At 43.7% G+C, this 144,179-nt stretch overlaps 2 protein-coding genes across 5 annotated transcripts; one reads left to right on the top strand and one right to left on the bottom strand.

Moving 5' to 3' along the window:
* Positions 1 to 3,497: 3,497 nt before the first annotated feature.
* Positions 3,498 to 108,741, top strand: tmem181 (transmembrane protein 181). Of its 4 annotated transcripts, XM_052011390.1 has the most exons (18): positions 10,035 to 10,073; positions 10,864 to 10,959; positions 24,990 to 25,093; positions 37,306 to 37,367; positions 39,292 to 39,376; positions 40,807 to 40,928; positions 51,870 to 51,992; positions 56,089 to 56,169; positions 60,758 to 60,857; positions 67,718 to 67,848; positions 68,097 to 68,188; positions 79,233 to 79,290; positions 80,443 to 80,545; positions 84,338 to 84,389; positions 94,646 to 94,728; positions 95,109 to 95,198; positions 103,131 to 103,197; positions 104,177 to 108,740. In XM_052011390.1, exons 3-18 carry the CDS (start codon positions 25,000 to 25,002, stop codon positions 104,253 to 104,255), a joined length of 1,422 nt encoding a protein of 473 aa, XP_051867350.1. In that variant the 5' UTR covers positions 10,035 to 10,073; positions 10,864 to 10,959; positions 24,990 to 24,999; the 3' UTR covers positions 104,256 to 108,740. The 4 variants fall into 4 exon arrangements, with proteins under 4 accessions (XP_051867348.1, XP_051867349.1, XP_051867350.1 ...); XM_052011388.1 differs by lacking the exons at positions 10,035 to 10,073; positions 10,864 to 10,959 and adding an exon at positions 3,498 to 3,762 and having other exon boundaries at positions 104,177 to 108,741; XM_052011389.1 differs by lacking the exon at positions 10,864 to 10,959 and having other exon boundaries at positions 10,032 to 10,073.
* A 12,957-nt stretch (positions 108,742 to 121,698) lies between these two features.
* On the bottom strand, positions 121,699 to 130,453 carry dynlt1b (dynein light chain Tctex-type 1b). Its single transcript, XM_052012284.1, has 5 exons — positions 130,318 to 130,453; positions 129,861 to 129,902; positions 129,650 to 129,773; positions 124,896 to 124,973; positions 121,699 to 122,035 (listed from the first exon to the last, which is right to left on the bottom strand). Exons 1-5 carry the CDS (start codon positions 130,342 to 130,344, stop codon positions 121,965 to 121,967), a joined length of 342 nt encoding a protein of 113 aa, XP_051868244.1. The 5' UTR covers positions 130,345 to 130,453; the 3' UTR covers positions 121,699 to 121,964.
* Between the last annotated feature and the right edge of the window lie 13,726 nt (positions 130,454 to 144,179).

Raw genomic sequence — 144,179 nt, forward strand, 5'->3', positions numbered from 1 at the left:
CATGTAGATAACATCCACTGCCTCATCCTCATCTAGCTCCCTTGTCACCTCCTCAAAAAACTCAGTCAAGTTTATAGGACATGACCTGTCCTGTACAAAGCCATGCTGACTGTCCCTAAGCAGGCCATGCCTTTCCAAATGCACGTAAATTCTCTCAGTATCCTCTCCAATAGCTTCCCTACCACTGACATAGGACATAGAACATAGAACAGTACAACACAGAATAGGCCCTTTGGCCCACAATGTTGTGCCGACATAGCTATTCCCTCCTACCTACAGAATGCTCATATCCCTCTATTGTCCTCTCCTTCATGTGCCCATCCAAGGCCCTCTTAAAAGCCCTCAATGAATTTTCCTCCACCACCCTATCAGGCAACACATTCCAGGCATCCACCACTCTCTCAGTAAAAACATACCCCTCACGTCTGTTCTGAACCTACCCCCTCTCACCTTAAATGCATGCCCCCTGGTATTGGATCACTCAATAATGCGAAAAAGATATTGCTTGTCCACCCTATCTATGCCGCTCATAATTTTATACACTTCCAACAGATCACCCCTCAGCCTCCGCTACTCCAGAGAAAAGAGCCCAAGTTTGTCCAGCCTCTCCTGATAGCACATGCCCTCTACTCCAGGCAGCATCCTAGTAAACCTCCTCTTCTAAAGCCTCAACATCCTTCCTATAGTGAGGTGACCAGAATTGCACATAATACTCTAAATGCGGCCTAACCAGAGTTCTATAGAGATGTATCATAACTTCTTGACTCCTATACTCAATATCCTGATTAATAAATGCAAGCCTTCCATAAGCCTTCTTAACCACCCTGTCTACCTGCGCAGCCACTTTCAATGTGTCATGGACTTGCACCCCAAGGTCTCTCTGCTCTTCAACACTGTTAATGGGTCTTGCCCTTAAGAGTGTACTGGCTCTTGACATTAGTCCTACCAAGGTGCAACACCTCACATTTATCCAGGTTAAACTCCATCTGCCAGCCTGAATAAGGGTCTTCAACCGCCACCCTTTGTCTTCTACAGGCAAGCCAGTTCTGGATCCACACAGCCAATTCTCCACTGAACCCATGCACCTGAACTTTCTTGATTAACCAATTAATGTGGGACCTTGTCAAATACCATACTGAAGTCCATATAGATAGCATCCACAGCTCTACCATCATCAATCTCTCTCGTCACCCTGTCAAAAATCTCAACCAGGTTAGTAAGACACGACGTGCCCTGCACAAAGCCATGTTGGGTTTCCCTAATCAAACCATTGGATTCCAGATGCTCGTATATTCTATCTCTAAGAATTTTCTCCAGCAATTTCCCTGCAACTGACGTGAGACTCTCCTGGCTTTCATAATTCCTTTTTTGAGTTCACTTCTAGCTTCTCTATAGTCTTCACATGCTCTATCTGATCCTAACTTCTGAAGCTCTACATACTTGTCCTTTTTCTTCTTGACTAAGTTCATTACTCATCTGGACATCCAAGGTTCCCTTATTTTCCCATTCATGTCCTTCCTTCTAATTGGGACATACCTATCCTGTACTCTGTACCTTTGATCCTTAAACACTTCCCACATGCTCGACGTGGACTTGCAAGCAAAAAGGTTGTCCCAGTTTACACTACCTAGTTCCTGCCTTATGCCTTCATAATTAGCCTGCTCCAATTTAAAACCCTCCTGCTAGCCCCATAGCTATCCTTATCTATAGTTATCCTGAAAGTTAATGAGCTATGGTCACTGTTCCACAATTGCTCACCCCCAGATAGGTGAGTCACCTGGCTAGGCTCATCACCCAACACCAGGTCCAGAATAGCCTCTCCCCTTATTGGACTGTCAACATATCGATTTAGGAACCCCTCCTGGATACACCTAACAAATTCTGCCCCATCTAACCCCCTTGCACCAAAAAGGTCCCAATTTATATCAGGGAAGTTGAAGTCTCCCATGACTACAACCCTGTAATTTTTACACATTTCCCTAATCTTTTTGCATATCTGTTCCTCAATTACCCAGTGGCTATTGGGAGGTCTGTAGTACACCCCCCAGAGAGTGATTGCACCCTTCCTATTCATGAGTTCTACCCATATGGACTCTGTGTCCGAGCTCTCCATTATGTCTCCCCGGAGTGCAGCTGATATATTATCTCTAATTAGTATTGCTCCTTCTCTTCTTTTACCTCCCTCTCTATTCTTCCTAAAACTTCGAAACCCTGGTACATCGATCACCCATTCCTGTCCCTCCTTCAACCAAGTCTCTGTAAATGGCCACAACATCATAGTTCCATGTGCTGATCCATGCTCTAAATTCATCACCCCTGCCCATAATACTCCGAGCATTAATGTACAAACACTTCAAACCATTCGTCTCATCACGTCTGTTATCAGGAATCTACCTAATACTACATTCCCTGACATCAGCCCTCCTGCCCATTCCCTCACTTACTGACCTGTCTGTCCGGTTCCCATCCCCCTGCGAAGCTAGTTTAAATTTTCCCCAGTAGCATTAACAAACCTCCCTGCCAGGATATTGGTTCCCCTCCAGTTCAGATGATGTGACGATCACTGGCCTATAATTACCTGGATTATCCCTATTTCCCTTCTTGAACAAAGACACAACATTTGCTACTCTCCAGTCCGCTGGGAACTTGCCTGTTGCTAGTGAGGACACAAAGGTCTTTTCAAAGCCCCAGCAATCTCCTCACTTGCTTCTTTCAGTATTCTGGGATATATGCCATCAGGCCCTGGGGACTTATCCACCTTAATGCTTTTCAGAAGACCCAACACCACCTCCTCCTTAATATCAAAATGTCCCAGCACATTAGCCTGCCCCACTCTGCCCTCACTATCCTCCAAATTCTTTCCCTCGGTAAATACTGACACAAAGTACTCATTTAGTACCTCAGCCACTTGCTCTGACTCCAAACACAAATTCCCTCTTTTCTCCTTGAGTGGACCTACCATCTCCTTACGTTATCCACTTTTTCTTCATACATATAAAGTGCCTTGGGATTATCCTTGATCTTTCTTGCCAAGGACATTTCGTGGCCCCTTTTGGCCTTCCTCGTCGCCTGCTTGAGCAATTTCCTGCTGTCTATTTATTCTCCAAGGGCCCAGTCTGATTTTAGCTTCCCAAACCTTACATATGCTTCTCTTTTCTTTCTGACTAAATTTGGGACCTCAAGTCATCCAAGGTTCGCATAGCTTACGATCATTGTCCCTACTCCTTACTGGAACATGCCGATCCTGAAGTCTGATCAGCTGGTTTTTAAACATATAGCAAGGTGATAAATTTGTACTTGCAGTTCAAATACTGCCCTCTTGGAGATCAATGGAAGTGCTGCTTTCAGGCAGGCAGTGAGGTGAGGATGGATGGAAAGGGTTAATCTGCCTGCTCACTGTATGTATCACTGAGCTGCTGGAATTGCAGCCTGTATCTCATCGATGCACAGATGGCTCTGTATGTTTTACCACCCAACATCATCATCACTTCTGAACAAAAGGCCAGCTGATCTGCTTTCATCACAAAGAATAAAGGCGATGTTTCCTTGGATCCTGATGACTTCATATTCATTGTTTCCAAAGGTTATAAAAGCTGAAAGAGGATTGCTGATGTACTAGAAGCTACAAGCTATGGATGCAGAATATCCTTCTTTTGAAAATCCTCTCTACAAGGAACTGAAATATTTCTACAAGAAGGTGAAAGGTGCCTACATGGATTTAAAGGATGAACTGACTCCATACAAAGATGATCGGTACTATAGGTAGGTAGGAAAGATATTTATATTTAACCATGTACTTAAGCTTCCAAGCTGTTGTTTAGAGGTCAGTAATGGAGCATGTCTTTAAATCTGACGTTACCTAGAGGGTGAGGCAAACTGCAGCATTTTCCACCCACTGTTCTGGAAACACATCACAGAAATAACAAAGGGGTTGTGGATTGCTGTAGATTCTGAGCCGGCCTTGATTTCAGTGGTGATGAAGCTGCGACCCATTAGGCCTTGCCTCCTGGTGGAATGTATAATGAACAGAATGGTTAGGCTGCATATATTTAAGAAGACAACAGCAGAGATTCCAAGCAAGACAGTATCTGTACTTAAGCATGGAGCAGTTCTTCCCGAATGTGCTTGAAATTATCATTTCAGTGACTCGGTTGCTGTGATTCTCACAAGGCTGAAAAGAAAAAACAAAATTGTGGATTATGAATAATCAATGAATTGGCAAATATGTGTTATAAATATGGATATATTAGGAGGTACTTAAATGAATGATTAAAAACAGATAAACAAACCTTGGTAGAATCTTGGCAACTGAGGAATGTTGTCACTTCAAGTGTCATACAGTGGTGAATGTATTTCAAATATTTAATGTTCTGCAAAACAAACTGCTGGAAGGAAATCGACTGGTTCTATGAATTGACCCAAATCATTGAGCCAGGTTTTCGACCATTGGGAGAGGGGAGTTAAGGAGTAGGGGAGAAGAGTTGGTTCCAATATGCCTTAGGAAACCCAGAAGAAAACTTTAAGGCATTTATCTATAACTTTTTAACGCAGCCTCTTCAACAGCATTTCAATTCTGAATTGTCATCCTCAGTGTGGTTGTGGGCTTGATAAAACCCACCTATCATGAACCCACCTTTAGTATTTAAAGGCATGTCCTAATGTGGAATTTGGAGGAGATTGAAGTTCTCCAGAAGAGAGAGGGAACCATGAGAATGGATTCCAGATGCATAATGTCAACACCTTGGTTTACAGTGAGAGATACTCTTTCTCTAGCACTGACAGAAAGAAGCTGACACTAGAAGGAGATCCCAGGAGGTCCACTGAGGGGCATAGTTCATTGATTCAGTGCCTTCTACTGGTCTAAGCAAGTCAGAAAAACTGAGTACAGTTGCATATTCACTCATAAATGTGGTATGAATTTATATCAATCCCTTCTACACTGTCTTGTCCAGGCAATGGTCCAAATTATGCTTATCTGGCTCGCTGCTCAGGCTGCCTACTCCCTCCCCTCTCCGCTTTGTCCACCACTACACCTATTTTTTTGCAGCCCTGAAGGTCCAGTCATGTGGAAGCCTGGCTGCCACAAGAAGCAGGGTGGTCCACACGGCTGCCTCAGCCTCAGGTGGCAGATCCAGAGCACCCAACACTATCCTGACAGCCTTTTACACTGCTCAATACTGTCAAAGGGGTTCAAACAATTTGTAAATGTTTCTGATGATAAATTTAATAATGGATCACATAGAGGCATACACTCTATTTTGATGGATTGAACACTGATAAAAGGAGGGATAAATGAGCAACACAACTGAAAGACCTCCCAGGCACGCTTATCACAGATACAGGGCAAACGTTGGATCCACCTTGAGCATGAACTGGCTACTGTTCCAGGACATCATCTTCCATAGAGGGGCCTGCACCTAATTGCCCTTAAACACTGCAGTCAAATGCCCATACATGCCATGACTGTGTCCATTCACCCAGGGGTGGAGGGGGGGGGACGGACAATGTGTATGCCACCATAAAATAGGCCGTTACTTTAAACTTGGTGTTACAACACTGGACTGATCTGCACCAAATGGTTTCAAACAGAATGGCAGTAATGAATTGCAGCTGGTTCAAGGGAGTGATGATGGCAAGAGGAAGAGTGAACTCTCCAGTGAAAGCACTCCAGCTTCTCATCCCTTGCTCTGCCTTCCCCCTCTTGTCAGAACGCTACCTTCCCTGCAGATGACTGAACCATCCCCTCTGTAGCAGGCACATGAACATGCAGGGGATGGGGGGATATGGATCATGTGCATACAGATGGGTTTAGTTTAATTTGGTATCATGGTCAACACAGACAGTGTGGGCTGAAGGGCCTGTTGCTGTACTATTCTATGTGGAGCAGGCTTTGACAAGGTATCCCATGAGAGCAGAATAGTGGACTATCTTGCTAATGGTGGAAGTGTCGGTGAGGCCACACTTTGGGAACAGTGACCATAATTCTGAAAATTTCAAGGTAGTTATGGAAAGGGATCAGGTTGGTCCTCAGGTTGAGATCTTAAATTAGGAGGTGGCTGATTTCAATAGCACAAGAAAGGACCTGGCGAAAGTAGATCAAGAGTAGATGCTTGTGGATAAAATGACGGCTGAGAAGTAGGAGTCTTTCAAAAAAGAGTTAGTAAGAATTCAGGGCCAGCATGTTCCAGTAAGGATGAAAGGTAAAACTGGTATGATTATGGAACCTTGGATGACAAAGGATATTGTGGGTTTGATCAGGATAAAAAAGGAAGCATAAGACAAGTATAGCAACTGGGATTGAGCAATATAGAGGGTGCAGGAGAGAACTTGAGAAAGAAATTAGGAGAGCAAAGAGGGGCAGTAAAATATCCCTGGTAAGTAAGATTAGGAAGAATCCCAGGACAAGTATGTCAGGAGCATGAAGGTGGCCAGGGAAGGAACAAAGGGGTAATCTATGTGTGAGGTCATAAGTGAAGACTTCAAATGTATTCACCAAGGAGAAGGATGTGGAAGGTAGTGAGTTCAGGTAGTGGTCTGTGGGTAATCTGGAGCAGGTAAGAATTGAGAACTGGGAAGTGTTAGATGTCATAGAATGCATAAAGGGTTGATAAATCCCCGGGGCCACATGAGATCTATTCCAGAATGCTATGGGAAACAAGGGAGGAGATAGGCCCTCTCAGTGATCTTTGCATCTTCATAAGCTGTAGGAGAGGTACTAGAAGACTGGAGAATAGCTAATATTGTTTCTTTATTTATGAAGGGCAGCAGGGATAAATCAGGTAATTGCAGGCCGGTGAGCCTTACATCTGTGGTGGGGAAATTAGAACACAGAACAGTACAGCACAGGAACAGGTCCTTCAACCCATGATGTTGTGCTGAACTAATTAAGCTAGTAATTAACTGCCTAACTAAACTAATCCTAACTAAAATTATTGGACAGAAGTTCAAAGGGCTAGGATTTATGTACATTTGAAAGGGCTGATTTGGGATAGTCAGCATGGCTTTGTGCAGGGGAAATCCTGCCTAATTTGATGGAGTTTTTTGAGGTAGGATGATAGATGTTATCTACATGGACCTTACTAAGGTATTTGACAAGCCTGCATGGTAGGCTGCTCCAGAAGTTGAAGGCACAAGGGGCCCAAGGTGAGCTGGATAATTGGATCCAAAATTGGCTTGGTGATAGGAGACAGAGGGGAGTGGTGGAAGGATGATTTTCTGATTTGGAAGCCTGTGACCAGTGGTGTTTCACAGGGATCGGTGCTGGTAGTCTTGTTGTTTGTGATGTATATTAACCACTTGGGTAAAAATGTAAGAGGTAAGTTTATAGATGACATAAAAATTGTTGGTGTTATGGATAGCAAGGAAGGTTGTCTAAGGCCGTACAGCATGATGTAGATCAGAGGCAGTGCACTGGTGGATGGAATTTAATCCCAACAAATGTGAGGTGATACATTTTGGGAAGTCAGATACTGGTAGGACGTATACAGTAAATGGTAGGGCACTAAGGAATGATCATGAACAGGGTTGCCTTGGAGTTCAAGTTGATTGTTCCCTGAAAGTAACAAAATTGGTAGATAGGATGGTGAAGGAGGCATAAGGCCAGTTTGCCTTCATATATCGGGGCATAGAATAAAGAATTGGGATGTTACGTTGCAACTTTACAAAACACTGGTTAGACTGCACTTGGAGTATTGTTGCAATTCTGGTCACTCTAGGAAGGATAAGATTGCGCTGGAGAGAGTGTAGTGGAGATTCACCAGGATGTTGCCTGGATTGAAGGAATTTAGTTATGGGGAGCGATTGGATAAGATGGAATTGTTTTCGCTGGAGGCTGTGGGGTGACCTGATAGAGCCGTATAAAATTATGAGAGGCATAGAGAAGAAATATAGTCAGAATTCTTTTCCTATGCTAGTGGCATCAAAAACAAGATTTAAGGTGAGTGGAAGGAGTTTTATAGGGGATTTATAGGGAAAGATTTTTTTTACAGAGAGGAGATGCAAGAGACTGCAGATGCTGGAATCTGGAGCAACACACAGAGCGATGGAGGAATTCAGGGAGTCAGGCAGCATCTATGGAGGGAAATAGACAGTTGATGTCTCAGGTTGAGACTCTTCATCTGGACTGGAAGAGGGGAGATGTATCTGGAACTCACTGCCAGAGGAGGTGGTGGATTCAGTACCATCACTACCTTTAAGAAACATTTAGACAAGCACTTGAATAGAAGGATTTAAGGCACAGAAAGATACGGTCCAAATATGGGAAAATTAGATTAATGTAGATGGGCGAAAGGGTTGGCATAGATGTGGTAGGCTCTATTTCTGTGTTGTGATAGTTTAGTTCTGTGTTGTACAGCTTCTTAACTCTAATACAAGGTTGTTGGATAAGGGTACCTCTGGAGTAAGTGCTGGAATCTGAACCCCTCAGCTGAAGTCACATAGGTTGATCATGGAAGAAGCTGAATAAGAAGAAAGCTTTGCAGTTGTACCAGGATTTGTTCATGGATGCGTCACTTTTTATTAAAGTATTAATCCTCTGTTGTTTCAGTTGCACAAATTTGTATTTTAGATCACTTCCTCATCTCTCCTATTCTTGCTGGCGACTAGAAGGGAATGTGAATGGAATGATCCAAGTCATGGTTGGAGGTGATACTTTCAGATCTGAGCTCAGACTCGAGGGTGACAATATTAATGCAGTTACTGAGCAGGAGTTGAAGATAGATGCATACAAAGGCCAAATACTGAGACACTGAAATGAAAGCAGAAAGTACACACCAGCTCTGATGAAAGATCAGCCACTTGAAATGTTAACTGGTTCCTTCTCCTTGGATGTTGGCTGTTGAATATTTCCATATTTTGACACTTAGATCCAACCTTCACTCTCAGCAGCACACTTTTTCTGAGACAGTCCCTTGGGATCAAGGGTAACTGGATTCCACTCCAGTTTTGTTGCTTCTGAGATGGCTGATGAGACCAATATGGGAACAACAGACCTTTCAATAGATGGAGCAGGAGGCACTTTACAGTGCAGGCATTAGTTTATCAGGTGGTGTGTATGCATAAAGAGCATACAGGGTTTCTGTATGCTCTTTATGCATGGATTCAGAGTTCTCAATGCCATCCCAAATGCTTCTTCTCCATTTTGAGCAGTCATGGGACAAAGATTCCCAGGAGTTAGTGATGAGAAGGACAGTTCCAGCCAACAACCTGTGGAGTCTAGTATTTCATCTTTCCTCACAACATAGGACACACAGACCCAAGGGGCTGTTAGGATTCAGCCCAATGAGTCACTGCCAGAACTCAGCAATCCCATTAATGCATTCTTCCACTTATTTCCCTGTAACCTATCCTGTCTCACGTGGTGCCTCACACCTTGCAGAGTCTGGTGACCTTGATCTCAGCTTTCATTGCAGCTTGCAATGAAATGAATGGTGGGTCATGGATAGTGGCTTGCAGAAGGCCTCTGAATGCCCATATGTCCTCCAGCAGATCAATAAGTTAGCTGGAGGCCTAAGTTATTCTACCCTCCTAAAGTTGGTTATCAGAAGCTTCTCAGAACCCAATACACTCTGGATACCGTTTTTTCTCTCTTCTCTCACTGTCCTCAGGCACTGCCTGATCTGCTAAGCGTCTCCTGCATTACGTGCTTTCATTTCCACCAACGTGCCTGCTGAGTGGCATTGACTTGGCTCCTCCTCTACCTCTGCACACCTCAGGCCAGGCTGGGCAGTCACCTGAAGGACTACCTCCCCTCCGTCTCTCTGCAGACACCTGAAGCAATACCTCATCACTCTCTGCATACCTCAGGCCAGGCTGGGCAGTCAGCTAGAAGCACTACCTCCCCTCCGTCTCTCTGCAGACACCTGAAGCAGTACCTCATCACTCTCTGCACACCTCAGGCCAGGCTAAATAGTCACCTGAAGTACTACCTCCCCTCCGTCTCTCTGCAGACACCTGAAGCAGTACCTCATCACTCTCTACACACCTGACCGGTGTGAGCTCGCGCGTGACGTCATGCACTGTGTGTGAGGTGGCGGTTGCCGGGGTGGGGCCGCGGAACCAGGAGTCATGGAGCTGTGAGTGTCGGGGGCCGTGGGGTTGTGAGTGTCGGGGCCGGGGCCGGGGCCGGTGGAGCGCACGGGGCCGGGGCCGGTGGAGCGCACAGGGCCGGTGGGGGAGGCTGGAGCTCCATGTTCCGTGAGCTGCCGGCGTGTGGAAGTTGGGCGGGACATTAAACCACCGAGGGGCGGTAGGGTAAAGCCAGGGCCGGCCGGAAGGTTCCTGGTGTGCAGGTCCGGGGGCAGGCCGGCTGGCCGGCCTCGGTCACAACACAGAGCAGTACAGCACAGGAACAGGCCCGTCAGCTCACGATGTCCGTGCCGAACTAAACTAAATCGCTTCTGCCTGCGTCCATATCCATCCATTCTCTGCACATTCTCTGTCCTCTTAGACGCCTCTGTCACATTTGCTTCCACTACCACCCCGGCAGCGCATTCCAAGCACCCACCGCTCTATGTGTGTAAAGAAAATGCCCCACATATCATCTTTAAACTTTACCCCCCCTCACTTTAAATGCATGTCCTATAGTACTTGACATTTGTACACCAGGAAAAAAGACTCCGATTTATCTATGCCTCTCATAATTTAATGAACTTCTATCAGGTCTCCCTTCAGCCTCTGACATTCCAGAGAAACAACCCAAGTTTGTCCAACCTCTCCGTTTAGCTCCTACCCTCTAAACCAGGCAGCATCGTGGTAAATCTCTTCTGCACCCTCTCCAAAGCCTCCACATTCTTCCTGTAATGGGGGTGACAAGAATTGCACGCAATACTCCAAGTGTGGCCTAACCAAACTTTTGTATTACAGTGAGAGCTTGTGCTTTCCACTGCTGGAAGACAAGGAGTTACTCTGAGGTGCTGCAGTAAAAGTTAATGTGTGGTCTCTGCCACAAAGGCATCATCGGTAAACAAACTTAAAGTGGTGTTATTTGTCTGTGCTGAATCAGCGAACTTGAATTCCTCCCAGCCTCTCCACCAAGCTGTTACACTTTGTTGATTTCTGAAATTAGGACACAGTTTATAAGGTTTTGAAGTATACTGTTGGGCCCTTTAGCTATGCTTCACTATTCAATGAGATGTAACTCTGCCATACTGTATGTTCCTTGGTAGCTGAAAAACTCCAAATAAGTTTTAAGGTTGGCTGAGAGGCAGCTTTGTAAAATCTTGCTAAAGTTTAAAGTTCAGTGATTAACACTCCTCCTGAATGTTCAATAATGTGCAAGACACTATGAACCCATGATTGACTCTCAGTTTGGTGTCTGGTGTTGGTAGTGATTATCAGTTTTTGCCGAATAATATGAATGTATCTTGCCTACTGCGTAATATTGATGAGAAGATATCCAGTGGATCAAAGGTTGAAGTTAGTGGCCTTATTAGATCACCTTATTAGATGTTGTAGTTATTAACACTGATAGGAAAACTGCGGTCACATTTAATTTTTACAGAAAGGGTAACATATGTGAAATTCAGGTTTGTATGGAACCTTTTTTATGGGGATACATTTGTTCAGTCTTGATCACATTATCGTATTACCTAGGTTCAATGTGGAGTGTAGAAGACAGAACTAGACAAATGAAAAACTGCCTGAAGAAGTTGCACCACAGGATTTCATAGAATTGTACTGCACAAATATGGGCCCTTTCAGCCCATCTTGTCCATGCTGACTGTGATGCCTAATCTCATTTGCCTGCGTTAGGCCCATATTCCTGTCCAAATGCCTTTTAAACATTGTAATTGTGTTTGCCTCTACCATCTCCTCTGGCACCTCATTCCAGTTAACCACCACTCTCTGTGTGGGAAAATCCTGTCCCTTGGATCTCCTATACATTTCCCTCCTCTCACCTTAAATCTGTGCCCTCTAGTTCTAGACTCCCTTGCCGTTGTGGGGTGGGGAGGGGAACTCTGTCTATGTTCTTTACAATTTTATAAACCTCTGAGGTCATTACTCGGCCTCCTCTGTTCCAGTGAGAATAAACCCAGCCTATCCAATCTTCCCTCCTAAATACAGCCCTTCATTCCAGGCAGGAAATATCCTATTGAATCTTTACTGCTACCACATCCTTCCTGTAGTGTGGTGATCAGAACTGTACACAATACTCCAAATGAAGAGTAATTGACCCAACAACCAATGGATAAGTTCAAAATACTGCAGTTCTACCACATCCAGGCATGTTAGTCAATTAAACAGCTAATGGGAGAAGATGCTCAAAGAACATACCTGCCCTTCACCATGGGCAGAGGAGGTGACAGCCCTGAGTGTTAAAGATAGGTTTTACATTTATGTTCACCCAGAAGTACTGAGTGAATGGTTCATCTCAGCTTCCTCCCAAAGACCCAAATGTCATTGAAGCCTGTCAACACCACCTCATTTTCTGTCTTGGAACCTTGCAGTCTAATGGCATGAACATTGAATTCTCCCACTTTAAGTAACCCCCACACCCACCATGCCTCTTCTTTTCTTCGCTTTCCTAGCCTATCTCTTTTTTTTCTACCCCCCACCCCTTTTCTCCTTCTTACTGTTGACCCATCCCCCGGTGGATCTGCTCTCCCCTCCTCCCCCACACCTGCCTATCACTATCTCTTACCTGCATCTACCTATCACCACCCTGTGCCCACCCCCCTCACCTCCCTTCCTTTGTCCACCTATCACTGCTCCTATATACTGCTCCTATATTCCCTCCTATATACTGGGCTTCCCCTTTTCCTATCTTCAGTCCTGAAGAAGGGTCCTGACCCAAAACATTGACCACCTGCATTACTCCACGGATGCTGCGTGGCCTGCTGAGTTCCTCCAGCATCATAGTGTTTTTTATTTAGATTCCAGCATCTGCAGTCCTTTGTTTCTCTACAGAAGATGTGTACTCTGTAACTGCACTGAAACAGCTTTGTTAGATGTGTAACTGATTTCAATGCTTTGTATCTATCTTAGAGTGCAGAAAATTGCCCAGGTATGTCCCGTTAACAAAATGCAAGGGAAATCCAATTACCACCAAGTCCATTCTCCATTTTTAGGGTCATGGAAGGTGTAATCAACAGTACTGTCTAGTGATATGTGCTTACCAATAATCCACTTACAACTGCCCAATTTGGGTTTTGCCAGGATTACTTGGCTCCAGACCTCATTACACCCTTGGTGGAGACATGAACCAAAGAGCTGAATTCCAGAGGTGAGGTGAGGGTGATTGACCTTGACATCAAGGCAGTATTTAACTGAGTGTGGCATCAAAGAGCCTTGGTAAAATTGGTCAATGGGCATCAAAGAGAAAACACATTCATCATTGGAATTATCTCAGCCCCAGGATATCACTGCAGCGAGTTGAAGGTCCAATGTTCAGCTGGTTCATCAGTGACCTTTGTTCCATCAGAAATGCAGGATGATAATTTCACAGTGCTTTCCATTTGCAACTGCTCAACAACTGAAAGCAGTCCATACATGCTGATAGCAACACCTAGACCGCATTCAGCCACGGGCTGATAGGTCATGGAGTCATGGAAAACAGGCCCTTCAGCCCAAATCATCTATACACACCAAGTTGCCTAACTGATCTCATTGTCCCATTTGTCTGCTTTTGTCCCATAAATCTCAGTTAGAAACAAAGAAAAACTACAGCACAATTCAGGCCCTTCGGCTCATAAAGCTGTGCCGAACATGTCCCTACCCTAGAAATTACTAGGCTTACCCATAGCCCTCTATTTTACTCAGCTCCATGTACCTATCTAACAGTCTCTTGAAAGACCCTATTGTATCAGCTTCCACCACCGTTTCTGGCAGCCCATTCCACACACACACCACTCTCTGAGTAAAAAAACTTACCCCTGACATCTCCTCTATATCTGCTCCCCAGCACCTTAAACCTATGTCCTCTTGTGGCCACCAATTCAGCCCTGGGGAAAAGCCTCTGACTATCTACCCTATCAATACCTCTCATCATCTTATATACCTCTATCAGGTCCCCCCTCATCCTCCGTCGCTCCAAGGAGAAAAGGCCGAGTTCTGTCAGCCTGCTTTCATAAGACATGCTCCGCATTCTAGGCAGCATCCTTGTAAATCTCCTCTGTACCCTCTCTATGGCTTCCACATCTTTCCTGTAGTGAGGCGACCAGAACTGAGCACAATACCCCAAGTGGGGTCTGACCAGGGACCTATATAGCTGCAACAATACCTCTCGACTTTAGTTCTAAAAACTTTAAACCTTACCTATTCATATACCTGTCTAAATGTCTTTTAAATGTTGTAATTGTACCCAACTCTACCACTTCCTCTGGCAGCACGTTCCATTTACCCACCACCCTTTGCATGGAAAAAGTTGCCTTTCATGTCCCTTTTAAATCTTCCCCTTCTCACCTTAAACCTATGCCTTCCAGTTTTGGACCTACCCTGGGAAAAAGACTGTGACCATCCACCTTATCTATGCCCCTCATGATTTTATAAACCTCTATAAGGTCACCCCTCAGCTTCCTGTGCTCCAGGGAAAACAGTCCTAGCCTATCCAGCCTCTCCTTATAATACAAAAAACCCCTTGCCCTGGTAACATCCTCAAATCTCTTTTGTACCCTTTCCAGTTTCATGACGTTTCCTATAGCAGGGTGACCTGAACTGTACGCAGTACTCCATTTGTGGCCTTACCAATATCTTGTAGAGCTGTAACGTGACGTCCCAACTTCTATACTCAGTGCCGTGACTGATAAAGGCAATTGTGCCAATTGCTTTCTTCACCACCCTGTCCATCTGTGTCACCACTTCAAAGGAACTATGTACCTGTACCCCTAGGTCTGCCTGTTCTACAACACTCCCCAGGGTCTGACTATTTACTGTGGAAGTCCTGCTCTAGTTTGCCTTACCAAAATGCAACACCTCGCACTTATCTAAATTAAGCTCTATGTGCTATTTCTTGGTCAACTGGCCCATCTTATCAAGATCCCATTGTAATCTTAGATAACCTTCTTCACTGTCCACTATACCATTAATTTTAGTGTCATCTGCAAACTTACTAACTATGCCACCTACATTCTCATCCAAATTGTTCCTATAAATGAAGAACAACAGTGAACTTGGCACCGGTCCCTGTGGTGGACCGCTGTACACAAATCTCCAGTATGAAAAACAACCCTCTACCACCATCCTCTGTCTTCTACCATCAAGCCACTTTTGTACCCAATTGCCTAGCTTGTGTTGGATCCTATGTGATCTAACCTTGCAGACAAGCCTGCCATGTGGTAACTTGTCAAAGGCCTTGCAGACAACGTCTACCGTGCTGCCCTCATCTAACTTCGTGGTCAACTGTTTAAAACAAAATATAATGACTTCACTGTGGCACACAGAAAAGAGACGCCTCTGTCGTTAACACAATCAGATTTGTCTCCTGAAGATGGTCATGATTATGATGTTTCTCTAGTTCCATAACAAAGTATCTTCCCAGACATGGGTTATGAACATGTGACTGAAGTCTGTGGCAAGTTTTGGAATTTTAGGAATATTGCCCCCCCCCTTGAGGTTGTTTTTCATTTTGCACGTGGCCTTTGTGATCTATTTGGTCGGTGGGGGGGGAGATGAAGTGAAACCAGAAAGTTTGCTGTGGGTTGGAATCAAGGGTACTGTCTTCATAGTCAGAGTCACTGTTGAGACCTTTGAGGTTTTCCTTCCAGCTGGCCCTGACTGCCTATTTGGCCTTAATAGGTTTTCTTTCCTCCTTGAGCAGGATGAGCACACGCATGTTTGGGCCATGGATGGCCTCAACAGTGCTGAAGGATCTGTGCATGTCATGGTTGTCAGAGAGTTGCTGGACTTCCCTGCCTCTACTTGCCTTTCATGGGTTTTCTGTCGGAACCTGGCCTGTGCCTACAGAGCTGTTCCTTTTCCCTTGACATTGGAGTTTCAAAGAGCAATCTGTGTTTGTGGTTAATTAATTCATGGATATACAATAGTGGTGTTTAAGAGGCTGTTAGATAGATATGCAGAGAATGGAGGGATATGGATCATGTACAGGCAGAAGAGACTTAGTTTAATTCAGCATCATGTTTGGTGTGGACATCGTGGGCTGAAGGGCCTGTTCCTGTGCTGTACTGTTCTATGTTCTATCCTGGTCATTTTCATCAAACCCATTGGTTCTGGTGAACTTCAGAACACTCCAAATACTTTGGTTACTGTATCTCCTGTTGGTTGGGGATTGAGTGGTGGTTTATCAGTGGATCAGAAACAGAACAGAAATAGGCCCATACAGCCCACCTCATCCATGCCGACTATGATGCCTATCTATGCTAATCCTATTTGCTCACGTTATGCCCGTATCCTGCTACTCATTTCCTATCCAAATATGTGTCCAAATACCTTTCAAGCATTGTAATTGTAACTACAGCCCTCCAATCCAGGCAATGTCCCGGTGAATTTCTTCTACGCTCTCTTTATTGCTACCACATCCTTCCAGAACTGTACACAACACTCTGTGCAGTCTAGCCGGTGTTTTGTACAACTGCAACATGATGTCCAAACTCTTGTACTCAATGCCTTGGCCTATGAAGGCAAGCATGCCAAATGCCTTTTTCACTACCATATCCACCTGTGTCACCAGTTTCAGGGAGCTATGGACTTGGACCCCAAGATCCCTCTGTAATCAGTGCTGTTAAGGGTCCTGTCATTAACTGTGTACTATCCCTTTACATTTGATCTCCCAAAGTGCCACACCTCACACTTAGCCAGATTAAACATCTGCCATTTCTCAGCCCATATCTGCAGCTGATCTATATCCTGTCGTATCCTTTGGCAATCTTCTACACTATCCATAATGCCACCAATCTGTGTTGTCTGCAAATGTCCTAATCGTACACATAGAAACCATTTATATATATTCTACAAACAATAAAGGTCCCAGCACTGATCCCTGTGGTACACGTTACAAATTTCCAGTCAGAAAAACACCCTCTGCCTTCTATCACCCAGCGAATTTTGCCCTGCCTTCTCCATGGTTACCTCAACAAAAAACTCAATCAGATTTGTGAGTCATGATCTCCCCTGTGCAAGCTGGGTTGACTTCTCCTAATCAGTCATAAATCCTGTCCTTCAGAATCTTGAACAACTTCCCAACCACTGATGCAAGGCTCATTGGCCTGTAGTTTCTAAGCTTATCCCTACTGCCCTTTCTGAAGAAGGGGACAATGTTAGCTATCTTCCAATCTTATGGTACCTCACCATGCAAAAATCTGTATCAGAGCCCCAGCAGTCTCTTCCCTTGCTTCCCTTGGCATCCTGGGGTAGATTCTCTCAGGCCTTCGGGATTTGTCCACCACAATGTGCTCCAATATTTCTAGCACTTCCTCCTTCCTGATATAGACGTGGTCCAGAATTTTGGTGTACTCCTGTCTTCACTCTCCAGCCCCAACGTCCTTCTCCCTAGTGAATACAGATGAGAAGTATTTATTTAGGATCTTGCTCATCCCTTGGCTCTGCACATAATTACCCCTTTGGTCTCTGAGGGACCTGTTCCTTCCTTAGTTACCCTTTTGCTTCTAATATACCACCTACGACTTACCAAAGAGGAGATATTGGCAGCCTTAAAGCACATTAAGATGAATAAATCCCCAGGCCCCGACTGAGTGCACCCTTGAACTTGGTGGGAAGCTAGAGAAGAAATTGTGGAGGCCCTTGCAGAGATATTTGCTTCATCTTTAGCCACAGGTGAAATTCTGGAAGACTGGAGGATGGCTAATGTGGTACTGTTATTTAACAAGGGCAGTAAAGACGAGCCAGGGAACTAGCTGGTGAGTCTGACATCGGTGGTGGGTAAGTTACTGGAGGGGATTCAAAAGGACCGGATCTACCAGCATCTGGATAGGCAAGGTCTGATCAGGGATAGTCAGCACGCCTTTGTGCGTAGGAAATCGTGTCTGTTAGCTGACTAAGAGGATAGATGAGGGCAGAAGTGGATGTTGTCTATATGGGCTATAGAAAGGCCTTTCGCAAAGTCCTGCATGGCAGGCTAGTCTGGAAGGTTAGATTGCATGGGATCCAGGGAGAGCTGGCTAACTGGATTTGTAATTGGCTCAATGGTAGGAAGCAGAGGGTGATGATGTAAGGTTTTTTCTTGGACTGGAGGCCTATGCTTAGTGATGTGCCGCTGGGACCTTTGTCGTTCATTATTTATATAAACGATTTGGATGAGAATATACATGGCATGTTTGTGGATGATAGGTGGTATTGTAGACAGTGAAGAAAGTTATCAAAAATTACTGCGGAATCTTGAGCAGCTGAGTAAGTGGGCTGAGGATTGGCAAGTGGCATTCAATCCAAATAAGTTTGAGGTGTTGCATTTTGGGAAATCAAACCAGTGTAGGATTTATACAGTGAATGGGAGGGTCCTGGTTCAATCCTGATCTGAGTGTGGAGATTGCACGTTCTCCCTGTGACTGCATGAGGTTTCCTTCGGGTGTTCTGGTTTCCTTCCATATCCCAAGTGATGTAGGTTAATTAGTTATTGTTAATTTAGTAGTAAAATCTGGGGACGAGGTACTGGACGAGGTACTAGACAAGGTTGCCCGTTAAGCCCTTTATTACTTGATATTGCTTTAGAACCCTTGGCTATTGCACTTCGGGACTCTTCAAATGTACGTGGCATTACTCGCAGACAGATGATTCATAAGGTATCTCTCTACGCCGATGACCTGTTACTTTATATTTCTAATCCGGATGAATCTATTCCCGCAGTACTATCACTACTAGATCAGTTTAGTGCTTTTTCTGGCTATAGATTAAATCTTAATAAGAGCGAACTTTTTCCATTGAATATGCAAACCCCAATTTATAGCCAATTACCTTTTAGATTGGTAACTGACTATTTTATCTATTTAGGTGTTAAAATTACCAAGAAACATAAGGACTTATTTAAAGCTAATCTATTGCCTTTAATTGACCATGTTAAACAATTATTTATTAAGTGGTCTCCACTGTCTTTATCATTGGTAGGCCGAATTAATGTGATTAAGATGAATATTTTACCAAAATTTTTATATTTATTTCAAGCGATTCCAATTTTTGTCCCAAAATCTTTTTTTGACACAATTGATTCTAAAATTCGTTCATATATTTGGCAGAATAAAAACCCAAGGTTTTTACAAATATTTACAAAAATTAAAAAAGGATGGTGGTTTGTCCTTGCCTAACTTTAAATTATACTATTGGGCAATTAATATTAGATATTTAATTTTTTGGATACAAGATTCTGATGTAATTCAATGCCCCAAATGGGTATGCCTTGAGCAACAATCAGTTCCTAACTTTTCATTAGTTTCTATTTTAGGTGCTTTCTCCCTTTTGCACTTACCAAGTTAAGTAAACATACGACTAACCCAATTGCTAAACATACAATACGAATAAGGTTTCAATTTCGTAAATTTTTTGGATTGAATAAATTTAATTTGTCAAGTCCCATTCAATCTAATTTTTTCTTTCATCCATCTAGAGCTGACTCAGCTTTTTCAATATGGAAAAGGAAGGGAATAGTATGTTTTCGAGATCTATTTAGTAATAACTGTTTTTTATCTTTTGAACAATTGTCTAATAAATATAATTTGCCTAGATCACACTTTTTTTGATATTTGCAGATTAGAAATTTAAAAAAAACTACTATACCCTCTTTTCCGACACCTTACAAAATTGAAACTACGGAAAAAATTTTAGGTCTTAATCCTTATCAGAAGGGCTTGATAGTGATAATTTATGATTTAATTACAAAAATACGTCTAGAATCATTAGACAAAATTAAGAATGAATGGGAAAGTGAACTCCAGACATCTATACCTATAGAGACTTGGAAGAAAATTCTTCAGTAAGTCAATACATCATCAATATGTGCCAGACACTTGTTGATACAGGTTAAGGTAGTCCACAGGGCCCATATGTCCAAAGATAAGTTAGCTCATTTCTATAACCATATAAATCCTATATGTGATAGATGTAAATCAAATGTGGCTTCTTTGACACATATGTTTTGGTCCTGTCCTCTTCTGGAAAAATATTGGAAAGACATTTTTAACATTATTTCAAATGTATTGAAGATTGATTTACAACCTCACCCTATCACTGCAATTTTTGGACTACCAAGGATAGAGTTTGGCCATTTATCTCCTTCCGCTAACCGTATGATTGCTTTTGTTACATTAATGGCCAAATGATCCATTTTGCTTAAATGGAAGGATCCAATACCCCCTACTACTTTTCAATGGTTTTCTTAAACTATATCATGTTTAAATTTGGAAAAAATTAGGAGTGGTACTGTTGATCCTTCGCTTAAATCTGAAGATATTTGGAGTCCATTTATTCAATATTTTCACATGATGTAGATCCCCTTTCAATAACTTTCCAACTTGGAGGAACGGACTTGACAACATAATATTGTTTTGTTTCTACTGAGAAAGTTTAGCCCAGTTTTTTTTTCTTTTTTTTTTGTTGTTTTTCTTTTGAAAAGTTTTTTTTTGTTTAGTTTATATTGTTTATAATTTTTTTTATTGATTTGGGTTTTTTAAAATTTATATAATAAATCTTTCTCTTTCCTTTCTTTTATATTATATTCATTTACTAAGAGATCGTTGGATCTACATTTTTTTTATATTTTATTGTTCTTTATGATTATATATGCTATGATTGTTATCCTGATCTCTTTGTATTACATGTATAAATATTGATGCTATATATCAATCTGTATTAATTTGAAAACTAATAAAAAGATTGAAAAAGAAAGAAAGAAATCTGGGGGGAATTGAAGGGAATGTGGAGAGAATAAAATGGGATTGGTGTAAGTGGGTGCCTGATAGTTGTCATGCACTTGGTGGGCTGAAGGGCCTTGCTTCCCTGCTATATAACTCTATTACCTTGGGTGTCTTGATCCCTTGATTGAAATGAAATAATTGTTTTGGGTGCTACTGAACACTTTTCCGTAAAACAATGTATTAGCAACATCAGGTATTTGAATAACCTATATGTGCGTATAATCTTAACAGTTCCATGAATGTTACTCATAATGGGTGTCACCCTTTGTTGATCAGTCCCAGGCAGACCTTTTTTAGCACATCACAGGGAACAGTTTCAAGTTGTATAAAGGGGAATGGATATATGCTTCGCCTTGTTCTTAGCTAAACAGTGCCTTTCAATCACCTATAAACCATTTTAACTGTATCTTTATGACATTCTGAATGGTTGAGGCCATTCAGGCAAGGTAGGAATTTTACTAAAATGGAAATGTATAAATTTTCTGCAGTGTAATTTGTAGAATTAGTAATGCAGTCCAACTAAAGTAACCAGTGTTTCTGGGAAAGGGTGATTTGTGCTAAGGCAGGCATATGTGTATGATCCCAGGCAATCTGTCTTTCTAAACTAGATTATCCACTGTGTTTTCTTACCCACTGGTTTGAATTTCTTGAGCAAGAAAATTCGGATGGGGCTGGTCAGAGAGCAGTTGCTTCAAGGATTGTTAAATTTTAAATCGAATCTGCACTCTTGGGAGCTTGTTTTGTTAATGGCATGTGGACTTTATGATGACTTTTTGGCCAGGGTGGTGGTAAAACTGAACTAGATAGATCGTTGTTGGATAGAGTCAATGTCACTTATGTTAAGGACAGGGTCATGGCTGAGGAGATCTTCAAAGTGTTCTTGTCAGCAAGGACTGACTGCCTCTCTGCTGTTGACATGTTCACTTTCATCCTTGGCTCTCAGTGCTGAGGAGCATTTGGTGTTGTGCCTGTTGCCGGTCCTCCTGTTCTCTTTCCGCCTTCAGTTCTGGGTTATCTGCTGTATCTTGACCTTTGGTGCCTTGAGTCACAATGGAGTTTCCAATTGAGAATATCTTGCCTTTGCAGTTAATTAGTTTCTGGACCTCCTGGTCATTTTCATCAAACCAATCTAGTTCTTCTAGGTAGAGAAGTCCAGAACAGAAGTTAGCTTCAGACACTCCAGATACTGGGCACTCTGCAATAGCATTGGCAGTGACTCTGGTTTAGTCGTGACCTCTGGTGCTGTCAGTGTAGTGTACATTCTCCCTGTTTTCTCAGATCCCAAAGATGTGGGCTGGTAGGTTAGTATTGGCCACTATAAATTGCCCCTCTTGTAGTTGGTGATTGGTGCAGGTTCAGTGGGCTAAAGGGCCTTTTTCAGTGCTGTATTGCCCCATGATTCTTAGTTGCTAAATCTGCTGTAGTTTTTTGACTCTGTATTGAACAGATGTGGTGTATTTGAACTTTCAAAAGGCTTTTGACAAGGGCCCTCATACGAAGTCAGTGTACAAAATTAAAGCACATGTGATTGAGGGTTGTGTACTGGTACAGAGTGAGAAGTGCTTGACGGACAGAATCAGAATCAGGTTTATTATCACTGAAATGTGTCATGAAATTTTGTTTTGTGGCAGCAGTACTGTGCAAGACATTAAAAATTACTATAAGTTATAAAAATAAATAAATAGTGCAAAAGAGGAATAACGAGGTAGTGTTCTTAGGTTCATGGACCGTTCAGAAATCTGATGGCGGAGGGGAAGAAGCTGTTCCTGAATCATTGAGTGTGGGTCTTCAGGCTCCTGTACCACCTCCCCGATGGTAGTAACAGGAAGAAGGCACGTCACCGGTGGTGAGGGTCCTTAATGATGGATGCCATCTTCTTGAGGTACTGCCTCTTGAAGATGTCCTCGATGCCGGGGAGGGTTGTGTCCGTGATGGAGCTGGCTGAGTCTACAACCCTATGCGACCTCTTTTGATCCTGCGTGTTGGAGCATCCATACCAGGTGGTGATGCGACCAGTTAGAATGCTCTACACCATACATCTGTAGCAATTTGCAAGAGTCTTTGGTGAGATACCAAATCTCCTTAAACTCTTAATGAAGTAGAGCCGCTGGCGTGCCTCCTTTGTGATTGCATCAATGTGTTGGGCCCAAGATAGATCCTCTGAGAAGTTGACACCCAGGAACTTGAAGCTGCTCACCCTTTCCACTGCTAACCCCTCAATGAGGACTGGTGCGTGTTTTCCTGACTTCCCCTTCCTGAAGTCCACAATGAATTCCTCGGTCTTGCTGAGTGCGAGACAGGAAATAGAGACAGGAAATAGAGACAGGAAATAGAGACAGGAAATAGAGACAGGAAATAGAGACAGGAAATAGAGACAGGAAATAGAGACAGGAAATAGAGACAGGAAATAGAGACGGTGACTAGTGGGTGCTGCAGGGATCAGCATTTGGGCCCAACTATTCACAATGTTTATCAATGAATTGGATGAGGAAAACTAAATGTAACATTTCTGGGTTTGCAGATGGTACAAAGCTGGGGTGGGAAGATTGGGAGCTTTGTGGAGGATGCAAAGAGACTCCAGTGTAATTTAGTTGGGTGAGTGGGCAAAGGCATGGCAGTGCAAGTTAATGTGGATAAATGTGAGATTATCCACTTGGGTTCTAATCCAGATTATCTGAATGGTGACAGATTGGGAAAAGGGAGGGGCTAGGAGACTGGGGTGTCCTTGTACACTAGATGCTTAAAGCAACCATTCAGCTGCTAGTTAGGATGGTCTTGCTTGTAAGAGGTGGGAAAAAAATCTGTAACAAAAACAGAAAACACCGAAGCATTCAATAGGTCAGACAGCTTCTGTGGAAAGAAAAACAGTTAATGTCTACAGATGCTGCCTGACCTACTAAGGGTTTTCAGTGTCTTCTGTTTTTACTTTGTAAGAGGATTTGAGTGCAGGAACAAGGATGTCTTGCTGCAGTTGTGACCCCACCTGGAGCTTTGGACTCCTTATCTGAGGAGGGTTGTTCTTGCCATGGAGGGACTGCAAGCGAAACATGAAGAATTAACGACACTGATTCTTGGGATGGCAGGGCTGCCCTATAATGAAAGATTGGGTCCATCAGGCCTATATTCTAGGGAGTTTAGAGGAATCAGAAACCCATAAAGTCTTAACAGGAATAGACAAATACAAGACAAATATTTCCATTGACTGGGGAATCCAGAACAAGTGATCAATCACAGGACTGAGATCACAAGGTTCTTCAGCCAGGGGATGGTGAACTTTTGGAATTCTCCACCATAGAAGGCAGTGGAAAACATCCACCCATTATCTCCCTGAACCTACCCTCCACCCCACTTTCTGCCTAACCCCATCCCTGAAGCACTTACTGTAGCTGGGAATCGTGAGGCTCTCCATAAACCAGAAAACTTTCAGCCTTGCTGTCATATTTGATCTTCAGATGAGCTTCATTTCACATTACTTAGTGATGGCTATCACTAACCATTTCTATTTACAGCTCAACTCAAATCCTCATAACACCGTTATAATCTCTAGATTTGACTATTCCAATTTATCCCTGACCAGCAATACTCATCCCAGCCTCAGTAAATGAGAGGTGAATAAAAAAAACGCTGCTAACCCTATCCTAACTTGTACCAAGTTGTGTTCACTCATCGGTTGGAAAGTTTAAAATAAAGAAGGCACTGTACTTACAGAAAATGGATGCCATTTAACACTGAAGTAGGTTTCAGCACTTCAACTGACTGTTTTGATGTTTTTGCGGGACTTCATAAGCTTGGTAGAATTTGGGATGTGGAAGAAGCTAGAATTAAAAATGAGCTGAGTTGTAACAGTTTGGATTCAAAAAAGGGAAATGTTTATTGCTTGGATTGAAAGGGGGATTTCTAATTGCAATAAATTTTATCTTGAGTTATGCATTCTTAGAGTTCAAGGGAATTTTTGGATTCACAAGAATATAAGTATACTCTTTCCTTTCTTTAATAAAACCCTTATTAATTATTTATTAAATATTAATATGGTTTGCATATTTGTACTACCTAATGACATAAAATGTTGTTGCACTAATGCGACAAAAAATGTGCTCTGACTAGTCCATGTTGACTTCAAAATTAAGACGTTCAGATTTTTTTATTGCATTGATATTTGTATTCTCTCCTTTGTAGAATAGCACCAATGCGATTATATACACTCTCCAAGAGACACTTTGTCCTCGTGTTCATCGTGTTTTTCATCTGTTTTGGACTTATAGTTTTTATCGGGATAGCTGGTGAGTATGAAATGATGTAACTTGATATTTGGTATGACTTACTGTTGGTTTGAAAAAAAAACCCAAACATATAGCCATGTAGGGGGATTCTATACTTAATGCCAGCTTGTTTTCTTAAAATAGGTTTAGAATGTGGGGAACACTGGTACTGCATTGTTTAACATCAACCCTCAACTGCACTGAGAGATTAGTCTTAATTGCATTGCTTGGCATTGTAGAGCAGAGGTGGCAGGTCCTTCCCTCTCTGGGGAATATTAGTGAACCATTGGATTTTTACAACATTCCAGCAGCTTTCATGTTGTTTTGCATTGGTGCCAAACTATGAATTATCAGATTAAAATATTGTCCACAGCGAGGTTACCTGTACAGTGTGTATTTTGGGTGAAATTTGGGTGAGGCAGCATTTGGAATAATGTGTTCAGTTTCTGTCACCCTGCTATAGAAAGATGCCATCAAGCTGGAAAGAGTGCATAGGAGATTTACGAGGATGTTGCCAGGACTCGAGGGACTGAGTTATGGAGAGAGGTTGGGACTTTTTTCATTGCAACATAGGAGAATGAGAATCTTATAGAGGTGTATAAAATTATGAGGGAAGTAGATAGGGTGAATGTACATAGTCTTTTTCCCAGGGTTGGGGAATCAGGACATGGGTTTAAGGTGAGAGGGAAAAGATTTAATAGGAACCAGAATGGCAACTTTTTCTCCCAGAGGATGGTCAGGAATATGGAATGAGCTGCCAGAGGCAGTGGTTGAGGGAGGTACATTAACAACATTTACAAGATACTTCAACAGGTACATGGATAGGAAAGGTTTAAAGGGATATGGGCCAAACGTGGGCAAATGGGACTAGCTTAGATGGGAATCTTGGTTGGCATGGACCAGTTGGGCTGAAGTTGGACCAGTTGGACCATTTCTGAGCTGTATGACTCTGACTCTATAAGATTGTTTTAGTAGACTTCCTTCCAAGTTTTAAACATCTGAGCAAAAAAGTGATCTGGGATATTGGACAATGGTGAACCAGGTCAAATACTTAGTTAACTGAAAATATAAACTGTTAATTATACGTTAAATAAGCAAGACTGAATAGGAATATTATATGTAGTATGTGCCAATTTATAGACATCTTTTTTAACTACAGATTTACATTATATAAAAAAAGGACAATTATCAATTGGCAGATCAATGGCATACCACTGAGGTAACATTCCATGAATTTTATATCTTAAAATCTAAAATGAAATGGACACGAAAGCAGCTGAGTTCCATGATTATAGAAATGCACTTACCAATTCCATTTAAGAACAATAAAGTTAATGATGACTTTGTAATCCTTGTAGTTGGAAAACATTAATGAGGAAAGTTTTATGCAAATTTGAACACCAAAGGAGTCCTCAGTGCTGGTATCTGGGTAGATGTTAACAGCTAGGAAGGAGCCGAGTATTAGAGACCTTGGATAAATGCATGCTAAATTGGACCACTGTCTTTGAATTGTCAGAAATTCCAAATGAGCTGCTCTGTCGCCTTCTCTGTCCAGGGTAAGATTGTAAAAGTAGATAGTCTTTGTGATTTTTTTTAATATGTTATTAATTCACTTATGCATTGAACCCCAGAGAAATTCACATCCTAATTGCCCTTAACCTGCTGCAGGCATTGCTGTTGGCTAAATAGTTCCGAGATTTTGGTAAAACAATATTGATAGAACCCAGATAGTGTGTGATGTGGGAAAACTTGAAGTTGCTGCTCATAACAGAGTTGGAGGATTTGTCAGCAGCTATCAAAGGATCCTTGGTGATGTGCTGCACTGCACATTGGTGGAGGGAATGTATGCTTGTGGTGGTAGTTGGTGTACACATCAAATGATTTGCTAGACCTGGGCATGTTTTATGCCTTGAGTGTTGGAGATAGATGACTTGTGTCTTTAGATGATGGAGATGGATGAATCACTCAGTCGCTGCAAAGAGCAAGCCAGTGTTTGTGCATGTCAGTTGTTACTAAAATGTTGATGGTAGCTGGGGGTCCTTGATGCTGCACTTGGTCAAATGCCAAAGGGTGGATACTCACTGGCTTGTTTTTGGCACTCCTATTTGGATCAAAGCTGTAATGATCTGTATGCACCTGAAATAACTCAAACTAAATGAGCAGGTTATTATTGAGGGAGTGCTGCTTGTTAGCACTGTTGACAATATCTTCAAGTTCTTTGGTAATTGAGAATAGACTGGGGTTATGTTTTGTGCAGTTGGATTTGTTTTGAAAGATGTGTAGCTGCCAGAAGGTGGGTAGGCATGGTACATCTCCCATCCCATTAACAACATTGCCCTGCCACCTATCAGCCACTATGCCACAAGATTTCATGCTGTTCATGGCACCTTGCCTTGTTCAAATTGGATGATTATCCCTGTTTTCCTTCCCATTTCACTTCCAAAGCCCAGCATCTCAGTCCTGAATGTATTCAGTGTAGAACTATTCATCACTGTATCTGGTATTGGTTTATTATTGTCACTTGGTGCAGTGAAAAATTTGTCTTGCATACCATTCGTACAGATCAATTCATTACACAAAGCAGATACATTGAGTTAGTACAGAGTGCATTGAGGTAGTACAGCTAAAAGCAATAACAGAGTACAGAGTAAAGTGTCACAGCTAAAAGGAAGAGCATTGCAGGTAGACAATAAGGTGCAAGGTCATAAGGTAGATTGTGAGGTCAAGAGTCCATCTCATCACATAAGGGAACTGTTCAATAATCTTATCACAGTGGGAAAGAAGCTGTCCTTGAGTCTGGTGGTATATTGTAGTGTGAAATGGTTCTTTTTGGTCTTAAGGATCAAGGACTCTGGACACGAGCTTTGGATATCAAAACACAAAGGCAAACGTGGGGACAGAATGGATGGGAACAGACACACACTCACATACAAGCAGGAGACCACGAACATGCAGGGGGACATCGCAACTGGGATAAGATACACTCACGCGCACACACTGATACACACAAGCACAATAACAATGTACAACTTCAGGATATAATACTTCAATGCTTGACCCACACTAGCATTGGCTCTAAGACTGCCTGGAATCTAAGTGAAATGCTCCCAAACCACATGGTGTTGCACTTTTACCAATGATCTCTGCAGCATTGTCTCACTACTCCTGGGGTCATCAAAAGAGGAAGGGCTAGGGGATTGCAGCCCTTTTCATGGTGCTAGGAGGCTGGATGGAGCCTCACTGTTGTGAGCCAATGGTCAGGCAAGTTCAGAGACAAAAGGTACTCTCACACTTGAGGGATGGGTGGAGCCGCACCTTGATTGACAGTAGTATCACTTCCGATCAGAGGAGCAATGCTGTCCTCCAGTCAGCGGGGGTCAGTGTCATTACTGTCACGTGACAGCCATGTGCTGTCTCACTACATTCCACCCCTCAGAGGTTAGACAAGATGTTAGTCAAGGGAGGAGCTATCAGGGTACACAGAAACCATAAAAAAACAAAAGGAGGGTAATGACCTGTGGGTGACAGTAGCCCAACATCCCCCAGTGACCCAAACGGCCACTTGTTTCCCATAAGGTGTCGTGCTGGAGGAGCTGGTCCCTTGGTTCTGAGTTTTGGCCACCTGAAGTGGGCAGCCAGGTTGGAGGGGTTGCTGGATTTATCAGAGATAAAGGTGCAGTACTCGTCTGTAATCACTGCACATGTACCACCATTCTCAGCGAGTGGATCATCCAGGGCCATCTGATTCCACCAGGTTACCAGCTCCGCTGCCATCATCATTTCTCATGGGACATTCTGGCCGTGCAATACGGGGGCTGGCAGGCTATCCTCTTGAGCCTCTCTGCCTCCGCGATGGCCCTGCTGTCCCTGTACCCACTGTGTGCTGGGTGCTCCCCCCGGTCATTGAGTGTGAATTCAGGGCACTGTCAAACACTGGAAGACAGCAACTGTACCAGCCCGTGGGGAGCCACGGGTAGGTACTGGAGCTGGAGATCCAGTGGGTCCCGTTCGGAGCCACAGCTTAGCGGCACCATCAGCAGTGGTTATGGGGCACCTGGACACCAGTCTTGCTCAAACTCACAATGGCCAACTGAAAAAGTGGAACTGTACTCATCCTGGCGTCTACACCAGCATTCCCTTGGCGTGCTCAGTAACTGTGGAATGCTCTGAGGGTCGGGACTCGCGTGGAGGTCAAATTGTATGAAGGGAAATACCAGCTCCTAAAACACCCACCCCATTCAGAATCTCTGGAAGGAATGTGCAGTGGTGGGGGAAATGATGAGGAACTGCCACTCAGCCCCCCCCCCCCAGAACATGGATATAACGAGCCTGACAGGCACAACAGGGAGACTAAACCACGTAACATCAAGAGACCAAACCCGACAGATGCAACAGAGATAAAAGGAAAACTAATAAAAAACAAGAGAGTCCATATAAACACTCCATTCTTACAAGCATCCAAGGGAATCATCATCGATGGCAAGGCTTCAACGGCGTGTGCCGGGATTCAGGGGTAGATTCAACCGTTCCATATCCTCTATGTTTCCGTCTTTGGAGGTGCTGGCGGATCCGTGGGTAATTTCAAGGGAAGGTTGAGCAGACACCTCGTCAATCATTGCAGTCAGCAGTGGGGGGGGGGGGGGCGTGGGATGGAGGGGAGGAGCATTGCCATCGTACTGTAGTGGGGGAAACAAATGCATTCCCGGCGGGTCAGGTGTCGGGTATGGAGACAGGACAGGTTAGTTCGACCCGGAATTGTGACCCACCGAGTGTCCCCGGGACCGCACGCAACAACTTTTCCCTTCTGAGGGGGTCTAATGTAATGGGTAGCTGCCACCCCTAGGGGGAGCTGAAGCGAGGGGGGGGGGCAACCTTGTTGAAACGTCTGTAGTCCACGGTCATGCGCCGTGTCCCGTTCTTTTTACAGACGGGGCTATTAAAAGGGGAGGCTGCGTGCCTAATGACTCCCTCCTGCAGCAAGGCTTGAACAGCCTCTGTACTATCTTGATGTTCCCCGGGCACCCTATACTGCTGACTGCAGACGACCTTGGAGGGAGGGGGAACAACAACCGGTTCCCATTTGGCCGCCCTGACCACCACTGTAGCGCAGGCGACTCCAAAAGTGAACTTGCCTTGGTTGGTGTGTAGGGACTGTCCATCCCCAGAATGCATTCAGGCAAATCTGCAGTTAAGACAGCTACAGTCCGAGGAGGTTGGTTCCCAACAGCCATGTGGACCTTGACTTCCCTCGCGGGCAAAAGGGAACCCCCCCCCCCAACCCCTCTATCTGCATCTGTGGCCCCTTCCACGCAGCGGGGTTACCCGGGATGATGGTGTATTGGGCACCTGTGTCCATGAGTGCCATCCACCTCTGCACATTCCCTTTTCCCCAGTGTATTGCTGCAGATATATGTGGCCTCAGGTCTTCCAGGCAGGAGAGGGCAGTGGAACAAATGCGCCGGGACCCCTGGCCTTCATCCTGTGGCAGGGGGGTGGGGGCGGGGACCTGCCACCCCACGGATGAAGGTTCCTGCTGGCAGAGATGGGCTATTTCTTGTCTCAGCAGGTCCCGGAGCTGAGCCATGAGTGCAGGGGAGACTGTTTCAGGTGGGGGAGGGGCAGAGGCAATATCAGTATTTGCAGGGCAGCCCACGTGGTCCGGCGGTTGGGGGCGCCCCCTGTGTCTGGCTTGGAGCCGGGGTGGCTATGGATCTTCCCGCGGCTGGGCTTCCCCCCACAGAACTCTTTCCACCGCGTGTGGAGAGCGGAGATTGGGACCCCGTCTATGCTGGCGCGGTCCACCCCTGTGCACAACAGGTCTAGGTATAGCTGCTTGCGCGTGGGACGGGGGGGGTCGTGTCCCCAGCCCTCGTCTCTGCTCTGCAGATCTGGGTCGGCTTCCCCCACTGTAAGAACTCCAGCCCTTCGAGGAGGGTGATGGCGTCCCGCACAGTCTTCCCGTTAGCCGGTCCCGTGAGGGGCAGGACTACTGGCCTCAAATTGGGGCACGCGGTGGTGACCAGGTACCCTGTTAGTGTGCTGGTCACCCTGGTGTCTTCTAACAACCCACGATTGCCGGGCCTCTCATAGATGCCAGTCACCAGCGCCCATTCCTTGATGACCCCGGTGCCCTCACTGACTGTGCTCCACTGCGGTTGCCCATATAAGTCCCATTCGAGGAGGGTAAGGTACCGGACCCTCACTGTGGTCACTACCCGATCCCACAGGATAGCATTGTTCCCAGTCCCTCCATGTGGTGCCCGCAGGGCATTGTTAATGCTCTGTTGGTCAGACAAGCTCCCTAGGGCGCTTGCTTCCTGGTGAGAGAGGCTCATGTTGGGGGCCCCCTCATCCCACAGTTGGAGCAGCTGCCAGCTGGGTCAGCTCCTTGATGGATAAATCCTGAGTCTCAGTAATCTCGGAGGGACAGTGGGCACTTCCCCCTGCGGGGGCCTCATCCTGACTCCCCTCCCCTCTGTGGTGGACCTGGGACTGCACGGTGACGGGTCGAGCATGTAGGGGTTCGGGTGGCTAGGGGGGAGGGCGGGCGTGAGGGAGCCCCTTCTCGTTTAGCGCCCCCTCATTGTCCTTATCCATCCATATATCCCCATCCCCCAGCCATGCATCCAGCCTGTCGCCGCGCCGGATCAGGGCTCGGATTTTAAATGGATCTGGCTGCCAGCCAGCCCTGTGGGCGGCTTGTGCCTGCTGTGCCTGGACCAGCTGGCAGGTGACCTCGGTACCCTGGACCTCGAGGTTGTTGGCCCGGGTCTGGGCAGTTTGAACTGCCTCCTGCAGTGTGCAACATCGTTGTCTCTATCTCTCTTTCCCTTTGTGAGCACTGACTAGTGATCTCGACCTGACGCCGTAGGAGGGACCGCTAGGAGCCAGAGGGCACCCCTTGGGCTCCCTTTGGCACTGGGGAACCCTGACTGCTGGAGGAGGGCCACCACGTGGTGTCCCACTTTCTCATCGCATGGATCTAACTGCTCAGCCCAGTCCACGGGCTTACTGTGGTCTGCCAGTAGGCTAGCCAAGCTCCCAAATCCCTCACTCTCGTCTGTCCACCCTGGGATCCTCTCCTCTGTATCTGCGCTAGCCTTGTATCCCCAGTTCTGAAACATTCTCCCTGCGTTTGTGTCCAGCCAAGATCCTCAAGACCCTGCTCGCAGCGCCAAATGTTGTGTGAAATGGTTCTTTTCAGTCTTAAGGATCAAGGACTCTGGACGCGAGCTTTGGATATCAAAACTAGTTTAATCACAAAGCCAAACGCGGGGACAGAATGGATGGGAACAGACACACACTCACATACACGCAGGAGACCACGAACATGCAGGGGGACATTGCAACTAGGATAAGATACACACACACACACACACACACACACACACACACACACACACACACACACACACACACACAATAGCAATGTACAACTTCAGGATATAATACTTCAATGCTTGACCCACACTAGCATTGGCTCTAAGACTGCCTGGAATCTGAGTGAAATGCTCCCAAACCACATGGTGATGCACTCTTACCAGTGATCTCTGCAGCATTGTCTCACTACTCTTGGGGTCATCAAAAGAGGAAGGGCTAGGGGATTGCAGCCCTTTTCATGGTGCTAGGAGGCTGGATGGAGCCTCACTGTTGTGAGCCAATGGTCAGGCAAGTTCAGAGACAAAAGGTACTCTCACACCCAATGGTCAAACAAGTTCAGAGACAAAAGGTACTCTCACACTTGAGGGATGGGTGGAGCCGCACCTTGATTGACAGTAGTATCACTTCCGATCAGAGGAGCAATGCTGTCCTCCAGTCAGCGGGGGTCAGTGTCATTACTGTCACGTGACAGGCATGTGCTGTCTCACTACATATGTGCCCTCAGGCTCCTGTATCTTCTGCCCAATGGGAGAGGAGAGAAGAGAGAATGACCCGGGTGGGTGAGGTCTTTGATTATGCCAAGGTAGCGAGAGGTATAGACAGTGTCCATGGAGGGGAGGCTGGTTTCCATGATGTGCTGGGCTGTGTTCACAACTCTCTGCATTTTCTTGTGGTCCTGGGCAGAGCAGTTGCCATACCAAGCCACGATGCATCCAGATAGGATGCTTTCTATGGTGCAGCGATTAAAAACTGGTGAGTGCCAAATTTGTTTAGCCTCCTGAGGAAGTAGAGGCACTGGTGAGCTTTCTTGGCCATGGCGTCTATGTGGTTGGACCAGGACAGGCTATTGGTGATGTTCACTCCTAGGAACTTGAAGCTCTCAACCCTCTTGACCTCAGCATTGTTGATGTAGACAGGTGCATGTACACCGCCCACTTTCCTGAAGTCACTGATCAACTATTTTGTTTTACTGACATTGAGGGAAAGCTTGTTGTCATGACGCCATGTAACTAAGCTCTCTATCTCCTTCCTGTACTCCGACTCATCATTATTTGCGATACGGCCTACTACGGTGGTATCATCTGCAAATGTGTAGGTGGAGTTAGAGCTGAATCTGGCCACGCAGTCATGAGTATATAGGGAGTAGAGTAGAGGGCTGAGAACGCAGCCTTGTGGGGCATCAGTGTTGAGAATAATTGTGCCGGAGGTATTGCTGCCTATCCTCACTGATTGAGGTCTGTTGGTCAGAAGGTCAAGGATCCAGTTACAGAGGGAGGTGTTGAGTCCTAGGTCTCGGAGTTTGGTGATGAGTTTGCTTGGAATTTTAGTATTGAAGGCAGAGCTGCAGTCAATAAACAATAGTCTAATCTAGGTGTCTTTACTGTCCAGATGCTCCAGAGCTGAGCGTAGGACTAGGGAGATGGCATCCACTGCAGACCTCTTATGGCAGTAGGTGAATTGCAGTGGATCGAGGTTGTCTGGTAGGCTGGAGTTGATGCGTGCTATGACCAGCCTCTCAAAGCACTTCATGATGGCACAGCATGTAAGCCTTTCCATAACTGACGGCGTTGTCTCTTGGCATCCCTGATAGCTTTCCAGTGGTCATATCTCGATTTCTTGTACAGGTCACGATCACCAGATTTGTGTGCAGCAGTCCTCTACTTCATTAGGGAGTGGATCTCCCAGTTTATCCATGGTTTCTGGTTTGGGAATACCAATATTGTCCTCTTTGGTACACAGTCCTCAACACACTGGCTGATAAAGTCTGTGATGGTGGTGATATACTCATCTAGGCTGGCAGCTGAGTCTTTGAACAAGGACCAGTCCACTGACTCAAAGCAGTCACGTAGAAGCTCATCTGTTTCCTCAGACCAGCACTGCACGACTCTCTGTACTGGATCCTCCTGTTTCAGTTTCTGTTTGTATGCAGGGAGGATGAGCACAGCCTGGTGGTCCAATTTACCAAAGTGAGGGCGAGGGGTGGCTCGGAAGGTATCTGGATGGAAAACATCAAGTACTTTCAGATCTTGCGCTTCTGCTAAGCTGCCTAATGTTCCAAAGGTACCTTAGCAATGGGCATTAACTCGCTCAAATCATTCCATAATCTGAACCCTCCCCTTCAGCTGCAGCAGTATCAATATGGTCCACAGTCTCAAATTGCTCTCAGCCCACTGGGAACAGGAGACATGAAACAGTGTGGTAGGGTAACATACACAAAATGTTGGAGAAACTCAGCAGGTCAGGCAGCATCTATGGAGGGAAATGAACAGTTGACGTTTTGGGCCGAGACCCTTCATCAGAATTGCAAAGAAAGAGTGCAGAAGCCAGAATAAAAGGCTGGGGGAGGGGGAGGAGCACAAGCTGGTGGGTGATAGATGAATCCAAGCGATGGGGGAAGGTAGGTAGGTAGGTGTGGGGAGGGGGAAGTGGGAATGATGTGAGAAGCTGGGAGGTGATGGGGGAAGAGGCAAATGACTGAACAAGATGGCATCTGATAGGAGAGGACAGTAGACCACAGAATGAAGGGAAGGAGGTGGGGAACCAGAGGGAGGAAGGTATGGGTAATGGGCAGGTTGTGAGGGAGACGAAAGAGAAGGGGTAAAAGGTCCGGAGGGATAAGGGAAAACCAAAGTGGGGGGGGGAGGGGGTGCTAAAGACAAAACACAGGGAGTGGTTACCAGATGTGCCGTCAGGTTGGAGACTACCAGAATGGAATATGAGGTGGTGTTCCTCTAATCTGCATGGTAGGGTATCGTGAGAATAACAAATAGGTGTATCTTTTGAATGGTTTGCAAACCTGATAAAGCTGCCATGAAGACTTGCCTCTGTGCTGAGCCTCAACATTGCCAATAATACAAATTACACAATATGTTTTGATGAAAAGGGAGAAGTACACCCTTATTGATGATGGTCATTGCTGGCATTTTTGTGTTCTGTCGGTAGTATGAGCAGTGGCATATTAATGTGCAGTATAATGTATTTGCAAGTTGTATGTCTACAGTATATTTTGGGGTTTAAAAAAAACTTTCCTGTTTTGGCCTTCATCCCAAGATGAGTGATGTGGAGGCCTTGAAGATGGTTCAAATTAGAGATAAGAGAATAATTCCTTGAACCTTATTTACTCAGGCTTAAAGGGCTGGATTTGTTTCCTTAGTGACTGACATAGGAATGGGAAGAAGAATGGCATGCATGGGATCAGTTGGAGACGGCAGCAAAATGGACAATAAGAGTGATGTTTGGAAGAGAGCAGACAGTAATGAAAAGTGAAGTTATGGTTCATTTGTGAAAGAATATTTCTATTGGTTTATGGAACCTGATGAGAAGGGGCCATTATATTGGTCATAAAGTTCTTGGGTTGTGATAACGTCACTGAGGAAGGACAGAAAATGAATGAATGAATCATACAATCAAGCTCTTCCAGTAAAACTATAACAACGGCTTTAATGTAGGATCATCCAGAAGCAGCAAACTTAAACCTGACCACATATCACTTGCTGGAAACATGACAAGCATTATTTCTGGAAGAGAAGTGTTTCTTGTCAGTGATTTTTATTAATTAGACCACAAAAGAAAAACTCGGTCAATCATGAGAGTTAAAGAGAGACAAAGAAAGAGATAAATAAAGAGATAGTTCACATCACATTTATTCGGTGTGACAGAGAGCTCTTGAGGCTTATCCCATTTCTCGGCTATAATCAAAGGCAAAAATACTGCTGAGGCTGGACATAAAAACAAAGTGCTTGAAAAATTAGGTTAGACATCATTTGTGGAGATAGAAATCGGCTGTTTCAGGTTGAAGACTTTTGGTCAGAATTGGGAAAAAATTAGAAATGAAATAACTTTTAAGTTGAATAAAAGGAGTTGTGGAGAGAATAAAAAGAAGTTCTGTGATCGAGTGGCAGGCAGGACTGACTGAATGACACAAATGGTGGTTAGTGAAAATATGTGAGAAAGGCCTTTGAAAAACAGGAAGTATGCCTGGGTAGGGGTAAGAAGGAAGAGATGAATGGAATGTGAACTTGAAGATCAGGAAAGGACAAAACTGAAAATGAGATACAGGACATGAATAGTTGCTTATTTGACATTGTTGAATTCAGTGAGGTTGGGAGGTGAGGTAATGTTTCTCAAGCTTCATTTGAACAGTGTAGGAGTGAGGTGGGAATTAGTGACAAGCAACTGAAAGCTCAAGGTCATCTTTGAAGACGGTTCTGCAAAATCGTAATTCAATCTGTATTTTGTTCATCCCAGAGTGAAGGAGACCACACCATGAGCACCATGTGCAGGACACTAAAACAGAGCAAATACATGTGAATTGCTGCTTCAGCTAGAAGGAGTGTTTGGGTCCCTGGATGGTGAGGAGAGAGGAGGTAAAAGGGCAGGGGTTGCATCTCCTGTGGTTGTAGGGGAGGTGTTATGAGGAGGGAAATAGGGATTGGTGGAGATGAAAGAGTGAAACAAAACATCACAGAGGGAATAGCCACTTCAGATATGTCTGGTGGTGGCATTACATTGAAGGCATTGTAAATTATTGAGACCAATCCATTGAATTTGGAAGCTGGTGGCATGATTGGTGAAGGCAAGGGGAGTCCTTTCAGTTTTGTGCTTGTAGTTCTTGCATTTGATTATCATTACGAACTCTTTTCAGGGAAGAACAACTGATCAAAATGCTATTGTTTCCACATAGAAGCTTATTCCAGATCTTCCTACAGTATCTCCCGAAGTTGAGACAGGTTATCTATTCGCCAGTATATAGAACAGAAAGATAAAGGGAAAGAAATGCATTAATTTTGCTCCTCCCTTCCTTACCCCATAGATATTGGTGCATTATTTTCACAAATGCTGTCTGATTACAGGTCCAGAAATTATTACATCCAGAGCATTGCCACCAATTTCATCCACAAAGAAAGGTAATCTGGTAAGTGAATAATATCAAGCATGAACTGAAAAGCAAAAACTGCTTTTTCTGGAAATACTCAGCAGGTCAGAGCATACAATAAGCATTTCAGGTCTGTGAAATCTCCAACTGAAATTTTAAAGTTCTGTATCCTTTGTTCCTGTTTGCACGTTACAACTCCTTGATTAAGTTAACACGCTTGTAACATTATTGGTAATTCATGTAAACACTGAATACTGTTAGAGGTATGATCTCCCAGAGCAGGATATTCTCTGAGAATATCCTTTTTGTGAGAGGACGTTAACACTCAGGTTCTTGCTGACCTATTATCAGATGCTGCCTGACCTGCTGAGCTCCTCCAGCATTTTGCTTGCTATGTAAGAAGTGAGCACAGGAGTAGTTCCTTGAGCCTCTGCCATTCAATAATTGTCAGCAGAGAAATTTGCTGTAGACTAATAATGGGTATATTTTGGCCGTGAATATACATAATAATTCAACAACCACCACTCTATTCCAAATCTGCCCAACTGTCTGAGGAGAAATTCCTCCACATCTTGCCTTTAATGGGACGCTCATTACTGAGACGGACCCACCACCACCCCCCCTCTGCCCTCCCCCCCCCCCACTAGAGGAAATATTTGCAGTATTTACCTTGTCAAGCCATCTATTGATACTGATATCTATGAATAGATCCTCTGATTGTCCTAACCTCCAGAGAGTACAAGCCCCTTCTTCTCAATTCTTCCTCCATAAGACCAGCATCTCCATCCAGGAATTCATCTTATTTGCAGTAGAGTGCAGCAAAGATCTTAAATATTGCTGTATTCTCAGTGTGGTGTTATCCAAGCTTTGTATCATTATACCAAAGACTTGTATTCTATTTCCCTTGTAATATGGAACATTTCATTTGCCTTCCTAAATACCTGCAGTTCTTGCCTTCTAGCTTGGAGTTCTTTCCATGAGGATGCTTAAGTATCTCTGAAAACCGACATCTCACTGCATTTAAATAATACTATTTTTCTACTTTGCTCAACAAAGTAGATAACTTCACATTACCTTCAGAAAACTCCATCTTTGTGGCCACTCACTTATCATGCCTTCATTCCTTTGCAGACTCTGTGTCCTCTTTGCAATTTACTTTTCCAGCTATCTATATCAACTTAGACGTGATGGAAAGAATGCCAACTTTCTGTGTCATTTATCTTGTGCCATATTTCAAACTAGAAGGTGTAACTAACCATGAAACATTGCCTGGCTTAGAATGAAATGGAAGATAGGTTACTCTAGAGGACTCAATTTAAATGGTAGGAGGGATCTGATGTTCGGCTGAAGTTACTTTGCAGTACTGAGCCATGGTAAATATTTGCTTATTTTTGTTTTGCATGAGCTCTTGCATTAGTTGTGCTGGTGGAAAGGCTGGAGCTTTGTTGCTCCTCGGTCTTGTAATTCCCATTAGGGACAATCTTTTAAACATTTTCACAAACAGATGGAAAACCATGACATTTCCTTCCAGCTACAAGCCATTTGTTGTGCTGCTCTCAGCTCTGCAGAATATCCGCAGGCCTCTGACCCTCTCTCCCTCTTTCCTCTTAATTCCAGTCTCCCAACCATCTCCAGCATTGATTCAACCTCTTGATTGTCCCAGCCTCCACTCATACTCTTTTTCCCAGTGCTGGTTCTGCCCAGCCTGACGTTTATCTGACCCCTTTGTCAAATTGTTCTATTTCCAGCTCGGTTCTTCACTGTTCCAGTAACACACAGCAGCTCCAAGTGTAAAACTTTGAAAACTAAATTCAAATCAGTTATGGAAAATCAAAATTAGCCTGAGTTGTTGATGTTAAATTCTCAGATACTTGAGTTGAATTGTCATGATTTCATTTGAAATTGAGACCTCTTTAATAATCATCAGGGGTTATAACTTGACTTTTTATTCCTTCTCCTCCAGAGTAGCCCATTAAAACTGCAAACGCCAGGGTTGTCCACATACAATCAGGAGCTATGGTTAACGTGTCAGTTTGAACAGAGTACAGGTAGGAATATCTGAATAAAGAGCAAGCTATACTGCTCTATACGTTATAAATTGTTTGTAACCTCCCAGCCCTTGTTCAACATCACAGGCATTGTAAAACCACGAGAGGCTTTTTGGATGTGGAGCTGATTTGGATGTGAATGTTGGAGGTATGAATAGTAAATTTGCACATGGCATGAAAATTGATGGTGGTGTTGATAGTGAGGAGGATTGTCCTAGGTTATAGAATGATTTAAGAGATATTGATAATGATATTTTTAAGAACAATGGCAGATGGAATTTAATTCTAATAAGTGCGAAGTGGTGCACTTTGTGGAGATAAGTAAGGGTAGGACATATGTCATGAATGGTAGAGCCCCAGAGAGTATTGATGAACAGAAGGACATTGGTGTATGTCCATAGATCCCTAAAAGTTGCAGCATAGGTGGATGAGTCAGTAAAGAAGGCAGATGGGATGCTGGTTTTCATTAGCTAGACCATAGAATATAGGAGCAGGGAGGTCATGGTACAACTTCATAAAACCTTGGTTAGGCCACAGCTGGAGAAGTCTGGTTGGTTCTGGTCACCACACTGTAGGAAAGACATGATTACACTGAAGAGGGTGCAAAGGTGATTTACCAGAATGATGCCTGGAATGGAATGTTTCTGATATGATTAGGTTTGGTTTGTTTTCCTTGGAGCAGAGACTAAGGAGAGATCTGATAAAGGTACTGTATATAAAATTATGAGCGGCTTTTCTCATAACAGAGACTTATAGAACTGAAGGGCATAGATTTAAGGTGAGGAGAAGGAGGGTAAGAAGGGATCTGAGGAAAGTTTTTAATGCAGAGGGAGTTTGCATCTGGAACACACTGCCTGGAAATGTGGTAGAGGCAGGCACTCTCACAACATTTAAAAAGTATCTAGGTGAGTACTTGAATCACCAAGGTTTGGAAGCCGACAGACCAAGTGCTGGTTAATGGTATTAGTATAGATAGGTTACTTGATGGTTGGCATGGATGGGCTGTATGACTTTTGACTTATGATTCCAAGTTGGGAAATATGTTTACAAATTATGAGCTAGGTAATTTCTTTTGCAATTGTTTAATATCTCATGCTGTTCATCTCATGTATGTTCGTGACATTAAATGCAGTTAAAAGTTATAACTTGGTCAATTTAGCTAAGAGTTTTCAAAGATTGAAGTTCCATCCAGAATGGCTACAAGGATTGCTTTGAGTTTATGAATGGTGCACTGTGGAATTAAGGGTGATGCCTATTTCAAATTATGCTTGTGTATTTGGATAATTCATAGGTCTATAAATTTAGTAAATTATTCATCTGAGGGACTTGACAGACTTCATGTGGTATTGTATTAACTTTGCTTAGTTATAATCTTGGGAATAATGTAAAAAAATATCCAGTGCCTATAAAATCACAGTTTTGATTTTCAGAAGTGGAATTCCGGAAAAATATTTCCATGATGGTTGCGATAAGTGGAGTCATGCAAGACACCAGTGTGCCAAACATCAGGGTTCAACCTCATAACCATACTCGGTCTCTTCACTGTCCAAATGTAAGTTTCAGCAGCTGTTAACAGCAACTGTGATGTGTTAATGCTTTGAGTTAAACTCTGATAATTATCCTGTAGTTGCACTTATATAAGTGTGAAATGTAGTGGGGACTGTTTCGAATTTGGGTCTGGGTGCTGCAAGTGTTGAATGTAAGATCTCTTTTTTTTGGAAAATCTACAAAGTTCTTACCAGGTCCCCTTTTGCACCCTCTTCTTCTGACTACTATCTCTTCCCAGTCTAATTACCCTGTCAGTGACTTACCCTTACAAATTTAAAAATAAATTCATGATTTTTGTCTTATACATTGGAGGATTGCTCTTCTGACTATCTTGGGCTGCATGGAGGTGCAGCAGGTAGTACTGCTACCTTAACGGTCCAGGGCATCCAGCTGACCTCGTGTGCTGTCTGTATGGAGCTCGTACATTATTTCTGTGACTACACAGGCTTCCTCTCAATGTTCTGGTTTCCTCCCACATCTCCAAAGACATGCTGCTGGATTAATTGACTACTGTAAATCATGAACATGAGGTGCAGGGATATGAGGTGAAGGTGAATAGGACCGATGAGATTGCTCCCCTCGAAATTGGCATGAACCTAATGGCTGATAGGTTCCTTCTGTGTTGTTAAAAGTATAAAATAAGACATTGCTCTTATTTCACAGATGACAATGCACTGAAATTGGTTATGATCATGGCTTGTCTGCCGTCACGTAGCAGACATAAGGTGGAGATGAATTTCTACAGTTAGCCGTTTTTGAGAAGGATGCTTCACAGCATTTCTTGATTGACAGGGTCAAATGGTTTCGTGAGGTTGAAAAAGGAATGTATAGTGGATGATGCTACACCTTGCATTTCTCATGAGAGTTGTCTCATCCCTTGTGCCTCTAATTAGATGGAATCAACATTACAATTTGGGGAGCAGCTCTTCAACCACTTGGAGGAGGCACTTGAGGAGCAGCATGGTGATGACTTTCCCTGTGGCAGACAGCAGGGAGACAGGGTCACCCCTTTGTAGTTAGTACATTTGGATAAGCTCCTTTATTGAAGATGATCGCAATTATGACATCCCGATATTCCCCTGACATTTCCTCTCTTGTCAAGATGAGATGAGATTGAATCTGTGATTGAAGTTCCTCTATGCCCAAGGTTTGGAATTTCAGTAAGGAAACTGTTCTGGTGCCCTGTTTTTGAGTTGGGTTATAGTGTTTCTGACTTGTTGGTCTGGGTGGTGGTGAGACTAAACCAGGTAGTTTGTTCTGGGATGGAGTTAGGAATTTAGGTCAAGGGGAGAGCTATGGTTGAGGAGTTCTTCTGTTTTCAAATGGGACAGTTTCCCCCTTGGTGTTGGGGGAAATGTGTCGTAAAGTTAGAAGGTGCTACAATTTAAAAAAAATGAAATGAATAGTTTTGTTTATATTTAGAGAGGAGAGTGGGGTGGAGGGGGGAAATAAAGTAAAAAGAATTTGCAAATAGCCAAGCAAGTTCTGCACTAAATGCAGTGGAACACAGCAAGCCAGGACAAGGAATGTCCTCTTTCAGATGGAATTTTGATCCAACCAGAAGTACATTGGGGTTGTTCAGCCACCTTCTGTCTTTCTGCTAATGTTCCACTCCTTCAGCTACAATGTTGTAGTGTAAGTATGCTCATGGATGGAATGTTACTTTGGCAGATGGCTTATCTCTATCATAGAAGTTCTCACTGTAAATTGTCAGGTGTTGATGATTCCTGGTGTGGTATACCATGTTCATTGCTTTTGAGTTTCCCACGTTGCTGTTTGTAGTGAAGTATTAGCTTAAAAGATTCCATTGTTGTCCTACAAGCCAATGTATGAGAACCTTTATGATACCAGCAGCAAATGTTCTTAGTCAAGCTGTCGTTCTTTTAAAGCCTCTTGTTACCATGAAACTAGTACTGATTTCAGTTTTCTTTGTCGATTATTTCTTAGAATTCTTTTCCTAAGTGATTTGATTATAGAACCAGTTTTGAAGTATTGCTGACTTTGCAGTTTAACCATGTTGGGTATGAGTTCCTGTCAGGTCGTACTTTTACCTTTTCCTGCCAAGCATTAGCCAAAACAGTGCAAAAAAAATCCCTCGGAATTTCATGCAATTGTGTTTTGGAGGTCTTCTGTGTGAGTTTGGGAAAGACTGCACGAGAAACTGGGGGAAAAAAAAACATTATTTTCCCAACCACATAGAAACCCAACTGGATTTTCCTAAAATATAATAAGTTTTCAGCACCTGTTTAGAAAAAAATTGTCCACTGTATTCTGACAGTAGCCACAAGGTCCGGAGAAATGGGGAAAAAAAAACTAAGAATAAGAACAAGTTTGTAGCTCACTGAAAGAGCTAACAACAGCTGGTAAAGAAGGCATATGGCATGCTTACCTTCATCAGTCAGGGCATTGAATATGAGAGTCAGGAAGTCATGTTGCAGCTGGATAAAACTTTGGTTAGGCTTGATTTGGAGTATTGTGTTCAGTTCAGGTCACCCCATTCAGGAACGATGTGGAGGTTTGGAGAGAGTGCAGACGAGGTTCACCAGGATGCTGCCTGGATTAGAGAGTATTAGCTAAATGGAGAGGTTGGACAGATTTGAATTGTCTTCTCTGGAGTGTCAAAGTCTGAGGGGGAGACCTGATAGAAGTTTATAAAATTATGAGAGGCATAGATAGGGTAGATAGAATCTTTTTCCCCAGAGTGGAAATGTCAAATAGAGGGTGTAGGTTTAAGGTGAAAGGGGGAAAGCATGAACTGGAGACCTGAAAGAACTAAGAACAAGAATGTTCCCCACCCAAACCCTTTTGAAATGGATTTCAATAAAATGGTATAAAAATGAAATTTTGTAACTTTACCAACCTTTGCCACTTCTTCTGGCAGCTCAGTCCATATACCCACCACACTCTGTGTGGAAAAAGATTTCCCCTCAGGTCCCTTTTAAATCTATCCCCTCTCAGCTTAAACCTATGCCCTATAGTTTTAGACTTCTCTACCTGGGATAAAGACTGTGACCATCCACCTTCTCTATGCCCCTCATGATTTCGTGTAGGTTACCCCTCAGACTCCTACGCTCCAAGGAAAACAACCTCTTCCTGTCAAGCCCTCCAGTCCCAGCAATATCCCTGTGAATCTTTCGTACAACCTCTCCAGCTTAATTTCATTCTTCCTATAGCTGGGTGACAAGAACAGCACACAATAGTCCAAGTGTGGTCACACCAGTATATTGTACAGCTGTAACATGATATCCCAACTCCTGTACTCAGTGCCCTGATTATGAAGGCAAGCGTGCCAAATACCTTCTTCACTACCCTGTCTACCTGTTTGCCACTTTCAGGGAACTGTGTACTTGTTCCCCTCGATCTATCTGTTCTACAGCACTCCCCAGGGCTGTGCTATTTATTGTGTATGTCGTGCCATGGTTTAACTTCCCAAAATGCATCACTTCATATTTGCCAGAGATAAATTCTATCTGCCATTCCTTTGCTCACGTTCCCAGTTCATCTAGATCCTTTTGAACTTCAGACAACCTTCTTCACTGTCCACCACACCATCAATTTCGGTGTCATCTGCAAACCTACTAATCATGCCATCTACATTCTCATCCAAATCATTAATATATATGACAAACAACTGGGGATCCAGCACTGATCCCTGCAGTATACCACTGGCCACAGGCCTCCAATCTGGAAAAACAACCCTCGACTACCACCCTCTGTCTCCATCCACCAAGCCAATTTTGTATCCAGTTGACTGGCTCACCCTGGATCTCATGTACCCTAACCTTCCAGACCAGCCTACCATGTGGGATCTTGCCTTTCCAAATGCTGGTGGATCCTGTCCCTCAGAATCCCCTCCACTAACTTTCCCACCACTGATGTTAGGCTCATTGGCCTATAGTTCCCTGCCTTATCCTCGCAGCCATTCTTAAATAACGGTACAACATCCTAAGTATGTGTGGGCTATTGTGAATCCCCCTATTGTGTAAATGAGTGGTGGAATTGGGGTGGGAGGGGGGAGGAAGATGTCGGGACTGTGGGGAGAAGAAAATGGGTTAGGGTAGGAATGGTGTAAATGGATGGTTGATGATCGGTGCAAATTCAGTGGGTCCTACTCTCTTTGAATGTAGAACAGTACAGCACGGGGACAGACCTCTCGGCTCACTATGTCTGTGCTGACCATGATGCTAACTTAAACTAATCCCATCTGACACTGTGTGGTTTATATCCATCCATTCCCTGTCTGTTCGTGTGTCTGTCGAAATGCCTCTCAAATGTTGCTATTGTATCTGCTTCCACCATTTCTCCTGGCAGACACATTCTGGGCACCTACCACTGTATGTGTAAAAAAAAACTTGTCATGCACGTGTCCTTTAAACTTTACCCCTCTCATCTTAAACCTATGCCCTCGAGCACTTGACATTTTCACCCTGGGGAAAAGACTCCTGAACCTCATATATGCTTCCTTTTTCTTTTTGACACCTCACATCATTAAAGGTTCCTGAACCTTGCCATCCTTGTCTTCCTTCTTCACAGGAAGATGTTGCTCCTGAACTCTGACAAGCTGGCCTTTGAAGGATTCCTTACACATCAGATGCAGACTTGCTCCCAGTCTACTCTCCCAAATTTCTGCCTAATACTGTTGTAATTGGCCTTTCCTCACTTTAGCACTTTCCAGTCTTATCTTTATCCATAACTGTCTGAAAACTTAAGAAGTTATGATCACTGTTCCCAAAGTGCTCTCTCATTGAAACTCTGATCACCTGCCCAGGCTCATTTCAAGGTCTCCTTCCCTGGTTGGTTTATCTACATACTGTTTTAAGGAATCCTACTGGATGCACCTACAAATTCTGCCCCATTTAAGCCTCTGGCACAAAGGAAATCACAGTTAATATTTTCCTGATTACCTGAAGTTCTTCAGGGGTGGCATGGTAGTGTAGTGGTTAGAGTAACGCTATTACAGCACCAACGAATCAAGTTCAATTCCCGCCGCTATCTGTATGGAGTTTGTACGTTCTCCCTTTGTGTCTGCATGGGTTTCCTCCAGCTGCTCTGGCTTCCTCCCACATTCCAAAGACGTACAGGTTAGGAGTTGTGGGCATGCTATGTTGGTGCCGGAAGAATAGCGACACTTGTGGGCTGCTCCCAGCACATTCTCAGTAACACAAAAAAGACGCATTTCACCGTGTGTTTCGATGTACATGTGACTAATAAATAAATATCTTTTTCCTATCCCTGGTTTAAAATCTTTAATGTTTTCCTCATGACAGGTACTAAGCTCACTAACCTGTCATTTATTGCTCTCTGTTCCCCCATTCTTGAATACTTTTGCCAAAGTTAAGGTAAAAGTGAAGGTTGCTGAGACACTGGGTGAGATAAGAGGTCCTGCAAAGGCTGATAATTCTTGAATTGATTCTGTCATCTGGCTTTGCTTATCAAAGGAAACTAGTAAAAACTTTAGAGGTACTCTCCATAATGCTTAGATTTGTCAAACTATATATCCCTTCCATAAGTCCACATCAACTCTGGCCAATCCATTTCTTTTGGAAAAACTTTTTATATCATCTCCTAGGAAAGGAAAGAGAGGGTATAATTTTTTTTCCCCCAAAAGAAATGGATTGGCCAGAGTTGATGTGGATTTGTGGAAGGGATTTAATGTTTGACAATTCTCTTATTTTAGCTTGCAACTGGCAGAATAATTGAGAGCGAGCCAGTTGACGTACATTTTAACTTTGTGAAGGTCTTCGATAAGGTACCACACAAGATTACTAAACAAAGCATGATATTGGGGGTAACGTACTGGTGTGAATTGAGGACTGGTTAATTGACAGAAATTGGGAGAGTTTGACTTGAGGTTTGACAGGGTGTTAGCATCAGCTTTTTGTAGTCTAAATAATTAGAATGAGGGAATCAAACATAATAGTCAATTTTGTGAAATAAATCTTAAGTATGAGTGTGACTATGAGTAGGAGACAGAGGTTCAGGGGGACTTCCAGAGCAAGGATATGATGAAGATTAATATGGGGGAAAAATGTAAGGTGATCCATTTTGATAGGGATAAATAAAGGCGAAGAATTTTTTTAATGGTGAGATATTGGAAGTTGTTGGTGTGCAGATACAGCAAGCAATTAAGAAGGCAAATTATGATAGAGATTTATAAAATCACAAGGGGTGCAGATAAGGTAGATGGTCAAAGTCTTTTTCCCAGGGTAGCAGAGTCTAAAAGTCAAAAGTCGAGTTTATTGTCATAGGCACAAGTACATGTATGCACAGGTGCAATGAAAAACTTATCTGCAGCAGCATCACAGGCACATAGCCAGAAGGCATAGGTTTAGGGTGAAAGGGGAAAGATTTAAAAGGAACCTGAGGGAAAACCTTTTTCATGGTGTGTGGTGGGTATATGGAAGAAGCTGCCAGAAGATGCTGTAGAGGTGGGTACAATTATAACGTTTAAAAGACATTTAGACAGGCACGTGGATAGAAAAGATTTAGAGGGATATGAGCCAAACACAGGTAAATGGGACAGGCTTGGATAGACATCTTGGTTGGCATGGATGAGTTGGGTCAAAGGGCCTGTTTCCATGCTGTTTGGCTCCTAAGACTTCATGACAGCCTTTATTGTAAGGCGATTTGAGTACAGGAGTAGAGACGGTCTGCTTCAATTTACTGACACTAATGCAAAACACTGGTGAGACTGCATCTAGAATATTGTGTGCTGGTTTGGTCTCCCCACCAATACTTGCTCTTTGAACTGCAGCACAGGCCATAGGTGGCGGAGGTTCACCAGATTAATCCCAGGAATGGTGGGAGATGAAGTAGGCTGGGCCTATTCTCTCGAGTTTAGGAGGTGCAAAATTCTTAGGAGAACAGGGTAAATATTGCTGATCTTTCCCTGGCTGGGCTGTTCAGACCAGGAGAAGGTCTTAAAACAAGGGGTTAGCCAATCAGGACAGAGATGAAAAGAATTTTTTTTCATCAGTTTTGGAATATTTAGAAAATCAAGGGATATGGGATTCGTCGTTTTAAACTGAGGTTTGTGGTCATTTCTTTTTGTAGGGGATAGTAAATCTCTGAAATTCATTACCCCCAGAGAGTGTGGAGGCTAGATCATTAGATGTATTCAAAGTGGAGGTTGATAAATGTTTGAAAGATTGGGGAATTGAGGGCTATGGGATCTGGCACAGAGGTGGTCTGGTCAGTTATTGTATTGAACAGTGGGGAGGCTTGAAGGGCCAGGTGCCTATTTCCAGCTCCTGGTGTTTCATGTGTTATGTGCTGAGGCAAAAGGTCATTGAATGGCGGCACAGGCACGAGGGGCTAAATGGTGCCTTCCATTTTGTATGTATTAATGACAAAGAAATCCCAAGTTAAGAGTAGGAATTCTGTGCCCTTTATACTTTCACCCTGACCATAACCAGTAATAGTTGAGTAATTAATCTCCCTCCATTACTTCCCTAATTTGTATGTTCTCCCTGTGACTGAGTGGGTTTCCTCTGGGTTCTCCCATTTCCTCCCACATTCCAAAAAGACGTACGGGTTAGTAGGTTAACATGGGTGTGATTGGGCGGCGTGGGCTCGTTGGGCCGGAATGGCTTGTTACCGTGCTGTATAAATAAAGTTTAAAGTTTTAAAAAAACAGGGTTCTGTAACCCCCATCACTGAACTGTAACAACAGGGGTCTGTAACTCCTATCACTGAACTGTGACCATAAGACACAGGAGCAGAATTAGGCCATTCAGCCCATCGAGTCTGCTCTATGATTTACTTTTCCCTCTCAACCCTATTCTCCTGCCTTCTCCCTTTGATGCCCATACTAATCAAGAACCTAGCAACCTCCACTTTAAATATACCCAATGACTTGGCCTCCACAGCTGTCTGTGGCAATGAATTCCACAGATTCACCACCCTCTGGCTAAAGAGATTCCTCCTCATCTCTATTCTGAAGGAACATCCTTCTATTCTGAGGCTATGCCCTCTGGTTCTAGGCACTCTCATTACAGAAACATCCTCTCCATGTCCACTCTATTGAGGCCTTTCAATATTCGTTAGGTTTCAATGAGATCCTCCCTCATCCTTCTAAACTCCAGTGAGCACAGGCCCAGAGCCATCAAATGCTCCTCATACATTAACCCTTTCATTCCTGGGATCATTCTTGTAAACCTCTTCTGGACCCCCTCCAATGCTAGCACACCCTTCCTTAGATATAAGGCCCAAAATTGCTCACAATACCACAATATGGTCTGACCATATGGGGTTTGGTCTGAATGTGGTCTGACCAACACCTTATAAAACCTCAGCATTGCACCCTTGCTTTTATATTCTAGTCTCTCGAAATGAATGCTAACATTGCATTTGTCTTCCTTGCTATAGACTCAACCTGCAAGTTTAGGGAATCCTGCACTAGGACTTCCAAGTCCCTTTGCACCTCAGATTTCTGAATTTGCTCCCCATTTAGAAAATAGTCCAAAGTGCATGACCATACACTTCCCTATTCCGTCTACCACTTCTTAGCCCATTCTCCCAACCTGTCCAAATCCTTCTGTAGACTCCCTACTTCCTCAACACTACCTGCCCCTCCACCTGTCTTTGTATCTGCAAACTTGGCCACAAAGCCATCAATTCTGTCAACCAGATCATTGACATATAACGTAAAAAGTAGCAGACCCAACACCGATCCCTGCGGAACACCACTTGTCACCAGCAGCTAATCAGGAAAGGCTCCCTTTATTCCTACTCTTTGCCTCTGCCAGCTAGTCAATCTTCTATCCATGCTAGTACCTTTACTGTAATACCATGGGCTCCTAACTTGTTTAGCAGCCTCCTATGCGGCACCTGGTCAAAGAACTTCTGAAAATCCAAGTAAACAACATCCACTGACTCTCCTTTGTCTATCCTGCCTGTTACTTTCTCAAAGAATTCTAACAGATTTGTCAGGCAAGATTTTCCCTGAAGGAAACCATGCTGACTTTGGCCTATTTTATCATGTGCTTCTAAGTACCCCGAAACCTCATCCTTAATAATGGACTCTAACATCTTACCAACCACTGAAGTCAGGCTAACTGGGCCTATAACTGCCTGTCTTTTGCCTCCTTCCCTTCTTAAAGAGTGGAGTGACATTTGTGATTTTTCCAGTCCTCTGGAACCATTCCTGAATCTAGTGATTCTTGAAAGATCACTACTAATGTCTCCATAATCTCTTCAGCTATCTCTTTCAGAACCCTTGGGTGTAGTCCATCCAGTCCAGGTGATTTATTTACCTTCAGATCTTTCAGCTTCCCAAGGACCTTCTCCTTAGTAATAGCAACTACACTCACTTTTGCCCCCTGACCCTCAAATTTCTGGCATGTTGCTGGTGTCTTTCACAGTGAAGACTGACGCAAAATACTTATTTAGTTTGACCGCCATTTCTTTTTTCCCCCATTACTACCTCTCCAGCAGTCTGATGTCCACTCTCGCCTCTCTTTTACTCTTTATATGTCTGAAAAAACTTTTGGTATCCTCTTTTATATTATTGGCCAGTTTATCTTCATATTTCATCTTTTCTCCCCTTATTGCTTTTTTAGTTGCCTTCTGTTGGTTTTTAAAAATTTCCCAATACTCTAGCTTCCCATTAATTTTTGCAATAGTGTATGCTCTCTCTTTTGCTTTTATGCTGTCTTTGACTTCCCTTGTCTGCTCTGGTTGCCTCATCTTCCCTTTAGAATGCTGCTGCTTCTTTGGGATGAAATGATCCTGTGTCTTCTGAATTACTTCCAGAGGACAATGGGTCTATAACCACCCCCCCCTCCCCCATCATTGAACTGTAACAGCAGGAGTCAGTAAACCCCCCACCCCCATCACTGAACTGTAAGAGCAGGGGTCTGTAACCCCCATCACTGAACTGTAAGAGCAGGGGTCTGTAACCCCATCACTGAACTGTAAGAGCAGGGGTCTGTAACCCCATCACTGAACTGTAACTGCAGGGGTCTGTAACCCCCATCACTGAACTGTAGCAGGAAGGTGCTTTAAACCATCCCACCTTCCCAATCATGCTTCCTACCTTTTAATATGAAAATTTGAAAAAACAAATGGAGATCTGAAAGGACAACATATGATATTATAGACACTGAGGAGGCCAGGCAGCATCTGTAGAAAGAGAAAAGAGATAGTGGAGCCAAGGAGTGAAATTTTTCAGAACTCACTAAATTCTGGGAGGCTGCCTAAAGATTGGAGAATGGCCAATGTGATTCTCTTGTTCAAAATAGAAGAAAACATGGCAGGGAACTAGAAGCCAGTTAATTTAACACCTGTTTTTGGCAAGATCAAATCAATGATGAAATAACTAATCATTTAGGAAAGCTGAATATAATCAAAGCTATTTAAGATGCTTTTATGATAAGTAAATCATGTTTGACAACTTTGATCGAATTCTGTGAAGATGTGACAGGAAAGTTGATGGAGGAGAACCCTGCTGAAGTATGTTTTAGATTTCCAAAAGGCGTTTGGCAAGGTTCTACATAAAAGACTGGTACATAAATTAAGATACCAAGGTATTGGAAGAAGTGTGTTAGCATGGATTGAAACTTGGCATCATGTAGAGTTGGGATAAATGGTGGGGCATTTGAGCTACACTACCATCCCAAGCTCTCTGTTTCCCCACAGATGCTGCCCATCTGTGATTTCCAGCAGTTCCTGCATTTCAGGCTTCCACTGTTTGGCTTTGTTAGTGTTACTGGCAGAATTTGTATTTGTATAGATGTAATTGTTTACACTACAAGCTTCATAAATGAAAATATCTTTGTGTTATATTTAAACATAAATATGGCCAGAAATTGTAACAGGAGGATGTGTGCATCATGGGTAATGTATCATGTCAGCTACCATGAACCTCTGAGTATTACAGTTGCATCAATATTTCAGTTTTTTTTGTGAGAACATGACTAATTGGTATTTTTATTTTATTTTAAAGCGTCTCTGTGATGAAATAATCGTGCTGCATCTCGGTTACCTGAACTACACAGAATATGTGATCACTGTCACTTTTTACAATCTAGCAAACACTAAGTTTCCAATAAAGGATGTGAATTTCACTGTAAGTACACCATCCATTTTTGATTTTCCACAGTGTTTTATGTATTTAATTCCTCGTCTTCACAAATAGTTCATGTAAACACATGATCAAAGATCCCTTATTTAATTATGATGTTCAAAGGTATAAAAAATGAGTTTTCATTTTTTTTCCACAACTGCATCTTGCACACCCATTTGTTGGTGTGTTTAGTTATATATTCATTTAACTACACCATCTTTGTGTGATTCTAAAGAGAGAACAGTATGTGATTTAAAGATGTAATTTAACAAGAATCTTAATCTCCCTATCACTCCATACATTTTCACTTTTCTGCTAACAATTTCCCCCTCTTTTTCATTTTGCTTTATTGCAAATACCATGTTTTATGCATTGGTGCTAAGGGTTGAGACTGAGGTTGATTCTTGGACAGGACATCTCATTGGTGATAAGAGCCTTGATCAGTTCTTGTTGATTTCCAGTTATCTTGTAGGCTGGCAACATCCACGTGGTCTGAAGATGCTATTTACTGTATGTGTTGTTCCCTTCCTGTACCTTGACTAAGTGGTATAAGTAGCAATAGAGAAGGCATTCCATTGTAATGGGCATTGCATATCTACTCTTCTCTTAGTTAAGTTAAACAACTAGATTAGACATAATTGGATGTATGATTTATCTCTTGGTGAAAATTACTTAAAGATATTATTTGGCCAATATAACGTTGTTGTTTTGGGAGCATACTGTGCTAAATTGGCATTTCCTATATCACAACTGACTTCGTAGAGTCATACAGCATGGAAACAGGCCCTTGGGCCCAACTTGTCCATGCCGACTGTGTTGCCCAGTGAGCTAGTCCCATCTGTCCACATTTCGCCCTTAGCCCTTTGAATTTCCCCTATCCAAGTACTTATCTAGATGGCTGTTAAATGTTGCTAATGTGCCCGCTTCAACCACTATTTCTGGCAGTTCATTCCAAGTACGCACCACCCTTTGCATGAAGAAGCTGCCCCTGATGTCCCTTTTAAATCTCTCACCTCTGATCTTAGACCTATGCCCTCTTGTTTTTAGCACCCCCTCTCTCGGAAAAAGACTATGTGCTTTCACCCTGTCTATACCCCTCATGATCTTATATACCTCTTATCAGGTTACCCCTCAATCTCCTACATTCCAGGGAATAAAGTCCTAGTCTATGCAACCTCTCCTTGCAACTGAGGCCCCCCAAGTCCAGGCAACATCCTGGTAAATCTTTTCTGCACTCTTTCTAGTTTAATAACATATTTTCTATAACAGGGTGACTAAAATTATACCCAATACTCCAAGTGCGGCCTCACCAACGTCTTATATAACGGCAACATAACTTCCCAACTCCTATGCTTAATGCCCCCGACTGATGAAGGCCAATGTGCCTGACACCTTTTTCACCACCCTATCTACCTGTGACGCCACTTTCAGCGAACTATGCACTTGCACTCCTAGTTCCCTTTCCCAGGGCCCTACCATTCACTGTATAAGTCCTATCCCGGTTTGATCTCCCCAAATGTAATACCTCACATTTATCTGGATTGAAAGCCATTTGCCAATCCTCGACCTACATACCTAGGCTCAAGGACAGCTTCTATCCCGCTGTTATCAGACTATTGATCCGGTACAATAAGATGGACTCTTGACCTCGCAATCTACCTTGTTATGGCCTTGCACCTTATTGTTTACCTGCACTGCACTATCTCTGTAACTGTAACCCTTTATTCTGCATTCTGTTATTGTTTTACCTTGTACTACCTCAAATCACTGTTGTAATGAAATGATCTTTTTGGACGATATGCAAGGGAAGTTTTTCACTGTACCTCAGTACATGTAACAATAATAAAGCAATTTACCAATTTAGCTGATCAAAACCCCCCTGTAATTTTCTACTCGATCTACAACACCACCTATTTTAGTATCATCCACAAGCTTACTAACCATGCTTTGTACATTCAGATCCAAATTGCTTATATACCAGATTTCAATATTGTGGCAACCAACCAACTAGGATTCTTAAACTTTGTAGGTGTCTAATGTTGTTTAGACTCAGTCATGTCCATACCAGCCATCAATTACCGATCTACAGTAATCCCACTTCCCAGCACCTAGTCCTTAGCCTATTAAGCTTTGGCAGATCTTTGTCTGGATACATCATTGTTGTGAGAGTGCCTTCTTCCATAACCTCAGGTAGTGTGTTACAGATTGCAGAAACTCTCTGGATGAAAATATTCTTCCTCGGTTACCCTCTAAACCTCTTCCTCCTTACCCTAAACCTATGCCCTCTGGTTTTTGATACCACAATTATGGGGAAAGGTTTCCTACCATCTCCACTATCTATACTCCTCATTTTGTATGCTTCAATCAGGTTCTCCTTCAGCATCCTCTGCTTCAAGGAAAACAACCCCACACTATCAAATCATTCATCATGTGAAATTCTCCATCCCAAGCAACATCCTGGTGAATCTCCTCTGTATCCTCTCTAGTGCAGTCATGTCCTTCCTATAATGTGGTGACCAGAAATGCACACAGTATTCCAGTAATGGCCTAACCAATGCTTTATAAAGCGGTACCATAACCTCTGTGCTCTTATATTTTATGCCCCAGTTAATGAATGCAGGTATGCTCCAGGGTCCCTCTGTTAATACTCCCTAGGGCCCTACTATTCCTTGTGTATGTTCTAAAGTGCATCACCTCAGACTTATCAGGATTAAATTCTGCCTGCCATTGCTCTGTCCATTTTTACCAACTGATCAAGACATCTTGTGGTCCAAGACCATCCTCCTCACTATCAATAATACCACCACTTTTTGTGTCATGTGCAAACTTACTATTATACATCCTACATTCATATGCAAATCATTAATGTACATCACAAACGATAAGTGTCCCAGTATTGATCCCTGCAGTACACCACTGGCCACAGGCTTCTAATAAAATAAAAACAACCCTCCACCAACACCCTCTGTCTCCTATCACCAAGCCAGTTTTGAATCTAGACCAAATCTGTGATATGTTTGCATTTTCCTTTATCTTGTTCTCAATATCATTTGACACCCAGGACTTGCTGTCGTTTTCTTTCACCCTTATGGAAACACATTTGCCGTGAACTTTCACTTAAATGCTTCCCACTTGTCAGTTGCAAGTAACTGCTCACAGTCTACTTTTGTCAGTTCCTGTCTTGTGATATTAAATCAGCCTTGCCCAAATCCAGGATCTTAATTTCTGTCCCATCCTTTTCCCTTTCCTTGAAACTTGCAGACTTATGGTCATTATCTCCAAAATATTTCACCCAGTTGCCTGGCTACATTTCCTAAGATTAGGCCTCAGACTGGCCCTTCTCTCGCAGGGCCAGAGTAATCCATGTGCTGGTTAAAAAAGCTCTCCTGGATGCAATAGGATCCTTAATATTGCAGTGCCTCCTTTTTTTACACGCCCTACACCCAGTTGCACTTGGAGATTCTATACCTTGAGTTGATAATCATGTCCTACCTTCAACTATGACAAGGATAGCTAGGGTAGAATTTTTTTCCCATGCTGGGGGTGGCTAAATCCCCATAGGTATAAGATGCGAGGTAGGCGATTTAGAGGGTTTTTTGGGGGAGATTTTTAACACAGAACGTGCTGCCTGAGGAGGTGGTGGAGGAAAATATTCATCACGTTTAAGAAACATTGAGATAAACACTTGAATTGTCAAGGTGTAGAACTCTACACACCTATGCCGGTAAATGGGACTATTATAGATAAATACAATGGTGGGCATGAAGATGATGGACCATGATGACTGCTGGTTTACCCTCCCCTTCTTAGTGTGCCCTGCAGCAGCTCTGAGACATCCTTGACCCTGGCACCAGGGAAGCCTGTACCCTCTAGGAATCTTCACTTGTAGCCACACAAATGCTTGTTTACTCCCCTCACAAGCAAATCCCCTATCTAGCTCTCCTATTGTGATTTTTACTTGTCCCTCCTGTGCAGCAAAGCAGGTCCCTCCTGTGGTGCCACAAACTTAGGTAGTGCTTCAAATTGAAGTAAGTTTAGTACTTCTGGAGACTCTGTTTGTCTTGCTCATTTAAATCTGATGTTATGTTTCTCTCAACAGCTGAAGATGTATAATGCCTCATTTTCACAAGTGGAGATCTGGTTCCGATTTATCTTTGTAGTTTTCACTTTCATGGTCACAGTAAGTACAATATGTCCAGGAGAGATTTGCATTTTGGTGGGTGACTATGTTTTGAATAATACTACTTAAATCCCTTCTTGATGTCAAAAACAAGACAGCTTTAGAGTCGTTCAGCACAGACGCAGGTTGGTATGTGTATGCTGACCATCAAGTAGCTATCCATTGGCAAGATGTCAATCATCAAAGAGGAAGTAGCCTATCACTGAGGAAAACTTGATATAATTAAAATCAGTCAACATGATTTTATGAAAGGCAAATCATGTTTGACAAATTTGCTCGAATTCCTTGAGGAATGGGGAGAGTCCATAGAGTTGATGCACTGTACTGTTACCGCAAAACAACAAACTTCACATCATAAGTCAGTGATAATATATCTGATTCTGAGGGAAATCTGTAGATGTAATGTATTTAGATTTTCAAAAGGCATTTGACAAGACGCAACACGAGGCTGGTGGACATATCGCCAGGACCGATGGTCTGCACCCAAGGGTTTTAAAGGAAGTGGTTGCATAAATAGTGGACCTATTGGTTGAAATTTTTCAAAACTCTCAATTCTGAGAGGGCACCAGAAGATTGGAAACAGCTAATGTGACTCCTTTGCCCAAAAAGGGATGAAGACAGAAGGTGGGAAACTACAGGGCAGTTTAACATGTTAGATTCAATAGTCAAAGAGGAAATAACTAATCATTTAGGAAAGCTGAACATAATTAAACATATTTAGCATAGCTTCAGGAAAAGTAAATGATGTTTGACAACTTTGATCGAATTCTTTGAAGATATGACAGGAAAGTTGATGGAGGGAATTGGTTCTCAGCCCTCAATTGTTTACGATTTACATTAATAATCTGCAGGAGGGAATCAAATGTTAAGATTTCCAAGTTTGCCAATCACACTAAAATATGTGGAAGGGCATGTTGTAATGGGGATATTGTGGTTCTGCAACAGGATATAGATCAGGAGGAGTCAGCGTGGTCTTGTACAGGTTATCGAGTTGTTCAAGTGCATGAAAGTAGAACGTAGAACAGTACAGCATAGGAACAGGCCCTTCGGCCAACAATGTTGTGCTGAACAAATTAAACTAGTAATTAAACACCGAACTAAACTAATACTTTCTGCCTACATAATCTATATCCCTCCATTCTCTGCACATTGATAAGAGTCTCTTAAATGTCTCTATCGTATTTGCCTCCACTATCACCCTGTGGCAGCGCGTTCCAGGCACCCACCACTTTCTGCGTGTGAAAAAAAAACTTACCCCACACATCTCCTTTGAACTTGCCCCCTCATCTTAAATGCAAGCCCTCTAGTATTAGACATTTCAACCCTTGGAAAAAGATACCGACTGTCTACTGTCTGCCTCTCATAATCTTATAAACTTCTGTCAGGTCTCCCCTCAATCTCTGCCGCTCCAGAGAAAACAACCCAGGTTTGTCGAACCTCTCCTTATAGCACATGCCCTCTAATCTAGGCAGCATCTTGGTAAACCTCTTCTGCGCCCTCTCCAAAGCTTGCACATCCTTCCTATAATGGGGTGATCAGAATTGAATGCAATACTCCAGATATGGCCTCATCAGAGTTCTAAGAGGCTGCAACATAACTTCCAGACTCTTGAACTCAGTGCCTCAACTAATAAAGACAAGCATACACCTTCTCTACCACCCTATCAACCTGTGCAGCCACTTTCAGGTAACTATGGACTTGGACCCCAAGATCCCACTGTACATCAACAGTCTTAAAGGCCCTGCCATTAAATGTGTACTGTCCCTTTACATTTGATCTCTCAAAGTGCAACACCTCACTTTGGCCGGATTAAACTCCATCTGTCATTTCTCCGCCCATATCTGCAACTGATCTATATCCCGCTGTATCCTTTGGCAATCTTCTACACTATCCACAATGCCACCAATCTTTGTATCTTATCTTATCACCTGCAAATGTATTAACCCACCTATCCACGTTTTTATCCAACCATTTGTATATATCACAAACAGCAGAGGTCCCAGTATTGATTCCTGTGGACCGCCAACTAGAATAAGTCCCATTGACCACAACCCTCTGTCTTCTATGGGCAAGCCAATTCTGAATCCAAATGGTTAAGTCCCCATGGATCCCATTCACCTTAATCTTCTGGTTGAGCCTACCATGAGGGACCTTGTCAAATACCTTACTAAAATCCATGTAGACAATGTCCACAGCTCTACCTTCATCAATCACCTTCAATCAAGTTAGTAAGAAGTGACTTGCCCTGCACAAAGCCATGCTGACTGTACTTAACTAGGCCATGGTTTTCCAAATACTCATAAATCCTATCTCTAAGAATCCTGTCCAATAGCTTCCCTACTACTGATGTGAGACACACTGGTCTATAGTTTCCAGATTATCCCTTTTTCCCTTCTTGAACAAAGGAACAATATTAGCCACTTTCCAGTTCTTCAGGATCTTACTTGTAGCTACAGAGGACTAAAGATCTTAGTCAAGGCCCAAGCAATCTCATCTCTTGCCTCTCTCAATAACCTGCGGTATATCCCATCGGGCCCTGGGAACTTACCCATCTTAATGTTTTTCAAGAGACCCAACACTACCCCTTTCTTATTCTCAAAATGCCCTAGCATATTAGCAAGCTCCACACTGATCTCACTATCCTCCACGTCCTTCTTGGTGAATACCAACACAACATATTCAGGACCTCGCCCATGTCCTCTGCCTTCAAGCACATGTTCTCTCCTTTATCCTTGAGTTGTCCTACCGTCTCCCTAGTAATCCTCGTGCTCTATAGAATGCCTTGGAATTCTCTTTAATCCTACCTGCCAAGGAATTTTTATGGCCCCTCCTGGCTCTCTTAATTCCCTCCTTGAGTTCTTTTTTGAGCTTCTTTATAATCCTCAAGGGTTCTGTTTGATTTTAACTTCCTAAACCTTACATATACTTTCTTTTTGTTCTTGACCATATTCATCACCTCTTTCAACATCCAAGGTTCCCTTACCTTTCCATGCTTGTCCTTTCTTACATGTCCTGTACTCTGTGCAGTTGGTCCTTAAACATCCTCCACGTGTCAGATGTGGACTTGCCAAAAAACAGCTATTCCCAATTAACTCTCCCTAGTTCCTGCCTAATACTCTTGTAATTTGCCTTCACCCAAATTAATACTTTCCTGCAAGGTCCATACTTATTCATAGCTACCTTAAAACTTAAAGAGTTGTGATAACTGTTTCCTCAGTATTAACCCATTGAAAGATCAGTCACCAGCCAGGTTCATTGACCAACACCAGGTCAACCTGGTCCCTCGACGTCGACTGTCCATTCCTCCAGCATCTTATGTGTTGCTCTAGATTCCAGCATCTGCAGTCTCTTGTGTCTCCTCTCTGTCAGTATTTCACATTTATTTGCTTTAATTACATTTGCATTATCCTCCTCTTTTGCGAAGGCAGTTGGGAAATATTCAATAGGAACCTTCCTTGCACACACGTTGGTTTTGGTCCCCAATAAGGTCCTACCTTATTGCACAGTAGTGTAGTGGTTAGTGTAACGCTATTCCAGCGCCAGTGACCCGGGTTCAATTCTGACTGCTGTCTGTAAGGAGTTTGTACGTTCTCCCTGTGTCTGCGTGGGTTTCCTCTGAGTGCTCCGGTTTCCTTCCACATTCCAAGGACATATGGGTTAGGAAGTTGTGGGCATGCTATGTTGGCGTCGGAAGCGTGGTGACACTTGTGGCTGCCCCCTGAACACTCTGCACAAAAGATGTATTTCACTGTGTGTTTCAACGTACATGTGACTAATAATAAATCTTATCCTTTTTCTTGTTTTGTTTTTTTTGATCTTGCCAATATGTTTTCCTACCACTTGCTTTCTAGATTTTGCTTTTACTTTCATTGCTCTGCTTTTGATAATCCTCCTTCTGTTAACTTCCCTTTGTTCATTCTGTTCACCTTGTCATCTAAGGGCTCCAGGTTGGACAGTCCTACCATTTTTTTGTAGGGATCTGGATCTCCTTATTGAAAGCCTCCATTGCTCTGAAACTGGGTCACCTTCAGGTAGCTAGTTCCAGTCTTCACTGGTAAAGTTGACCTGCTCAATTTAAAAACTTTACCCCTATTTTGCTTTGATTCTTTTCCATAATTATGCTAAACATAATGGAATTATGATAAAATAGATCATCTGCAGACATCCCTTTCACTCCCATTCTCTGAAACTAACTCCAGGAATATTCCCTCCACTACTCTTGCTGGGCTTGCTACACACTGGCTAAAATGTTTCTCCTGAATGTGCTTTAGGAATTCTGTGTCCTCTATCCCCTTCACACTGTCTATATTGCTGTTAGTATTTAGGTAATTGAAATCTCTCACTATTACAATTATTACCCCAGATGCTATGTGACCAGTGGAGTACTTTGAGCATTTTCTATTTTTAACCTTGTTTGATGATCATTTAACATATCATCCCCTCTCAGAGCTGCGTTTAATGTTGGTGTTTGGACATATCTATCTTAATGACAGGGTGATATGTTGCTCCACAGTTTATGATAATATTGATTGAAATATTTTCGTTCCTGAGCTGGTAATCCCTGAAGAACTTTATGTTGATTCCACAGTGCCTGTTCGCTCACTCTTTGAGGAAGTTTTCAATGAGAGATTGGGCGATTGAACAGAAATGGATGTCCATCTTACTGCCATTGTTACTGCTTTATAATGGTATGTGTCATTGATGTTTGCTGCTGCATATTAGGGACTGAGGTATCCATGCCTACAGCCAATCCCATTGGGAGATTAGGAATCCCACTTTATGGTCTGTTCCATCACAATCTCAGGAATCTCATTTTATGGCATGTTCCTTGGGGATCTCAGAAAGCCAAACTTAAGGAATGTTTCACAGGGTGACTGGGAATCCCTGCCTGCAGCCTGTTTCATAGGGAGCTCAGGCCATGGCCTGCACTTGCTCCCATAAGGAAATAAAGAATTTCTGTGTGGTGTTCAGTCTCCTGGAGAAATTAGGATCTGGGAGGGGCTTTACATTGAGTGGGGAAACAAGGCAGGAGATTAGTTTTCTTTATTTCTTTTAAACGTGGTGTCCAGAAATGTTTGATACTATTCCCGGTGAACTGCTGCTGTTTGTGGTTTATTTTTATGTGAAAGTGAAGAATGGGATACAGTTATGAACTTCCCATATCTTGAAGTTATTTATTAATCTTGATGTACAACTTTGTGTTTCTGGCCTTTTCCAGTGAGCTCTTTGTACCTTCACCTACATTTTGAGAAGTATGTGTATCTAAAATAGGGCACAATTTATGTGACTGTTAATGACAGAATGATGTTTTGCTCCATGGTTGGTGATGATATCGATTGAAATAGAGTCATACAGCACAGAAAAGGACCCTTAGCCACATACTTGTCCATTCCAAACAAGATGTATATTCAAACTAATCCCATTTCCCAGCACTTGGCCCAAATCCCTCTCAATGCTTGTCATCCATATACCTGTTCACATACTTCTTAAGTACCTGCCTCAACCACTTCCTCTGGCAGCTGGTTCCATATATCTACCACCCCTGTGTTTAAAAGAAAAGTTGCTCCTCAGGTTCTTAATAAACCTTTCACCTCTAATCTTAAAACCATGTCCTCGAGTTTTCAATTGCCCAACCCTGGAAAAAAGACTGCTCATGCAATCTATGCCCCTCATGATTTTATATACTTCTATGAGAGCACCCTTCAGTCCCCAATGCTCCAAGGAGTAAAGGCCCAGCCTGTCTAACCTCTCCCTATACCTCAGTCCCTGGAGTCCTGGCAACATCCTTGTCGATTTTTTTTGCACTCTTTCCAGTTTAATCACATCCTTCCTATAACAGAGTGACCACAACTGAACACTACTCCAAGTGTAGCGTCACCAACATCTTGTACAATCACAACATAAACTCCCAACTTCTATAGTCGTTGCCCTGACTGATGAAGGCCAGCATGCCAAAATCTTTCTTCACTGCACTATCTACCTGTGACTCCACTTTAAGGGAGCTATGCCCCTGTACTCCAAGGTCCCTCTGTTCTACAACAGTACCCAGGGCCGTTCCATTCAATGTAAAAGTCCTACCTTGTTTCGTCCTTCCAAAATGTAGTACTTCGCACTTTTTTTGAATTAAATTCCATTTGCCATTTCTCAGCCCACCTACCCAGCCGATCAAGGTCCAGCTGCAGCTCTTGATAGTCCCCTTCACTGTCTATGACACCACCTACTTTAGTGTCATCTACGAACTTACTAACGCACGGTAGCGTAGCGGTTAGTGTGACGCTATTACAGCGCCAGTGGTCAGGGTTCGATTCCCATCGCTGTCTGTAAGGAGTTTGTACATTCTCCCGTTTCTGCGTGGGTTTCCGCCTGGTGCTCTGGTTTCCTCCCACATTCTAAAAAGACGTACGGGTACGCTGTAATAAAATAAAAATTTTAAAAAATTTTAAAAAATACTGCTCATATATTCTCATCTAAATCATTAATATAGATGACAAATAACAATGGGCCCAGCACCGATCCCTGGGGCATACCACTAGTCACAAACCTACAGTGTGAGAAACACCCTTCCACCATCACCCTCTGTTTTCTACCATCCAGCCAATTTTGTATCCAATTTACTATCTCTCCTTGGATCTAACCTTCCAGAGCAACCTACCATGCAGAACCTTATCAAAAGCATTACTGAAATCCATATATACTACTTTTACTGACCTCCCTGCGTCAACCTTCCTCGTTACTTCTTCAAAAAACTCAGTCAAATTCGAAGGAGGAGATCTTGCACGCATGAAGCCATGCTGGCTACTCCTAATTAACCCCTGCCTTTCCAAATGTAAGTATATCTTATCCCTCAGAATGCTTTCCAGCAACGTACCTACCACAGATGTTAGGCAAACAGGTCAATAATTACCAGGTCTATCCTTACAGCCCTTCTTAAATAAAGGAACAACATTTGCTATCCTCCAGTCTTCCAGCTCCTCGCCAGAGGATAGTGATGTTTTAAATATATCAGCGAGGGCTCCTGCAATTTCTTCTCTAGCTTCCCATAGTATTTGTTCTTGGATATCTGGATCTGGAGATTAGTCTATCTTCGTACATCTTAGTACATTCAACACCTCTTCTACTGTAATGTGGACTGCTCTCAAAATACCTCCATTAACTTTACCAGATTCCCAAGTCTTCACATCTTTCTCAGTGGTAAAAGCAGAGGAGAAATAATCTTTGAGAACTCTGCCCATCTCCAGTGGCTCCACACACACATTTCCATCTTAGTCTTTGAGGGGCCCTATTCTCTCCCTCGTCACTCTTTTACCTTTAATGTATGTAAAAAAAAAATGGGATTCTCTTTAATTTTCTCTGATCGGGTCCACAGGATTCTTGAGCGGGAAGGAGAACAGCCAGAGGTCGTGGTTCATGTTGGTACCAATGACATAGGTAGGAAGAGGGATGAGGTCCTGAAAAGTGAGTTTAGGGAGCTAGGCAGAAGGCTGAAGAACAGGACCTCAAGGGTAACAATCTCAGGATTGCTGCCAGTGCCACGTGATAGTGAAGGTAGGAATAGGAGGAGATGGCAAATAAATGTGTGGCTGAGAAGTTAGTGCAGGAGCGAAGGTTTTAGATTTTTGGATCATTGGGATCTCTTCTGGGGAGGGTGGGACCTGTACAGAGAGGATGGGTTACACCCGAACCTGAGGGGGGCCAATATCCATGCAGCCAGGTTTGCTAAGGTGGTTCGGGATGGTTTAAACTAGTTTACGAGGGGGATGGGAACCGGAGGAGTAGGTCAGAGGAAGAAGGGAATGGGGAAAAGTCAGATCTAACAGGTAGAGAGGCTTTGAGGAAGGAGAAGCAGAGTGTAGGCTATAAAAGTAGTAATGTGGATGGGCTAAAGTGCATTTACTTAAATGCAAGAAGTATCAGGAATAAGGGTGATGAACTGAGAGCTTGGATAAGTACATGGGACTACAATATTGTGGCTATTACAGAGACATGGCTGACATCAAGGCAGGAATGGAAATTGAATATTCCTGGTTTTCAATGTTTTAAAAGAGATAGGGAGGGGGGGGAGAAGAGGAGGAGGGGTGGCGATATTGGTCAGGGACATAATTACAGCTGCAGAAAGGGTGGATAATGTAGAAGGATCCTCTCTAGAGTCAATATGGGTGGAAATTAGGAACAAGAAAGGAGCAGTTACTCTACTGGGAGTATTCTATAGGCCCCCCGGTAGCAGTAGGGATACTGAGGAGCAGATTGGGAGGCAGATTTTGGAAAGATGCAAAAATAACAGGGTTATTATCGTGGGAGACTTCAACTTCCCAAATTTTGATTGGCACCTGCTTAATGCCAAAGGCTTAGACGGGGCGGAGTTTGTTAAGTGTGTTCAGGACAGATTCCTGTCACAGTACGTTGACAGGCCGACTAGAGGGAATGCCATATTAGATCTAGTTTTACGTAATGAACCGGGTCAGGTGACAGATCTATCGGTGGTGAGCATTTGGGGGACAGTGACCACTGTCCCATAACCTTTCGCATTATCATGGAAAAGGATAGGAGCAAAGAGGACGGGAAGATATTTAATTGGAGAAAGGTGAATTATGAGGCTATAAGGTGAGAACTTGAGAGTGTAAATTGGGATAATATTTTTGAAGGGAAATGTACTATAGAGATGAGGTCAATGTTCAGGGATCTCTTGCAGGATGTTAGGGATAAATTTGTCCCAGTGAGGCAGAGAAGGAATGGCAGGGTGAAAGAACTATGGGTGACAAGAGAGGTGGAACAACTAGTTAGGAAGAAGAAGGCAGCATACATAAGGTGTAAGCAGCAAGGATCAGATAGGGCTTGTGAGGAATATAGAGTAGCAAGGAAGGAACTTAAGAAGGGGCTGAGGAGAGCAAGAAGGGGACATGAAAAGGCTTTGGCAAGTAGGGTTTAGGAGAATCCTAAGGCTTTTTTCTCGTACGTGAAGAGCAGAAGGATGGCTAGAGTAAAGGTAGGTCCGATTAAAGACAAAGGTGGGAAGATGTGCCAGGAAGCTGTGGAAGTGGGTGAGGTCCTCAATGAATACTTCTCTTCAGTATTCACCAAGGAGACGGGTCTTGATGACGCTGAGGACAGTGTTGGTAAAGGTAATGTTCTAGAGCATGTAGATATCAAGAGAGAGGATGTGTTGGAGCTGTTAGAAAATATTAGGACAGATAAGTCCCCGGGGCCTGATGGAATATTCCCCAGGCTGCTTCGTGAGGCGAGGGAGGAGATTGCTGAATCATTGGCTAGGATCTTTGAGTCCTCGTTGTCCACGGGGATGGTACTGGAGGATTGGAGGGTGGTGAATGTTGTCCCTTATTCAAAAAAGGTAGTAGGGATAGTCCAGGGAATTACAGACCAGTGAGCCTTACGTCTGTGGTGGGCAAGCTGTTAGAAAGGATTCTAAGAGATAGGATCTATGAGCATTTAGAGAATCATGGACTGATTAGGGACAGCCAGCATGGCTTTGTGAAGGGAAGATCTTGCCTCACAAGCCTGATAGGGTTCTTTGAGGAGGTGACCAGGAAGATTGATGAGGGTAGTGCAGTAGATGTGGTCTACATGGATTTTAGTAAGGCGTTTGACAAGGTTCCGCATGGTAGGCTTCTTCAGAAGGTCAGAAGCCAAGGGATCCAGGGAGGCTTGGCCGTGTGGATTCAGAATTGGCTTGCCTGTAGAAAGCAGAGGGTTGTGGTGGAGGTAGTGCATTTGTATTGGAGGGCTGTGACTAGTGGTGTCCCACAGGGATTGGTTCTGGGACTGCTACTTTTTGTGATATTTATTAATGACTTGGATGAGGGGGTGGAAGGGTGGGTTAGCAAGTTTGCAGATGACACAAAGATCAGTGGTGTTGTGGATGGTGTGGAGGGCTGTTGAAGCTTACAGAGGGACATTGATAGGATGCAGTGCTGGGCTTAGATGTGGCAGATGGAATTCAATCCAGAGAAGTGTGAGGTGGTACACTTTGGAAGGACAAACTCCAAGGCGGAGTACAAGGTAAATGGCAGGATTCTGGGCAGTGTGGAGGAGCAAGGGATCTGGGGGTTTATATCCACAGATCAGTGAAAGTTGCCTCACAGGTGGATAGGGTAGTTAAGAAAGCTTAAGGGATGTTAGCTTTCATAAGTCGGGGGATCGAGTTTAAGAGCCGCAAAGTAATGATGCAGCTTTACAAAACTCTGGTTAGACCACACTTAGAGTACTGTGTCCAGTTCTGGTTGCCTCATTATGGGAAGGATGTGGAGGCGTTGGAAAGGGTGCAGAGGAGATTTACCAGGATGTTGCCTGGATTAGAGGGTATGGATTATGAGGAGAGACTAAAGGAGCTAGGGTTTTATTCATTGGAGAGAAGGAGGATGAGGGGAGACATGAGAGAGGTATACAATATATTAAGAGGAATAGATAGTAGACAGCCAGCGCCTCTTTCCCAGGGCACCAATGCTCAATACAAGAGAGCATGGCTTTAAGGTGGGAAGTTCAAGGGAGATGTCAGAGGGAGGTTTTTCACCCAGAGAGTGGTTGGTGCATGGAATGCGCTGCCTGGGGTGGTGGTGGAGGCTGATACGTTGGTCAAGTTCAAGAGATTGTTATGCTATTAAGAGATTGAGACGCTATTACAGCGCCAGCGATCGGGGTTCGATTCCTGTCGCTGTCTGTAAGGTGTTTGTACATTCTCCCGTGTCTGCGTGGGTTTCCTCCGGGTGCTTCAGTTTCCTCCCACATTGCAAAGACGCACGGGTAGGTTAATTTGGGTTTAAAATGGGCGGTGTAGACTTGTTGGGCCGGAAGGGTCTGTTACCACGCTGTAAATAAAATTTAATTTAGGTTTAATTTAATTTTAAAAAAAAATAAGCATATGGAGGAATTTAAGATAGATGGATATGTGGGAGAACGGGGTTAGATAGTCTTAGGTGTGGTTTGAAGGTCGGCACAACATGGTGGGCCGAAGGGCCTGTATTGTGCTATATTGTTCAATGGTTCTATGGTTCAAAGCCATCTCATGCCCCCTCTTTTCCCTCCTAATTTCCTCCTTGTATATACTCTGGCATCCTCTATATACCTCCAGTGACTCACTTGATCCCAGTTGCCTGTATTTGTCCCAAGCCGCCACCTTTTTCTTGACCAGAGTTACAATATCCCATGACATTCAGGGTTCCCAACTCCCAGCAGCTTTGCCTTTTACTTTAACAGAAACACATGGTTTTATTTTCATTCCTGTGAAATATTTTCAATGATATGTTTTCATTCCTGAGCTGGTAATATCTGAAGAACTTTTTGTTGATAGCACAGTGTTCGAGGAAGTTTTTAATGAGAGATTGGGGATTGACAGAGATGGATATCTGTTCGGGCATGGATATGTGCTTTTTAAAGTGAGAGTGAGTAATGTTCTTTGAACCATCTGAAGTTTTCAGGAATCCTCAGAACTCGGAATGGCAAACTTTGACCTTGCTTTCAGAAGAATATGTTGTCATAGTGCTTGGGTTTTTCTAAAACGTTTGACACAGTGATATTATTTTCCTTTCATTTTCAGACCCATTCTTCCCACTCTCGTTTCTTGTAAACAGCTGGTTTCCAGGAATGCTGGATGATCTATTCCAAGCGATCTTCCTCTGTGCCTTGCTGCTATTTTGGCTTTGTGTTTACCATGGATTTCGTGTGCAGGTACAGTGGAACTCAGCAGAATGGAATCGCTTGTTAGCAACTTTTACCCCACCAGTTGTTTGTCTTCTCCCACCTCCACTTCACACACCAAGCATCTACTGGTACCGTTAAACCTACGCTGCCCCCTCACTCCTCATTACCCCTCCCCACCCCTGTTTCTCATCAGTGCAGCCTACTTCATACAAGCTGTTGATTTTATGAATTTATAAATGTCTAATCATCCCTGCATATTTTTATTTCTCTTTCAGGGAGAGAGGAAGTTCTTAACTTTTTATTTGCCTAAACTGTTAATTGTTGGTCTCCTCTGGCTGGCTGCTGTGACATTGGGAATATGGCAGACGTGAGTAAGGGTATTATTTTAAACGCTTGTCTTTTATGTGGCTCTTAACTGAAAACCTTTAGTTTCAGATTCCTGCAATCTTTCGATTTTTTTTTAAACTGATAAGTGTTGAAGTTTAACCATATAATTTGGGAAACATTTTGGGGACCTAGAAGAGCAACAAGCAGTGTTGAGATATTTTATGAATGGAGGCTTGCATTCATTTAGTACATTTTACAACTTAAGGTGGTTTAATATTATTTTAAAGTCAATGATGTGAAATTTAGTATCTTGTGGTTGTAGGGAGACAAACTCAGTGTTTGCACACGAGGTTCAGCAAATAAGCTGAACCTTGCGTTGTGTTGTAGTTCCTGGCTTCTATATAAGGTATTAAAGTAGGTCTGCTCTGCCGATCTACTTACAGTAAGCATACTGTACAAGAGCATAACACAACATACTAGAGCATAACACAACAACTTGTACGACTTCAACAGTGCAAAGTATTTCAAAATGTTATTTAGGAGCATTATCAAATAAAAGTTCATAAAGAGTGTGTAGGGGAGTTTCACCAGGATGTAGTGTCTGATGGGGCATTTTAGTTAAGAGGAGAAACAGGATAAGCTGGGTTTGTTTTCAATGAAATAGAGAAGGCTGACAGGGGACCAGACTGAAGTATGCAGAATTAAAAGGGGCATAGATAGGGGAGGTGGTAAGAAACTTTTCCCCACAGCAGAGGTGTCAATAACAGAAGGCTTAGGTCTAAGGTAAGGGGTGGGAGATTTAGAAGGGATAGAAGGAAGAATTTTTCCTCACGTGGAGGGTGGTTGTAATCTGGAATGTATCTGAGGGGAAGCCTCCATATCCTTCCTGTAACGGGGTAACCAGAATTGCACACAATACTCCAAGTGCTGCCTAATCAAAGTTTTATGGAGCTGCAACATGACTTCCTTACTCTTATACTCAGTGCCCCAACCAATGAAGGCAAGCATGCCATACGCCTTCTTTACCACACTATGTAATTGTGTTGCCATTTTCAGGGAGCCATGGACTTGCGAGATCCCTCTGTACATCCATGCGGTTAAGGATCCTGCCCCTTATATTTGACCTCCCAAAGTACATCACCTTACACTTACTTGGATTCAACTCCTCCTGCCATTTCTCTGCCCATATATGTAACTGATCTATATTCTGCTCTATCCTTTGACAGCCCTCTATACCGTCAACAACTCCACCAATCTCTGTGTCATCTGCAAAGTTACCCACCCATCTACATTTTCGTCCAAGTCATTTTTATATATCAAAAACAACAGAGGCCCCAGCACTGATCCCTGCAGAACACCACTGGTCAGCCACAATAACACCCTTCCACCACTATTCTCTGTCTTCTACAGGCAAGCCAATTCTGAATCCAAATTACCAAGTCATTGGTGGATCCCAAGCATCATAGCCTTCTGATTTGTTTGGCAACAGTCTGATAGTCATACTCACAAACATTTCTTCCAGCCAATACTCCTGCAACACCATCCAGGGTGTGTGTTGTGCCACTGGCAAGGCAGATACATCACAGATGGTAGCAGACAGTGGTATGCAACTAAGAGGTAGAGGGAAAACAGGTGCCCTGACACTGGTGGTGGGAAAATGCTGGAGTCCATTACCAAAGATAAAGAAGAGAGACAAGATTGGACAAAATCAATGTGGACTTGTGAAAGGGAAATTATGCTTGACAAATCTACTGAGATTTTTTGAGGATGTAATTAGCAGAATAGATAAGGGAGAACCAGTGGGTGTGATGAATTTGGACTTCCAGTAAGCTTTCAATAAGGTACTACATAAGAGATTAGCATGAAAACATAGAAGGCAAGTTAAGAAGGCAAATGACACAATGGCAAAAGGTTTGGAGTTTAGAAATGAGAGGTTTTGTTACACTTATACAGGGTGTTGGTGAGGCCAGACCTGGAATACAGTGCACAGTTTTGTCTCTTACCTAAAAGAAAAGGATACAGTAGCATGGGGGGGGGGGAGTTGGCGGATGGAATGTGGGTACACCAAAGGAGATTCACCAGGCTAATTACTGGAATGATAGGGTTGTCTGGTCAAGAGAATCATAGAGTCATACAGCATGGAAACAGGCTCTTTGGCCCAACTTGTCCATGCCAACTGTATTGCCCAGGGAGCTCATCCCACCTGCCTGCATTTGGCCCATAGCCCTCTAAATCTCCTATCCAAGTATTAACCTAGATGGCTTTTAAATGTTGCTAATGTGCCCACCTCAACCACCAACTCTGGCAGCTCATTCCAAATATGTACCACTCTTTGCATGAAGAAGCTGCCCCTGATGTCCCTTTTAAATCTCTCACCTCTGATCTTAAACTATGCCCTCTTGGCAAAACTTAACAGCATAAATGGCACTGATGCTTCACTCCCCAACGAGCTCAACACCTTTTATGCACACTTTGAAAGGGAGAATAACATTACACCTGTGCGACTCCCCACAGCATCCGGTGACCCCTATGATCTCTCTCCGAGACCGATGTCAGAACATCCTTCAAGAGGGTGAACCCTCGCAAGGCGGCAGGCCCCAACGGTGTACCTGGTCAGACCCTGAAAACCTGTGCCGACCAATTGGCTGGACTGTCCAAGGACATCTTCAACCTCTCACTGCTGCGGTCTGAGCCTCCCACCTGCTTCAGAGGGCAGCAATTATACTGGTGCACAAGAAAACCAGGGTGAGCTGACTCAATGACTACCTCCTGATAGCACTCACATCTACCGTAATGAAGTGCTTTGAGAGGTTGGTTGTGGCTAGAATTAACTGAGCAAGGACCTGGACCCACTGCAATTCGCCTACTGCAACGGGTCTACAGCAGACGCAATCTCACTGGCTCTCAACTATGCTTTGGAGTACCTAGACAACCGCAAAACATACATTAGGCTGCTGTTTATTGATTACAGCTTGGCATTCAACACCATCATTCCCTCAGTACTAATCAAGCTTTAAAACCTGGGCCTCTGTATCTCCTACTGCAACTGGTTCTTCAACTTTCTTATCGGGAGACCACAGTCAGTGTGGATCGGTTCTAACATCTCCTCCTCACTGACAATGAACACAGGCACACCTCAAGGATGTGTGCTTAAGTCCACTGTTCTACTCTCTCTACACTCATAACTGTGTGGCTAAGCACAGCTCAAACGCCATCTATAAATTTGCCAGTGACACCACTGTTGTTGGTAGAATCTCAGATGGCGATGAGGAGACATACAGGAGTGAGATAGATTGGCTGGTTGAATGGTGTCGCAGCAGCAACCTCACACTCAAGACCAAAGAATTGATTGTGGACTTAGGGAAAGTCGAGAGAATACACACCAGTCCTCATTGAGGGGTCAGCGGTGGAAAGGGTGAGCAGCTTCAAGTTCCTGGGCATCTCAACACCTCGGAGAATCCAACCTGGGCCCAACACATTGATGCAGTCACAAAGACGACACGCCAGCGGTTCTACTCTGTTAGGAGTTTGAGGAGATTCAGCATGTCACCAAAGACTCTTACAAATTTCTATAGATGTACGGTGGAGAGCATTCTGACTGGTTGCATCACAACCTGGATCACAAGAGGCTGCAGAGGGTTGTAGACTCAGCCAGCTCCATCACGGGCACAACCCTCCCCACCATAGAGGACACCTTCAAGAGGTGGTGCCTCAAGAAGGCGGCATCCATTACTAAGGATCCTGACCATCCAGGACATGCCCCTTTCTCAGCTTCTTCCCTTCCACCATCAGATTTCTGAATGGTCCATGAACACTACTTCGTTATTCCTTTTTTTTGCACTATTTATTTATTTTTGTAATTTATAGTAATTTTATGTCTTTCCTCTGTACCGCTGCTGCAAGACAACAAATTGCATGTTATAAACCATAGAACAATACAGCACAATACAGGCCCTTCGGCCCACCATGTTATGCCGACCTTCAAACCACACCGAAGACTATCTAACCCCTTCCTCGCACATATCTCTCTATCTTAAATTCCTCCATTTGCTTATCTAACAATCTCTTGAACTTGACCAACGTATCAGCCTCCACCACCACCCCAGGTAGCGCATTCCATGCACCAACCACTCTCTGGGTGAAAAACCTCCCTCTGACATCTCCCTTGAACCTCCCACCCAATACCTTATAGCCATGTCCTCTTGAGCATTGGCGCCCTGGGAAAGAGGCGCTGGCTGTCCACTCTATTTATTCCTCTCAATATCTTGTATACCTCTCTCATGTCTCCCCTCCTTCTCTCCAATGAATAAAACCCTAGCTCCTTTAGTCTCTCCTCATAATCCATACTCTCTAATCCTGGCAGCATCCTGGTAAATCTCCTCTGCACCCTTTCCAATGCCTCCACATCCTTCCCATAATGAGGTGACCAGAACTGGACACAGTACTGTAAGTGTGGTCTAACCAGAGTTTTGTAAAGCTGCATCATTACTTTGCAGCTCTTAAACTCGATCCCACGACTTATGAAAGCTAACATCCCATAAGCTTTTTTAACTACCCTATCCACCTGTGAGGCAACTTTCACTGATCTGTGGATATGAACCCCCAGATCCCTTGCTCCTCCACACTGCCCAGAATCCTGCCATTTACCTTGTACTCTGCCTTGGAGTTTGTCCTTCCAAAGTGTACCACCTCACACTTCTCTGGATTGAATTCCATCTGCCACTTCTAAGCCCAGCTCTGCATCCTATCAATGTCCCTCTGTAAGCTTCGACAGCCCTCCACACTATCCACAACAGCACCGATCTTTGTGTCGTCTGCAAACTTGCTAACCCACCTTTCCACCCCCTCATCCAAGTCATTAATAAATATCACAAAAAGTAGTAGTCCTAGAACCAATCCCTGTGGGACACCATTAGTCACAGCCCTTCAATCTGAATGCACTCCCTCCACCACAACCCTCTGCTTTCTACAGGCAAGCCAATTCTGAATCCACATGGCCAAGCCTCCCTGGATCCCTTGGCCTCTGACCTTCTGAAGAAGCCTACCATGCGGAACCTTGTCAAACACCTTACTAAAATCCATGTAGACCACATCTACTGCACTACCCTCATCAATATTCCTGGTCACCTCTTCAAAGAACCCTATCAGGCTTGTGAGGCAAGGTCTTCCCTTCACAAAGCCATGCTGGCTGTCCCTAATCAGTGCATGATTCTCTAAATGCTCATAGATCCTATCTCTTAGAATCCTTTCTAACAGTTTACCCACCACAGACGTAAGGCTCACTGGTCTGTAATTCCCAGGACTATCCCTACTACCTTTTTTGAATAAGGGGACAACATTTGCCACCCTCCAATCCTCTGGTACTATCCCCGTGGACAATGAGGACTCAAAGATCGTAGCCAACGATTCAGCAATCTCCTCCCTCGCCTCATGAAGCAGCCTGGGGAATATTCCGTCAGGCTGCGGGGACTTATCTGTCCTAATATTTTGTAACAGCTCCAACACATCCTCTCTCTTGATATCTACATACTCTAGAACATTACAAGATCACAAGACAAGGGAGCAGAAGTCGGCCATTCGGCCCATCGGGTCTGCTCCAAAGAAAAGGGGAAAAATAAATGAGAAATGGGGGGGGGGGAATCTGCTCCATGAGCAAAAACAAAAAAAAACTATTCTAACCCCAATTTCCGCCCTTATCCCCATATCCCTTGATACCTTGACTAATTAGATATCTATCTATCTCCTCCTCAAATGCCTCCAATGATCTGGCCTCCACTGCTGTACGTGGCAAGGAATTCCATAAATTCACTACCCTCTGGCTAAAGAAATTTCTCTTCATCTATGTTTTAAACCTGTACCCTCTAATTCTAAGATTGTGCCCTCTGGTCCTGGACTCATCCACCAAGGGAAACAGCTTGGCCACATCTACTCTGTCCAGTCCTTTCAACATTTTAAATGTTTCTATGAGGTCCCCTCTTATTCTTCTGTACTCCAGTGAGTACAGTCCAAGAGCTGACAAGCACTCATCATATGTAAGCCCTTTCATTCCGGGAATCATCCTCGTAAATCTCCTCTGAACCCTCTCCAACATCAGCACATCCTTCCTAAGATATGGGGCCCAATACTGTACACAGTATTCCAAATGAGGCTTCACTAGTGCCCTGTAGAGCCTCATCAACACTTCCTTACTTTTATACACTATACCTCTCGAAATGAATGCCTACATAGCATTCGCTTTCCTTACCACCGATCCGACCTGGTGGTTAACCTTTAGGGTATCCTGCACAAGTACCCCCAAGTCCCTTTGTACTTCTGTACTTTGAATTTTCTCCCCTTCTAGATAATTGCCCGTTTATTTCTGTTTCCAAAGTGTACAACTGCACATTTCTCAACATTGAATTTCATCTGCCATTTCCTTGTCCATTCTCCTAAACTATCTAGGTCTCTCTGCAACCTTCCTGTCTCCTCAATACTCTATACTCCTCCACCTATCTTGGTGTCATCTGCAAGCTTAGCCACAAAACCATTTACTCCATCATCCAAATCGTTAATGTACAGGGTAAAAAGAAGCAGCCCCAACACTGACCCCTGCGGAACACCACTAGTAACCGGTAGCCAACCAGAACAGGATCCTTTTATTCCCACCCTTTGCTTTCTGCCAACCAGCCAATGCTCCGTCCATTCTGTTATCCTACCTGTAATTCCATGACCTCTCATCTTATTAATCAGTCTCTTGTGCGGCACCTCGTCAAAGGCCTTCTGAAAGTCTAAATACACAACATCTACCGCCTCTCCCTTATCCACCCTACCTGAGATTTCCTCAAAAAACTCCAATAGGTTGGTCAGGCAGGATCTTCCCTTGACGAAACCATGTTAGCTTGGACCTATCTTGCCTTGCACCTCTAGGTATTCCATAACCTCATCCTTGAGGATCGATTCTAATAACTTTCCCACCACCGACGTCAGACTAAAAGGTCTGTAATTTCCTTTATGCTGCCTCCCACCTTTCTTATACAGCGGAACTACATTTGCGACCCTCCGGAACCATGCCGGAATCTATCGATTCCTGGAAAATTATCACCAATACCTCCGCTATCTCTAAAGCCACCTCCTTCAGAACCCGGGGATGCACCTCATCCAGTCCGGGAGACTTATCAGTCTTTAGTCCATTTAGCTTTCCTAGCACGTTCTCTCTAGTAATCTTAACTGAACTCAGTTCCATTCCTTGAGAACCCTGACTATCCGGTATATTGCTGATGTCCTCCACCATGAAGACTGATGCAAAATACTCATTTAGTTCCTCTGCCATCTCTTTATCATCCATTATAATCTCTCCCGCACCATTATCGATTGGTCCTATATCAACTCGTGTCTCTCTTTTACTCCTTATATATTTAAAAAAGCTCTTAGTATCCTTTTGAATGTTATCTGCCAACGATCTTTCATAATTCATCTTTTCTTTCCTAATGACCTTCTTAGTTTCTTTCTGCAGGTTTTTAGAAGTTTCCCAGTCTTCTGTTTTCCCACTAATTTTTGCTTCCTTCTGTATGCCCTCCCTTTTGCTTTTATTTTAGCCTTCACCTCTCTTGTTATCCACATTTGTGCCTTTTTCTCCATTCAAAACCTTTTTTCTTGGAATATATCTATCCTGCATTTTCCTTATTTCTTGTAGAAATTCCATCCATGTCTGCTCTGCCATCCCTCCAGCTAGCTTACTTTTCCAATCAATTTGGGCCAGCTCCTCTCTCATGCCACTGTAATTTCCTTTGTTCCACTGAAAAATCGATACACCAGTTATCAGCTTCTCCTTCTCAAATTGGAAACTGAACTCAATCATATTGTGATCACTAGTTCCCAGTGGTTCCTTTACCTTTAGTTCCCTAATCACCTCCGGTTCATTACACAGTACCCAATCCAAAACAGCTGATCCCCTGGTGGGCTCATCAACAAGTTGCTCCAAAAAACCGTCCCGTAGACATTACACAAACTCACTCTCCTGAGATCTATTGCCTTGCTGGATTTCCCAGTCCAACTTCATGTTAAAATCCCCCATAATTATCTTAACATTGTCACTCTGACACACTTTTTCTATTTCTAACTGCAACTTATAGTCCATTTCCTGACTGCTATTAGGGGGCCTTTATATAACTGCTACTATTGTCCTTTTACCCTTGCTATTTCTTAGCTCCACTCATAAGGATTCTACTTCTTCTGACCCAATGTCCTTCCTTTCTGTTGATTTTATATCATTACTAACCATCATGGCCACACCACCCCCTCTGCCTACCTGCCTATCCTTCCTATACACTGTTTACCCCTGGACATTCAGTTCCCAATCACATCCGTCATAAAGCCAAGACTTGGTGATTGCCACAATGTCGTATTTATTAATCTGTACCCTTACCAACACTGTCCTCAGCATCATCAAGACCCCTCTCCTTGGTGAATACTGAAGAGAAGTATTCATTGAGAACCTCACCCACTTCCACAGCTTCCAGGCACATCTTCCCACCTTTGTCTCTAATCGGACCAACCTTTACTCTAGCCATCCTTCTGCTCTTCACGTACGAGAAAAAAGTCTTAGGATTCTCCTTAATCCTACTCACCAAATCCTTTTCATGTCCCCTTCTCGCTCTCCTCAGCCCCTTAAGTTTCTTCCTTGCTGCTCCATATTCCTCATGAGCCCTATCTGATCCTTGCTGCTTACACCTTATGTATGCTGCCTTCTTCTTCCTAACTAGTTGTTCCACCTCTCTTGTCACCCATCTAAGTCTAAGTCAGTGATAATAAATCTGATTCTGATTGTTTTTAGCACCCCCCTCCCTGGGAACAAGACTACGTGCTTTCACCCTGTCTATGTCCCTCATGATCTTGTATACCTCTATCAGGTCACGCCTCAATTTCCTATGTCCCAGGGAATAAAGTCCGAGTCTACGCAAATTCTCCTTGATAAATGTGAGGTATTGCATTTTGGGAGATCAAATCAGGGTAGGACTTATGCAGTGAATGGTAGGGCTCCGGGGAGAGTTATGGAACAGAGGGACCTAGCAGTGCAAATTGCTGAAAGCATGAAGAAAGCATTTAGCCTTCATCAGTCAGAGCACTGAGTATAGGAGTTGGGAAGTTGTTGCAGTTATATAAAATGTTGGTGAGGCCGCACGTGGAGTATTGTATACAGTTTTGGTCACCCTGTTATTTGAAAGATGTTACTAAACTAGAAAAAATGCAGAAAAGAGTTACAAGTATGTTGCCTGGACTTGGTGGCCTGAATTACAAGGAGCAGTTGCGTAGATTAGGACTTTATTCAGTTTGAGTTTATATTCCTTGGAGTTTAGAAGAATGAGGGGTGACTTTACTCAAGCATATCTGATCCAAAGGAGCTTTGACAGGGTAGATGCTGAGATGTTTTCACAAGTGGGGAAGTCATGAACAAGGGGACATAGATACAAGATAAGGGGCTGGTCATTTAAAATTGAGGTGGGTAGAAACTTCTCTCAGAGGTGGTTAATTTCTGGAATTCTCTGCCCCCAGGGGTGCTCCCAAGGGTGATCATTAGACGTATTTAAGGTGGAGATAGATAAATATTTGAAAGCTCGAGGAATTCAGGGTTATGGGGAAACTGGCACCAAAGTGGAGTTGAGATCAGTATAGATTAGCCGTGATCACATTGAATGGTGAGGCGGATCTGGCGTTATGAAGGCAAGCATTCCATATGCCGCCTTCACCACCCTATCCACCTGTGTTTCCACTTTCAGGGAGCTATGGACTTGGACCCTAAGGTTTCTCTCTTCATCAACATTCCTTAGTGCCCTATCAATTATGGTATATGTCCTACCCTGATTTGACTTCTCAGAATGATAGGGCACTCAGAATGATGTGGGAAGAGGCAGAGGCTCCATGATCACTGCCATCCTCAATGATGGCAGAGCCAGCATGTTCATACAAAGGACGAGATAGAAACCTCTGCAACCAACTTCAGCCAGAATGCAGGACAATAGAGCACAGGTTAAGGGTGTTGACAATATATTGGATGGAATATTGAAGGCATGCTCTAGTGCTCAACACACCATGCGCAGAGCGAAAAAAACTGCTCAGGTGAGTTTCGTACACAGCAAACAGGACAAATTGGTCTGGCAAATTACTGCCCCACCTGCATCTACTCTCAATCATCGATTGATAGCAGATGTCATTGATAGAAGTGGATTATATCTGCTGCTAGAAGATTGAATATTTGGAAGCTTGATCATTTTGTGAAGAACTTCCATGCAGTTTTTTAAAAGCTCAGAGCTTTCCTGTGAAATATAAATCAATTTTCCCATTATCATAAAGCCTTCCTGCACTGCATATAAGCAGATAAAGTGTGTTAACTACTTGCATGGTGGAGGTTCAATGTGTGAGGAAAAGATTCAGGGTCTAAATGATTTGAGTTCAGAAATGCAAAGTGCTTATGGCCTGATCTGTACATGAAGGGCCATACCTTGTGTCAACCCTCGTGCAAGTCCTGCGATCACACGTGCAGCCTCTCTGCCTGTGCAGCTTCCAATGTTTCATTCTTGAGCTTGAGCTGTCAGAGGCCTTTTCACTGTCTGCAAATGTTACTGTTGAAATACATCAATTTTTAAATATTTTAATTCAAATTAGTTTATAAACACAACTTTAATAAATTTATCACTTTGTTTCGCTTGCTTTTTTTTTACTGAATGTTGGTGACCACATTCGGGTGAATTGGGCCATGCTAGATACATCAGCTGTTGTAAAACTGAGGGGGTGTGCAAAGGGTTTCCACTGCCTCAGTTCAGTGTGACCAGGAACCACTCTTTGGCTCTTTGCTGACTCCAGAGATGAAGCAGGAGGTCAGATGAGCTGGGGTCCAGTGTGTTGTGTACTTCCATGCTGCAGTGCATTGGTGCAAGTGTCCAGAATGCATTGCAGCTGGCTGGTAGTTCTCTCTGGAGCCTCCACCATCAGGTGACTTAGAATAACTTAATGCAGTCTTATCATTTTTCTTTACAGCTATTGACGATTCTTTTTCAGCACTTACAGCTTTCCCTATTAATTTTAACCTTTCTTTGGAACCTTTTCAGAGTTAATGAGTTACATGACCCAACATATCAATATAGAGTGGACACAAGCAACTTCCAGGTGAGGAATTCTTCACTCTTGAAAGCTTGTTAACATGGCTCAAATAATTACATGGATTAATACAAGCATCTTGTGTTGGGTAGTGTCTTCCAGTGAAAAGATTTCATTGGAGTGTGTAGACTGGTTTTAGACTGCTAAGCTGGTGGTAAATGTGGTAATTGTTATCTTTGTCTGCAATAGCCAACAGAGTTTGCAAATTAAAAACTCCACATGCATGTACTGAAATGGCCTTCATATTTTAACAATTCTGTTTGCTGACACAGTTAAAAGATTATGGGAGCATGGGAGTTTATTGCAAGTGTGAATATTAATGCTGCTTGGGATTGAACTCTGTAGCCATATTTTTAAAATACTTATCACGGAACAAGCCTACAAGCTCAAAGCAACAACAAGAAATTGAGGTTCAATCTCTATATTTAAAAAAAAGTTTTGAGTTGAATTGCTGAAGGTAGGATTTGAACTAACATGCATTTTGTTTTCCTGTTTTGTTGGTGAAATTCTATAAGTGGAATGGATGCTGCATTCTGATTTTTGCCATCCACATAGCACAATGTTGTAAGACATCACAAAGGATTAAAAACTTCAGTGCCAGTGGGCTTCCTTTAATCAAATCGTAATGGAATGCTTATTTTTAGAACATGGAACAGTACAGCACAGGAACAGGCCCTTCGACTCACCATGTCACTTGATAACTTTTGATTTACTTTAATATATGTTACTGTAGTGCCTTTGTAGCTTAGTTACCCTTTTCCTCTGTCTGAATCTCCATATCTGACCTTGGCTAAGCTGCATTTCCAGAAGTACTGTCCTTTAAATGAGACTGTAAGCTGAAGCCTTACAGCCATTTTCAAAAGTGCAAGAGGGAACAGATCCAGATGAAGGGTCTCGACCCAAAACATCAACTGTCCATTTCCCTTCATAGATGCTGCCTGACTCACTGAGTTCCTCCAGCGAAGAGTTCAGGTTAACTCTGTATTATGGTGATAGAAGCATTGGTTATCAAGAGCTTTGCAAACATCCTGAGAACAATAATTGGGTGTTACAAAAAGGCAATATTGTTTTCTTGTATTGAGTCAAATGCCATTTAAGCATCCTGCTGTAAGGATTCCTTCTTGCATTTTTATATTAATCAATTTTTTTTTTATCTTGTAGGGAATGAAGATTTTCTTTTTGATCGTGGGTTCTTTGTATATACTCTACCTGGTTTTCCTGATTGTGAGAGCTTGCTCTGAACTGAAAAATATGCCATACTTTGGTGAGTGAAATTCATTGCTGCATGAATCTTCTGTCTAACATATTCTGTTCAAAATGACTGAGATTTGGCCCACTTGCATGAGTATCATGGAGCCAAGCAGCACAGAAATGGGCCCTTTAGCTGCCTGTTTTCAAACATCGAGATGTTTCCACTAGAGTGAGAGTCACAAACAAGGAGACATAGTTACAAGATAAGGAACTGGTCATTTAAAACTGAGGTGCATAGAAATTTCTTCTCTGAAGGTTGTGAATCTTTGGAATTCTCTGTCCCCATGGATAGTGGAGGCCACATCATTAGACGTAGTAAAGTAGAGATGGATAAATGTTTGAAAGGTTGAGGGATTGAGGGTTATGGATAACTGGCACAAAAGAGGAATTGAGGCTAGTGTAGATTTGCCAAGATCATATTGAATGACGGGGCAGACTTGAGGGGCCGAGTGGCCTACTCCTATTTTCTTGTGTTTATTGTACCCATCTACATTAATCCCATTTACCCCCAGTATGTCCATAGCCTTCTATGCTTTGGTGATTAATAATATTACTTTACAGCAAACTCAAAATTTATCTAATGTTCTCATTAATGCCCTATATCTGTGGACACCCTCAGGTATCTAACTAACTTGGTCCTCAGGTAATGTCCTGATATTAACAAGGATGCATTCAGCAAATAAGATATGTTTATTAGTCATGTGTACATCGAAGCACACAGTGAAATGCATCTTTTGCGCAGTACGTCCCGGGGGGGCAACCCGCAAGTGTCGCTATGCTTCCGGCGCCAACATAGCATGCCCATAACTTCCTAACCTGTACGTCTTTGGAATGTGGGAGGAAGCCAGAGGAAACCAGTTACCTGTTGTAATAGTGTTCCGCTAACCGCTGCACTACCATGCCTGCACTGCCAAACTATGCCAATTGTGATGGCTGTTAGTCTTCCTCTTGTCCATTTTTGTCCAAATTGGGAACAATTCCTTTGCTATTTATGTACAGTAAGGTCCCCATTATTTACATATAAGATCCAAGTTTCACTTGCATAAAAGGAAGCCATCCATTCCATGCTTGCAGAAAAGGGGCTATCCTACTTTTTTCTCCTAGTCCATTACATTATAGATCACAGCTGTTTGGCACCAACTCTAAATGCATAAATGCATTCCAACTAGTACCCCTTTCACCTCCCCAGCTTCATCCTCTAAAGCCATCCAGAAATGCCCCATCTTTTGTTGTATTGATGTCAATGATTTGAGAAGTTCTCTTGAATGGATTTTAAGAATTCTATATCCTATATACTTTTGCATTTTTCTGTTCCATTTAACATTAGGTATTTGTAATATTCTACAATTACCACCATGATGGTTTTGCATTTTCAGAAATTAGATCTCTCTCCTTGTCTGAGGGCCTTTAGTGGCTGCTGTTGTCCCAATGTTGTTTTCACTCACCATGTTGCTCTTGCCAGTGCTGCTGATGTTAGGAAGGAGTACTGCATATATTCCCTGTTCTGCTGAAGGGTCATGGACCTGAAACATTTAACTCTGTTCCTCCTTTCACAACTGCTGCCTGACCTGCCAAATCTTTACAGCATTTTCTGTTTTGGTTTCAGATTTCCACTGTTTGCATTCTTTTAATTTTCATGTACTGTTGAATTCACTGCTACTTCTCTTCCAGGAATACCTACCTTGAAGTTTTACTCTGCTCACTGACAGGGTTTCTGTCCATCTCAGATATTCCTTTAATCTTATCCGTTCCTCCCACTGCCTTCTCTGCAACTTAAGTTTACCTTTCATGTCTCTCCTACCTAGCTCCCAGAAATGCTAAGTCTGCTTTTCTTTCCACAGATGCTGCCTGATCTGCAAAGAGTTTCTTGTGATTTTTGTTTTTGTTTCATATTTCCAACATCTGCAGTTTTCACGTATTCCTATTCCTACATTCCTCAATCCTCCACTTGTTCCTGTTATTTCTGCCCTGTTAGTCCTGAGTAAGGTGGGCTGAATCTGGATGCCAGTGGGTACTGACTTCACTGGGGGAGCAACAATATTTTCAGCATAGATATTAAGGTGTAGTCATCAGGAAACTGGATGTAGTACCTTGCAGGTTGGATGTTTGCTATTCCAAGATTACAGTTGTCCTAATGTTCATTGAAGAGTGGGCATGAAGTCATTTGGAAAGTAACTTTTAGCTCCTCTTTAGTAAAGGAAATACATGTAAAAGATAGTTAGTTATTGCACATGACCTTGATGAAGATCTTGGTATCCTCACTAGCAACAGGTGAGGTCCCAGAGGACTGAAGAGCAGCCAGTGTTGTTCAAGAAGTGAAATCAGGATAATCCAGGAAATTATAGGCTGGTGAGCTTCATGTCAGTGGTAGGGAAGCTATTGGAGAGGATTCTTAGGGGTAGGAATTACGTGCATGTTGAAAAACATGGCCTGATTAGGGACAGTTAGCATGGCTTTGTGCGGGGCATGTCATTGTCTTATTAACTTGATTGAATTTTGTGAGGAGGTGATGAAGGTGATTGATGAGGGTAGAGCAAGTGGTTGTTGTCTACATGGATTTTGGTAAGGCATTCAACAAGGTCCCTCATGGTAGGCTCATCCAGAAGCTAAAGGTGCATGGAGTCCTTGGTGACTTGGTAGTTTGGATTCAGAATTAGTTCACCTATTGAAGACAGAAGGTAGTGGTAGAAGGCTGTGATTCTGTCCAGTGGTGTTCTGCAGGGTCAGTGCTGGGACCTCTGTTGTTTATGATATATATAAATGACTTGGATGAAAATGTAAATGGCTTGATTAGTAAGTTTGCAGGTGACACAAAGACTGGTGGAGTTGTGGACAGTGTAGAGGGCTGTCAAAGGATATAGCAGAATATAGGTCAGTTACAGAGGAGGGCAGAGAAGTGGCAGATGGTGTTTAATGTCAGCAAGTGTGTGGTGTTGCACTTTGGGAGGTCTAATGTAAGGGGAAAGTATACAGTTAATGGCAGAACCCTTAACAGCATTGATGTACAGAGGGATCTTGGGGTCCAAGTCCATAGGTCCCTGAAAGTGGCCACGCAAGTAGATAGAGTGGTAAAGAAGGCATATGGCATGCTTGCCTTCATTGTGTAGAAGAGTCAGGAAGTCGTTGCAGCTATTTAAAACTTTGGTTAGGCCACACTTGAAGTATTATGTGCAATTCTGGTCGCCCTATTACAGGAAGGGTATGGAGGTTTTGGACGGGTGCAAAAGACATTAACCAGGGTGCTGCCTGGATTAGAGGGTTTAAGGAGAGGTTGGACAGACTTGGGTTACTTTCTCTGGAGCGTTGGAGACTGAGGGGAGAGCTGATAGAAGTTTTATAAGATTATGAGAGGCATAGATATGGTAGACAGTCAGCATCTTTTACCCAGGGTAGAAATGCCAAATACTGGACAACAGGCATTTAAGCTGAGACAGCGAAAGTTCAAAGGAGATATGCCGGGTAGGTTTTTAACACAGGGTGGTGGGTGCCTGGAATAGACTGTCAGGGGGAGTGGTGGATGCAGAGATGATAGTGGTATTTAAGGGGCTGATAGCATGAGTATGCAGGGAATGGAGGGATATGGATCATGTACAGGCAGAAGAGAATTAGTGTTCAGCACAGACATTGTGGGCTGAAGGGCCTGTTCCTGTGCTGTTCTTTGTTCTATGACCTGATGTTAGTTATTGAATCTTTTATTATTAAATTTCTCAGTTTAACTTCATCCATTCCAATGATGTACAAGTCTTGTGCTTGTATATTTTGGGTGAATAACCACCAACCATGTCTGTCTGTGTTTTTGTTTCAGATCTCCGACTGAAATTTTTGACTGGGTTAACGTTTATTGTATTGATAATAAGGTAAGTGGCAACTGTGACCTGGATCTCTGTTAAATAACAAATGATAGAGAACAGTGCATCTCTGCAGCACCTGCTCTGTTGGGCTTTCTAGTTGTAAATGGAGTCTGATTTGCTCACACCAGTGTGCTAGCCACCACATTGGTTCAGAGGTTTTTGTCTGAATGTACATATGACTGCGGGCAGCTTTAAACCCTCTCCTAAACCTTGCCCAGCTGAACAAAATATGAAAATTCCTCCCACCAACAGAACTCAATGGAATCATAAACTATTAATTATTGGTTGCTGCTGGTGCATTTTTGAGCTCTCCAGTTCCTTTGCAAAAGATGAACAAAGCTATTAAATATCTCATAATTCTCCATTGCACCAGGTTGGTAATTTTTGCAGCCATTGTACTTCAGTGAACCACAAGTCAAAAGATCAGAATGGAAGCTGGCATGTTAAGGAAGGGCAATATTTCAGTAGTCTACAGTGGTGTGTGCTAAAGAGGAGATATCCGGGGCCTTGGCAGAGACCTTAATATCATCTTTAGCCACAGGTGAGGTCCTTTGTATAAGGAGGGCAAAAGGGACAAACCAGGAAATTAGAGGCCAGTGAGCCTTGCATCAGTGGTAGGGAAATTGCAGTGGTATTGGAGAAGATCCTAAGGAATAGGATTAATTTGCATCTGAAAAAGCATGGAATTATTAGGGACAGTCAGCGTGGTTTTGTGTGGGGTAGGATGCCATACTACAGGAAGGATGTGGAGGCTTTGGAGCGGTTGCAGAAGAGGTTCACAGAACATTACAGCACAGGACAAGCCCTCTGCGGACGATGTTGTGCTGACCTTTTAACCTACTCTTAAGATCAATCTAACCATTCCCTCCCACATACCCCTCCATTTTTCTATCATCCATGTGCCTATCTGTTTAAGAGCCTCTTAGATGTCCCTAATGTACCTGCCACTACCAGCACCCTTGGCAGTGCATTCCACGTACCCACCACTCTGTGTATATAAAAAAAAAACAACTTACCTCTGATACCCTCCCTGTACTTTCCTCCAATCACCTCAAAATTATGCCCCCTCATGTTAGCCATTTCTGCCCTGGAAAAAAGACTCAGGTTGCCCACTTGATCTATGCCACTTATCATGTTGTACACCTCTATTAGGTCACCTCTCATCCTCCACAGAACCATAGAACACTACAGCACAGAAAACAGGCCATTCGGCCCTTCTAGTCTGTGCCGAAACGTTAGTCCGCTAGTCCCATTTACCTGCACCCAGTCCGTAACCCTCCAGACCTCTCCCGTCCATGTATCTAACCATATTACTCCTAAAATTCAAGAGTGAGCCCGCATTTACTACATCAGATGGCAGCCCGTTCCATACTCCAACCACTCTTTGAGTGAAGAAGTTCCCCCTAAACCTTTCCCCTTTCACCCTAAAGCCACGTCCTCTCATACTTATCTTTCCTATTCTAGGTGAAAAGAGCCTACTCGCATTGACTCTGTCTAGACCCCTCATAATTTTATAAACCTCTGTCAAATCTCCCCTCATTCTTCTGCACTCCAAGGAATAAAGTCCTAACCTGTTCATGTAACTCAACTCCTGAAGACCCGGCAATGTCCTAACAAATCTCCTCTGCACTTTTTCAATCTTACAAATATCCTTCCTATAGTTAGGTGACCAGAACCATACACAATACTCCAAATTTGGCCTCACCAATGTCTTATACAACCTCATTGATTTATGAATGCCAGAATGCCAAAAGCCTTCTTTACAACCCTATCTACCTGCAACGCCACTTTCAGGGAATTATGTATCTGAACTCCCAGATCCCTTTGTTCCTCCACGCTCCTCAGTGCCCTACCATTGTCCTACCAAGGTGTATGTCCTACCTTGATTTGTCCTTCCAAAATGCAACACCTCACACTTGTCTGCATTAAATTCCATCTGCCATTTTCTGGCCCATTCTTCCAGTTGGTTCAGATCCCTCTGCAAGCTTTGAAAGCCTTCCTTGGTGTCCACTACGCCTCCAATCTTAGTATCATCAGCAAACTTGCTGATCCAATTTACCACATTATCATCTAGATCATTGATATAGACAACAAACAACAATGGTCCCAGCACAGATCCCTGAGGCACACTACTAGTTACAGGCCTCCAGTGTGAGAAACAATCATCCACTACCACTCTCTGTCTTCTCCCACACATCCAATTTCGAATCCAGTTTACAACCCTTCCATGGATACCAAGTGTCTGAACCTTCTGAACTAACCTCCCATGTAGGACCTTGTCAAAGACCTTACTAAAGTCCATGCAGACAACATCCACAGCCTTTCCTTCATCTACTGTAGGAGTAAGGAGCAGGGATTCAGTTTTCTGGATCATTGGGGCCTCTTTTGGGGCAGGTATGACCTGCTCAAAGAGGATAGGTTGCACTTGAATCCCAGGGGGACCAACATACTGGCGGGGAGGTTTGCTAAGGCTACTGGGGAGAGTTTAAACTAGAATTGTTGGGGGGTGGGATCTGTACTGGAGAGACTGGGGAAAAGGTGTTTGTCTCTCAAATAGAGGAGGCTAGGAGTAAGTACCATAGGCAGGTGATAGAGAAGGCAAGTGTTCAGACAGGCTTGAGATGTGTCTATTTTAACGCAAGGAGTATTGTGAACAAGGCAGATGAGCTTAGAGCTTGGATCGATACTTGGAGCTATGATGTGGTGGCCATTACAGAGACTTGGATGGCTCCAGGGCTGGAATGGTTGATTCAAGTGCTGGGTTTTAGATGTTTCAGGAAGGACAGGGAGGGAGGCAAAAGAGGTGGGGGAGTGGCACTGTTGATCAGAGATAGTGTCATGGCTGCGGAAAAGGTGGACGTTGTGGAGGAATTGTCTACGGAGTCTCTGTGGGTGGAGGTTAGGAACAGGAAGGGGTCGATAACTTTACTGGGTGTTTTTTTTATAGGCCACCCAATAGTGACAGGGTTATTGAGGAGCAGATAGGGAAGCAGATCCTAGAAAGGTGTGAGAATAACAGAGTTGTTGTGATGGGGGATTTTAATTTCCCAAACATCGACTGGCATCTCCAGACAGTGAGGGGTTTAGATGGGGTGGAGTTTGTTAGGTGTGTTCAGGAAGGGTCCTTGACACAGTATGTAGATAGACCTACAAGAGGAGAGGCTGTCCTTGATTTGATATTGGGAAATGAACCTGGTCAGGTGTCAGATCTTTCAGTGGGTGAACATTTTGGTGATAGTGATCATAATTCTATCTCCTTTATGTTAGCACTGGAGAGAGATAGGAACAGACAGACTAGAAAGGTGTTTACTTGGAGTAAAGGGAATTATGAGGCTCTCAGGCAGGAAATTGGAAGATTAAATTGGGAACAGATGTTCTCTGGGAAAAGTACAGAAGATATGTGGCAAATATTCAGGGGGTATTTGTGTGGAGTTCTGCATAGACATATTCCGATGAGATGGGAGTCACGAGAGGATACAGGAACCGTGGTGTACGAAGGCTATAATAAATCTAGTCAAGAAGAAAAGAAAAGCATACAAAAGGTACAGAGAGCTAGGTAATGTTAGAGATCTGGAAGAGTACAAGGCTAAAAGGAAGGAACTTAAGAAAGAGATTAGGAGAGCCAGAAGGGGACATGAGAAAGCATTGGCGGGCAGGATTAAGGAAAACCCCAAGGCGTTCGACAAGTATGTGAAGAGTAAGAGGATAAGATGCGAAAGGATAGGGCCTATCAAGTGCAGCAGTGGGAAAGTGTGTATGGATCTGGAAGAAATAGCGGAGGTACTTAATGAATACTTTATGTCAGTATTCACCACAGAAAAAGATCTAGGGGATTGTAGTGGGGACTTGCAGTGGCCTGAAAAGCTTGAGCATGTAGATATTAGAAAAGAGGTGGTGCTGAAACTTTTGGAATGCATCAAGTTACATAAGTAACCGGGACCGGATGAGATGTACCCCAGGTTGCTATGGGAGGCGAGGGAGGAGATTGCGGAGCCTCTGACGATGATCTTTGCATTGTCGATGGAGACAGGAGAGGTTCCGGAAGATTGGAGCATTGCGGATGTTGTTCCCTTATTCAAGAAGGGGAGTAGGGATAGCCCAAGGAATTATAGACGGGTGAGTCTTACCTCAGTGGTTGGTAAGCTGATGGAGAAGGTCCTGAGAGGCAGGATTTATGAACATTTGGAGAGGTATAATATGATTAGGAATAGTCGGCATGGCTTTGTCAAGGGCAGGTCCTGCCTTACGAGCCTGATTGAATTTTTTGAGGATGTAACTAAGCACATCGATGAAGGGAGAGTAGTAGATGTAGTGTATATGGATTTCAGCAAAGCGTTTGATAAGGTACCCCATGCAAGGCTTATGGAGAAGATGAGGAGACATGGGATCCAAGGAGACATTGCATTGTGGATCCAGAACTGGCTGGCCCACAGAAGGCAAAGAGTGGTTGTTGAGGGGTCGTATTCTGAGTGGAGGTCAGTGACCAGTGGTGTACCTCAGGGATCTGTACTGGGACCCTTGCTCTTTGTGATTTTTATAAACGACTGGATGAGGAAGTGGAGGGGTGGTTTATTAAGTTTGCAGATGACACGAAAGTTGGGGGTGTTGTGGATAGTTTGGAGGGCTGTCAGAGGTTATAGAGGGACATAGATAGGATGCCAAGTTGGGCTGAGAAGTGGCAGATGCAGTTCAACCCAGCTAAGTGTGAAGTGGTTCATTTTGGTAGGTCAAATATGTTGGCGGAATATAGTCTTAATGGTAGGACTCTTGGCAGTGTGGAGGATCAGAGGGATCTTGGGGTCCGAGTCCATAGGACGCTCAAAGCGGCTGCGCAGGTTGACTCTGTGGTTAAGAAGGCATATGGTGTATTGTCCTTCGTCAATAGGAATTGAATTTAGGAGCCGAGAGGTATTGTTGCAGCTATGTAGGTCTCTGGTCAGACCCCACTTGGAGTATTGTGCTCAGTTCTGGTCGCCTCACTACAGGAAAGATGTGGAAGCCATAGAGAGGGTGCAGAGGAGATTTACAGGGATGCTGCCTGGAATGCGGAGCATGCCTTATGAAAGCAGGCTGATGGAACTCAGCCTTTTCTCCTTGGAGAGACGGAGGATGAGGGGGGACCTGATAGAGGTGTATAGGATGATGAGAGGTATTGATCGGGTAGATAGTCAGAGGCTTTTTCCCAGGGCTGAAATGGTAGCCACAAGAGGACATAGGTTTAAAGTGCTGGGGAGTAGGTATAGAGGAGATGTCAGGGGTAAGTTTTTTTACTCAGAGTGGTGAGTGCGTGGAATGGGCTCCCGGAAACAGTGGTGGAGGTGGATACGATAGGGTCTTTCAAGAAACTGTTGGATAGGTACATGGAGCTGAATAAAATAGAGGGTTATGGTTAAGCCTAGTAATTTCTAGGGTAGGGACATGTTCGGCACAGCTTTGTGAGCCGAAGGGCCTGAATTGTGCTGTAGTTTTTCTATGTTCCATGTTCTACTTTCTTGGTAACCTCCTTGGAAAAACTAAACAAGATTCGTTAAACACAATCTAGCACGCACAAATCCATGCTGAGTATCCATAATCAGGCCTTGGCTGTCCAAATACTTGTATATCTGATCTCTCAGAACACCTTCCAATAATTTACCTACTACTGATGTCAGGCTCACTGGCCTGTAATTACCTAGTTTACTTTTAGATCCTTTTTTAAACAACGGAACAACATGAGCTACCCTCCAGTCCTCCAGCACCGCACCCATGGCTAAGGACATTTTAAATGTATCTGCCAGGGCCCCTGCAATTTCTACACTAGTCTCTCTCAATGTCCAAGGAAATATCTTACCAGGCCCGGGGGATTTATCTACCTTTATTTGCTGTGAAGCAACAAGCAACTCCTCCTCTTTAATCTCTATATGTTCCATGACACTATTGCCTGTTTCCCTTACTTCCATATACACTATGCCAGTTTCCTGAGTAAATACTGATGCAAAAAACTGTTTAAGATATCCCCCATCTCCTGAGGCTCCACACATAGATGACCACTCTGATCTTCTAGGGGACCAATTGTGTCCCTTACTATCCTTTTACTCTTCATATACTTCTAGAAACCCTTCAGGTTTACCTTCACATTTTCTGCCAAAGCAACATCATGTCTTCTTTTTGCCTTCCTGATTTCCTTTTCTAGTGTTTTCTTACTTTTACTACACTCTTCAAGTACCTCATTTGTTCCTAGTTGCCTATACCTGCTATACACCTCTCTCTTTTTCTTAACCAGATCACCAATATCCCTTGAAAACCAAGGTTCCCTATGCTTGTTAACTTTGCCTTTAATCCTGGCAGGAACATGCAAACTCTGCACTCTCAAAATTTCACCTTTGAAGGCCTTCCACTTACTGAGCACATCCTTGCCAGCAAACAACTTATCCCTATCCACTCTTCCTGGATCCTTTCTCATTTCCACCAAATTGGCCTTTCTCCAATTGGCCTTTCTTTCTCCTCTGCTCCAAAGAGGGAAAACTCTAGCTCGCTCAACCTATCCTCATAAGACATGCTCTCCAATCCAGGTTGCATCCTGGTAAATCTCCTCTGCACCCTTTTTAAAGCTTCCACACCCTTCCTAAAGTGAGGCAACCGGAATTGAACACAATATTCTAAGTGTGGTCTAACCAGGGTTTAAAAGAGCTGCAACGTTACCTCGCGGCTCTTGAACTCAATCTCCAAAGTAATAAAGGCCAGTGCACCATGTGCTTTCTTAACAGCCCTATTGACTTGCGCGTCAGCTTTGAGGGATCTATGGACTTGGACCCCAAGATCCCTCCGTTCCTCCACACTGCTAAGAATCCTGCCATTAAACCTTTATTTTGCCTTCAAATTCGACCTTCCAAAGTGAATCACTTCAAACTTTTTCCGGGTTGAACTCCATCTGCCACTTCTCAGCCCAGCTTTGCATCCTATCAATGTCCCATTGTAATCCTCAACAACCTTCTACACTATCCACAACGCCACCAACCTTCATGTCATCTGCAAACTTACTAACCCACCCTTCCACATCCTAATCCAAGTCACTTATAAAAATCACAACAGCAGGGGTCCCAGAACAGATCCCACTGGTCACCGACCTCCAGGCAGAATATGCTCCATCTACAACCACCCTCTGCCTTCTATGGCAAGCCAATTCTGAACCCACAGGATTTATTCGCCAGGATGTTGCCTGGATTCGAGGGTAGGAGCTATAAGAAGAGATTGGACAAACTTGGGTTGTTTTTTCTGGAGTGTCAGAGGCTGAGGGGAGACCTGATAGAAGTTTAAGTTGGTAAATTTGTTTATTATTGTTATTTGTGAAAAACTTTTGTTTTGCATGTCATCCATACAGATCATTTCATCACATTAGTACATCGAGGTCATACAAGGGAAAAACAATAACAGAATACAGTATAAAGTGTTGCAGTTACAGAGAAAGTGTAGTGCAGGCAAACAATATGGTGCAAGGCCATGATGAGGTAGATTATGAGGTTAAGATTACATCTTATCGTACAAGGGGTCCATTCAATAGTCTTATAACAGCAGGATAGAAACTGTCCTTGAGCCTGGTGGTATGTGCTTTCAGGCTTTTGTATCTTATGTCCAATAGGAGAGTGGAGAAGAAAGAATATCTGGGGTGGGAGGGGTCTTTGATTATTCTGGCTGCTTTACCAAGGCAGTGGGAAATGTAGACAGAGCCCATGGAGGTGAGGCTGGTTTTCGTGATATGTTGAGCTATATCCACAACTCTCTGTAGTTTTTTGCGGTCTCAGGCAGAGCAGTTACCATACCAAGCCATGATGCATCTGGATAGGATGCTTTCTATGGTGCATTGATAAAAATAGTGAGGGTCAACAGGAACATACTGAGTTTCCTTAGCTTCCAGAGGAAGTGGAGGCACTGGTGAGCTTTCTTGGCCATGGCGTCTACATGGTTGGACCAGGATAGGCTATTGGTGACGTTCACTCCTAGGAACTTGAAGCTCTCATCCATCTCGACCTCAGCACCATTGATGTTAACAGGAACATGTGCACCGCCCCCCTCCCTGAAGTCAATAACAGCTTTTTTGTTGATGTTGAGGGAAAGGTTGTTGTCATGACACCATGCCACTAGTCTATTTTCTTCCTTTTCTCCAACTCATCGTTATTTGAGATAAAATTATAAAATCATAAGAAGCATAGATAGGGTAGGCAGTTGGAATCTTTTTCCCAGGGTGGAAATGTCAAAGACTAGAGGGCATAGATTTAAGATGAGAGGGGGAAAGTTCAAAGGAGACTTATGGGGCAAGGTTTATTTTACACAGAGAATGGTTGATACCAGGAATGCACTGACGGAGGAGGTGGTGGAAGCAGATATGATAGCAATGTTTAAGAGCCATTTTAAACAGGCACATGAACAGGCAGAGAATGGAGTGATATAGACCATGTGCAGGCAGATGGAATTAATATAAATTGGCATCATGGTCTGCACAGACATTGTGGGCTGAAGGGCCTGTTCCTGTGCTGTACTGTTTTATGATATCCAGAGCCATGACGGAGTGGGCCTTTGGAAGCTTTCATCCTGTGAAGTAACCTGCAATAGCGATTGTAAGATGTAAAAATGGCCTGTTAACATGGTGTGTTCCATGTGAGAAAGGGTGGCTTTCCAAGCCCTAAGCCATGTTGATTATGAATTCCTTCCTGCTACTCCACATTGTGCACTGGATTTCCAGCGTACCAAACAGGTTTTCCATGCACACTCTTCAGCCACTGTCTGAGGTCCTGGCACATTGGTGTCTTTTAGCAGAACTAGGATGCATCCTTGCACTGAATGAGTTAGCCTGAGAGCTCACTTCATGGGTCCCTTCTCCATCCTGGCATCTTCAAATACATGGTGTCAGTCTTTCGACTGATGTGGGAAGTGTTGTTGATTTTCACGTTCTTTCTCTTCTTCCACTGACTGTAAAGTCTCCAAGGCTTGGACAGCTGAAGTGACAAAAGGAGGAGAATTAGATTGTGAGGAGAAAGTGAGAGGTACATCATCTACAGTCAAAAGAGACTGAAGAATGAAGAAGAAATGGATGGGAGAAGAATTAGTTCTGCCTGTTACCCTTATTAGCAGTCTGACCCAGACATTGTTTCCTCAGTTTCTTCATTACTAATCCATGGAATGTAGGGTTCATCCACAAGACCAGCATCTGTTTCTCATCTCTAATTGCCCTTGAGAAAATGGTGTTGACCTGCCATCTTGAAACACTGCTGAACCTAAGGAAGTAATCCCACAGAGTTATTAGGAAGGGATTTTGGCCAAAGGATAATGGAATTGTATTTCAACGTCAGGCTGATAAACAACTTGACAGGTATGCACAGTGCAACATTTACATGTGGGGAAGGATTAACTGAAATAAAAACAGAAAATGCTGGAAACACTCAGCAAGTCAAGCAACGTCTGTGGAAAGAGAAGCAGTTAATGTTTCAAGTCAAAGATTCTTCATCAGAACTGGGAAAGAGAAAACAAGTTAGTTTTAAGTTGCAAAGAGTTGGTGGAGATAGCAAAGGGAATATTTGTGATAGGGCAGGGTTTCCAGGGTTATAATTTGTAGACTGCCAGTCATTGGGTTAATGGGGGCAATTAGAGTGAGAAATGAAACAAAGTAGTGTGAAAACACAGGACTGTAAGATATGCCCAGCAGGTCAGGCTGTACGACTGGAGAGAGAAAACAGAGCCAGTATCACAGAGAGATGACTTGCTGCACAAAGGGCCAGTTCTGAGACTGACAGAGCAAGTGATCTGAAGATGTAGAATTCAATGTTGAGTCCGAAAAGCTGCAATGTGTTCAGACAGAAGATGGGGATCTCAAACTTAGGGTGGGCCTCATTATAGACTGTGCAAGGTGCCACAATCAGGTTGTTGTGGGGCTGGTTATCTACAGGTGAACTTGCATCCCTTTTCAAGTCTAATTTAATTTTACCAGAGCCAAGATGTTTTACCTAATATCTGAATATAAAGAGAAATTAAATATTAGGTTTCTGACCACATTTCTCCAGTGTTTTCCTTTAGAAATCTGAACTAAAGTAGATTTTAACATTATTTTCATGAAACTATTCACACTGACATTTTTGATACTCATTATTAACTGGCCCTCATGAGGAATTTTACAGCAACACCCTTTTCAGCAACTTTAATAACATAAGTATTTTCTCTTTCTGTATTTCATTATTATTTGTCACAACATAATTGATCAAGTTTTGGCTTAATTTTGTATTCTTTTTCAGCATCATCATATTATACCTGAGGTTTGGAGCAAATGTCCTGCAAGATAACTTTGTGGCTGAGCTTTCAACTCATTATCAGAACTATATCCTTTACTGTGCTTCATTTGGGTCTCCAGTCACGTTAAACAAAAGGAAGTGGTGCTTTGTTCTGCCTGCATTAGAGCCTGTATAAATCTGGCATGTAATTTTCAGGAAAAGTGGAATGGGATGGGGGTGTATCGATTTTAATTGGATAAAGAGAAGTCTAAAGGATACAGAATTGTTGGGAAATGTGGAGACTGGGGATGGTCGGGGAAGTTACCTCCTGTTATTTAGGAAAGTCGGAAAAAGCTAAGCATCATAGTATAAGATTATAGAAGTTAACATCTTGTGCCAGGTTTCTTTGAGCCAAATGCGTTACTGTCAGAGAATACAATGTACGTCGGGTATTCTGTGTATTTGGTTCTTCCTTTACAAAGGTTACCAGCTGAATTTCTATCTTTCTATGGCCTGCTGAACTTCTATCTGTATACGTTGGCATATGTTTATTCCCCCTCAAAGAATGCTGTGTATGGTAGGTGCAACTTAAAGTGACGCCAGGTTTATCTCTGTTCAGGTAGCCTTTGAATGAACATTGCCACAGATACAATACTAGGGACTTATCAGATTACAAACAGCCAGTGTGTGTCAAATAAAACACAAAGCTGTCTTTCAAGTAGTTGCATGAATAGAGTTTAATCAGCATGCTACTAGAATCATAGAGCTATGCAGCTTCGGCCCGACTCGTCCATGCCAACCAAGGTCCCATTTGCCTGCATTTGGCCCATATCCTTTTGAACCCTTCCTATCCATGTCCTTATTCAGATGTCTTCTAAACATTGTAATTGTACCTGCATCTACCAGTTCCTCTGGCAGTTCATTCCATGTATCCACCATTCACTCTGTGAAAAAGGTATCCCTTTTAAATCTTTCCCTTCTCACCTTAAACCTATACCGTCTAGTTTTAGAGCCCCCTGCCTTGGGAAAAATACTGTAATCATCCACCTTATCTATGCCTTTCATAATTTTATTAACCTCTGCAAGGTCACACCTCAGCCTCCTTCGCTCCAAGGAAAAAAGTCCCAGCCTATCCACTCTCTCCCTATAACTCAAGCCCTCTAGTCCCAGCAACATCATCATGAATCCTTACTGCACCCTTTCTAGCTTAATCACATCCTTCCCATAGCTGGGTGACCAGAACTGCACACAACGATAAAGAGTGATTTGAGCAATTTGATTTTACTTGGGAGTGGTTATTCTTCAGCTGAATTGAAAGAAAGAGCTTGTTTTTGTACACAAACTCTGGATATTCAAAAGGGCCTCACAGACAGTCAGGTTATTTTTGAGTGTTTTCTCTGTTCCAAGTTAAATCAAGCTAGCAGCCCACAAGAAGTCCAACAAACAGCAGCAATGTGCGTAAACCTGTATTTCATAGAGTCATACACCATGGAAACAGGCCCTTCGACCCAACTCATCCATGCCGACCAAGGAACTCATCGAAGCTAGTCCCATTTGCTGTATTGGGCCCATATTCTTCTAAACCTTTCCTATCCATATACCTATCCAGATGTCTTTCAATTATTGTACCTGTATCAACCACTTCTTCTGGCAGCTCGTTCCATATACACACCACCCTCTCTGTGAAGAAGTTGCTCCTCGGGTCCCTGTTAAAACTTTCACCTCTCACCCTAGACTTATGCCCTCTAGTTTCTGATTCCCTTTCCCTGGGAAAAACACTGTGTGCATTCACCCTATCTATACCCCTCGTGATTTTATGTACCTCTATAATGTCACCCCTTAGTCTCCTTTGCTCCAAGGAATAAAGTCCTAGCCTATCCAACCTCTCACTACAACTCAGTCCCTCAAATCCTGGCAACATTCTCATAAATTTCCTTGGAACTTTTTTCCAGCTTTATGACATCTTTCCTATAACAGGGTGACCAAATCTGTACACAATACTTCAGGTGCAACCTCACCAACATCTTGTACAACTGCAACAACTCCAACTCTTGTATTCAGTGCCATGACTGATGAAGGCCAGCATGTAAAATGCCTTTTTCACCACCCTGCCTACCTGTGATGCTGCCTTCAGTGAACTATATACCTGTAATCCTAGGTCTGTTCCACAACACTTCCCAGGGCCAATGGTAGATTCACTGTGTAAGTCCTACCCTGGTTTGACTTCACAAAATGCAACACCTCATTGCACTTATCTGGATTGAATGCCATTTGCCAATCCTCAGCCCATTTACCCAGCTGATCAAGATCCCTCTGTAATTTTTGATAACTTTCTTCACCGTCTACGATACCGCCTATTTTAGTATCATCAGCAGACTCACTAACCAAGTCTTGCACATTCTGATCCAAACTGTTTATATAAATAGTGAACATATTAAGGGCAAGAGGGTAACCAGGGAAAAAGCTAGGCCCATTAGCAACTGAAGTGGCAATCTGTGTGTGGAGCCAGAGGACGTGGGTGAGGTCATAGTCATACGGCACAGAAACACGTCCTTTACTGCACCCCATCCATGCCAACCATCATACCCATCTACGCTAGTCCCATGAACCTGCACTTGGTGTGTAGCCATCTGTGCCTTGGTGATTGAAGTGATTGTCTAGACACTTAAATATTGTGAAAGTCTCTGCATTCATCACCTTCACAAGCAGTGCGTTCCAAACACCCTCTGGGAGTAAAAAAAAAATTTCCCTTGTATCCCCTCTAAACCTCAGACTTAGCTTAAACCTATGCCCTCTGGTTACGGACACCTCTGCTGTGGGGAAAGTTTTCCTGCTATTTCCTTCATAATTTTATATACCTCTGTTGGGTCCCCCCTCAGCCTTCCCCACTCCAAGGAAAACAAACCCAGCCTATCCAGTCTCTCCTTTATAATTGAGACACTCCATCCCAGGCAACATCCTGGTGAACCTCCTGTGCACCCTCTCCAGTGCAATCATGTCCTTTCTACAGTGAGACAACCTAAATTGCACACAGTATTTCCAGATGTGGCCTCACCGATGCTTTATAAAGCTGTTCCATAATGTTCCTGCTGTTAAAGCAAGCATTCAGTGTGGCTTCTTTATCATGCTTTCTACCTATGCTGCCTCCTTCATTCGGGGAAATGTTGGACTTGCACACCAAGCTACCCAATGCTCCTTCGGACCTTGCCATCCATGTCCTTCCCTTAATTAACCTCCCAAAATGCACCACTTTGCACTTCTCAGGATTAAATTCCATTTGTGATTACTTTGCTCATTTTACCATCTGATCAATATCATCTTTTAGCCTATCTTCCTCACTACCAACAAAACCACCAATTCTTGTGTCATCTGCTAATTCACTAATCATACTTCTTACATTCATGTTCAAATTGTTAATGTGCATAACAAAGAACAAAGGTTCCAGCGACGATCCCCGAGCTTCTAAGATCAGTACTATAAGGATAGGTGTAGTCTGTCGGTGGGAGGATATAATGAGGGGAAATATGAGGTTATCCATTTTGGTTAAAGTCAAAGTTGAGTTTATTGTCATATGCGCAAGTACATGTATGCACAAGTGCAAAGGAAAACTTACTTGCAGCAGCAGCACAGGCACATAGCATCATATAAGTAGCATTCACAAGAAAAACAGAATTTAAACATAAATTAAACAATTAAGAAGAACGGAAAAGCAGAATGTTTTATCAATGGAGAGAATCTATAGAATGTTGCTGTAGGAGGTTTCCATGTTCATGAAACACAAAGTTAGAATGAAGGTTCAACTCCATGGTTCAGGAAAACAATGTTGGCCTTTCTGGCTCAGGAGGTCAAGTACAACAGGAAGGAAGTCTTGCTACAACTGTATGAAGCTTTGGCCAGACACTAGCTTGTGTGATACGTAAGTTCTAATTTCTATTTAAGGAGGGATAGATTTGCATTAGAGGCAGTGCAGAGAAGTTTGCTATATCCTCCATGTCCTAAGGAGAAGGACATGGTGAATAGTGAGATCAGTGAGGAGCGTAATAATATGCTAGGGCATTTTGAGATTAAGGAACAGGTAGTGTTGGGTCTCTTGAAGAACATAGAGGTGGATAAGACCCCAGGGACTGATGGGATATATCCCAGGTTATTGAGAGAGGCAAGAGATGAGGTTGTTATGGCCTTAACTGAGATTTTTGTGTTGTCTTTAGCCACAGGCAAGGTCCTAGAAGACTGGCGAGTAGCTAATGTTTTTCCATTGTTTGAGAAAGGAAATAGGGATAATCCTGGTGACTATAGACCGGTGAGTCTCGTCAGTGGTAGGGATAGGATAGGATTCTAAGGGATAGGATTTATGAGCATTTGGAGAGCCATGGCTTAATTAGGAACAGTCACCATGGCTTTGTGTGGAACAAGTCATGTCTTACTAATTTGATTTGAGTTTTTTGAGGAGGTGATTGATGTGGATATTGTCTACGTGGATTTTAGTAAGGTGTTTGACAAGGTCCCTCATGGTAAGTTCATCCAGGAGACTCAGATGCATGGGATGGTTTGCACCTGAACTGGAGGGGGACTAGCATACTTGCTAGTGCTGCTCTGGGGGGTATAAACTAGATTTGCAGTGGGAGGGGAACCAGAGTGTTAGAGCAGATAGTGAGATGGAGGAGGAAAAAGGTTATGCGAGGACTGTATGTATAGACAGAAATCAAAGGTTTGTACGTGATAGAAATGTTCTCAGGTGCATCTATTTCAATGCAAGAAGTATTGTAGGTAAGGCAAATGAGCTTAAGGCATGGATTGGCATGTGGGATTACCACATTATTGCTATTAGTGAGACTTGGTTGCAGGAGGGACAGGACTGGCAGCTTAATGTTCCGGGGTTCTGTTGTTTCAGACGTGATAGAGGGGGAGGGATGAAAGGGGGAGGAGTGGCATTACTAGTCAGGGAAAATATCACAGCTGTGCGTAGACAGGACAGCCCAGAGGGCTCCTCTACAGAGGCCATATGGGTGGAGCTGAGGAACAGGAAAGGTGTTACTACACTAACAGGGTTGTATTATAGACCGCCCAATAGTCAGAGAGAATTGGAGGAACAAATCTGTAGAGAGATAGCAGACCGATGTAAGAAACAGAAAATTGTAATAGGGGATTTTAACTTTGCAAATATTGACTGGGTCTCCCACACTGTGAAAGGGCTGGATGGCTTGGAGTTTGTCAGATGTGTTCAGGAAGGTTTTCTAAATCAATATATAGAGGTACCAATGAGAGAGAATGCAATACTTGATCTCCTATTAGGGAACCAGACAGGTCAGGTGACCGAAGTGTGCGTAGGTGAACATTTTGGGTCCAGTGACCATAATGTCATTAGTTTCAAGTTACTTATGGATAAGGATAGGTCTGGTCCCCGAGTTGAGGTTCTAAATTGTAGAAAGGTCAATTTTGTGGAAATGAGAAAGGATCTAGGAAGAGTGGATTGGGATAAGTTGTTTTCTGGCAAGGATGTGCTCAGTAAGTGGAAGGCCTTCAAAGGCGAAATTTTGAGAGTGCAGAGTTTGCATGTTCCTGCCAGGATTAAAGGCAAAGTTAACAAGCATAGGGAACCTTGGTTTTCAAGGGATATTGGCGATCTGGTTAAGAAAAAGAGAGAGGGGTATAGCAGGTATAGGCAACTAGGAACAAATGAGGTACTTGAAGTGTATAGGAAAAGTAAGAAAATACTAAAGAAGGAAATCAAGAAGGCAAAAAGAAGACATGAGGTTGCTTTGGCAGATAATGTGAAGATAAACCTGAAGGGTTTCTACAAGTATATGAAGAGTAAAAGGATAGTAATGGACACAATTGGTCCCCTAGAAGATCAGAGTGGTCATCTATGTGTGGAGCCTCAGGAGATGGGGGAGAACTTAAACAGTTTCTTTGCATCAGTATTTACTCAGGATACTGGCATAGTGGATATGGAAGGAAGGGAAACGAGCAGTAGTGTCATGGAACATATAGAGATTAAAGAGGAGGAGGTGCTTGCTGCTTTACAGTGAATAAAGGTTGATAAATCCCCCGGGCCTGACAAGATATTTCCTCGGACATTGAGAGAGACTAGTGTAGAAATTGCAGGGCCCCTGGCAGATATATTTAAAATGTCCTTAGCCACGGGTGGGGTGCCAGAGGACTGGAGGGTAGCTCATGTTGTTCCGTTGTTTAAAAAAGGATCTAAAAGTAAACCAGGTAATTTACAGGCTGGTGAGCCTGACATCAGTAGTAGATAAATTATTGGAAGGTGTTCTAAGAGATCAGATATACAAGTATTTGGACAGCCAAGGGCTGATTAAGGATAGTCAGCATGGCTTTGTGCGTGGTAGATCGTGTTTAATGAATCTTGCAGAGTTTTTCGAGGAGGTTACCAAGAAAGTAGATGAAGGAAAGGCTGTGGATGGTTGTCTACATGGACTTTAGTAGGCCCTTGACAAGGTCCCACACGGGAGGTTAATTCAAAAGGTTCAGACACTAGGTATCCATGGAAAGGTAAACTGGATTCGAAATTGGCTGTGTGGGAGAAAACAGAGTGGTAGTGGATGATTGTTTCTCACACTGGAGGCCTGTGACTAGTGGTGTGCCTCAGGGATCTGTGCTGGGACCATTGTCGTTTGTTGTCTATATCAATGATCTAGATGATAATGTGGTAAATTGGATCAGCAAGTTTGGTGATGACACTAAGATCGGAGGTGTTGTGGACAGTGAGGAAGGCTTTCAAAGCTTGCAGAGGGATCTGACCCAACTGGAAGAATGGGCCAGAAAATGGCAGATGGAATTTAATGCAGACAAGTGTGAGGTGTTGCATTTTGGAAGGACAAATCAAGGTAGGATATACACAGTAAATGGTAGGGCACTGAGGAGTGAACCATAGAACAATACAGCACGATACAGGCCCTTCGGCTCACCTTCAAACCACGCCTAAGACTATCTAACCCCTTCCTCCCATATATCCTTCTATCTTAAATTCCTCCATATGCTTATCTAATAATCTCTTGAACTTGCCCAACGTATCAGCCTCCACCACCACCCCAGGCAGCGCATTCCCTGCACCAACCACTCTCTGGGTGAAAAACCTCCCTCTGACATCTCCCTTGAACTTCCCACCCATTACCTTAAAGCCATGCCCTCTTGTATTGAGCATTGGTGCCCTGGGAAAGAGGTGCTGGCTGTCCACTCTATCTATTCCTCTTAATATTTTGTATACCTCTATCATGTCTCCCCTCATCCTCCTCCTCTCCAATGAGTAAAGCCCTAGCTCCTTTAGTCTCTCCTCATAATCCATACTCTCTAATCCAGGCAGCATCCTGGTAAATCTCCTCTGCACCCTTTCCAATGCCTCCACATCCTTCCCATAATGAGGCGACCAGAACTGGACACAGTACTCTAAGTGTGGAACAGGCTGCCATCTGATGTGGTAAATGCGGGCTCTCTCTTAAGTTTTAAGAATAAATTGGATCGATAAATGGATGGGAGAGGTCTGGAGGGTTATGGACTGGGTGCAGGTAGATGGGACTAGCGGAATAAAGTTTCAGCACAGACTAGAAGGCTGAATGGCCTGTTTTTCTGTGCTGTTCTGTTCTATGGGTCTATATTCTGTGGGATCCATGGTGACTTGGCTGTTTGGATTTGGAATTATAAAGAGGATAGGGGCACAGAGTATAAGTACCTGAGACATAGAATATAAGAGCAGGGGCTTAAGGTACAACTTTATAAAACATTGTTGAGACCACAGCTGGAGTACTATGTGTCGCTCTGGTCACCACACTAGAAGAAGGATGTGATAGTACTGGAGAGGGTGCAGAGGAGGTTCACCAGGATGTTGCAAGGGATGGAGCATTTCAATAATGAGGAGAGACTTGATAGTCTGGGTCTCTTTTCCTTGGAGCAGAGGAAGCTGGGACCTGACAGAGGTATATAAAATGATGAGAGACATAGGGTAGATAGTAAGAAACCTTATCCCATAGCAGAGATCTTTAAAATGAGAGGGCAGAAGATAAGGGGTAAGAGGTTTAGAGGGGATCTGAGGAAGAACCTCACCCAGAAGGTGGTTGGAGTCTGGAATGCACTGCCTGAGTGCATTCCATTTCCAAAAGATATGGAAAATAAAGATAACTGAGGCTTCGGGGTAGTAATAATTGTAGCAGGTACAGTGGGAATCAAGGGTCTAATGACAGTGCATAACTGAAAGGAGAGTACTAGAAATCAAAGGACAATGCGAAAATCGGTCAAAAATCCATTCCCCCCCTTAATAGGCTGCACTTCATGGTTCTAGAATGGATTGTGCAGAGAGACTGATCTTCTAAAAGTCCTTGGGCTTTGGAAGATTGAAAAATGGAAATTAAGCCTTGTTAAGGGTGCATATCTTTAAAAGTGGGCAGGATCGATTGAGAAGCTTGTAAATCCTTCTAGTTATCCAATTTGAATTACTTCATTCATTCACTTTGTAATAGCATTTGCTGAGAAAATTATCTATCTTCTTCCTTAGAATCCCAGCTAAAGGATAATCCAGCCTTTTCCATGTTAAATGATTCTGATGATGACGTGATTTACGGGTGAGTTAAGTACTGTCAAGGTTTAAAGTCACCACTGTGCTTCATTTTTAAATCATTTACTTTGCTGCTGTTTTCCTAGAAAATCTCATCTAGGAACAAAAGGATTTAATTATGGTAGCTCCCACCAAAAGCCATGGTAGGAAAGTTGGTAACTTCTAATTTAGCCTCTTTGGAAAAGTACTTAAAGTTGTGCAGTCCTCGAAAGGAATTGCACTCTTTTCTTGCCTCTATTTTTTTTGCAACTTTTCTGATGACGTCCCTGAGCAGTACACCAGCCTGTAGGATAAGTAAGTGAATGCCTGCAAGTGTATCACTTGATCTGAGGTATTGACTAGAATAAAGGTGGTGTGTATACCTGTAGAATTATGCAAGACATCAATGGTGAGATGTATAGGTGAAATTGTTAATTTGTGAGCGTGTGTGTATTTATTGTGGGCAAGGGAAGGGGCTGGAGTGGTGTTGGGTGAATGATGGCAGTGGATGTTTGGGATTGTGATCTGTATCATTCATGGTATTAGATAAGTCAGCCGTTGACGAGGAAGCAAAAGCTTTTTATGGGCTTTTGGCAAAAAGAGCTGGTGCTGTTTTAGTAATTAATGTCAAATGTTTAAAAAGATAATGGCGTTTGGATTGGAAGGTGAAGATCGTAATTGAGCCAGGAGTCTTCAGATCCAGCTAAGTGGTCAAGATTGGTTTATCAGCTCTTGGTTGGAAGGTTGCACACTTTGGTACATGCATCTGGTTCTAGTCTCTGAATGTGGCTGGGAATAGTCAAGCGTAAACTGTGTGGCAAATAGGCAACTAAATCTCTCTTGGCAAATGTAGTTTGAGGTCTGAATTAATGAAATAATGCTTGTTGGCATTTCACAAAGTTTGTTGAGATGGTACAAACTATACTGTTAAATCTAATTTGATTGTTTGAACCAGAACTTTCGGAAGTTGTATTTTTGTTCAGTGACTTTAGAATTTTCTCTATTAGGAGTGATTATGAAGAGATGCCTCTACAAAATGGCCGTGCCAATAAATCAAAGTATCAGGATGAGTCTGATAGTGATTGAAGTACATCTTCAGAGGACTAATCGTTTCACCTTATTAACTTATGAGAATGGACGATGGAGCCAAATTTTCTTTCAACTATTTTTCATGTTGGCATCCTCTAGCTGAAGTCTCCCACTGGTAACTTAATCTGTAAATATTTAACCACCTCATTTTCCGAGCACCTCATCTCATTGTTCTGTCTTCATCGGTACCTTCTGATTGTGAGCAGAGGAAGGAGCAGATCATCGTGCTGAAGATGAGCATTTTTTCCTTTTTCAGGGGTAAAGGGAGTGTACAATTTTATCTGAAACCAAATCATGCAGCTTCTGAAACATTATGAACAAGTGTAATGCCATGAATGTTCGTGTCATGAGCTCATTTTTAGATTAGATGCCATATACAGGATGGTCGAAGCCCTGAGGTGGGGTAATGATGTAACTTTTTAAAGCAAAGCTTTGGATGCTGCTTGTTAACACATTTGATGCTATTTTAAAATTAAAAATGTCTTAGAAATAAATTGAGCTGTGGACCAGAGATTGAATTTCTAAGTCCAACTGTTATAGCATCATAACAATGCTTTACTTTATAAAGTTAAAGCTACTTTCTAAACAAAAAAACTAGCATTAATGAGGATTGTAATTTCAATCTCACGCTTTTACTTGTGTTACTGTTAAATACTTTTGTTAAGTAATATCTAGTGCTACAATTTGAGAGCCAATATCAGAAAGAAAAAATTAGTTTATTTGCTCTGATCATACCACTGCAGCATTATTGTTTACAGGTTCTTATGCCACAGCAGTAAAAGTTAACCTCAGCTGCCTATACCAGTCACTACATGGATACCTCTTTGGAAGTCTCTCTCATCTTGGTTTGACTTGTTTTCTCTACATTATGATAGTGTATTTAATACAACTTTAGGAAGTATTATTGCCATATAAATCTAAATTCCTTCCCTAAATAAGGAAAATAACCATTTGTAACTAGTCTATTCCCCTATTGCTAGCTCTATTTATCCTAATTCTAACCCTAGTCCAACCAAAGTAAATCTATGCTATTTATCTCCTAGAAGTATCTAAGCTTTTGCTTGATTGAAAATTGCGGTATTTACCAATGTTCAGTTGCTTCTCTCTTCAATAAACTTATAAAAAAGCAGAAAATATTTATTTTAGAAACACTTTAAAAACAAAACTGCAAACAAATGAACAGCTAACTTGTTTCTTGCTGCTATGAATTGTGCTGAGAATAAGAGCAGAATCTCTCATCTGGGATAATTGGAGTTGGGCAGGAAGAGATTAGAATTTATGGCTGCATTGGGGTACTATAACACAGGGATTTCTTCCTGAAAATTGTAGTGTACACTGAGGAAGACTAACGACCCAGTTTCTGATGTGGTTCTCCTGTGTTTTGATTTGGAAGTTTAATAGCTAAGAGGTGACTTGGGTGAAGGGGAGGGGACACTTCGACATAAAAGATCTAAAATCTGGTTGTAGGTTGAAAGGGCAGGAGGGGCAGAAACCCCCTCCACGTTTACATGTGAATTGAGAAGCTGTGACCTGCAGGACTATAGGCCCAGTGCTGAAAGGTGAGACTGGGCTGGGGAACTCTTACTTGACCAGAACAACACAATGGGCCAAATGGATGCCTCCTGCATTGGACATTTTCTGTGATTCATCAGGAAGATGATCCTTGGAAGAACTGTTGTTACTGGGTATCTAGATCACATTTAAATGTAACATGGAGCCAGATTCTTTGGAATGGGCTGCAGAGTTTTCCATTGCTCCTTCAGCCTTTCATTTTAAGATGTTTATGTAAAAATAAGTCATTTTATCCACAAATCAATCAATTCATCCAGCTCAATAAAAGACAAACACTCACCACATTTAAACAGTATTCTGATAGTCTGTCATTGAGGAGACACAGCATTGAGCTCCCTCTTCTAGGTCAGTTCTAAAGAACCAAAGTTCATCTTTCATATAATTAGTGCCCAGTAACTTCCCACTGGAACAAAGGTGAATAACAATAAACATCACTAATGATCCTTTTACTGAAGACATCTGCAGGGCCAATGTTGCAGAGCCAGTTGTCAGTTGTGTGGACAAAAATACACCCACATTGTGTTGGGGAGGCCAACGTGGATTTTGATTTAAAGCAATTGATGAAGAAACAGGCTTGATGAGGGAAATGAGGTTGATATGATGTATATTTGGAATTTGAAAAGGTGTTTGATAAAGTATCACATATAGGATTGTGATTAAGATTTGAAGGCTGTGGATAAAAGGGGCTGCACTAGCAGCATGGATAGAAAGTTGAAAACGGCTGTCGTGCCTTTCCAAAGTTGGTAATGATGTGAACCTGGGTGTACAGAACACATCTTCCAAATGTGCAGATAACCTGAAGGTGCCTTGAACCCTGAGGGGGACAGTAATAAGCTTCAAGGAGTTGCAGACTGGCTGCTGAAGTGGTGGAGAGGTGACAAATGGAACTTATTACTGAGAAATATTAAATGATATTGTGGTTGGAAAAACGAGAAGAGGTATTATAAACGAGGGGGCACAATTCTAAAAGGGGACAAGATCAGAGAGGTGTGCATAATTAATTTAAAATGGTAGTGCAGGTTGAGAAGTGATTTAAAAAGTGTACAGAATCTTGGGTTTTATAAATAGAAGCAGAATAGAAGGGCAAGGAAGTCTTAATGAACCTTGATAAAACTGGGTTGGCTACAGCTGGAGTGTTGTGTCCAGTTCTTGGTACCACACTCTAGGAGAGATATTAAAGGCTTTGGAGAGGGTGCGCAGGAGGTTTACTCAAATGATTCCAGGGATGAGGGCTTTAGTTCTGTGGATAGACTGGAGGAGCTGAGGTGGTTCTTCTTGGAACAGAGGAGATAGCAGAGGATCTAATAAAGGTATTTAAAATCATGAAAGGTCTAGCCTGACTACATAAAGAGAGACTATTCCCATTGGAGGAAGGTTCAAGAACTGGGGACAAAAGAACCAAAAGATACATCAGGACTTTTTTGTTATATGCATTGAGTGATTGAGATCTGGAATGCACTGCCAGGGAGGGTAACAAGGCAGGGTCAGTTGTAGAGTCCAAAAGGAATCTGGATGAGTGTCTGAAAGGATAGAATTTGTGATGGACCAACTCCTGTACCATAACCATTCTGTGATTCTGCACACAGCAATGACTTAAAATCACTGAATGTGTTGTAGTGACACTAACTAAAGGAGGTATGACCAAGACAGCAGTACTAGAGAAACAAAGGACTGCAGATGCTGGAATCTGGATGAAAAATATGATGCTGAGGAACTCAGCAGGCCAGGCAACATCCATGGAGAAAAGCAGGCAGTCAACACTTCGAGCCAGGACCCCTCTTCAGGACCAAAGACAGGAAATGGGGAAGCCCAATATATAAGAGGGAAAAGTGATAGGTGGACAAAAGAGGGGAGGTGGGTTGGGCACAAGGTGGTGATTGGTGGATGTGGGGGAGCAGGGGAGAGTAGATCCACCAGGGGATTGGTCAAAGGTTAAGGAGAGAAAGGAACTAAAGGGGGGTAGATAGAAGAGAGAGGCTAGAAAAGGGAAGAAGAGAAGAAGCATGGTGTGGGGGGAGGGATTATTTAAAGTGGGAGAATTCAGCGAGAATTCCTGTTCTCACTGAATCATTCTGTATTCTACTTCAAGGATTCAGCTACAAGTAATAATTCTAAATGAAGCAGAACTCCCTCAATTATACTGAGTTGGCTATGGGGTGAAGGTTCAAACTACAATTGACTGAGGTGAGGGTGCTGCCATTTGGTGAATCACTGTTGATTAAATTAGTCTCAAATGATACAATGGTAATCAACATATCCATTGTTAAAGTACAATGTAAAGAGAGATCAGCACTGATTGAGACAGAGCAGAAATAACAATATCTTGGGAACCTGTTATACTTGCTGAGACCTTCATTCCCTCCTTATACTAGCAATTCTGGTTATTGGTCCCTGCTTTTAAACCTTTCCTCTTACTCCTCAGTCACTGTAGTAATGACAGCCACCAGAGCTTTTCAATGTGATCATCTTAAAGTTAAAAACTTAACTTCTGAGGCCAAAACATATTTTGCACAGTCCACAAAACAAAATTTGATAATGCCCCGACTATAATTTTTTAAATATGCTCTCCATAGTTTTTAGCACTGTTTTCAATGAATTAATGGTGTTTTACTGTTTAATTTCATTGTTTGTATGGTTGCAAAAAATAAACTGAAGTTGATATTTATAATAGATCATAATACCAATGTACATCAGCTGGATCTGTAAGTATTCCGATGTCAATATACAAATCTGTGGAGATATTCTAATTAGATTAAAATAACTCATTTTAAAGCTAAGCATGGTTTTATTGATTTAATGGTCAAGTGTGGATTATATAAGAAATTGTTATGAATTAAATGACAATTATAAAAATTAATTTTCTGTGCTTTTTTAAACAGTATTAACTGATGATGACTGAGGTCATGCTATGATTAAACCAGACATATCTTGTCTTGATCCTACTGTGCTGTAAGTTTACTGAGCACCAATGTGGTCCACCGTAAACTAGGAAGCAGTTACAGGTGACTTTTAAGAGTAAAAGAGTGGCTAGGGAGAGAGTAGGTTCCCTTCGAGATCAGCAGGGCCGCCACGGGAGATGGGTGGGATTTTTAATGAATATCTCCCCTCAGTGTTTACTGAGGAGAAAATCATGGTTCCTCAAGAGATAAGGGAAACAAGTAGAGATGTTTTGGAGAATGTTCATATTACCAGGGTGGAGGTATTTGCAGCCTTACAGCGCTTAAAGGTGGATGAATTCCCAGGGCCTGACCAAGTGTATCCTCGGACTTTGTGGGAGGCTAGAGAAGATATTGTGGAGGCCCTTGTGCAGATGTTTGCTTCTTCATTAGCCACAGGTGAAGTTCCCGAAGACTGGAAGGTGGCTAATGTTGTTCCGTTGTTTAAGAAGGGTAGCCAGGACAAGCCGAGGAACTACAGGCCAGTCAGCCTGATATCAGTAGTGGGGAAGTTACTGGAGAAAATTCTGGGGGACAGGATCTACCAGCATTTGGATAGACAGTCCATTAGGAGAGTCAGCATGGCTTTGTGCATGGGAGATCATGTTTGATGAATCTTTTAGAGTTTTTTTGAAGAGGTAACCAAAAAGGTAGATGAGGGTAGGGCAGTGGATGTTGTCTGTTTGGACTTTAGCGAGGCCTTCGACCAGATCCCGCATGGTAGGCTGGTCTGGAAGGTTGGGTCCCATGGAATCCAGGGAGAGCTAGTTAGGTGGATCCCAAATTAGACCAGAGGTAGGAAGCAGAGTGTGATAGTTGAAGGTTGTTTCTCTGAATGTAGGCCAGTGACTAGTGGTGTGCTGCAGGGGTCGGTGTTGGGACCCTTGTTATTCGTAATTTGGATAAATGATTTGGATGCTAATGCACAAGGCTTGACCAGTAGGTTTACAGATGACATGAAATTAAGAGGTGTGGTTGATAGTCATAGATTACAGGGGGATCTTGATCAGTTAGGGAAGTGAGTTGAGGAGTGGCAAATGGATTTCAATACAGATAAGTGTGAGATGATGCATATTGGAAAGTCAAACCAGCGTATGATTTATACTATGAATGATCGGGCACTAGGGAGTGTAATGGAACAGAGAGACAGAGGAGTACAAGTGCATAGTTCGTTGAAACAGGTAGACGGTGCTGTAAAAGGTGTTTAGCACGCTGACCTTTATTAGTCAGGGCAATGAGATTTGGAGTTGGGATATTATGTTGCAGTTGTATAAGTCGTTGCTGAGGCCACACTTCAGAGTATTGTGTACAGTTCTGGTCATCCTTTTGTAGGAAAGATGTGGTTAAACTGGAACAAGTGCAGAAAACAAGCACTAGTGTCATGGAACATGTAGAGATTAAAAAGGAGGTGGTACTTGATGCTTTACAGCGAATAAAGGTAGATAAATCCCCAGGGCCTGACAAGATATTTCCTCGGACCTTGAGGAATTGCAGATTGTCGAAATTGCAGGGGCCCTGGCAGATATATTTCAAATGTCCTTAGCCACGGGTGCGGTGCCAGAGGACTGGAGGATAGCTCATGTTGTTCCATTGTTTAAGAAAGGCTCGAAGAGTAAACCAGGTAATTACAGGCCAGTGAGCCTGACATCAGTAGTGGGTAAATTATTGGAAGGTGTTCTGAGAGATAGGACATATAAGTATTTGGACAGCCAAGGGTTGATTAAGGATAGTCAGCATGGCTTTGTGCGTGGTAGATCGTGTTTAACGAATCTTGTGGAGGTCACTAAGAAAGTAGATGAAGGTAAGGCTGTGGATGTTGACTACATGGACTTTAGTAAGGCCTTTGACAAGGTCCCACATGGGAGATTAGTTCAGAAGGTTCAGTCAATGGGTATCCATGGTAAGGTTGTAAACTGGATTCGAAATTGGCTGAGTGGGAGAAGACAGAGTGGTTGGGGATGGTTGTTTCTCAGATTGGAGGCCTGTGACTAGTGGTGTGCCTCAGGGATCTGTGTTGGGGCCATTGTTGTTTGTTGTATATATCAATGATCTAGATAATAATGTGGTAAATTGGATTAGTAAATTTGCGGATGACACTAAGATTGGAGGTGTAGTGGACAGCGAGGAAGGCTTTCAAAGCTTGCAGAGGGATCTGGACCAAATGGAAAAATGGTCCAGAAAATGGCAGATGGAATTTAATGCAGACAAGTGTGAGGTGTTGCATTTTGGAAGGACAAATCAAGGTAGGACATACACAGTAAATGGTAGGGCACTGAGGAGTGCAGAGGAACAAAGGGATCTGGGAGTTCAGATACATAATTCCCTGAAAGTAGAGTCACAGGTAGACAGGGTTGTAAAAAAGGCTTTTGGCATCCTGGCATTTATAAATCAAAGTATTGAGTATAGGAGTTGGAATGTTTTGGTGAGGTTGTATAAGTCATTGGTGAGACCAAATTTGGAATATTGTGTGCAGTTCTGGTTGCCAAACTACAGGAAGGATGTCAGTAAGATTGAAAGAGTGCAGAGGAGATTTACAAGAACGTTGCTGGGTCTTCAGGAGTTGAGTTACAGGGAAAGATTGAGCATGTTAGGACTTTTCCTTGGAGCGGAGAAGAATGAAGGGAGATATGATAGAGGTTTACAAAATGATGAGGGGCATAGACAGAGTTAATGCAAGTAGGCTCTTTCCACCTAGATTAGGAGAGATAAGTACGAGAGGACATGGCTTTAGGGTGAAAGGGGAAAGGTTTAGGGGGAACTTCTTCACTCAAAGAGTGGTGGGAGTGTGGAATGGGCTGCCATCTGATGTGGTGAATGCGGGCTCACACTTAACTTTTAAGAGTAAATTGGATAGATACATGGACGAGAGAGGTCTGGAGAGGAATGGGCTGGGGGCAAGTAAATGGGACTAGCAGAATAATGTTTCAAATGGCCTGTTCTCTGTGCTGTAGTTTTCTATGGTTTCTATCGTTTCTAAAAGACTTAAGAGGATGTTGCCAGGACTAGAGGACCTGAGTTATAGGGAGAGGTTAGCCAGGCTAGGACATTCATTGGAACATAGGAGAATGAGGGGCGGCTTTATAAAAGTCAGAACTGGCTTGCCCAGAGAAAACAGAGAGTAGGGTGGAAGGCTATTATTCTGGCTGGAGATCTGTGACCAGTGGTGTTCTGCAAGGATCGGTGCTGGGACCTCTTCTTTGTGATATATATATATATATCAACGATTTGATTGAAAATGGAGATGGGTGGATTCGCAAGTTTGCTGATGACACCAACATTGGTGGTGTTGTGCATGGTATAAAGGACTATCAAAGAATACAGTGGGATATGGATCAGTTACACGTGGCATGGTAGTATAGTGGTTAGCGTAATGCTTTACAGCGCCAGCGACCCAGGTTCAAATCCCGCTACTGTCTGTAATGAGTTTGTACGTTCTCCTGTGTCTGCGTGGGTTTCCTCTGGGTGCTCCAGTTTCCTCCCACATCCCAAAGACGCACAGATTAGGAAGTTGTGGGCATGCTATGTCGGTGCCGGAAGCGTGGTGACGCTTGTGGGCTGCCCCCAGAACACCATGCAAAAAGATGTATATCACTGTGTGTTTCGATGTCCATGTGATTAATAAAGAAATCCCATCTCATAGAAGTGGCAGATGGAGTTTAATCTCGGCAAGTGTGAGGTGTTACACTTTGGGAAGTCAAATGAAAGGAGAAAGTATACAGTTAATGGTAGACCCTTTAATAGCATTGAGGTACAGAGGGATCGTGGGGTCCAGGTCCATAGTTCATTGAAAGTGGCTGAGCAAATGGATAAGGTGGTAAAGAAGGCATATGGAATGCTTGCCTTCATTGGTAGGTGGTGCTGAGTATAAGAGTAAGGAAGTCACGCTGCAGTTAAATAAAACTTTAGTCAGACCACACTTGGAGTATTGCGTGCAGTTCTGGTTGCCCCATTATCGGAAATATGGAGACTGTGGAAAAGGTGCAGAAGAGGTTTACCAGGATGCTGCCTGGATTAGAGGGTATGAGCTATAAGGTTGGACAAACTTATGTTGTTCTCCCTAGAGTGTCAGAGGCTGAGGGGAGACCTGATGGAGGTTTTTAAAATTATGAGAGGCACAGATAGGGTAGATGGTCAGAATCTTTTCCCCAGGGTAGAAATGTCAAACACCAGAGGACATGCTTTTAAGATTGGAGGGGGGGAAGTTTTTTTTACGCAGAGTGGTAAGTGCCTGGAATGGGTTACCAGAGGTAGCAGTGGAATCAGGCAGTTTGCTGGAGTTTGAGGCTTTTAGATGGATACTTGAATATGAAGGGAATGGAGGGAAATGGATGCTACACAGGAGGACATTTTGTATAAATTGGTATCAAGATCAACACTGAATGGCCTGTCCAGTGCTGTACTGTTTGGTGTTTTTATGTTAAGTGTTTAAAATTATGAGAGCCATAGATAAGGTGTGCAGTAACAGTCTTTTCCCCAGAATGGGAGAGTCCAAAACTAGGAGGCATAGGTTTAGGGTGAGAGGTTTAAGAGGGACCTGAGGGACAACTTTTTCATGCAAAGGGTGGTGAGTTTTATGGAATGAGTTACCAGAGGAAGTGGTTGAGCCAGGTATGACAGTATCATTTAAGAAGCACTTAGAGGGGCAGGGCTTAGAGGGATGTGGGCCGAATGCAGGAAATTGGGACTAGCTGGGTGGACAATGTGGTTGGCATGGATTCGTTGGGCCAAGGGGCCTGTATCCATGCCTCTATGACTTGCTGCACTTATGGGGCAGGTGCTGATTGGAAGATTCTTCCTTTAAAGGGATAGAAAATCAGCAAATGTTATCTTGGGTCACAAGTGGGCCATAACTCAAAAATAGCAGCAGTAAAGGACTAAAAACATTACCTTTCTACAATGAACACATTTTGTAAAGCAATAGGATTTGATTGAATTCTGAAATTCATAAAACCTAATATTGTAACTGTCAAATTCAATGTTGATTTATGACAGATTTGTAGAATGCTGTAGTGGAATTGGTCTCACTGGTTTTGGAAAAGGGAAATAGTCACAGTCACAGCACCAGTGGAGGCCTTTACCCACACAGCAGATACATCAAGATCCTCAGAATCAATAGACAAATCACATTGGTACACAACAATAGAATTGTTGAATTTAGAATATGGCACAGCAGAATCTGGAAGATGATCATTGTTTGTCAATTAGGAAGTTTGAGTTTGGTTCAATGTGGGCCAGAAACCACTTTAACATTTCTACATTTGTTTGGGTAGGCATTAGTTAATTTGTTTTGCCTTCAGCCTCAGTATAGACCTATCAGGCAGTGGGATTACACACACACTTTGTTAATGATCCCAGGACCTGTATTTGTCCTTCAGACGTGGCAAGCAGCATCGTTTTGTCAGTACCCGAGCCAGGCAGATCTGTGGTAACTGTTGTTGGGATCAATGAACCTCAAGGGGTAATAAAGATGTTCACTGGCAATGTTCTTGCTTCTCTGCATAACATCATGCAAGCCAGTCATGAAGGCAAAGGGGTTTTGTCCCTATTCTAGAGAATATGAACTCTATCAGATAGAAAAGCAGTCCTGTGCATCATTCCTCATACTGATGTTTCACAATGTGAAATATCCAACTTGAATGTCAATTTCCCCACTGACCTTGAAACTTAGTTTAGGCTTTTCATTATTATAAATCCATTTGTCAGGTATATGAGAAACAAAGGATCAGATGTCAAGTATTTTCTTGGAATGTTTAATTGGACCCCATTGACTTTATTTTGCAGGACTGTTCTTGTAATTGATTGAAATTAATGGTTAATTTTTTGGCTTAGATTACAGAATCATAGAATCTTATACCTCAGATGAACACACATTGTGGCTGTGCTGGTTCTTTGAAAGAACTGTCCAGTTTAGTCCCACACTTTTTCCTGATTAGCCATTCAATTTCTTTTTGCATCCTTTTCAATCCCACTAATGAGTGGTTAGGATCTGGAAATCTCATAGTTATTTAGCACAGGCCCTTCAGCCCAACTGGTCCATGCCAAACAAAATGCCTCATCCAAGCTAGTCCCATTAGCCAGCATTTGGCCCATAACCTTCTAAACCTTTCCAATCCTATATAACTGTCTTTTTTTAACGTTGTTACTGTACCTGCCTTAACCACTTCCTCCGGCTGTTCATTTCCTATAGATACCACACTTTCTGTGGGGGAGAGAAAAAGTTTCTCTTCAAGTTCCCATTAAATCTTTCCCCCTCACCTTAAACCTTTGCCCTTTAGCTCTTGATTCCCCAACCCTGGGAAAAAGACTGAGTGCACTCACCCTATCTATGCCCCTCATGATTTTATATAAGACCACCTCTCAGTCCGCTACACTCCAAGGAATAAAGTCCTATTCAATCTCTCCCGGTAACTCAGTCCCTCAAGTCCCAGCAACATCCTTGTAAATCTTTTCTGCACTCTTTCCAGTTTAATGACATCTTTCCTATAGCAGGACGACCAAAACTGAACACAGTATTCCAACTGCGGCCTCACCACCTTCCTGTACAACCGCACCATGACCTCCAAACTTTTATACTTAATGCCCTGACTTATGAAGGCCAGCATGCCAAAGCCCTTCTTCACTACCCTGTCTGCCATTCCCTGTGAAATTCCTGCCTGGATTTGACTTCCCAAAATGCAAAACCTCGCACTTATCAGAATTAAATTCCATTTGCCATTCCTCAACCCACTTACTCAGCTGATCAAGATCACCCCTGTAATTTTTGATAACCTCCTTCATTGTCCAATATACCACCTATTTTAGTGTCATCTGCACACTTGCTAACCATGCCTTGTACATTTTTATCCAAATCATTGATATATATGACAGACAACAATAGGTGCACAAGAGACTGCAGATGCTGGAAATCTGGAGCAACCCACAAAATGCTGGAGGAATTCAACAGGTCAGGTAGCATCTATGGAGGGAAATGAACAAGTTGACGTTTCAGGTCGAGACTCTTCATCAAGACTGGAAAGGAGGAGGGAAGATGGCCAGTAGAAAAAGGTGGGGGGCTGGCAGGTGATAGGTGAATCCAGGTTTGGGGGGGGGGGGGGGGGGGAAGAGTGGGAATAATGTAAGAAGCTGGGAGGTGATAGGTGGAAGGGACAAAGGGCTGAAGAAGATGGAATTTGATAGGAGAGGACAGTGGACCATGGAATAAAGGGAAGGAGGTGAGGAGGGGAATGTGTGGGTGATGGACAGATTGAGAGGGGAGGGGAAAGAGATGGGGTGATGGGGCCAGTGGGATATGGGGGGGAAAAGGGGACAGAGGGGAGTGGTTAACAGAAGTTAGAGAAATCGATATGCTGTCAGGTTGGAGACTACCAATGTGGAATATGAGGCGCTGTTCCTCTTATCTGTGTCTAGCTTCAACAACCAACAATGGGCCCAGCACTGACCCCTGAGGCACATCACTAGTAACAGACCTCCAGTCCGAGAAACAACCTTCCACCATCAGTCTCTGCTTTCTACCATCAAGCCAATTGTGTATCCAATTAGTCAGCTCTCCCTGTATTCCATGCAATCTAACCTTCCAGAGCAGCCTATAATCTTATCAAAGGCCTTACCGAAGTCCATGGAAACTACATCTACTGCCCTGCTGTTACGAGAAAGGTTCTTTTGAATCTTAAAGATAGAGGTATCTGGACACACAGTCTTTGTACTTCAAAAAGGAGAATTTTATTTACAAAGACAGATGCAGGAACAGAATGTGAAGGAACAAATGCACACTTGCACACCTGCACTCGGGTGATCGCGAAACGTGGGGGGAGTTGCAACGGGGGGAAGTGCACACGCGCACAACGAACTAGTACAAACAATCAGGGAACAAACAAATACATTGTCTGAACCCCTGAATCGGGACAAACAACGGCTCTACGCTACTGGGAATCTACTCAGGACGCTCCTAGACCCCTGTGGAAGTGCACCCTCTCACCTGTGGTCTCAACCCTGGCAGCAATCGGAAAAGAGGGAGAGCTGCCCACGCAGACCATCTTTTATAGGGCTGTAGCTGGGTGGAGTCTGCTCAGGTAATTCAAACAAGCCAATGATTCAGGGTCAAGAACAAAGGTGGATTACAAGCCAATCCTTAGGTGTGCTCTTTAATGGGTGGGGTGGAGCCGGACCCTTGATTGACAGTGGTGTAGCTTCCGGCCCGAAAGGCAATGCTATCATCCGCCCATGGGGGTCAGTAGTGTTGTCACTGTCATCTGACCCCTGGCCTTTCATACTACATTCCACCCTCTGGAAGTTATACCACTTACCAATCATGGGGATAGCTACAACTAAGCTAACAGAAATACACGTCAGTGTGTGGTACCTAATGGAAGGCAGAAGTGGTTCTGATAAGTTGGCATGCACAGCACAAAATGCAGACTGCTATTGCAACTAAAATGAGGGTGGTGGCCCAGTGGACGATAGTTGTCCACCATCCCCCCAGAGATCCAAACAGCCACCAGTTTCCCCATGAGGTGTCTTGCTGGAGGAGCTGATCCCTTGCCTTTTGAATTTTAGTTACCGAGTCCCCAATGTGAGCAGCCAGGTCTGTGATGTTGCTGGACGCATCTGGGATAAAGGTGCAGCTCTCCTTCCTGACCAGTGCACAGGTTCCACCTTCTGCAGCGAGTAGGTAGTCCAGGGCCATTTGGTTCTGAAGGGCCATCAGCGTGACAGCAGCCAGCTCCGCTGTTGTCTGGATCAGGGCATACCTGGTACGTTGCAGTGACATTTTGGTTTCGTCAGCCATTTCTGGAGCACGCTGGTCATCCTTCTCGGGACAGTCGAGCTGTGCCATACATGGGAAAGGCAATCATCCAGAACCTTTCTGCTGCTGTGATGGCTCTTTTGCACTGGTGGCTGCTGTATGCTGGGTGCTCCCTGAGGTCATTGAGTATAAATCCCACTTGAGGGTAGGGTACCGGACTCTCACGGCGGTCACTACCCGATCCCACAGGGCAGCGGTGTCCCCGATCCCTCCTGGTGGCGCCTGCAGACTGTTATTAATGCTCTGTTGGTCCAACAAGCTCCCCAGGGCACTTGCCTCCTGATGAGAGAGGCTCACGTTGGGGCCCCCCTCATCCCACAGTTGGAGCAGCCACGTGGCCAGCAGTTCGCCCGACCGCTGGCAGTACTGATCCGCCAGCTGGGTGAGCTCTTTAACAGAGAAGTCCCGGGTCTCCGTGGTCTCAGAGGGGCCTTGGGCACCTTCCCCTGTGGGGGTCCTATCCTGACTCCCTTCCCTTCTATGGCGGACCTGGGACCGCGTGGTGACGGGTCGGACCTGCAGGGGCTCAGGCGTGTGGGGCGGGTATGAGGGGGCTCGGGATCTTCGGGTACCCCCTCCTCATCCTCATGCATCCAAATGTCCCCATTCCCCAGCCACGCGTCCAGCTTGTCGCCACGCTGGACCAAGGCACGGATTTTAAACGGATCCGGTTGCCAGCCAGACCTGCAGGCGGCTTGTGCCTGCTGTACCTGAATCAGCCGGCAGGCGACCTCGGTACCCCTGGCCTCGGTCATTGGCTCGAGTCTGGGCAGTCTGAACTGCCTCCTACAGTGTGCAACATCGCTGCCGAAGTGTTTCTATCTTCTTTTCCCTCTGTAGGCAGGTATCCCGTAACTGGTCAGTAATCTCAACCTGGTGCCAGGAGCCAGAAGGCACCCCTTTGACTCCCTTTGGCTCTGGGGAACCCTGACTTCTGGAGGAGGGCACCAGTTTCTTACCATGTGGATCTAACTGTTTAGCCCAGTCCACTGCCTTCCCGTGGTCTGCCAGCAGACTGGCCAGGCTCCCAAATCCCTCTTTCTCGTTGGTCCGTCCTGGGATCGCCTTCATTTTCCTTCTTTCCCTTGTTCCAGAACATCCTGCCTGCGCCTGTGTCCAGCCAAGACCTTTAAGACCCTGCTCAGCAGCTCCAATTGTTATGAAAAAGGTTCTTTTGAATCTTAAAGATAGAGGTATCTGGACACACAGTCTTTGTACTTCAAAAAGGAGAATATTATTTAAAGACAGACACGGGAACAGAATGTGAAGGAACAAATCCACACTCGCACTCGGGTGATCGTGAAACATGGGGGGAATTGCAACAGGGGTGAAGTGCACACGCGTGCACACACACACAAACTAGTACAATTGATCAGGAAACGAACAAATATGTTGTCTGAACTCCCTGAATCTGGACAAACAACGGCTCTACGCTACTGGGAATCTACTCAGGACGCTCCTAGACCCCTGTGGAAGTGCACCCTCTCACCTGTGGTCTCGACCCTGGAAGCAATCGGAAAAGAGGCAGAGCTGCCCATGCGTACCAGGGCTGTGGCTGGGTGGAGCCCGCTCAGGTAATTCGAACAAGCCAATGATTCAGGGTCAAGAACAAAGGTGGGTTACAAGCCAATCCTTAGGTGTGCTCTTTAATGGGTGGGGCAGAGCCGGACCCTTGATTGACAGTGGTGTAGCTTCCGACCCGATAGGCAATGCTATCATCTACCCATAGGGGTCAGTAGTGTTGTCACTGTCATCTGACCCCTGGCCTTTCATGTACACCTGCCCTCATTGACTTTCTTGGTTACATCATCAAAAAACTCAATCAAGTTCATAAGACATGATCTCCCATGCACAAAGCTATGCTATTACTAATCAACCTGTCTTTCCAGATGTACTTGTGTCTTATCCCTCAGAATCCTCTCCAGTAACTTACCTACCACAGACGTTAGACTTACTGGTCTATAGTTCCCAGGTTTTTCTTTGCCACCCTTCTTAAATAAAGGCACAACGTTCTCTACCCTCCAGTCTACTGGCAGCTCACCCGTGGCTAACAATAATGCAAATATCTCAGCCAGGGCTCCTGCAATTTCTTCTCTAGTCTCCTATAGTAATCTTGGATATACCTGGTCAGGCCCTGGATAGTTGTATATCTTCACACCTTTTAAAACATCTAGCACCTCCTCTACTGTAATGCAGACTATCCCCAAGACCTACCCGTTAAATTTTCCTGGTTCCAAAGTCGTCTTTTCCTCCATAGTAAAAACAGAGGAGAAATATTCATTAAGGACCTTTCCCACCTCCTACACCTCCGAAGATGTGCCTTTTGTCTTTGAGGGGGCCATATTCTCTCTAGTTACTCTTTTCCCCCTTACTGTACAGTATGTATAAAATCTCTTTGGATTTTCCTTAATCTTCTCTGCCAAAGTTATCTCATGCCCACTTTTTGCCCTTCTGATTTCCTTCTTGAGTACACTCCTGCACCCCCTGTATTCCACCAGGGATTCACTTGATCCCAGCTGCCTCTACCTGACCCATGCCACCTCCTTTTTCCTGGCCAGGGCCTCGATATCCCTCGTCATCGAGGGTTCCCTACTCCTACCAGCCTTGCCCTTCACTCTAACAGGAACATGCAAACCTTGAGCTCACACTATTCTCACCTTTAAAAGCCTCCTACTTGCCTGTGGTTCCTTTGCCCATAAACAATCTACTCCAATTAACCTTTACAAGCTCCTGTCTCATACCATAAAAATTCACCTTGCCTCAAGTTAGAACTTGAATCTGTGAACCAGTTCTGTTCCTTTCCATAATTAGTTTAAAACTACTAGAACTATGGTCACTGGTTCCAAAGTTCTCCTCCAATGTCACTTGTCCCACACTATTACCCAAGAGTAGGACGAGCTTTGCCCTCTCCCTAGTAGCACCCTCTATATATTGTCCAAGGAAACTTTCCTGAATGCACTTAAATCTGTGAAGAAATTACATTTAGTTTTGATATGTTTAAATCTATGCAGTCTGACTATCCAATGAGAGATTGAGAGGTGTTAGTGTTGAGAACCTGGCAAGCCGGTACAACCTTTGAAGAATTGGGTGTAATCTTATTCGATTATGCAAATGGAGTAGTTGCAGGGATGATGCTTCCCCAGGTTGTGGTTCCTAGAATGGGAGGCTGCTGTCTCAAAATAAGTGGTCTGCCATTCACCTGAGAATCATGGAATGGTTACCTCAGAGAGTAGGCCCACCCTGCCTGTGCTGTTCTCTGCCAGAGTCACCCACCACACACCCACTGTCCCCTCCCTCATAACCTTACCATTTTTTCTCCACTGTCTATTTATCCAATCCTCTCCTGGCCACAATGGAACCAGCCACCATCACATTCGCAAGCAGTGCATTCCAGATTCCACTCATGCCAAAAGATAACCCCCCACTCTTTCCCTTTATTCAGGACCTTTACAGATGCAATCAGCCTCCCACTGTCCACTCTGACCAGTCACCTCATATACATTTCTATTAAATCTCCCCTCTGCCTTCTCCGAGGGGGGATAAAGTGGATAGTTTGTGAGGAAGTGCATTCCTTGTGCATGGCCCAGAGGTTCTCAACATCATCCCAAAACTGCTTCTTTGCTTTGAATGGCTGTGAACCAGTAACTCCTGGGAGTGATGGGCCTGCTGCATTTAAGGAAGCTTGAGAATATCTTTGAATCTTTTTCTGTCTGCCTGGCAATCTCTCCCCATGAAAGAGTTCAGAATGGAGTGTCTGAATAGGGAATTTGGTGCTGGGTAACTGAAGTCTCAACACTGGGGATATTAGTCCAGAATAGGACTCCAATTTTGCTTTGGTGACTTTGGAGTAACTTGTGGAGATAGAGTTGGGAGCCATCTGCACAATGGGAAGGATGGGTACTCCTACAGTGGAAATGCCATGGATGATCCCCAGTAGTAGAGCAGTGTGATTTACCAGACAAATGTCAAACTCCGCATCTGGGTCCCATGCAGACCTTGCCCTCAAGCTACCCTTTCTCCCTTCCTCTGCTGCACAAAAACAGAAGCTTCTTGTAAAGTTATGACAAAAAAATAACTTAGGATCCCAGATTTTTTAGTAGTCCAAGGAAGTATTGATGAACACCTTAAATTAAAGTTTAAATTAAACATTCCATATTTATTTTAAACAACAACTTTACATGAAAAGTGTTGCTTGTTTCTTTATGTGCAACATAGAATTAAAATGATGGCAGATAAAAACAAAAATCCTTAGCATCAAAGCAATACTGAAGATGAGATATACTGGACAAAGGGTGTACTATAGTAACTAGTTGCCTTCTAGTTACACTATATAGTGCTTCACAGTCATGGTCTTTGAAGGAAGGTTGAATGTAGCATCTAGCAGTAGTCAAGATTTCAGATACCCAGCCCAAAGACGCTGACAATACAATACATGGTCTTATTCTCCCATCTCACAGTGCAGCTCCCTGAAAGCAGGTAAAAGGGGCAGGGTTAGCAATTGTTTCAACATTATGAACATGCTTGAATAAACTACTCGATAGATGGCATGTTATTTTTCTCTCCAAGTAAACTGTGTAGAAGTCCCAAGAATCAGCATTTGGACATACTGGTGGCAATTGAAATAATCCCAAGGTTCCATCCACATATATCCTACTTCTGAAAGCAAGCAGTGTCAGCTCTACTTCTCCAGCCCACCAGCAAGTATTAGGTACAAGGAGAGGTTGGACATCCTAGGGTTGTTTTTCTCTGAAGCGTCTGAGGCTTATAAAAGTATAGAAGTTCATAAAATTATGACAGGCATAGATAGGGTAGGCAGTCAGTCAGTCTTTTTGTTTCTAGGTGGAAATATCAAAAACTAGAGGGCATAGGTTTAAAGTGAGAGGGGCAAAGTTGAAAGCAGATTTGCGAGGGATTTTCATTTTACACAGAGAATGGTGGGTGCCTGGAACGTGCTGCCAGGGGAGGTGGTGGAAGCAGATACAATAGCAACATTTAAAAGGCATTTAGACAGACATGCACAGGCAGGGAATGGAGGGACACAGACCATGTGCAGACAGATGGGATTAGTTTAGATTGGCATCACAGTCAGTGCAGACATGGTGGGCTGAAAGGCCTGTTCCTGTACTGTTCTATTTCTATGATGCTCTGAATTGCTTTGCTTTTGGTTGGACAGCTTGTTCGAACACACTTGTTTCCGAATGTACAGTGGCATGCAAGAGTTTGGGCACTCCTGGTCAAAATTTCTGTTACTGTGAATAGCTAAGCGAGTAAAAGATGACCTGATTTCCAAAAAGGCATAAAGTTAAAGATGACACATTTCTTTAATATTTTAAGCAAGATTACTTTTTTATTTCCATCTCTTACAGTTTCAAAAATAACAAAAAGGAAAAGGGCCCGAAGCAAAAGTTTAGGCATCCTGCATGGTCAGTACTTAGTAACACCCCCTTTGGCAAGTATCACAGCTTGTAAATGCTTTCTGTAGCCAGCTAAGAGTCTTTCAATTCTTGTTTGGGGAATTTTCGCCCATTCTTCCTTGCAGTAGGCTTCTAGTTCTGTGAGATTCTTGGGCAGTCTTGCATGCACTGCTCTTTTGAGGTCTATCCACAGATTTTCAATGATTTTCAGATCGTGGGACAGTGAGGGCCATGGAAAAACCTTCAGCTTGTGCCTCTTGAGGTAGTCCATTGTGGATTTTGAGATATGTTTAGGATCGTTATCCTGTTGTAGAAGCCATCCTCTTTTCATCTTCAGCCTTCTTTTTTTTTATAGATGGTATGATGTTTGCTTCCAGAATTTGCTGGTATTTAATTAAATTCATTCTTCCCTCTACCAGTGAAATGTTCCCTGTGCCACTGGCTGCAACACAAGCCCAAAGCATGATCGATCCACCCCCGTGCTTAACAGTTGGAGAGGTGTTCTTTTCATGAAATTCGGCACCCTTTTTTCTTCGAACTTTCCTGCGTCCTCACCACAAAATTCAGCATCAGATGTTTGCAAAGGAATATCTAAACAAGCCTGATGCATTGTGAAAACAAGTCATGTGGACTAATGAAGTTAAAATAGAACTTTTTGGCCACAATGAGCAAAAGTATGTTTGGAGAAAAAAGGGTGCAGAATTTCATGAAAGGACACCTCTCCAACTGTTAAGCACAGGGGTGGATGGATCATGCTTTGGGCTTGTGTTGCAGCCAGTGGCACGGGGAACATTTCACTGGTAGAGGGAAGAATGAATTAATTAAATACCAGCAAATTCTGGAAGCAAACATCACACCGTCTGTGAAAAAGCTGAAGATGAAAAGAGGATGGCTTCTACAACAGGATAATGATCCTAAACGTACCTCAAAATCCACAATGGACTACCTCAAGAGGCACAAGCTGAAGGTTTTTCCATGGCCCTCACAGTCCCCCAACCTAAACATCATTGAAGATCTGTGGATAGACCTCAAAAGAGCAGTGCATGCAAGATGGCCCAAGAATCTCACAGAACTAGAAGACTTTTGCAAGGAAGAATGGGTGAAAATCCCTCAAACAAGAATTGAAAGACTCTTAGCTGGCTACAGAAAGCGTTTACAAGCTGTGATACTTGCCAAAGGGGGTGTTACTAAGTACTGACCATGCAGGGTGCCCAAACTTTTGCTTTGGGCCCTTTTCCTTTTTTGTTATTTTGAAACTGTAAAAGATGGAAATAAAAAAGTAATCTTGCTTAAAATATTAGAGAAATGTGTCATCTTTAACTTTATGCCGTTTGGAAATCAGGTCATCTTTTACTCGCTTAGCTATTCACAGTAACAGAAATTTTGACCAGGGGTGCCCAAACTTTTGCATGCCACTGTATGTGCTTCAACCTTTGTCATTATTCTACAGCATGATATCGTACTGATGGCCTTCTGGAAATCCAAACAAATTACACGTATGAGTTATCCTCGACTGCTACCATTACCTCTTCAAAGAATCCAAAGAGATTGTTATAGTAAGGCTTTCCCTTTGAATTCCAGTTGACTATTCATTGGTATGTTTAGTTCTTAGATGCTTATCATTATTTACAATTGGGAATGGGATCTTTGGAATTGTAAATGACAAAGACTTGAGGGCACCACTTACAGGACATCAAACTCAGTTTCATGAGCTTATTTTGCTTTGCTTTGCTTATAAGAACAAGAACAAAGTACAAGGAGGTACACAATCCTTTCCTTCATACACAGCCTAATGTTAAGATGTTTCAAAGCTCCACACAAAGAATCCTTTCTAGTCACGTGATGGTGATTCAGCAGGCAAACAGAAGTGTCTATCAGTACAGATTTGCAATTGTCACAACATGAAACTTACCATCAGCATTGTTGTCCCAGTAGCAGGAACTAGCTGTGTGCAGACCAGCTCCATTCTTCTGCATTATCACAGAGGTCACTGCAGTCAAATACAGTTCAGTAGGTTAGTATCCCAACAGTCAGGTGCTTTTACACAAGTTCTAACTTCCCACCATGGCATTTCTATTAGGACAATGTGAACATCTTGGGTGGGTAAAACATGATGTGTGCAAAGCGTGGAAAAGGATGATGGTGGATATTCCAGCTGAAGAATTAACACAGTCACAGGTACAACAGAAATTTGTCAGTCTGGGACTCCTTTAGACTTGAATAGTGCACAATTAAATTTTAAAACATTCAGACATTAACTTCCTGTAAATAATCCAAGTAGGATGTGACAATTTTCAGCAAGAGGAACAATCCACAGCCAGTACAGATATTCTGCCACTGGGGTGTTCTATTAATGGAGGAGATACATGAAAACTGCCTGGCCAAATGTGACCATGTTGATTTTTCACATGAACAAAAGCACATGCCCATCCTGCCTAAGGGGTTGTTACCAAACCACAGCGTCCCAAACTACCATTAACATTAACTTCTGGAAGAGTCAAAAAGAAATATTTTCCCCCCAAAATATTAAGTAGTTAACTAATCTTTAGCAGACCATGGCAACTCATGAATGCCTCACCTTCAAATAGGTCACATTAGGGCAGTCAGTTCTGCACAGCAGGAAGTTCGAATTCCACTTCCTCTTATCTCCAGAACTGTATCCAGCACTCTGAGTTATTTAACTTATTTTTTCTTGCCAGCTGTTGTACCTGTCATCTTGCCCCAAAATTTGTTTTCCTGGGGAGATCACTAATGCATACCACAATAAATTTTAAGCCAATTCGTGTCCATTACGCCCCTTCTGCCTCAACTGTTTTTATTGAGCGACCACAATAAGTTGATTAAAATTCCCCACTGGGAAATGGAAGGGAAGAAGGCTTCATTTATTTACAGCATTGGCTAGACCAGATCTGGAGTTTTGCATGTACTACTTAAGATTCTTGATGGAGTAATCAGAGAGAGAAATGGGGGTCACTGTTTAAAAATAAGGGGGTTGTCCATTAATAATAAATGAGGCAAAGTTTATTTTAAGAAGGCCGGGAACTCTTCCTCAAAGGGCAATAGAAGATGACTCTTTGCATAAAGCAGAGGTAGACAGATTCTTGATTAGCAAGGTGATATCACAAAAGAGGTTTTGGCAGACATGAGGCACATAAAGGTTGATAAATCCCCAAGGCCTGACCAAGTGTATCCTAGGACATTGTGGGAAGCAAGGAAAGAAATTGCTGGGGTCCTGGCAAAGCCAAAGCCTTGCTTGACCTCCCAGAAGACTGAAGGGTGGCTAATCTTGTGCCTTTATTTAAGAAGGAATGCAAGGACAAGCCAGAGAACTATAGGCTGGTGAGTCTAACGTCATTGGTGGGAAAGTTACTGTTGAGGATTCTGAGAGTCAGAATCTATCTGCATTTGGAATGGTAAGGACTGATTAGAGGTAGTCAGCACAGCTTTGTGCTTGGGTAAATAATGTCTCATGAATTTAATGGAGTTATTTGAAGAGGTGACCAAGAAAATTGATGAGGGCAAGGCAGTAGACTTTGTCTACATGGACTTCAGCAAGGCTTTTGACAAGGACCTGCATGGTAGACTGGTCCAGAAGGTGAGATCACATGGATCCAGGTCAGCTAGCCCATCGGAAACAAAATTGGTGTGCCGCAGGGATCAATGCTAGGTCATATATATTAATGATTTGGATCAGAATGTAGGTGGATTAGTAAGTTTGTGGATGACATCAAAATTGGTGGTGGGGTGGGCAGTGAAGAAGGTTGTCTAAGGTCATAACAGGACCTAGATCAGCTGGGAAAGTGGGCAAAGGAACAGTAGATGGAATTTATCTCAGACAAGTGATGCATTTTGGCAAGTTAAACTGTGTGACAAGGTCCTGGGAGCATGCAGAACACAGAAAGTTCGCAGAAAGTGGTGGAGAAGATGTATGACATGCTTGTCTTTATTGGACAGCCAATGAATACAAGGATTGGGACATCATGTTACAATTGTATAGGACATTAGTAGACCACACCTGGAGTACTGTGTGCAGTTCTGGTCATCATATTCAGGATGTGATTAAGTTAGACAAGGTGCAGAAAATATTCACAAGGATGTTGCTGGGACTAGGAGGGCTTGAGTTATGTGGAGAGACAGGATAGCTTCCCTGGACTGAAGGAGACAGAGGTCTTATAGAGGTTTATAAAATTATGAGGGGCATAGATAAGATGGATGGTCACAATCTTTCTCCCCCCAAGAGTAGGGGAGTTTAAAGCTAGAGGGCACAGGTTTAAGGTGAAAGGGGAATAATTTAAAGGGGATCTGAGGGACAAGTTTTTCCAGAGAGGGTGGTGAGTATGTGAAATGAGCTGTAGGAAGAAGCTGTAGGAAGAAGGTGGGTACAGTTTCAATGTTTAAAAGATATTTAGATAAATACATGGATAGGAAGGTTTATAGGGATATGGGCCAAATGCAGGCAAATGGGACTAGCTCAGGAGGGCACCTTTGTCAGCATGGATGAGTTAGGCCAAAAGGCTTGTTTCCGTGCTATGTAACTCCATGACTATGGAATGAAAGGTTTCTATAATGCTGAGTGACCTACACCTACTCCTAATTCCTATGTTTGCATGATGATTGCATTACCCTTGTTACATACACCTATTGTTTCCTGATGTATACTATGCCTTACGTTACTACACCTTACGTTACTACTACTGTTTAACAGCTCATGCACAAATTCCACCCACCTTTCCTTTCTTGTTCTATTACCTACCCTCTCTTGATTTCCACTGTCACCTGTTTTTGTTGTTTAAGCTCTCCACCACTTTCCCAGCACCTGTGTAACATTTCCATTTGTTTTAATTCATTGTGTGCAGTCTTGTGCATTTGGAGAGCCAACAGGGTTGACTCTGACCGCCATTCTAGTGGCACAGAGGATCCAATGAATTTGTGATCTGGCTGTAGGCAGCACCAGTGCTAGAGAGGGTTGTGTTCCTAAAAAAAAATCTGAATTGTGATGCTTTGTAACATGAAGCCACATCATCTAAGCATGTGCCAAGAAATGCGAGCTGAAAAAAAGCTGACACATACATTCTTATTCTGTTGTGAATTCCTTAATTTCATGTTACTCTAATTTCCAGTTTAAATCTCCCTTGTGCACTTTCTTTGATTTCATCTTCCTTTGCCCAATGGTAATGACTACATAGGAAAAATGTTGCAGATTTCCCTTATCAACTAACACTGCTATATCCAGTGAAGGTAGCAAGCACAAGCCAGGGAACTACAAGCCGGTCAACCTGACGTCAGTAGTGGGGAAGTTACTGGAGGGAATTCTGAGGGACAGGATCTATTAGCATTTGGATAGACAGAGTCTGATTAGAAGGCTTGAACAGTAAGTTTACAAATGATATGAAATTAGGTGGTGTTGTTGATCGTGAAGAAGGTTATCATAGATTAGAGGGGATCCTGATCATTTGGGGAAATGGGCCAAGGAGTGGCAAATGGATTTCAATAGATACATATGAGGTGATGCATTTCGGAAAGTCAAACCAGCATAGGAATTATACTGTGAATGGTACAACACTAGGGAGTGTAATGGAACAGAGGGACCCAGGAGTACAAGCGTATAGTTCATTGAAAGCTGCATCACAGGTGGACAGGGTGGTGAAAAAGGCATTTAGCATGCTGGCCTTCATCAGTCAGGGCACTGAGTATAGGAGCTGGGACATTAGTTGTACAAGTTGTTGGTAAGGCTGCACTTGGGAGTACTGTGTCACCCTATTACAGGAAAGATGTGGTTAAACTGGAAATAGTGCAAAAAAGATTTACAAGAATGTTGCCAGGACTAGAGGGCCTGAGTTATAGGGAGAGGTTGGCCAGACTAGATCTTTATTCCTGGAAGTGTAGGAGAAGGAGCAGTGATCTTAGAGGTTTATAAAATCATGAGGGGCATAGTTAAGGTGGATGGTAGCAGTCTTTTTCCCAGGGTAAGGGAGTCCAAAACTAGGGGGCATAGATTTAGGGTAAGAGGGGAGAGATTTAAAAAGGACCTGAGGAGCAACTTTTTCCACACAGAGGGTGGTGAGTATATGGAATGTGCTGCCAGAGGAAGTGGTCGAGGCAGGTACAATAGTATCATTTAAGAATCACGGAGGGGCGGGGCTTAGAGGGATATGGGCCAAATGTTCTGTATCTGTGTTGTATTGCTCTATGACTCTATCCTCAAAAACATGTGGCTTGTTCTAAAATGCAAAATCATGTAGTCTGCTACTTTCCCAATATCACAGTCAGACAACACAGAAACACGCCCTTCAACCATCAAGTACCCATCCACACTTGTCCCATTTACCACTTGCTTTAGCCTTCTATGCCATGAGATCAACCCACACAGGCAGTGCATTTCAGATTAAACAACCCTCTGGATGAAAAGATTCTTCTTCAGTTCCTCTCTAAATCTTTTGCCCAAAATCTATGCCTCACAGTTTTAGACTTTCCTCCCTTGCATCTCATCATTTAAAATTATGACGCTAGTCTGCAAAAAAGTGGTAATTTTGCAGTATGTTGATAGAAAATGGTTGTTGTCAACAATCAGACCCTGCTGGCTCATAAAGACTGCACAGGATGGCATTCTACAGACTCACAGCATCACATGGGCAGACTTAGTCAACAATCCTTCACAACACTTACCAATATACTTGAAGGGTTTGCCCAGTTTGGTGAGCTGACTTAGACAGAGTTCCACCACACTAGTTGTCCACTGGTTAACTCTGCTTGGCTGATATGCATTTCCACCAATTGCAGTCTCTATTGACTAGAAAAAGTAGAACATTTATGAATTTCAAGAGCTGATGCCCTCCAATGAGTTTCAATAGATCTGGATCACCTTACAGTGTCTTACCTCTTTAATAATACCACTTATTTCATCAACAATAAATGCAGTCTGAAAAACAAAAAGCACGGATGAGTTTTACTCTTTGAAAAGTTTTCTGTGTGGGATTAGCACTCACATGCATGCACACGTTAGCATTTGTGTAGATGAGTGGTACAAGACTGCAGACTTCCACCGTTTAGACATTCAACAAAACTAATTAAATATTTGGTGAAAACTTAAAAACGTCCACATCCTGCATCTATGCATTGCTGCCTATGGATTACAAACTGGTCCAGAGTGATTTCCCTCAGATGTAGTTCTGCACTCCACCGGGGCTGGGCCAATTCAGTGTGTCAGTAACCCTCGACCACAATGCATCCGCCCAGTCCCTGCCCCCCACTCCATCCTCCCTTCTCTCCCCACCCCCTCCCACGTCGCCCCTTCCTGTCCCTCCCTGTTCAACCCCCCCATCACTCCCACCTACCTCCTCTCCGCTTTGATATTCGTCCATTTTCCCAACCGCCGCCTCTTCCTCTCGCGCGCCGTTTATCCCGACGGGGCCGCGAACGCAGCGTCACCAGAGGGCGGAGCTGTCTGCGGGACGTGAAAGGAGGCGGGGCTATATCGCGGCATCGTGGGGTGGGGAGGGGTTGAGGGTATTGCGTCACAGGAGGCGGGACTGCTGTGGTGACGTCATGGCCGGCCGGGTGCCGGCAGGCTGGGTGTCGGCAGGCTGGGTGTCGGCGGGAGTGCGCAGGCGCAATGCGGGGGTGGCGCATCCGGTCGTCGGGTGGGTGGCGGCGCCCCCCCCCCCCCCCCGCCGCCCCCGATTTTCCTCACCAGCGCCACCATTCAGTAAAAGTCGTACAGCACGGGAGGAGGCCATTCGGCCCACCATGTCCATGCTGTCCAGGGACCCCCCACACCCGGACTGCCTCCGCCAACTCCCTCTTGGTTCCACGCTCAGCCTGATGCAGCCACAGACGAAGATGGTCATCAGTATGAGGGTGACATTGGGGACGCTTTTGCCCCCATTGTCCAGGGACTTGTGCATGGTGACCTGTTGGACCCGCTCCATTTTGGATCCCCAGATGACCTGGAAGATGGCAAGGGTGATTCCCAAGCCAGAGGAGTGAGGTACAGGTCACACCTGCGCCAAGTGTAGCAGCCTTGAGAGCACCTAACACCTGATAACCAGTTATTGAGAGGGAGTGCCGTTTCCACAGACCCAGTTTCTGCTTCACCTTCCCAATCCACTCCCGCCAATTTTTGTTGCATGCCCTGGCCCCTCCGAACCAGATCCCCAGCACCTTCAGGTAGTCAGGCCTGACAGTGAAGGGGACGTTGGATCGGTCGGGCCAGTTGCCGAACAGCATTGCCTCGATCTTCATGCGGTTAACTCTGGCCCCTGATGCCAACTCAACCTGGTCGCAGATGCTGGTCAATCTGTGAACTGACCTTGGGTCCAAGCAGAAGACGGCGACATCATCCATGTACAGGGAGGTTTTCACCTGGGTGCTCCCACTGCCTGGCAACACCACCCCTCTGATGCTCTCGTCCTTCCTGATGGATTCAGCCGAGGGTTTTATACAACACACGAACAAGACGGAAGAGAGGGCAGCCCTGCCTGACTCCAGACTTAATGAGGAAGCTGTCTGTTTCCCACTCATTGATTTGGACTGCGCTGCTGATGTCTGTGTAGAGCAGTTGGATCCAATTCCTGATTCCCTCCCCAAAGCCCATTTTGGAGAGCAAGTCAGTTCCCACCCTTCAATTTAACTCACAAAGGACCCTTTTACCAGGTTCTCTTTGAACTGTCCTGTGTTCTGTTTCCTGCACTCCCTTTGACTTGCTCGGTTAGAACATAGAACAAGAACAGGCCCTTCAGCCCACAATGTTGTGCCAAACTAATTAAGCTAACGACACCTAATCCCTGAGACGCAAGGAATTCTGCAGATGCTGGAATCTGGAGCAAAAGTGCTGGAGGAACTCAGCAGGTCAGACAGTATCGATGGAGGGAAATAAATAATTGACGTTTCAGGCTGAGACCCTTCATCAAGACTGAAAAGGAAGAGGACAGAAGCCAGAATAAGAAGTGGGGGAAGGGGGAGGAGGAGGAGCACATGCAGGCAGATGATAGGTGAGTTCAGGTGATAGGTGAGTCCAGGTGAGAGGGGGAAGGTAGGTGGGTGAGGAAGGGGAGAAGATGTAATAAGCTGAGAGGTGATAGGTAGAAGAGACAAAGGGTAGAAGAAGATGGAATCTGGTAGGAGAAGGCAGTGGACCATGGACTAAAGGATGGAAGAGAGGAGATCAGCAGGTCATCAAGGCGGGAGAAGGGAGCCACAGGAATAAGGGAAGACAGAAGGAGTGGTGTGGGGGGGGGGGAAGAGAAAGAAGGGGTGGGGTTACTGGAAGTTAGAGAAAATGATGTTGAGGCCATCAGGTTGGTGACTCCCAAGGCGGAATATGCAGTGTTGTTTCTCCAACCTGCGTCTGACCTCAATGTGGCGGTAGATGAGGCCATGGATAGACACGTCAGTATGGGAGTGGGATGTGGAATTGAAGTGGATGGCCACCGGGAGGTCCTGGCTGTTGCAGTGGATGGAGTGAAGGTGCTTGACGAAGTGGTCACCCAATCTGTGTCAGATCTCACCAATGTACAGGAGGCCGCACCGGAGCACTGGATGCAATAAATGACTCCTTCAGACTCACAGGAAGGATTGTCCAGGACCCTGAATGGTGGTGAGTCAGGAGGTGTAGGTACAGGTGTAGCACTTGGTGCAGTTGCAGGCATAAGTGCCAGGGGTGTTATCAGTGGGGAGGGTTGAGTGGACAATGGAGTTGCGGAGAGAGTGATCCCTGCAAAACGCGGAGAGAGGGGGTGAGGGGAAGATGTGCCTGGTGGTGGGATCCCGTTGGAGGTGGCAGAGGTTGCGGAGAATAATGTGTTGCATATGGAGGCTTGTGGGGTGGTAGGTGAGGACAAGGGGAACCCTGTCCCAGTTATATCAGGGGAGGGGGTGCGGGCAGACGTGCGGGAAGTGGGAAGTGCCCAGCATTGATTGTGATGGAAGGGAAACCCCAGTTACTGAAAGAGAAGGACGTCTCTGATGTCCTAGAGTGGAAAGCCTCATCATGGGAACAGATGTGGCAGAGGCGGAGGAAGTGGGAGAAGGGGATGACGTCCTTGCAAGTGACTGGGTGGAAATAGGTGTGGTCAAGGTAACTGTGGGAGTCAGTGGGTCTGTGGAAGATGTCTGTAGTTAATCTGTCTCCGGAGATGGAAACAGGGAGATCCAGAAAGGGGAGAGAGGTGTCAGAGATAGACCAAGTGAATCTGAGGGCAGGGTAGAAGTTGGAGGCAAAATTGATGAAATTGATGAGCTCAGCGCGGGTGCTGGAAGAGTCAGGTTGCATTATCAGTGTAGGCTTGTAACATGGACTGTTCCACATAGCTGACAAAGACGCAGGCATAGCTGGGGCCCATGTGAGTACCCATGGCTACACCTTTAGTTTGGAGAAAGTGGGAGGAGCCGAAAGAGAATTGTTAAGGGTGAGTACCAGTTCTGCCAGATGGAGGAGGGTGGTGGTGGAGGGGAACTGGTTGGGTCTGTTATCGAGAAAGAAGTGGAGAGCCTTAAGGCCTTCCTGATGGGGGAATGGAAGTGTACAAATTATCGATGTACATGGTAAAAATGAGGCGGCCAGGACCGGGGAACTGGAAGTTGTTGAAGTGATGGAGGGCATACGAAGTGTCACGGTCTTAGATAGGAAGGGGCTGAACCAAGGGGGACAAAATGGAGTCAGGATACGAGGACACAAGTTCAGTGGGGCAGGAGCAGGCAGAAACAACGGGTTTACCAGGGCAGTTAGGTTTGTGAATCTTGGGTAGGAGGTAGAAACAGGCAGTGTGAGGTAGGGGAACTACGAGGTTGGAGGCTGTTGAGGGGAGGTCTCCGGAGGCGATGAGGTCAGTGATAGTGTGAGAGACAATGGCCTGATGCTCCTTGGTGGGGTCCAGGTTGAGGGATAAGTAAGAGGAGGTATCCAAGAGTTGATCCCTTCATTGACACCTAATGCCTTCTGCCTGCACATGGTCCATATGCCTCCATTCTCTACATATTCATGTGCCTGTCTAAGAGTCTCTTAAGAGCATCTGTCATATCTTTCTCCACCGCCACACCCACCACTCTGTGTAAAAAAAACTTGCCCTGCATGTCTCCTTTGAACTTACCCCCTCTCTAGTAATAGACATATTGACCCTGGGAACAAGATACCAGCTGTTTCTCTATGTCTCTCATAATTTTATAAACTTCTATCAGGACTCCCCTCAGCCTCTGCCACTCCAGAGAAAACAATCCTAGTTTGTTCAATCTCTCTTGGAGTATTCTGTACAGTTTTGGTCACCATGTGATAGGAAAGAGCATAGGATAGAGCAGCGGGTCCCCTTCAGGTCCGGTGAGAGTCTTTTAAAAGCTTGTGTGTTTCGCGGGCTTTTCTTTTACAGAAGGAGCCCGGGAGCTGTTGGAGCAGTGGGTCCCCTTCAGGTCCGGTGAGTGTCTTTTAAAAGCTTAATAAGTGGAGGGCAACTGAAGGGTTAAACAGAGTGTTGAGTGGTTGATTAGAGAGAGCGGTACTTGAGGTAATTGGCAGGGACAAGTATAAAGAGGGGTATCTGAAGAGGAGCGGCCAGTGTGTGAGTGGCTCAGGGTTAGGAGTGGAGCTCTGAGGCTTTGGCTCAAGAGGCTTCAGTGAGGACAAGCTTGCCCCCAGAGAGGTAAGGCCGGTAAGTTCCTTTAATTTAAATAATTTAGGAATAGGTAGTGATGGCAGCAGTTAGGGCAGTCGTGTGCTCTGTATGCAGTATGTGGGAAGTAGGGGACAGCACCTGTAAAAGGTGCATCCAGCTGCAGCTCCTGACTAACCGAGTTAGGGAACTGGAGCTGGAGCTGGATGAACTCCAGATCATTTGTGAGGCAGAGGTAGAAATAGACAGGAGTTTCAGGGAGATAGTCACCCCTAAAAGTCAGGAAACAGGTAACTGGGTCACTGTCAGGTAAGGGAAGAGGCATAGACAGACAGGTCAGAGCACCCCTGTGGCTGTTCCCATCAACAATAAGTATACCGTTTTGGATACTGCTGGTGGGGACGACCTACCAGGGATGAGTGGCAGTGGTCTCGTCTCTGGCACTGAGACGGGACCCTCAGCTCAGAAAGGAAGGAGGCAAAAGAAGAGAGCAGTAGTGATAGGGGATTCAGTAGTTAGGGGGACAGATAGGAGGTTCTGTGGGAGAGATCGAGAATCCCGGACGGTCTGTTGCCTCCCTGGTGCCAGGGTCCGTGATATCTCAGATCAAGTTCTCGATATTCTCAGGAGGGAGGGGGAGCAGCCAGATGTCGTGGTCCATGTAGGGACCAATGACATGGATAGGAAAAGGGAGGAGGTCCTGCAAAGAAAGTTTAGAGAATTAGGTGCAAAGTTGAAGGACAGGACCTCCAAAGTTGCAATCTCAGGATTGCTACCCGTGCCACGAGCTAGTGAGGCTAGAAGTAGGAGGATTATGCAGCTAAACACGTGGCTAAGGAAATGGTGCAGGAGCGAGGGCTTCATGTTTCTGGACAATTGGGCTTTGTTCCAGGGAAGGTGGAACCTGTTCTGACGGGATGGTTTGCACCTGAACTGGAGAGGGACAAATATTCTTGTGGGTAGGTTTGCTAGTGCTGCTCTGGGGGGTTTAAACTAGATTTGCAGGGGGAGGGGAACCAGAGTGTTAGAGCAGATAGTGAGATGGAGGAGGAAAAAGGTCATGTGAGGACTGCAAGTATAAACAGAAATCAAAGGTTTGTACATGATAGAAATGTTCTCAGGTGCATCTATTTCAATGCAAGGAGTATTGTAGGTAAGGCAGATGAGTTTAGGGTGTGGATTGACACGTGGGATTATGACATTATTGCTATTAATGAGACTTGGATGCAGGAGGGGCAGGACTGGCAGCTTAATGTCCCGGGGTTCCATTGTTTCAGACATGATAGAGGGGGAGGGATGAAAGGGGGAGGAGTGGCATTACTAGTCAGGGAAAATATCACAGCTGTGCGTAGTCAGGACAGCCCGGAGGGCTCGTCTACAGAGGCCATATGGGTGGAGCTGAGGAACAGGAAAGGTGTGGCCACACTAATAGGGTTGTATTATAGACTGCCCAATAGTCAGAGAGAATTGGAGGAACAAATCTGTAGTGAGATAGCAGACAGATGTAAGAAACAGAAAGTTGTGATAGGAGGGGATTTTAACTTTCCACATACTGACTGGGACTCCCACACTGTGAAAGGGCTGAATGGCTTGGAATTTGTCAAATGTGTTCAGGAGAGTTTTCTAAATCCATATATAGAGGTACCAACGAGAGAGAATGCAATACTTGATCTCCTATTAGGGAACCAGACAGGTCAGGTGACAGAAGTATGTGCAGGGGAGCATTTTGGGTCCAGTGACCATAATGTCATTAGTTTCAAGTTACTTATGGATAAGGACAGGTCTGGTTCTCGAGTTGAGGTTCTAAGTTGGAGAAAGGCCAATTTTGTGGAAATGAGAGAGGATCTAGGAAGAGTGGATTGGGATAAGTTGTTTTCTGGCAAGGATGTGTTCAGTAAGTGGAAGGCCTTCAAAGGCGAAATTTTGAGAGTGCAGAGTTTGCATGTTCCTGCCAGGATTAAAGGCAAAGTTAAAAAGCATAGGGAACCTTGGTTTTCAAGGGATATTGGCGATCTGGTTAAGAAAAAGAGAGAGGTGTATAGCAGGTATAGGCAACTAGGAACAAATGAGGTACTTGAAGAGTATAGAAGAAGAAAGAAAATACTGAAAAAGGAAATCAGGAAGGCAAAAAGAAGACACGAGGTTGCTTTGGCAGATAATGTGAAGGTAAATCCGAAGGGTTTCTACAAGTATATGAAGAATAAAAGGATAGTAAGGGACAAAATTGGCCCCCCAGAAGATCAGAGTGATCGTCTATGTGTGGAGCCTCAGGAGATGGGGGAGATCTTAAATAATTTTTTTACAATAGTATTTACGCAGGAAACGGGCATAGTGGATATGGAAGGAAGGGAAACAGGCAATAGAGTCATGGAACATATAGAGATTAAAGAGGAGGAGGTGCTTGCTGCCTTACAGCGAACAAAGGTAGATAAATCCCCTGGGCCAGATAAGATATTTCCTCAGACATTGAGGGAGACTAGTGTAGAAATTGCAGGGGCCCTGGCAGATATATGTAAAATGTCCTTAGCCACGGGTGTGGTGCCGGAGGACTGGAGGGTAGCTCATGTTGTTCTGTTGTTTAAAAAAGGATGTAAAAGTAAGCCAGGTAATTACAGGCCGGTGAGCCTGACATCAGTAGTGGGTAAATTATTGGAAGGTGTTCTGAGAGATCATATATACAAGTATTTGGACAACCTAGGGCTGATTAAGAATAGTCAGCATGGCTTTGTGCGTGGTAGATCGTGTTTAACGAATCTTGTAGAGTTTTTCGAGGAGGTTACCAAGAAAATAGATGAAGGAAAGGCTGTGGATGTTGTCTACATGGACTTTAGTAAGGCCTTTGACAAGGTCCCACATGGGAGGTTAGTTCAGAAGGTTCAGACACTAGGTATCCATGGAAAGGTTGTAAACTGGATTTGAAATTGGCTGTGTGGGAGAAGACAGTGGTAGTGGATGATTGTTTCTCAGACTGGTGGTGTGCCTCAGGGATCTGTGCTGGGACCATTGTTGTGTGTTGTCTATATCAATGATCTAGATGTGGTAAATTGGATCAGCAAGTTTGGTGATGATACTAAGATTGGAGGTGTTGTGGACAGTGAGGAAGGCTTTCAAAGCTTGCAGAGGGATCTGAACCAACTGGAAGAATGGGCCAGAAAATGGCAGATGGAATTTAATGCAGACAAGTGTGAGGTGTTGCATTTTGGAAGGACAAATCAAGGTAGGACATACACAGTAAATGGTAGGGCACTGAAGAGTGCAGAGGAACAAAGGGATCTGGGAGTTCAGATACATAATTACCTGAAAGTGGCGTTGCAGGTAGACAGGGTTGTAAAAAAGGCTTTTGGCATCCTGGCATTCATAAATCAAAGTATTGAGTACAGGAGTTGGGATGTTATGGTGAGGTTGTATAAGACATTGGTGAGGCCAAATTTGGAGTACTTCATGCAGTTCTGGTCACCTAACTATAGGAAGGATATCAGTAAGATTGAAAGAGTGCAGAGGAGATTTACTAGAATGTTGCTGGGTCTTCAGGAGTTGAGTTACAGGGAAAGATTGAACAGGTTAGGACTTTATTCTTTGGAGCACAGAAGAATGAGCGGAGATTTGATAGAGGTTTACAAAATTATGAGGGGTATAGACAGAGTTAATGCGAATAGGCTCTTTCCACCTAGATTAGGAGAGATAAGTACGAGAGGACATGGCTTTAGGGTGACAGGGGAAAGGTTTAGGGGGAACATTGGGGGGAACTTCTTCACTCAAAGAGAGAGAGCGGAGAGTGCTGGGAATTAACGAGGAGTGAGTTTTTTTTCGTTCCAGCGTTCGGGATAGCGGCGAGTGACTGCGCAGGCGTGTGACATCACTCGGAAGCACGCGGGCAATTTAAAAAGAAGACCACCATATCCAGCGGGCAGCGTCGGAGCGGGCAGTGGAATGAGAGGGAGCAGAGTGATTTGGGCTTTGGCTCAACGGGCTTCGGTGAGACCGGGTAAGAAGCGAGATTTATAGAGAGGGGGTAAGTTATTAGTTTATTTGTTGATCTCAGTGGTATTCAGCGTATGCATCTGGGGTTGGTCTTATGCTTGGAGTGTCAGATGTGGGGACCCTGGGAGACTACCAGACTCCCCGATAACTACATCTGCACAAAGTGCACCGAGATGCGGCTCCTCAAGGAACGGATTGAGAGTCTGGAGCAGCAGCTCGATGACCTTCGGCTGATTAGGGAGAGCGAGCAGGAAATAGACAGGAGTTATAAAGAGTTTGTAGACAGTACCTCTGTGGCGGTCCCCCTCAAAAACTGGTATCTCATTTTAGATTCGGTTGGAGAGGATGACCTGATAGAGGAAGACCTCAGGAATCGGGACCTTGGCACCATGCCTGGTACTGTGGTCCAGCGGAGAAAGCGAAATGCAGTGGTTATTGAGGATTCTATAGTTAGGGGTACGGATAGCAGATTCTGCGAAACCGACAATGAATCTTGGATGGTGTGTTGTCTCCCTGGATCCAGACCGGGTCCAGAATGTTCTGAGGGGAGAGGGTGAGCAGCCAGAAGTCTTGGTACATGTAGGTACCAATGACATAGGTAGAAAAAGAGAAGAGGTCCTGAAGGAGGAATATAAGGCGTTAGGGAGAAGGTTGAGAAGTAGGACCTCAAGGGTGGTTAGCTCAGGATTACTACCAGTGCCACGTGCCAATGGTAGAAAGAATAGACAGCTCTGGCAGATGAATGCGTGGCTGAGTGACTGGTGCAGGGGGCAGGGCTTCAGATTTTTGGATAATTGGGACCTTTTTTGGGGGAGGCATGGCCTATTCGCTAAAGATGGGTTGCACCTAAACTCCAAAGGGTCCAATATCCTGGCGGGAATGTTTAATTTAGCTGTTGGGGAGGGTTTAAACTAATCTGGCAGGGGGATGGAAACCAGGATGTTAGGATACAAGATGCCGGGGTAAGGGAGGAAGTTTATAGATACAAATCCGAGACAGCGTGCAGTGAGGATGGCAAGAAGGACAGGCAAGTGAGAAGTCAGGATAATTTGGTGAATAATAGAAGTACAACAAATCAGGATGTTAGGATACAGGATGTTAGGATAGAGGATGAGGTATATAGAAACATGTCTAAGATAGTGTGTAGTGAAGATGGTAAGAAGGATAGACAGGTGAAAAGTCAGGATAATCTGCTGAACAATAGAAGTACAACAAAATCAATAGCAGATACTGGACTAAATGTACTATATTTAAATGCACGTAGCATTTGGAATAAAGTAGATGACCTAGTGGCACAACTACAGGTTAATAAATATGACATTGTGGCAATCACCGAGTCATGGCTTTATGATGGATGTGATTGGGAACTGAATGTCCAGGAGTACACAGTGTATAGGAAGGATAGGCAGATAGGCAGAGGGGGAGGTGTGGCCATGATGGTTAGTAGCGATTAAAATCAATAGAAAGGAAGGGCGTTGGGTCAGAAGAGGTAGAATCCTTATGGGTGGAGCTAAGAAATAGCAAGGGTAAAAGGACAATAGTAGCAGTTATATATAGGCCCCCAAATAGCAGTCAGGAAGTGGACAATAAGTTGCAGTTTGAGATAGAAAAAGCATGCCAGAGTGACAATGTTAAGATAATTATGGGGGATTTTAACATGAAGGTGGACTGGGAAATCCAGCAAGGCAATAGAACTCAGGAGAGTGAGTTTGTGTAATGTCTACGGGACGGTTTTTTGGAGCAACTTGTTGTTGAGCTCACCAGGGGATCAGCTGTTTTGGATTGGGTACTGTGTAATGAACCAGAGGTGATTAGGGAACTAAAGGTAAAGGAACCACTGGGAACTAGTGATCACAATATGACTGAGTTCAGTTTCAAGTTTGAGAAGGAGAAGCTATAACTGGTGTATTGATATATCAGTGGAACAAAGGAAATTACAATGGTATGAGAGAGGAGTTGGCCCAAATTGATTAGAAGAGTAAGCTAGCTGGAGGGACGACGGAGGAGAAATGGAAGGAATTTCTACAGGAAATAAGGAAAATGCAGGATAGATATATTCCAAGAAAAAAGGTTTTGAATGGAAAAAAGGCACAAATGTGGATAACGAGAGAGGTGAAGGCTAAAATAAAAGCAAAAGAGACAGAGTACAAAGAAGCAAAAATTAGTGGGAAAACAGAAGACTGGGAAACTTTTAAAAACCTGCAGAGAGAAACTAAGAAGGTCATTAAGAAAGAAAAGATGAATTATGAAAGGAAGTTGGCGGATAACATTCGAAAGGATACTAAGAGTTTTTTAAATATATAAGGAGTAAAAGACAGACATGGGTTGATATAGGACCAATTGATAACGGTGCAGGAGATATTATAATGGACGATAAAGAGATGGCAGAGGAATTGAATGAGTATTTTGCATCGGTCTTCACTGTGGAGGACATCAGCAATGTGCTGGTTAGTCAGGAGTCTCACGAAATGGAACTGAGTTCAGTTAAGATTACTAGAGAGAAGGTGCTAGAAAAACTAAATGGGCTAAAGGCTGATAAGTCTCCCGGACCGGATGAGGTGCATCCCCGGGTTCTGAAGGAGGTGGCTTTAGAGATAGCTGAGGCATTGGTGATAACTTTCCAGGAATCGATAGATTCCGGCATGGTTCCGGAGGACTGGAGGGTCGCAAATGTAGTTCCGCTGTATAAGAAAGGAGGGAGGCAGCATAAAGGAAATTACAGACCTATTAGTCTGACATCAGTGGTGGGAAAGTTATTGGAATCTATCCTCAAGGATGGGGTTACGGAATACCTAGAGGTGCAAGGCAAGATAGGTCCTAGCCAACATGGTTTTGTGAAGGGAAGATCCTGCCTGACCAACCTATTGGAGTTTTTTGAAGAAATCACAGGTAGGGTGGACAAGGGAGAGGCTGTAGATGTTGTGTATTTAGACTTTCAAAAGGCCTTCGACAAGGTGCCTCATAAGAGACTGATTAATAAGATGAGAGGTCATGGAATTACAGGTAGGATAACAGAATGGGTGGAGCATTGGCTGGTTGGCAGGAAGCAAAGGGTGGAAATAAAAGGATCTCGTTCTGGTTGGCTACCGGTTACTAGTGGTGTTCCGCAGGGGTTGGTGTTGGGGCCGCTCCTTTTTACCTTGTACGTTAACAATTTGGATGATGGAGTAAGTGGTTTTGTGGCTAAGTTTGCGGATGACACCAAGATAGGTGGAGGAGTAGGGAGTATTGAGGAGACAGGAAGTTTGCAGAGAGACCTAGATAGTTTAGGAGAATGGGCAAGGAAATGGCAGATGAGATTCAATGTTGAGAAATGTGCAGTTGTACACTTTGGAAACAGAAATAAACGGGTAGATTATTATCTAGAAGGAGAGAAAATTCAAAGTACAGAAGTACAAAGGGACTTGGGGGTACTCGTGCAGGATACCTTAAAGGTTAATCACTAGGTCGGATCGGTGGTAAAGAAAGCGAATGCTATGTTGGCATTCATTTTGAGAGGTATAGTGTATAAAAGTAAGGAAGTGTTGATGAGGCTCTACGGGGCACTAGTGAGGCCTCATTTGGAATACTGTGCGCAGTTTTGGGCCCCATATCTTGGGAAGGATGTGCTGATGTTGGAGAGGGTTCAGAGGAGATTTACGAGGATGATTCCTGGAATGAAAGGGCTTACGTATGATGAGCGTTTGTCGGCTCTTGGACTGTACTCACTGGAGTACAGAAGAATGAGAGGGGACCTCATAGAAACATTTAAAATGCTGAAAGGAATGGACAGAGTAGATGTGGCTAGGCTGTTACCCTTGGTGGGTGAGTCCAGGACCAGAGGGCACAATCTTAGAATTAGAGGGTACAGTTTCAAAACAGAGATGAGGAGAAATTTCTTTAGCCAGAGGGTGGTTAAATTGTGGAATTCCTTGCCAGGTACAGCAGTGGAGGCCAGATCATTGGGGGCGTTCAAGGAAGAGATAGATAGATATCTAAATAGTTGGGGTATCAAGGGATATGGGGATAAGGCTGGAAATTGGGATTAGAATAGTTTTTTTCCTTCTTCCTCCCCCCCCCCCATTTCTCATTTATCATTTTTTCCCTTTTCCTTGGAGCAGACTTGATGGGCCGAATGGCCTGCTTCTGCTTCCTTGTCTTGAGAGTATGGAATGGACTGCCATCTGATGTAGTAAATGCGGGCTCACTCTTGAGTTTTAAGAATAAATTGGATAGATACATGGACGGGAGAGGTCTGGAGGGTTATGGACTGGGTGCAGGTAAATGGGACTAGCGGAATAAAGTTTCGGCACAGACTAGAAGGGCCAAATGGCCTGTTTTTCTGTGCTGTAGTGTTCTATGGTTCTATGGAAAGATGTTATTAAACTAGAAAGAGTGCAGAAAAGATTTACCAGGATATTGCCTGGACTTAGGTGCCTGAGTTACAAGGAGCGGTTGTGTAGACTATGAATTTATTCCCTGGAACATAGGAGATTGAGGGGTGACCTAATAGAGGTATATAAGATCGTGAAGGGCATAGAGAGGGTGAAAGCACATAGTGTTTTTCCCAGGGAGGGGGTGCTAAAAAAGAGGGCATAGGTTTAAGATCAGTGGCGAGAGATTTAAAAGGGACATCAGAGGTAGCTTCTTCACATAAAGGGTGGTGTGTATTTGGAATGAGCTACTAGAAATAGTGGTTGAGGTGGGCACATTAGCAACATTTAAAAGCCATCTAGATAAGTACATGAATAGGAGAAGTTTATAGGGCTATGGGCCAAATGCAGGTAGAAGGAAATATCGTGCTGGGCAACACAGTCGGCATGGACGAATTGGACCAAAGGGCCTGTTTCCTTGCTGTATGACTCTACTTATAAGACATGTCCTCTAACCCAGGCAGCAACCTGGTAAACCTCTTCTGCACCTTCTCCATTGCCTCCATATCCTTCCTATAATGGGGCAACCAGCATTGAATGCAATACTCCAGATGCGGCCTAATCAGAGACTTAAAAAGCTGCAACATAACTTTGTGACACTTGAAATCAATGCCTCAACTAATTAAGGCAAGCATGCCATATGCCTTCTTTCCCACCCTATCAACCTCTGTAGCCACTTTCAGAGAGCTATGGACTTGGACCCCAAGATCCTTCTGTACATCACTGCTGTTCAAGGTCCTGCCATGTGTTCTGTCCCTTTACATTTGATCTTCCAAAGTCCAACGTCACACACTTGGTTGGATTAAACTGCACCTGCCATTTCTCTGCCCATATCTGCAAATGATCTATATCCCACTGTATCCTTTGGCAACACTATCCACAACACCAGCAATCTTTGTATCATAGAGTCATAGAGCAATAGAGCATGAATACAGGCCATTCGGCCCAACAAGTCCATGTCGACCACAATGCCCACTCAGCGAGTCCCAATTTCCTGCGTTCAGCCCAGATCCTCAAAGCTCGGCCCCTCCATGTATCTATCCAAGTGCTTCTTAAATGATACTGTTGTACCACTTCCTCTTGCAGCTCGTTCCATATTCTCACCACCCTCTGCATGAAAAAATTGCCCCTCAGGTCACTTTTAGATCTTTTCCCTCTCACCCTAAATCTATGCCCTGTAGTTTTGGACTCCCCAACCCTGGA

Source organism: Pristis pectinata, chromosome 3 (assembly GCF_009764475.1).
Source record: "Pristis pectinata isolate sPriPec2 chromosome 3, sPriPec2.1.pri, whole genome shotgun sequence".
Classification (NCBI taxonomy): Eukaryota; Metazoa; Chordata; class Chondrichthyes; order Rhinopristiformes; family Pristidae; genus Pristis; species Pristis pectinata.

Bases quoted from the DNA above. Each gene is read 5' to 3' on its own strand.
- tmem181 (XM_052011388.1), top strand. From the start codon at position 3,632: ATGGATGCAGAATATCCTTCTTTTGAAAATCCTCTCTACAAGGAACTG. The intron at 3,763-24,989 runs GTAGGTAGGAAA...TCTCCTTTGTAG, and splicing joins AAAGATGATCGGTACTATAG to AATAGCACCAATGCGATTAT. The intron at 40,929-51,869 runs GTAAGTTTCAGC...TTTATTTTAAAG, and splicing joins GGTCTCTTCACTGTCCAAAT to CGTCTCTGTGATGAAATAAT.
- dynlt1b (XM_052012284.1), bottom strand. From the start codon at position 130,344: ATGGACGAATATCAAAGCGGAGAGGAG. The intron at 129,903-130,317 runs GTAGGTGGGAGT...TTTGTTTTTCAG, and splicing joins AATATCAAAGCGGAGAGGAG to ACTGCATTTATTGTTGATGA. The intron at 129,774-129,860 runs GTAAGACACTGT...TACTTTTTCTAG, and splicing joins TAAGTGGTATTATTAAAGAG to TCAATAGAGACTGCAATTGG.